This window comes from Papio anubis, chromosome 1 (assembly GCF_008728515.1).
Source record: "Papio anubis isolate 15944 chromosome 1, Panubis1.0, whole genome shotgun sequence".
In the NCBI taxonomy this organism is placed as follows: domain Eukaryota; kingdom Metazoa; phylum Chordata; class Mammalia; order Primates; family Cercopithecidae; genus Papio; species Papio anubis.
In genome coordinates, this window is record NC_044976.1 from 129,914,203 (window position 1) to 130,058,381 (window position 144,179).

At 37.0% G+C, this 144,179-nt stretch overlaps 4 protein-coding genes and 1 pseudogene across 5 annotated transcripts; 3 read left to right on the plus strand and 2 right to left on the minus strand.

Moving 5' to 3' along the window:
• Positions 1-16,236: 16,236 nt before the first annotated feature.
• Positions 16,237-24,095, minus strand: LOC101003101 (olfactory receptor 10J1-like). Its single transcript, XM_003892889.5, has 2 exons — positions 23,849-24,095; positions 16,237-21,616 (listed from the first exon to the last, which is right to left on the minus strand). Exon 2 carries the CDS (start codon positions 21,464-21,466, stop codon positions 20,534-20,536), a length of 933 nt encoding a protein of 310 aa, XP_003892938.1. The 5' UTR covers positions 21,467-21,616; positions 23,849-24,095; the 3' UTR covers positions 16,237-20,533.
• Positions 24,096-41,910: 17,815 nt separating this feature from the next.
• FCER1A (Fc fragment of IgE receptor Ia) lies at positions 41,911-47,307 on the plus strand. 2 transcript variants are annotated; one of them, XM_021925480.2, is made up of 5 exons: positions 41,984-42,106; positions 42,245-42,265; positions 43,331-43,585; positions 45,079-45,336; positions 46,847-47,307. In XM_021925480.2, exons 1-5 carry the CDS (start codon positions 42,043-42,045, stop codon positions 47,029-47,031), a joined length of 783 nt encoding a protein of 260 aa, XP_021781172.2. In that variant the 5' UTR covers positions 41,984-42,042; the 3' UTR covers positions 47,032-47,307. The 2 variants fall into 2 exon arrangements, with proteins under 2 accessions (XP_021781175.2, XP_021781172.2); XM_021925483.2 differs by lacking the exon at positions 42,245-42,265 and having other exon boundaries at positions 41,911-42,106.
• A 4,138-nt stretch (positions 47,308-51,445) lies between these two features.
• Positions 51,446-56,950, minus strand: LOC101003798 (olfactory receptor 10J3). The gene is given in 2 exon segments (XM_021925478.2): positions 51,446-53,216; positions 53,218-56,950. Coding segments are annotated over 2 exon segments (1,029 nt in total). The 5' UTR covers positions 53,701-56,950; the 3' UTR covers positions 51,446-52,670.
• LOC103877058 lies at positions 56,841-96,890 on the plus strand (annotated as a pseudogene).
• Positions 96,891-108,968: 12,078 nt separating this feature from the next.
• Positions 108,969-110,554, plus strand: LOC101005435 (olfactory receptor 10J1-like). Its single transcript, XM_031654332.1, is given in 2 exon segments — positions 108,969-109,497; positions 109,500-110,554. Coding segments are annotated over 2 exon segments (939 nt in total). The 5' UTR covers positions 108,969-109,175; the 3' UTR covers positions 110,117-110,554.
• Positions 110,555-144,179: the final 33,625 nt, after the last annotated feature.

Sequence of the window (144,179 nt, forward strand, 5' to 3'; positions counted from 1 at the left end):
CATATTTATCACTCTATAAACAAGGACCTGGGGTGTGCAGGAGGGAGAGGAAGGGGGAGCTCAACATTATAACACAGTGGCCTAAATAAGCATTTTGTTATGGAAAAGATAATTTGCTCCAAAGAGGAGGGACAAGTGATTGAAGAAAGAAATTTCTTTAAATGGCATTGTTTTTGTGATATTATGGTGTTTTTTTTTTTATATATCACATCATAAAATTCTGAGACAAGAGCCTAAGATAAAATCCTAAAATCGGGATTTTTTTCTCGTCAAGTAAAATAGGCAGACCAGAATTTGACTTCAGTTCTCTGTGCAGGTACCTACAAAGGTTGGATTCAGATTTTGAATACATGAATATTTAGTTAGAATGAGAAAAGATGATTTTGTATAAGCAGTCTGTGCCAATGAGAGAGTTTTATTAGCTTCTCATTACATCCACCTCTGAGCCTAACCAGAACCTTAAGTCTATAAGTTCATCTAAGGCTCAGCCAGATGCATACATTTAACTACAATAGAAATAAGTCATCTTCTTAACTGGTCTAACCCAGGGCACCCAGACGCCCCGTTGTACTTACAGAAAGCTATTCTGTATACAACTTTGACACTGATTAATTTTTAAAAAGTAAATTTAAAAATTGGCTCAGTTGGAATAGAACTTAACATTAGTACAAACTCCCTCCCCATGCTGGCCTTGCTTTTAAAGGCCTTGTTTAGTGAACAATCTTCTTAATTAATTGATTTTCAACAAAGGTCCCAAAACAATGGAGAAAAGACAGTGCTTTCAATAAATTGTACTGGAAATACCAGAGATACATGAAAAATAATGAAGTTCGACATCATATACGAAATTAGAATAGATGGAAGACCCAAGTGTAGGAGCTAAAACTATATAATTCTTGGAAAAATATGAAGTAAATCTTTATAACATTGGATTAGGCAATGATTTCATAGATGTGCACCAAAAGTACAGGTAACAGAAAAGAAAACAGATAAATTGAAATTCATCAAGATTAAATACTTTTGTGCATCAAAGGACACTAACAAGAGAGTGAAAAGACAACCTTCAGAATGGGGGGAAATATTTGCATATCATACCTCTCAATATCTGATAAGAGATTAATATCCAGAATATGTGAAGAACTCCTACAACTAACTTTTTCAAAAAGCAAAAAATTTCCAACAGTTAAAATGTGAGCAAATAACTCAAATATGTATTTCTCCAATGAAAATATACAAATAGCCAATACAAGCACATGACATGATGTGCAGCGTCGCCAGCCATCAGCGAAATAAAAATCAAAACCACAATGAGATACCACTTCTTTGGCATTCGGATCATTATTATATTAATAGCAAGAGAAACAATAGAAAATAGTAAGTGTTGGGGAGGAAGTGGAGAAATGAGAACCCTTGTGTGTAACTGATGGGAATGTAAAATGATACAGCAACTGTGAAAAACAGTCTGGTGGTTCTTCAAACAGTTAAACATAGAATTATCATATAATTCATCAATGCTACTCCTGGGTATATACTCAAAAGAATTGAGAACAGAGAGTCAAACAGACACTTGTACACCAATGTTCATAGCATATTCACAGAAGCCAAAAGGTAGAAACAACCCAAATGTCCATCAAAAGATGAACAAATAAATAAAATGTGCTACATACACACAATGGAATATTATTCTACCTTAAAAAGAAATGAAATTCTGGTACATGCTGCATCATGGATGAACTCTAAAAACATTATGCTATGTGAAGTAAACCAGTCACAAAAAGATAAATATTTTATGATTCATTTAAACGAAATGTTCAGAGTAGGCAAATCCATAGAGACAGAAAGTAGGTTAGTGCTTGCCAAGGATTGGCAGCCAAGAAGAAATGGAGAGTTACTGTTTAGTAGGTACACACTTTCTGTTTGAGATTATGAAAATGTTATGGAAATAGTGATGGTTACACAACACTATGAATGTACTTAACATCACCAATGTATACTTAGAAATTGTTAAAATGATACATTTTATATTATGTATATTTTATCACAATAAAAATTAAGTATCTGGAAAGTTTTTTTGTATTATTCCTGCCACTTTCCTGTAAATCCAATATTATGTCAAAAGAAAAGGTTATAAGAATAAAAGAAAGCTTACTAATTTAGGAAGATGTCATCACAATAGGTGGTGCATATCTCCTTTGACAAGAGCACATAATTCTACGCGACTAATCCCAAATCTCTCCATTAAAGGACTATCTCTACCAAACTTGCCCCCAGATGAATGCTGCTTCTGCCTCAGGGTGATCTTTATTTTCTGTTCAGTTGAGTATCCGTTTCTCTCCTGGGGCTTCTCTTCTACCTAGGAGTTCTACAGTGCCTCCAGCTGGTGCACATGGATTGAAACAAGAGAGTCATTGGATGGCTCTCCATAGCCAATAGACAGACTGTAGGCTTCAGTTTTACATGGATATAGAAAGACCTTATTGTCTTGATCCAAGTGCTGTAGAACAAGGGGCTTTAACCATAGGTGAGGTTGATACATAAGATTTCTCTAGATTCAGGAGAAATACTGTAAAATTCATATTGATCATATATTAATATCTGACTATCTCCACATCGGGCTTATTACATATAGGGCTTGAAAATATGTGTTATTTACATATGATATTGCAATGAAAGATCTTACATGGTAAATTCTTTTTCCTAACTTATTTTTTTGGTTCTGTCAACTCAATTCCAGGGACATAAAAAAGGTTAGTTTATTGAGTGTAATGAGCAAAGGTTGTGAAGCCCTATCTGTTCTTTTTTCCCTTTCATACCTAGTCCCTGGGCATTTCATCCTTATACTCAAAACATTCTTCCTGTGGAGTTGGATGTGGCTAATGATAAATGTATTGATTATTTCTGTTGGCCTATGATTTGGTTTTCCTGAGTCTCTATCATTCCTCTTCGGGTAAGAAATAGAAAACTTGAATTAATAGGTGTAAATATTACTTTTTGTGTCATATCCTCCCCAATCCCTGTTTATCTGTTCATAAGAAAGGGGTCAAATCCCTGTTATTCAATGTACTTGAAGCTGTCATCTCAGACGCTGAGGCTCAATCTCATGGACTCACTCCCTTTTAAGGCAGAGGTGGGTGTGTAATCATTTTGCGCTCATCCACTTAATTTTGTTTAGTAGGAATGGAAGGAATACAACTTTCTTCCAGCCAGTTGTGACTGGAAGTACACATTCATCTATGATTTTCTAAACCAATGTGTTCCCTTTCAAATGAAGCATATTTAGTGAGATTTTTTTTCTCCTTTCTCTAAAACGAGATAATCATAGCAAGAGTTGTTTTAGAGAGAACAGAAAGTTATATTCATTATCCCACTTTACAAAGGAGAAAATTAACACATGGAGATGAAATGACTGACTCAAGGTCACATAGTGAGTCAGTGGCAGGGCTGGAAATAAAATGCAAGTAATATAGAATGGGCATGCTATTATCCTCTCTGCTTTGAAAAGTTGTTCCTCCCCTCACCCCCCTCATTTTTTATTGTACAGATTTAGGGTATACAAAAAGATATTTTGATATACATATACATGGTGAAATGATTACTACATGTACACAACTAAACTTACCATCACCTCCCATAGTTACCTCTTTTCCACGTGCGTGTGCACATGTGTATGTGTGTGTGTGTGGTAACAGCACCTAAAATCTACTCTCTTAGCAAATTTTCAATATAAAATTTAATATTATTAACTATAGTCCTCCTGCTGTACATTAAATCTCTAGACTTATTTATCTTACATAATGGCATGTTTGTACTCTTTGACTTACATCTCCTCATTTTCTCCCTCTCCCTTTCCCTAGTAACTAACCACTGCTTTACTCTGTTTCTTTGTATTTGACTTAAAAATATTCCATATGTAAATGAGATTGCACAGTATTTTTCTTTCTGCATCTGGCTAATTTCACTTAGCATAATGTCCTCTAGCTTGATTCATGTTGTCACAAATGGCAGTATCTTTTTTTAAGGCTGAGTAATATTCTATTTTGTGTGTGCATGTGTGTGTGTATATTACAATATCTTTATTCATCCATCAACAGATACTTAGACTATTTTCCTATCTTGGTTATTGTGAATTATGTTGTAATAAACATGGAAGTGCAGATATCTCCTTGAGGTATTGATTTCATTTCTCCTAATACCCAGAAAGGGACTGCTGAATTGTATGGTAGTTCAATTTTTATTTTTTGAGGAACTGCCATACTTTTTTGCATAATGTATGTCCAAATTATAGTTCCACAAATAGTGTACAAGGGTCTCCCTTTCTCCAAATCCTTACCTCCATATCTTTCATTTTTTGGCAGTAGTCATCATAACAGATGTGAAGTGACATCTCATTGTGGTTTTTATTCCCATTTCCTCAATGATTAATAATATCAAGCACCTCTTCACATACTTGCAGGCCATTTTTATGTCTTCTTTGGAGAAATATCTATTCAGGTTCTCTGCCCATTTTAAAATTCGATTATTATTATTATTATTATTATTGGCTAGTGAGTAGTGTGAGTTCCTTATATGTTTTGAATATTAGCCCTTATCAGATATATGGTTCACAAATATTTTCTCCCAATTCCTAGGCTGCCTTTTGATTTTTTTGAATGTCTCCTTTGCTGTGCAGAAGTTTTTTTGGTTTGCAGTAGTCCCACCTGTTTATTTCTGCTTTTGTTGCCTGTGCTTTTAGTGTGATATTCAAAAATATCATTGCCAAAGTCAATATCAAGGAGCTTTCACCATGTGTTTTCTTCAAGGAATTTTACGGTGTCAGGTCTTACATTTAGGACTTTAGTCCACTTTTTTTTCTGAAAATCATTTATTAGCATTTTCTTTTTTTTATTATGCTTTAAGTTCTAGGGTACATGTATACAACATGCAGTTTTATTACATATGTATACATGTGCCATGTTGGTGTGCTGCACCCATTACCTCGTCATTTACATTAGGTATATTGCCTGATGCTATCCCTCCCTTCTACCCCCTCCCCACAATAGGACCCAGTGTGTGATGTTCCCCTTCCTGTGTCCAAGTGATCTCATTGTTCAATTCCCACCTATGAGTGAGAACATGCGGTATTTGATTTTCTGTTCTTGCGTTAGTTCGTTGAGAATGATGGTTTCCAGCTGCGTCCATGTCCCTACAAAGGACACAAGCTCATCTTTTTTATGGTTGCATAGTATTCCATGGTGTATATGTGCCACATTTTCTTAATCCAGTCTGTCACTGATGGATTGATTCCAAGTCTTTGCTATTGTGAATAGTGATGCAATAAACATACGTGTGCATGTGTCTTTACAGCAGCATGACTTACAATCCTTTGGGTATATCCCCAGTAATAGGATGGCTAGGTCAAATGGTATTTCTAGTTCTAGATCCCTGAGGAATCGCCACACTGTTTTCCACAATGGTTGAACTAGTTTACAGTCCCACCAACAGTGTAAAAGTGTTCCCGTTTCTCCACATCCTCTCCAGCAGCTGTTGTTTCCTGATTCTTTAATGATTGCCATTCTAACTGGTGTGATACCAAAGCCTGGAAGAGATACAACAAAAAAAGAGAATTTTAGACCAATATCCCTGATGAACATGGATGGAAAAATACTCAATAAAATACTGGCAAACCGAATCCAGCAGCACATCAAAAAGCTTATCCACCATGATCAAGTTGGCTTCATCCCTGGGATAAAAGCCTGGTCCAACATATGCAAATCAATAAACATAAAACAGCATATAAACAGAACCAAAGACAAAAACCACATGATTATCTCAATAGATGCAGAAAAGGCCTTTGACAAAATCCAACAACCCTTCTTGCTAAAAACGCCTAATAAATTCGGTATTGATGGAACATATCTCAAATAATAAGAGCTATTTATGACAAACACACAGCCAATATCATACTGAATGGGCAAAAAACTGGAAGCATTCCCTTTGAAAACTGGCACAAGACAGGATGCCTTCTCTCACCACTCCTATTCAACATAGTGTTGGAAGTTCTGGCTAGGGCAATCAAGGAAGAGAAAGAAATAAAGGGTATTCCGTTAGGAAAAGAAGAAATCAAATTGTCCCTGTTTGCAGATGACATGATTGTATATTTAGAAAACCCCATCATCTCAGCCCAAAATCTCCTTAAGCTGATAAGCAACTTCAGCAAAGTCTCAGGATACAAAATCAATGTGCAAAAATCACAAGCATTCTTATACACCAGTAACAGACAAACAGAGAGCCAAATCATGAATGAACTCACATTCACAATAGTTTCAAAGAGAATAAAATACCTAGGAATCCAACTCACAAGGGATGTAAAGGACCTCTTCAAGGAGAACTACAAACCACTGTTCAGTGAAATCAAAGTGGACCCAAACAAATGGAAGAACATACCATGCTCACAGATAGGAAGATTCAATACTGTGAAAATGGCCATACTGCCCAAGGTAATTTATAGATTCAATGTCATTCCCATTAAGCTACCAATGACTTTCTTCACAGAATTGGAAAAACCTGCTTTAAAGTTCATATGGAACCAAAAAACAGCCTGCATTGCCAAGACAATCCTAAGCCAAAAGAACAAAGCTGGAGACGTCACGCTACCTGACTTCAAACTATACTACAAGGCTACAGTAACCAAAACAGCATGGTACTGGTACTAAAACAGACATATAGACCAATGGAACAGAACAGAGTCCTCAGAAATAATACCACACATCTACAGCCATCTGATCTTTGACAAATCTGACAAAAACAAGAAATTGGGAAAGAATTCTCTATTTAATAAATGGTGCTGGGAAAATTGGCTAGCCATAAGTAGAAAGCTGAAACTGGATTGTTTCCTTACTCCTTATACAAAAATTAATTCAAGATGGATTAGAGACTTAAACGCTAGACCTAAAACCATAAAAACCCTAGAAGAAAACCTAGGTAATACCATTTAGGACATAGGCATGGGCAAGGACTTCATGTCTGAAACACCAAAAGCAATGACAACAAAAGCCAAAATTGACAAATGGGATCTCATTAAACTAAAGAGCTTCTGCACAGCAAAAGAAACTACCACCAGAGTGAACAGGCAACCTACAGAATGGGAGAAAACTTTTGCAATCTACTCATCTGGCAAAGGGCTAATATCCAGAACCTACAAAGAACTCAAACAAATTTACAAGAAAAAAACAAACAACCCCATCAAAAAGTGGTCAAAGGATATGAACAGACATTTCTCAAAAGAAGACATTCATACAGCCAACAGACACATGAAAAAATACTCATCATCACTTTAGTCCATTGTGAGTTGATTTTTGTATATGACATAAGATAAGGACCCAGTTTCATTCTTCTGCATATGGAGATCCAGTTTTCCTAAGATCATTTATAACAAGATTCTGATGAATATTTTCCACATAAAGATGAAATCAGCTCTTCTTTCCTTATCTCCCAAAAGCAGATCATCATGAGTGGTATTTTCAGAACATTTTGATTATTTTTTATGTTACTAATTGTTTCCCTAGAAGAGTTTGTGCACTGGTCAGAGTTCCCTTTTGAAGGAAAGCCAGAAATGGTAGCTGTTTTGGGAAGCATACCATGTGGGAAAAGAGTAGCTCATTTCTGAGCAGATAGTATAGAAATATTAAAGCTTTTAAAACTACTAATATTTTATAACTTTTAAATATCTAATATCATAATTAATCTCATTCAACATTTATAAAACTTCATGAGGTAGCTTTCTTTTTTAAAAAAAAAATTCCCATTTTACAAATGAAGAAACTGAGGCTCATGGAAGTATACAACTTCCTGAAGTTCACACAGTTAGAAAGTGCCTAGCCAAGGCTCTTACTTCTGCAGCATTATCTCCCCTTCTGGCAAGTAGGCCTTGGACCTTTTCTCATTCTCATGAAGTCAGGGTGATGGTGTTCCCTTTGTGCAGGTAAACCATCTCTCCTTACTCTGGCCCTAGGAATTTCTGGTTTTTGAAAAATCATTTCTCCCATTTTCTACCACCCTTCACTCTTCCCATCCTAACTCTCTCTTCCCATAAAGAACCCTTTAGTCTACTTCTACCACTGTTTTTCTAAGTTGGGGGCTTCCACCTAACTGAACTCAGCAACTACTTGACTGTACCATTCTTCCCAAGTAAACATGGAGAGCTGGGAGGACTCTTGGGGGCTGCAAAAGTCCTAGCAAAGGAGAGACACCTACCACCTGGATTCCTACACTCGTCTTTGAAGGACAAAGTCTTTGTACCAGCAAATAGGATTCAAGTTTAAATATAAATGAATAGAAATGCTTTTTCTTCCTTGAGCACTTGTTTCAGGTGTTGTGACTGCACCACTTCCTGTAACTTCTCATTTCCTGTTTTCCTCTGAGAAAGCCTAACATGTTAGACAAGGAAACAGGCTGTATGTCTTCATGAGGGTACAGCCTCTCTAATACTTACTATCTGTGTTTCCAGATCTTGGGAAAAAGTGAATATGAAGGACTACTATCTTCTCAGAAAACTGACATAATTCCCTACGTAAGGTCACTGTGGGCTTCAAAATGGAAGAGACAGATAAGGGCCTCCGTTTCTTGACCTTGTTCCTTTATTATGGAACCTGCTAAAGACATCCAAGTGCGTACCAGTTGAGAAAGTCTGTTAGTGGAGATCAGAAGTGCCAGCTCATGACTAAGCCACTTGGAGAGTTAGCCACAGCAAGGTGGTTTTGACTGTTATACCACTTTACGTGGTTTTTATGCTTATTCATACATTTGTTTCATATATGTCCATAATAGGTCATTGGTTAAGGATATAGATCATAAAGAATATTCATGTTGAAATATAAATTAATGAAGGGGGCACATGTTCTCAGGACCTCCTGAGGGCTGTGTCACGGGCCAAAAAAATTATGTTTTAAAGAAAAAAGTTAATGAGGAGCATAAAAATGATCACTTAGGAAATCCATGTGATGATTAAAATTAAAATTAAAAATAACAATTATAAAAATTTTGAATTTTCAAAAAGTAGAGAAAACTTATAAAACTATATATTAGATACTATGTATTCACCATGCCATAACTGTCATAATTGTTTCTTACCTCTTTTTTTATAAGTAGTTATTTTTATAGATATAGTCAGAAATTCACCTCCATCCTTTCCCCTTCCTTACTTCCTCCTTCCTCGGAGGTAACTACTATATTGAGTGTATATAGATTATTCCTTTGCATGTTTATATTTTAGTACATATGTCTGTATCTATAAATATTCAATCTTATTTTAAGTTTATGTATGTATTCTATTTCTAAAATTTTTCCATATTGATTGTCAAAAATATCTTAATCTAAAAAATATTTTATAGTACATCAAGATGTTAACACTTAACTAAAACCTTGTAAATTAAGCACTTGAAAACTAAGCATGAATATTATCAAACAAAATTTTGTAGGCTCTAAATGCCAGAAGCAAAAATCAAAATCCTCAAAGAAATTTTTGTACATTTCTGGGATAATACAAAGTAGTTAAATTTCAGTCTTCATTTTAATGTATATATTTTTATCCCCAAACTTCACAGACACCTTATTTGAGTCCCTGATTTCCTAGCTTATGGCCCAATTCTAGGTGAAGAGCACCACGTTAACTCCCAACAACCAGGAACTCCTGTATTGAGAACTGGGCAACTACATCATCAAGAGCTCAAGAGCTAGATCTCCATTCTGTCACGAGCCAAGATGTCTCCATCTCACAACTATGTTGAACTCCACAACCATCTAAATCAGTTAATTGTCCTTAGTCTACTGATGATATCCAAGCCCCTAAACACGTGTTGGAAATTGATTCCTCCAGCCAGTTCACAAGTATGCTTATCTTATAGTCCTAACATAGACTGCCATAATTTCCTTACGCACATACGGTAATAAAATGTCCTTCAGGAGAACATAGGGCCTTTCTTTGAAGGGGAAGGGATGTGCAGTAGGAAATAGAACAATTAAAAGAGAAAGGAAAGATTCAATAATGAAAACAGTAGATCAAAAAGTAAACAAATTAGTTTTTTAACCATATCCTGGTTCAGTTAATATTTACCATCTATAGCTTTGTCTTTTGTTGCTAGAACAAAGGCCTTGCCTGTGAGAACACAATATAAGAAGCCAAACAGTGAGTGTTGCTTCACTGTGATAACTGCTGGTATCCCCCTCAGTACTCCTGGAAACCCACGGAGATTGTGATGGAGAGACATCTCCTGAGTATCCTTCTCCTTACCACTCTCTCGAGAGGTGTGATGATGAGGTAAGAACTGAGCTAATGAGCTAATTGGGAAGTTTCCTCCATGTCCCAAGAGAACTAGAGTATAAGACCTATTGTTGGTTTTGTTGCTGCTGCTGCTACAGTTTCAGAAAGTTATGAATGAAGGTTGGCATATAAGTAACCTATTGTTCCAAAACAATCTGCCACAAAATTTAACAGCTTGAAACAACAAATATTTATTAACTCAGGTTTTCTGTGGGTCAAGAAATATAGAGCAGCAGGGCTAATGATTCTGAGTGAAGATCTTTCATGAAGTTAAAGTCAATAAACTATAGCTGTAGTCTAATCTGAATGCTAGACTGGAGAAGAATCTGCTTCCAAGCTCACTTGCGTGGTTGCTGTCAGGATCCAGCTCTTTACAGGATATTGGATTGAAGGCCTAATTTTATTGCTTACTATTGGCCATAAGTCTCCCTTAGTTCCCGGCCACATGGGTCTTTCCATAGAGCAGCTTGCAACATGGCAGCTGGCTTCTGCAATGGTGAGTGATTTGACATGGGGAGAGAAAGTGCCCAGCACAGAAGCCTCAGTCTTTTCATAATATAATCTTAGAAATCATATACTTCACTCCTGCAGTATTCTATTCATCAGAAGTGAGTCAGCCCAGCATCAGGTCAGTGCCCCTCTGGGATGAAGCTTTCAGAGGAAGGAGCAAGCAGCAATCTTTGCTGTTCTGCAGCCTCTACTGGTGATACACAGGCAAACAGGGTCTGGAGTGGACCTCCAGCAAACCACAGCAGACAGACCTACAGAAGAGGGGTCTGATGGTTAGAAGAAAAACTAACAAACAAAGCAACAGCATCAACATCAACATAAAGGACCCCCACATAAAAATCCCATCCAAAAGTCATCATCTTCAAAGATGAAAGGTAGACAAATCCATGAAGATGAGGAAAAACCAATGCAAAGACACTGAAAATTCCAAAAACCAGAGTGCCTCTACTCCCCCAAATGATCACAAATCCTCTCCAGGAAGGGCACAAAACTGGATAGAGAATGAGACTGATGAATTGACAGAAGTAGGCTTTGGAAGGTGCATAATAACAAACCCCTCTGAGCTAAAGGAGCATGTTCTAACCCAATGCAAGAAAGCCAAGAACCTTGATAAAATATTGCCGGAACTGTTAACTAGAATAACCAATTTAAAGAGGAAAATAAATGACCTGATGGAGCTGAAAAACACAGCACGGGATCTTTGCAAAGCATACATAAGTATCAAAAGCTGAACTGGTCAAGTAGAAGAAAGGATATCAGAGATTGAAGATCAACTTACTGAAATAAGGTTTGAAGCCAATATTAGAGAAAAAAAAGAATGAAAAGGAAGGGACAAAGCCTCCAAGAAATACAGAACCATGTAAAAAGACCCAGCCTATAATTGATTGGTGTACCTGAAAGTGACGGGGAGAATGGAACCAAGTTAGAAAACATACTTCAGGATATTATCCAGGAGAACTTCCCCAATCAAGCAAGATGGGCCAACATTCAAATTCAGGAAATACAGAGAACACTACCAAGATACTCCTCAATAATTGCAACCCCAATACACATAATTGTCAGATTCTCCAAGGTTGAAACGAAGGAAAAAATGTTAAGGGCAGCCAGAGAGAAAGGTAAGGTTACCTATAAAGGGAAGCACATCAGACTGACAGCAGATCTATCTACAGAAACCCTACAAGGCAGAAGAGAGTGGGGACCAATATTCAACATTCTTAAAGAAAAGAATTTTCAACCCAGAATTTTATATCCAGCAAAAGCTTCATAAGTGAAGGAGAAGTAAAATCCTTTCTAGACAAGCAAATGTTGAGGGATTTTGTCACCACCAGGCCTGCATTACAAGAGCTCCTGAAGGAAGCACTAAATATGGAAAGGAAAAACTGTACCAGCCACTGCAAAAACACCAAAATATAAAGACCAATGACATTGTGAAGTAATTAGGTTTGAAGCCAATTTGAACTAATGTTCAAAATAACCAGCTAGCATGATGATGACAGGATCAAATCCACACATAACAATATTAACCTTAAATGTAAATGGTCTAAATACCCCAACTAAAAGACACAGACTGGCAAACTGGATAAAAAGTCAAGACCCATTGGTTGGGAGACTGATCTCATGTGCAAAGACACACATAGGCTCAAAATAAAGGGATGGAGGAATATTTACCAAGCAAATGGAAAGAAAAAAAAAAGCAGAGGTTGCAATGCTAGTTTCTGATAAAACAGACTTTAAACCAACAAAGATCAAAAGAGACAAAGAGGGGCATTAAGTAATGGTAAAGGGATCAATGCAAAAAGAAGAGCTAACTATCCTAAATATATATGCACTCAATACAGGAGCACCCAGATTCATAAAGCAAGTTCTTAGAGACCTACAAAAAGATTTAGATGTTCACACAATAATAATGGGAGACTTTAACACCCCATTGTCAATATTAGATCAATGAGACAGAAAATTAACACAGATATTCAGCAAATTAACATGCCTCAGCAAGTGCAAAAGAACTGAAATCATAAGAGACAGTCTCTCAGACCACAGTGAGATCAAATTAGAATTCAGAATTAAGAAACACTCCCACAATGGTGCAACTACATGGAAAATGAACTACCTGCTCCTGAATGACTACTGGGTACATAACAAAGTTAAGGCACAAATAAAGAAGTTCTTTGAAATCAATGAGGACAAAGAGACAATGTATTAGAATCTCTGGGACACAGCTAAAGCAGTGGGAAATTTATAGCACTAAATGCCCACAACAGAAAGCTGGAAAGATCTAAAATCGACACCCTAATGTCACAATGAAAAAAAATAGAGAAGCAAGAGATAACAAATTCAAAAGCTAGCATAAGACAAGAAATAACTAAGATCAGAGTAGAAGTGAAGGAGATAGGGACATGAAAAGCCCTTCAAAAAAATCAATGAATCCAGTAGCTGGTTCTTTGAAAAAATGAAAACATAGACTGCTAGTTAGACTAAAAAAGAAGAAAAGAGAGGAGAACCAAATAGACAAAATAAAAAATGATAAAGGGGATATCACCACTGATTCCACAGAAATACAAAATGCCATCAGAGAATACTATAAACACCTCTAAGCAAATAAACTAGAAAACATAGAAGAAACGCATAAATTTCTGGACACATACACCTTCCCAAGACTAAACCAGGAAGAAGTCTTATCCCTGAATAGACCAATAACAAGTTCTGAAATTGAGGCAGTAATTAATAGTCTACCAACCAGAAAAAGCCCAGGACCAGATGGATTCACAGCCAAATCCTACCGAAGGTACAAATAGGAGCTGGTACTATTTCTTCTGAAACTATTCCAAACCACAGAAAAAGAAGGACTCTTCCCTAACTCATTTTATGAGGCCAGCGTCATCCTGATACCAAAACCTGGCAGAGACACGACGACGACGACGACGACAACAACAACAAAAACAACAACAACAACAACAAACCAGGAAATTTCAGGCCAATATCCTTGATGAGCATTGATGTGAAAATCCTCAATAAAATACTGGTAAACCAAATCTAACAGCACATCAAACAGTTTATCCACCATGAACAAGTTGGCTTCATCCCTGGGATGCAAAGCTGGTTCAACATATGAATATCAATAAATGTAGTCCATCACGTAAATAGAACCAATGACAAAAACCACATGAATATCTCAATAGATGCAGAAAAGGCCTTCAATAAAATTCAATGTCCCTTAATGCTAAAAACTCTCAACAAACTAGGTATAGATGGAGCATATCTTAAAATAATAAGAGCTACTTATGACAAACCCATAGCCAATAGCGTATTGAATGGGCAAAAGCAATTTTCCCTTTGAAAATTGTCATACAACAAGGATGCCCTCTCTCACCACTCCTATTGAACATAATATTGGAAGTTCTGGCCAGGGCAATCAGGCAAGAGAAAGAAATAAAGCATATTCAAATAGGAAGACAGAAAGTCAAATTGTCTGTGTTTGCAGATGACATGATTTTATATTTAGAAAGTCCCATTGCCTCAGTCCAAAAACTCCATAAGCTGATAAGCAACTTCAGCAAAGTCTCAAGATACAAAATCAATGTGCAAAAAATCACAAGCATTCCTGTACACCAACAACAGACAAGCAGAGAGCCAAATCATGAGTGAGCTCCCATTCACAATTGCTACAAAGAGAATAAAATACCTAGGAATACAACTTACAAGAGACACGAAGGACCTCTTCAAGGAGAACTACAAACCACTGCTAAAAGAAATAAGAGAGGACACTAACAAATGGAAAAGCATTCCTTGCTCATGGATAGAATCAATATCATGAAAATGGCCATACTGCCCAAAGTAATTTATATATTACATGCTATTCCCATCAATCTACCAGTGAACTTTCTTCACAGAATTAGAAAAAACTACTACAAATTTCATATGTAACCAAAAAAGAGCCTGTATAGCCAAGACAATCCTAAGCAAAAAGAACAAAGGTGGAGACATCACGCTACCTGTCTCCAAACTGTACTACAAGGCAACAGTAACCTAAACAGCATAGTACTGGTACCAAAACAGACACATGGACAAATGGAACAGAACAGAGACCTCAGAAATAACACCACACATTTACAACCATCTGATCTTCAGCAAACCTGAAAAAAAACAACAAGCAATAAGGAAGGGATTCCAAATTTAATAAATGGTGCTGGGAAAATTGGCTAGCCATATGCAGAAAATTGAAAATGGACCCCTTCCTTTCACCTTACACAAAAATTAACTCAAGATGGATTAAAGACTTAAATGTAAAACCCAAAACCATAAAAATCCTAGAAGAAAACCTAGGCAATACCATTCAGGACATAGGCGGGGCAAAGACTTCATGGCTAAAACACCAAAAACAATTGCAACAAAAGCCAGAATTGACAAGTGGTACCTAATCAAACCAAAGAGCTTCTGCACAGCAAAAGGAACTATCATCAGAGTGAAGATACAACCTACAGAAGGGAGGAAATTTTTTGCATTTGACAAAGGTCTAATATCCAGAATCTATAAAGAACTTAAACAAATTTACAAGAAAAAATCCAACAACCCCATCAAAAAGTAGGTAAAGGATATGAACAGACACTTATCAAAAGAAGGCATTAATGTGGCCAACAAACATATGAAAAAAAGCTCATCGCCACTGGTCGTCAGAGAAATGCAAATCAAAACCACAATGAGATACCATCTCATGCCAGTTAGAATGGCAATTATTAAAAAGTCAGGAAACAAAAGATGCTGGTGAGGCTGTGGACAAATAGGAAAGCTTTTTACACTGTTGGTGGGAGTGTAAATTAGCTCAACCATTGTGGAAGACAGTGCGGTGAACCAGAAATACCATTTGACCCAGCAATCCCATTACTGGGTATATACCCAAAGGATTATAAATCATTCTACTATAAAGACACATGCACACGTATGTTTATTGTGGCACTGTTCACAATAGCAAAGACTTGGAACCAACCCAAATATCCATCAATGATAGCCTGGGTAAAGAAAATGTGGCACATATACACCATGGAATACTATGCAACGATAAAAAGAATGAGTTCATGTCCTTTGTAGGGACATAGATGAAGCTGGAAACTACCATTCTCAGCAAACTACCACGGGAACAGAAGGCCAAACACTGCATATTCTCACTCATAAGTGGGAGTTGGACAATGAGAAAACATGGACACAGAGAGGGGAACATCACACAAAAGGGCCTGTTGGGGGGTGGGATGCAAGGGGATGGAGAGCATTAGGACAAATATCTAATGCATGGAGGGCTTAAAACCTAGATGACGGGTTGATAGGTGCAGCAAAGTACCATGGCACATGTATACCTATGTAACAAACCTGCATGTTCTGCACATGTATTCCAGAACTTAAAGTAAAATTAAAAAAAAAAAAAAAAAAAAAAAAAGAATTGAGTCAGACCACACCCAAGGGGAAGAAAACTATTTTTTGACGTATTTTTAGAACCACCACAGATGCTGATAAATAAGGATATGCCTCACATAAGGAACTCTTAGGGCGGAGAAAGGAGAACTGGCTTTGCTTGTATGGAAATGTTATTACCTCTCAACTGAGGAAATAAGAAGAGATATGCGGTATTGGCTGGAAAAGAGAATTTGTTACAGCGGATGGGGCAATATGTTTCTGATCTTTCTCAAGTGCTTAGTCTGGATAACATGAGAGAAAATATGAAATCTAAAAAGTAGGTTGGAGTTTAAATCAGAGAACCAGTTTCTACCAAACTGAATTAAATAATCTTTGTGAAATTGCTGAACTTTGATCCTCAGTGTCTCCATCTACACAGTGGGAATGAAAACAACATCCATTTAGCAAAGAGTTCTCATGAAGATTGGGTGAGATCAATTAAAGGCAATATGTACTTTGTGATGTGTACATGTTATAAAATTATTTTTTATTAGCCATAAAAAGCCTTAACGTTTCAGTACCATTTTTTTTTTCCTTTTTATTACTGCCACTAAGGACAACTTCATCTTCTCAAGTTTGAGACACCATTTCTTTATAGCATTACTATCAGTAATGAGTTTTTCAAAATCTCACTTTCTGGCTAAGCATGCTATTTTGCTCCAGGTTTGTATACTGACAAGCTTACAAATCACAAGCAGGTAGATAATTAGATCACAGGGTACAAATGCATGGTTTACCTTTCCATCCTCCTAGTTCCTGTTGTACTGACTAAAGTTCTCCCTCTCTTTCTCTCTCTCTTTATTAAAGTGTGTCATCTCTTCCTAGCTTCCTCTCCTTAAGTGCTCTGTTAACTATTTTTCATCCAGGGTGAGCATTCTAAAAAAGGCCTGTCTCTAAGGAAATAGAAATTCATGCTGTTTTTCCATTTCCTGCAATGAAGCAAAACTAACTCAATTCAAGACTGCATAGTGCTTCTAGGTTCTGTCTCCCTTAATTCAGTCAGTCATTTTTCTCTAATTTATTTTCTAGACCATAGTGTTTGTTAAATTTGCTTTCCTAAGCAAGAAAAAAATAGTTGATTTTATAATGATTAAACCTTTCTCTTCTCTTATGGATCTTAAGAGGAAATAAGTAAATGATAAGTAATTCTATGATCCTAGTGTTGCGGGGGCAGGTAAACAAACAGTGGAAAACCGGTACTGCCTGAATTGGCATACAAGAGCACACGGAATGGAGAAGAACGCAAGGATACTATCATGGTCTGGGCCATGTGGTTTGCACACTATTCTATTCCTCAGACTTTGCACTGACCACAAGTGTTGCTTCATCATTGCCAAGCCAGGGATCAAGATGAGCCATTAAAAGTCTGTCTAACTTCAGCCACAGCTGTGCCATGGGAGAATCTCAGAATCTGATCAGTGGTGGGAGAATGGAATACTACCCATTACACTCAATGAGTTAGGCATGTTTCGTTTTCTGTGACTGGTGTTTGCTATTTTATCCGGATCAAATCTTCAAGTAAAATGGAGCTGGGAGTTGATACAGAACATCTTTAACTTATCCTTCTAAGAGGACAAGTGGACCAAAATACGACTTTTTAACACTGGTATTTTGCTTACACAAAATATTGACATAATGCACTTACAGGCACTTTGCAAACTCTAGCATGCTAACCACTCTGTTAGGAGCCAGCCTAAGGTCCACAGTGAGAGCAAATCCGAGTTCACTAAATTTTTTTACATTATCTTTTACCCCACAGACATGTGAGGGAAGGCATTTATTTTCCCTCAAGAATCAGTTACAGTCTATGTGTCCCTGTCCGCAAGGTGAAGAAGGCCCTGCAGAACTTCACGCTGTGCCTGAAAACCTTCACAGACTTCACCTGCCCGTCCAGCCTCTTCTACAGCACTCGGTCCCGGGACAATGAGCTGCTTCTCCTTGTCAACAAAACGAGAATGTATCTGCTGTACATTGGAAATGCCGTGGTCACTTTCAATGCTCCCACTCCCTGCCCTCGATCTCCTTGTGCTCCAACCCATGTTAGTGTGAGCTAGGAGTTTGCCTCTGGAATTGCTCTGGGTAAATGGGAAGCTGGTGGGAAGGAAGAGCGTGTGGAAGGGGTACTCTGTGGGGGCAGAGGCTAAGATAATCCTGGGACGAGAGCAGGATTCCTTTGGGGGACATTTTAATGAAAATCAATCCTTTGTTGGGGAGATATGGGATATGTTTTTGTGGGATCATGTGCTCCCTCTAAAGGAGACGTGTGACTCCTGTTACAGCGGCAGACTCCTGAATCGACACACCCTGACTTATGATGATAATGGATATGTGGTAACTAAGCCCAAGGTGTAGGCTTAAGTCTCATTCTCTTTGGTCATGATTTGTGTTTTATGATAATCACATACTCTTCGAAATTAAATGCATTGATTTTGTTTCCTGTTTCTGGCTCTGTTACGATAGTGTAAACTATACTTTAAAAAGACAAGGGATGAGTAGGATTTCAATATACATTATTTATTGTCGCAAAAATTATTTTGGGTGAATTGCACCATAATTTTCTGCAGTGCCAAACTACAGGAACTCAGGGGAACACACTACTTTCAGTACTGGGCACCAATCTTACAGAGCCTTGTACCACTGTGGGAGGTCCTATGGGGTTCTGTGCACTCACATTCAGCAATCTATAAAACTGATGTTACTATGGGGAGAGGCTTTCAGAAGTGGGATAATGTAGTGAGCAGGAACCCCAAAGAGGGAGTCTCAAAAGGGGTTTTCACAGGAGCAGGGTTGTGAGAGTATTTCCTTGGTACTCACTGCAGAAAGGACTCAGAGGTGTCCCCGGAAAACACCTAGACAAAGGCAAAGATAAGCTGCCCTGGAGGTTTCTCATTATACCCACTTGGCTTGCTCTCCTGCAGGTAGTGCTCTGAAGGAGCAAAGTTTTTACTATTTCAGGCAATGTTTCATAAACATGAAGGTTTCCCTTCTTGGGCCTTCCACCCTTAGGGATTCCCAGGTCCTTTGTTTTACAGGCACTTTCAATGCATTTTCAATGGGGACACTTGGACAGTTTTGGTAGGTGACAGATACAGTTTGATTCTTTTTTCATCAGCCCTTTATGGACCAGAAGGCATATGGCAAGTTCTATCTTTTTTTTTTCTCCAGGCCAAATAATTCTAAAATCTTAATCCTTTTCACAGATCAAAATAACTTTTTCCTTTAGACGGCAATAAACTCCCAGACTCTTGTTTAGAACTGTATTTAAACTTAGAGTTTAAACTAGGTACCTAACTATACACAGAAAATAAGTTCATCCATGTAGAAATGACAAGGGTAAAGGCAAGGCATATGTTGCCTTGTCGCATGGATTTCCATGAAAAGGGTAAAGGCAAGGCATGGACTTCTATGTAGAAATGAAAAGGGTAAAGGCAAGGCGTGGATCAGATTATGTTCTATACAGAGAAGAATGAAAATCATGGGCTAATTTCCAGATCTAAGTCAGCAAGAGTTAGCTGGAAGGTGATAAAAATAAACTCAATTACAAAAAAAATCCTCAGATATCAGATATCCCTATACTTGTGAATTCAGTATAGCATGTGTTACTCCCACAGAAAGCATATATAAGCGCAGCGAAATTCAGAGGCTGGATGTGACCATGTTGCTTACTAGTAACAGAGGCTCACCGAGGAAGTAATTCTAATGTGAACCTCAACAAAATTTGAAAACAATTTCATGGGTCTCCAAGGCAGATGAGAATATTTAAAGCCTATAATATTTTTTCTGGAATGTCAAGATCTGCTACTGTTGTCAATGCTCAAAGTAGAAAGTGATGATAAGTGGGAAGGTGGTTTTGACCGTGTTTTGAACTCATCCTGTGCACCAACTATGTCCTCTTTAAAGTTTTAGAGCTCAATATCTACATGACATTTAGGTTGACCTGTCAACCTAGTACTTCAAATAGGTGTTATGCAACCACCCTCTTTTCTGCTTTCAACAAACTGATAGCAATCAGCTACTCCTTGCTTGCAATTCCCTACAGCTTTGAACCTGTGAGCAGCAACTGACCACTCCCCTGGTGGTAACCTGTGCAGTTAGTAGAAGGTATAGGAGAATGATGGTGAAAACAAAGTCAAATCATAGGGACTCTTGGTTTCTTAATGCCGCATTACCACCAAATTTCGCAACTCTCTTTGGTTAGAGGATGAATGATAGGATTCAATTTTCATGAGCTTACAAAAATACCCAGGCTATGATTGACTATATGTCAAACTGACAAGGATTCTAGGCAAAAGGTTTTTTGCCAATAGCACGGTGAAGGGCATTCTTGACCTCCTTGTTCCTCAAAGTGTACACAACAGGATTAAGTAGTGGAGTAAAGACGGTGTATGTCACTGAAATTAGCTGGTCCTGATCCCTGGTGTTCTCTGACTTGGGCTTGAGGTAGGCAATGGAGGCACAGCCATAGTGGATGATGACCACAGTGAGGTGGGAGGCACAAGTTGCAAAAGCCTTTTTCCGGCCCTCAGGAGAGGTGACCTTGAGGATGGTAGAGATGATGAGGGTGTAGGAGATGAAGATCAAACCCAGGGGCACCACAATAACCAGGGAACTAACAACGAAATTAATTAGGTCATGTAGAGTGGTATCAACACAGGAAAGTTTCATAACTGGGCGGATATCACAGAAATAATGGGCCACCTCTTTATCACAAAAAGGCAGCCTGAACACAGATGAAATCTGAACTATGGCCACGAGCAGCCCAACGCTGCAGGCCCCACATACCTGCTGGGCACACATTTTCTTGTTCATGATGATCATGTACCTCAAAGGGTTACAGATGGCCACATAGCGATCATATCCCATGGCTGTGAGCAGAAAGCAGTTGTTGATGGCCAAGGTAATAAAAAAAAACATCTGAGTGGCACAGCCAGCCAAAGAGATAGGTTTGCTTCGACTTAAGAGACTGGAGAGCATCCATGGTACAATGACTAACGTGTAGACAGTCTCTGAAGCGGAAAGCACGCTAAGAAAGAAGTACATGGGGGTGTGAAGGTGACGATCAATGCTGATAATTGTCACAATTATGGCATTGCCAGCCAGGGTTAACAGATACAAGGTAAGAAATACCACAAAGAGGGTGAGCTTGTGTTCATGAAAGCTGGAGAAACCCTGGAAAACAAACTCCCTTACCACTGTGTGGTTCTCTCTCTTCATTGGATAAATAAATGGATTGAAAATACAGAGACTTAGGTCAATTAGTCAGAAGACATCAGTGCCCAATGCTTTCAGCAGGTGAATCCTCTAAGAAGACAATAAGAATTCTGTTCGTGGACAGATGCCAAGTTATTGGGGATGACTGTTCACCTATAGATATAGATAGAAAAACACAATAAGAAAACAATTTCATGCTTCACAGTGTGTCTATAAATATATAATATAAATATATACATTAAATATAAATATATATTAATATAATAAATATATATTATTAAATATAAATATATATACATATATATACACACACATATATACACGACTAAATAGGGATGAAAAAAACGGAAGAAAAGACACCTGGGGTAAGTTTGAAAAAGATTTCCTAGTGACCTAGCACGTAAGTGTTAGAGAAAAACTAGGCTAAAGAAATAGGAAATGCATAGTTAAATTTGAAAGGAATTTTCTTTTAGATTACAGTTTCAGATTTTGTTTACCTGAAACAAATTTTTCAACCTCTTCCACTTTGTTTAAACCACAGTTTCGATTGTCTCTTTAAAGATCTTTCTTTCTGGGTTGCCAAACAAGACAATGCTCTCTGCTCCAACATAACATAAGTTTACTTTCTCCCTGTTGCTCTTGTCTGCATGTTTCATGAACTCTTTTCACAAGTCATCAAACAGCTTCAAACCTGACTGTCCCCCCACATTTTTTAGAATAAGAGATGTTCCTCTCTTTTTTCAATGCTTGACTTGAGTCTCCTCCTCCTCAGAAAGTCTTCTCAGGACTAAATACAACCTGTCAATCCAATTCCCCGTAGTGTTGCTAAGTGTTTCCCAGTAGCTTGTTTCCGTGGACTTTGTTTATTTCTATGCATTTTCTACCTTGTACTTAGATGAGAATTTTCCCAGGTACTCTGCCTCACTAGAGTAAACTGTCTTTTACAATTTCTTCAGAATTTTAAACTTTAGAGAAATCAGTTTACACGTTTCTCTCTCTGTCCCCTATTTGGGGAGTTATTGGTCATCAAAAAGCTCTCATTTTCAAAAAGAGTATAACAATAATAAATAGTTCCTATGGCACTTTTAGTTTATAGAGTTTTTACATGTATTATGTAATGTCATAATAATCCTGTGTTTTAAGTAATTATTATCCCTCTCTTGGCAAGACACCCAGGGTTAGATGATTGCAAAAATTAACTCCATCTTTTAATTCTAAGACTAGTGTGATTTGCCCTATACCACAAGTGCCTAAGCAGCATCATAATCACAAAATAAATGAGAAAGAAGATACTTTTTGTTGTTTTTATGGAAAACAATTAATGCATTTCCCTTGTTCTGAGAATGAGATTACACTAGGAAAAAAAATGAAAAACTGGAGAATCTTAGAATGTTTCCTCTAGATAAATAAATATTATTATATCAGTGACAATCCATGTCCGTTCTCCTTGGCTTGATATTTTCACTTCCAATTTTTATTTTAAGGAAATAATCAGAGATACATATTAGGATGTATATCTAAAGACATTTTTATATTATTTATTGGTGAAGTCTAGAAGCAATGTAAATGAATAAAGGATTAATTGAATTAATTATAAAATATCCATCTGATCGGAATTATGCAGCCATTAAGAATCTACAAAATGCTGACCTGAAAAAATACACTACATAAGTAGATTGATTGATTGATTGATTGAGAAATAAATTATAGACCACAATTTCGTAAAAATAAAAAGAACCAGAAAAGAGAAGAAAGAGCAAGAAAGGAAAAACATTCAATGGCACACATGCCATTAAAAAAGTAAATATAACAAAATGCTAAAATTATATTTTTCAAGTAGTATATGGAGAATCTATCATCTATATATCAATCTATCTAATATCTTCTCTATTACAAATAATATAAATATTTTTAATACATACTGATATATTATGAAACTAATATTTAATGAAATATTTAAACATTAAATATTAATGCAAAAATTAATAATAAACCATATTGTAAGAAAGGATTAATGCTGACTATTAATTACTACAGTGAGATGAAAGTACTTGAGTGAAGCAAATTTTGGAGTTTTCTTACTAAAGATTTTGAAGAACCAAAAAATATTAGTTTCAAAATACTGAGAAAAATATGAAGCAAAATAGGTGTTAATTTTCCTTGAAGATGTAGAAATGGGCCAGTTCTTAACCATTCCTATGTAACTGTAAATGCATTACTGAGCAAGATAAACGTCAAATGTCTACGTAACTAGAAAGTCAATCCTACCTACACTAAGGAGAATGAAAAAAACAGGTGACAGAAGAGAAAAGTTTGCATTAAGCTTGTGCATCCCTGCAATTGCAACTACTTTCTCATCATCCCCTTAGGAAAACAATGACTCACCAAGATAGCAAAGGTCCCCATGAGTGATAACACTAGATTAGTAAGATCATGATAGCCGAAACAAAATGCCAACTTCCTTCTGTGGAATCCTGGTCACTGAGAAAAACAGCATTTTGCAACACTTTCTGTTCCCTTGTATTTTGGATTGTTAGCTAAAAATATCTCTCTACCCCTAAAAATTTTTTTTAAATGTTCTTCTAGAGAAATCATTTTCTGCCTAGATCTGACAATGAATTCTGGGCCAGAGGTTAAAATTATTCATTTCATTTTTCAAGTCTTTCCAATTGGAAGCAAGCTGGAAAAGCCCAGGTGCTTTGTAGTTTTCAGTCCTTTAAATATAACTGAATCATAGGACCTTAGTGTTAGGTGGTAATTTTAAAAGCACAGCATTTCTCATGAACAGCCCCTCAAATTCTGCTTCAGTGCTTCCAATGATTGGAAATTCATTACCTTGTAAATAAGCATTTCCCTTTTTTTTTTTTTTTTTTTTTTTTAAAGATACAAACCCTTCTTGAAAAATAAAACCAGGCTTTTTAAATTATAAAAGTGCTCATAGGGAAAAAACATGGGTACAGAAGGATATAAATGGAAAAGTTCATTTTCTCCTCTACATTTTCTTGGCCAGAGGTAAAGATGATTCATGGGGTTTTGTTGTTGGTATTGCTGTTTATTTCTGTCCAGAAATATTTTATGTACAATCATGCATATTTTCATATCATTTCAATTTTATGCAAATGGAATTAGGCAGTACATACCAATTCACAACTAGGTTTTTCCATATATTATATCTTGACTACTTTCCATAATAGTATCGTGATCTATCTCACTCTATTTCCAATGGTGCATACTATTTCATTATATAGATTAATATAGCTGTACTATCATCAATTCTATTTTTGATTGACTTTAATTCTTAGAAAATATTAATTCCTATCAACTTGATATTTATCTTCTTGCAACTTACCACCTCCCGCATCATTCCACTTTCTATTTTCTCTTCAATATCATAGTATTTCAAATATTTGAAGATCATTATTATGTCTTTGCTAAATTTCATGTCCTTCAATCCATTATCACAGTAAGACAAGCATGAAGAAATATAATATTAATGGACATGAGATTCAATATAACGAATCAAATACTGAAAACCATACAGGAAAAATAGTAAGATTTTGAAAAATGCACATGGTATTTCATTTTCATTTACTTCCACTAATGGCACTCACTGTTTCTGACCTTAGCAATAGAAAGGAGAAGGAAGCACTTTCCAGACAGTGATCTTTAAAAGGCATGAAAGGACTGAGTCTACTCAGAGCAAGCAGGCGAACAAACCTTGTGTTCAAGAGGCATTTACAAGGGAAGCAAAAATACACAAAATGAGAAAAATCCAGTTCTCTGTAATATCAAAGAGAGCCTCAAATTGTTGCTGTGTTCCTTGAGGCTGGGGGCATTGGCTCATTTGGCCTGAGAATTGGCCCAGGGAAAAAAAATACAGTCTCTTAAACTGCAGATTTCAAGAGCTGTGTATATTTATTTTCCCCAAGGAAAAGAGAATCCCTCTGCCCCAAGTCTCCTGAGGCCATCCTTTTGAGAACTCCTCCAGGCTACTAAGAGGTAAGGAAGATAGAACCTGAAGGCTGGTCTCAAGGGTCTCATTAGAAATGTGGGTCGCTGAGGAAGGAGATGTTTTCATTTGCCTACTGACTGTTGGGGATTGTTGGAGTGTAGAAACTAATACTGCACTGAGTTTTAATAAAGTAAACCACGTGAATACTGGGTAAGTGTACAAAGGGAGGACATGAAATTTCAGTTTCTCAGTATTGGATAGCAGTTAGCTTCCTGAAACTTATTTATATAAATAAGATCAGGGTAATCAAAAGGTTATAGGGGCTGGGACAGCTCTCGTCCCACTTCAGCCTACAGCAAATTTCCTTGAGTCTCACTGACATACATCTCAGCCCTGCTTTTCCATTTAGGGAGATCCATCACCCACACCACACTGGGAAAGGGCAGAAGACACTGTGCTCCCTTTGGTTCATTCTCTGATCCTGCTGGAGGGAGAATGAAACAGCCATGAACTTCCAACAAGTTTAATTTCTGGCTCAGCACATCCTTCTCCATTCATACAGTCTCTGCACCCACGGGAGATGTTTGAGTAACATTTCAGCCACTCTGTAAAAGGGGATTGCCACAACAGCCTTCAACCCAAACTAATAATTTTTTTATTCTGAATTGGCCCTGTTTTCTCTCTGATTACAAACATAATGCTTGTTCATTACAGAAAAAACAGAAAAGGAAAAATAATTAATGTAAATCACTTGTGATTTCCAATTTAGAAATCAACACCATTAACGTTTTGATGAATAGGTTTCTAATCTTTTATGCATTCATATGTGTGCACCTGTCTATACACACACGTATTTATGTTTATGGTAAAAATGGGATGATTATTACTTTTGTAGCCTTTCTTCTTTTTAATAATATGAGATCATGCTATACAAACTTCCTTATATTCAGTTTATTTTTTTTCTTAAAAGTGCATTTTGAACCTTTCCCGTATCAATAAACATTTTCCTACATTATAATTTTTAAATAGTTGCCTTGCTTTTTATTACAGGAATGCTCTTTATAATAATATGATTTGTTTGAATCAAGATTCAGATGAGCACTGCCCACTGCATTTGATTGTAACTCGTTAAAGTTTTGAGTCTAGACCAGGGTTTCTCAACAGTGGCGCTGTTGACACTTTGAACCTGCTAATTTTTGTTGTGGGTGGGTGTGGAGTGAGTTAGGAGGGGAGATAGTCTTCTGTGTTACGAGATGTTTAGCAGGATCACTGGCCTCCACCCACCCAGAGGACGGATGCCAGTAGCGTCCTTCTCCCTTTTCCCGCTGTATTGGAGAAAATAAAAAATGCCTCTAAACATTACCAAATATTGCCTGGAGGGTAAGTGTATTTCAACATCCCATTGCCCCCATGTTTTAAAAAGTCTCATTTACACATTAAAAAGCCAGGTCAAAACTTTACTTTCTAGATGGCATTTACTCATGGCATCATTAAATTTGTTATATCTTCTGTACTTCTTATAAATTGGAAATTAGTTCTAAAGGCTTAATTAGATTCAGGTTCAACTTATTAAATTATATTAGCTATATTAACCTGGATATTCTATAACCTGCAATATAGTATATGAAACTATGGACTATATTAAACTGTATGTAAAAACACATAAAAATTGGCATATATATCAGTTTTATATATGTATAATTTATAAATCTGATAATCAAGTTCTTGTCTGATTTAACAAAAATACAGGACATCCAGTTAAATGTTAATTTTAAATAAATAGTATAATTTTTAGGATAAGTATATTACAAATATTACATGGGATATACAAAATAAATTATCGTTTTTTGAAATTCAAATTTAGTGCAGCATTCTGTATTTTATCTGGGAACTCTAACAAGGAGACACATACTGTTTTGTTGTCTTACTCTAAGCGAAGCTGATTCAAAATGCTACATCGTACCTCATAAATAAAAACAATTATTATGTATCAATTAAAAAATAAAATTTAGGCCAAGCATGGTGGCTCATGCCTGTAATCCCACACTTTGGGAGGCCAAGGCAGCCAGATCACTTGAGATCAGGAGTGCAAGACCAGTCTGGCCAACATGGTGAGACACAATGTCTACCAAAAATACAAAAATTAGCAGGACGAGGTGGTGCGTGCCTGTATTTCCTGCTACTCAGGAGGCTGAGGCAGGAGGATTGCTTGAACCCGGGAGGCAGAAGTTTCGATGAGCCAAGATCATGCCACTGCACTCCAGCCTGGGCGACAGAGTGAGCCCCTGCCACAAAAATAAATAAGTAAACAAATAAATAAATAAATAAAATTTAAATGCATGCAAAAAAGCTAATTGATCAATATTTCAGGTGGCAACAGCTTGTTCCTCCATTCAAATGGATCCCGTCAACCTTTATCATTTAATTTATTGATAACTTTTTTCTAAATCATTTTTTAAAATTAGGAGTTGCAAAACAGTGCTTTCTTAATCATGTCATTTCTTTTACATTTAGTCAATGGAATTATTTTATATAGAAGAAGTTTCTTTCATCATTTAGCTTGGGGTGCAAGTTAAAAATGAGTAAAATTGGAACTTAAGCTTCAATCTTCTAATTCTGATCTAGCGTGTATTCTATTACATCCAGTGAAAGAAGCTATTCTGACTACAAATAGTCATAATTCAGCAAGCCTATGTCCTATAATTAGCAGATATGTGAGATGGCAGGAATATATTATAGGGGGGAGAGGCAGTACCTGCAAACTGAAACAAGTTTATAAGTGATTTCCTAAGCAGAAAAGATTAATTCTCTAGAAATAAGGGGTAAACGATGGTGCCCAAAAGAGAAAAGAATGATGCACATTTGAAAAATCTAGGGCATTTTTTCATTTCCCTTTATTCTGGCCACAAATTCTGAATAACACATTTCAAAACAACCCATGCTTCCAACTACATAGCCATGGATGTGCCGTGTAAAACCAAATTGCTTGTGGCTTCTGAGAGGACAAGAGTTTTGGTTCACAAACACACTGTAAAAGGCAGAGGCAGGGCAAAGAAGACTCCCTTTTCTTAAGCCATGTGACTAAGGCGGCACAAAGAATTTCAGCTTCCTTTTTACTCATTGACTTTATTATACTGTATTTCTAGTTAATTAAATTTGCAGTCAAATATCCTGTGGTTACAATTGTAGAAAGAGTATTAGAAGTCCATCTCTTTCCCATACTTTACATATTCTCATGAGGACTGGCAGGTCATCGGTCATAAAAGAAAATATTCTGTGATACTAATTACCATAGAAATTAACTAAAGAGTATGTCCTGGATGCTGGTTTTCCTAAGTACAGATGCAAAGACAAGATTGGTGGTTTCCACAAAGGATGAATAATTGGAGATAAAGAGTTGTCCAGAATTCTCTAGCACTCTTTTAGAAATACATATATATAAAATGTATATGTAGATATACGTATTTATAGATGTCTATATATACATAGTTATATGTATTATTTCATATATTATATATAAATCTATAATTATATTATATATGCATATTTATATATGTATGTATATTTATATATAAATATATAATTATATATTATATATATGTGTTACATACATGTATGCATGCAGATAGATAAAGACTTACATCCGAGGAAGGAAAGGATGATTTATTAAGTTGTAACATCTTGATATAATAATCAATGAGTTAATTGCTCATTTGCCTGTCTAATAAATACATATTAAAAGTCTAAGCATGCTCTCCACTGCGCTAAGTATCAGATAAAAAGCAATGAACTAAACTAATATAGTCATTGACTTCAATGAGGATGTGATAAGGAGCTAGACCAGGAAAGATGCAATTTTCATATCTTGTGATACACGCTATGATAAGGTAAGAATGGAGTAATATGGGAACAATAAGTAATCTTTGGGCATGCATTTTAACATATGAATTGCTTACATTCACCGGAAAGTGGAAGCCTTATGGAAATGACTGGTCTGGTACATTTACTGTTAAAAATGAATGCATTCACATTCTAAGTTATTCTGTAAGTTTGAGTAATGTCTCAGAGACTGGTCAGCTCCAGTGAGTTTACCATTGAGATCTAGGGCTTACATGGTAGAGACACAGAATCTGGATCGTGGGGGCTACACCAAGATTTTTCTAATTACCAAATTCATCAGACTGTTCTTGGTTGTTTTCCTGCTTCATAACTGAAACATTTAACACTATTAATCACTCTCCCTCTTGAAATGCTCTTCAGTCTCGGTTTTCTGACACTACTATCTCCTGGTGTTTCTATTAGAGTTTACTAGATGTGGTCATTTAGCGTGTAGTGTGCATCTGTCAGTCTGCGCTGCAGAGGATATGGTGAATGTCATTTACTCTGGTGATTCAGTTAACCTGGGTTGTCAACAGAGCTCTACTGCACTCTTATCATTTCAGTATGTGATTAACCTAATTATTTTAACCATCCACTCACTCTATCACATCATTATAATTTAATTCTGTCTGTGTTACTACATGGTATAATTTTTTAATCATTTGTTCACTTTTTACTTGACTTTTTTCCCATGTTGTACTATACTAATCCTTGAGGGCACCTGTTCTCTCATCCTTTCCTGTATCTTCAACTAAAGCAGAAGCAGAAACAACAACAGGAGCCTTATAATTTGGTACTGCATTTTCCACTAATTAATTGCTTAGATATATAATTCTCACAAAGCATTCTGAGGGGTTCGGACTTCTCAATCCCTAAAATGAAGAAATTCAAATCAATTATATCTATGGTCCTTTCCTTTTTAACATTTTTCCTATACTTTAAGACTTATGATGAAAACTGATCAGGAAACTGGAAATAACATGTCTTCCCCAAGTCACTTCTAAAAAATATCCCATGGTTATCATCAGTCCTGCCATTTTTCCACTATTCTGCTTCCAACTACTTTCTTTCTTCGACTTCCACTTTCAAATCTATCACCACCTCCTGCTGCTCTGTCTTTTCTGCCAGCTCAGAGTCAGAGTCACAGAAGACAAGGTTACTATAGATCTTGAACTGTCAACCTGGCAGGCCAGATAGGAGAATGAAGGACTCATCAACTAGCCAGTAGCAGTCACTGTTCTTAGGAAGCCACCTTAGGACCAAATTGTTCAAGTAACTGAACTGTTATCTTCCCGAACTCCTGCAATTCCAATTGCCAGAAAACATCTAGATGTTGGACCTGCAGAGGACCTTAGCACACTTGTAGTACAACCTTTCCATTTCATACACACAATTGTGTTGAAAGAAGTCTCAACTTGTGAGGTGTAAACATGAAATCATAAATTTTTAAAATTGCTACTACTGCTGTGAACCCATTCTTCTTGGGTAGGAGGCTCCCTTAATGACTTCTTAGACTAATTCTGTAACCTTTTAATCACTTTATGTTACTAAAACAGTCTCATTGGAGTTATTAGACACAATCAAATCTAATTAATTTTGATTTTATAAAATTAATCAATTTAATTTTATCTTCTATTCAAAATTCTTTTCGGTCTCCAGAATCCTCCACCTGTCTACCACTGAGCATAGGTTAAGTTTATGACTCCAGTGGCTTGTTATGTGTTGGGAGGTAACAGGTTATGGCCATGGCCACACTACTCACATCTCTCCCTCTTCCCAAAATCAGCCCCTTCCTTGAGAGTATGAAGAAAGCAACTCTCCATGCTGTGTCGGCTCCCTGTTTTGTTTTAACTGCTATTCCTGTGTGAACACTACCTCATAAGTGGAGGTCAGATTGTGGTAGTGTAACCTTTTTGCCAGTTGTCACCATTTCTCTAGCATTATTCATTGTTCTTTCTCATTTGCAGTGATTCAAATGTAGGTGCTTTCATGGGAATACCTTTATAGGTTCTCCAGAAGAACTTATGTCCTATGCATCTGCACAGCAAAAAGAATGACCTATTCACTTATGGTTCAATAAATTCTACTTTCCTCTGGTCTCATTGCAGGCCACCCACTCCAGAGCCTCTTGTTATTAGAGTGTCCTCTTTGAGGGAGAGGGACAATATGGCTTAAGTTCTTGTCACTTTCTTTTATGCCCACCTAACTCAGGCATACTTAAGTAAGTGGCACACAATGGAGGCTAACTCCTGGCACCCTCTCTCTCAGGTCCTTCACTTTGCCTTTTTCTGCAAACCCTAGCAGTGTCAGATTCTCTATCAGTACCTTGCCTCATAAAGTTTAAGTCAAAAGATGACCACAAACTCTCAACTTATTGGAGGGAATAATTAAGTAATCCCAAATGTTGTGGCTAAAGTGCTGGAGCACCTTGCTAAATGCCTTTCTTCCCGATGTTTAAGATCCCTACCATTCAGACCTCTAAGCTTCAAATCCTGGCTTTGCCATTCACTAGTTGTATAATCTAAACCTCTCTACCTCGTTAAAAACAAGGATGCTGATAGTACCTATTTCATAGGATTCCTGTGAGTATTAAATAGGATAAAGCCCAATGCCTGAATACAGACAGTGTTCAAAAAATATTAACAATTACCTGTGCTTATTTTGTTATTAGAAGACATCTTAGTTTCTCCATTATTATTCCTGCTTATGGAAATCAAGTTTTTAATCAAGTCATTGTGGTTTAGAGGAACTTCCTTTTTCTGCATTTTTGTATTCTATACAGTATTCCATATATTGTTATGCATATGGCTACTGCTTAAAAAATCAAGAAATACATTGCAGTCTCTCTGATATAATGCATTTTTCTGAAATGCAAATTAGCCTATATGCTATTGGCAAGCCAAAGAATAATGTCAATACAACATTGAAGTTGATTGAAACAAGATTCTTTTCTAGCAAGTTAATATTTTGGACTACCAAGGAACAGCTAACACAAATCTTACTAGCACAGTGGAACATGGCAAGGAATAGAATATTCTACACAGTAACTATTCACTTCAAAGTTTTCTCTTGGCTTAGTTTTACCACAAGTGTATCTTAAGCATGTTTATTCTCTGGTTTCCCCCTGTCTTTGTGTATTTTCTCTTTGTCATCTTCTTCCACCAACCTTTGAAAATGATCAAGTCCTAGATTTATTGTTAATTTTATTTATTACAAATTTAACGTATTTTTTAACTGCACAGTTCATTTAGTAGAAATACTAATGTTTATGTTAGTGCTCTGGTTATAGGTTTGCATGATATGTAACAGTATTTTTTTCTCTCAAAGGCTTGTTATTTTTAGTGTACTTTTGCAGAATGCAAAACAATTTAAAAAAATAAATGTGTGTTACATGTTATGGCAGAAACACCCGTGTTATGTCCAAGAAAGATTTAAATTGAATGAGTGAAAGCCACTTCTCTCTTCTTGATTATGCAAGGGCTTAACTTCTTCAATTATTTAACTTGTACTTCCCTTATTCCCTCTCTGCTTACTGAATTATTCCTGTTAGCTAACAAATGCAATCCAGCATCTTATATAAAACAAGAATCTCCCCTTAACTCCACATCTTCCTATACCACCATCCCATAGCAAAACTTCTCAGAACATTGTCTGCACATGTTGCCTATACTTCCTCACTTCCTATTCACTTTTCTAAGCCCACTTCAGTTCGGTTTTTATACATATTACTCCACTGAAATTGCCATTGTTAAAGTCCCAAAAACTTCCATATTGCTAGATTCAGAGGATAATTGTATTCCCTATTTTACTTCACCTCTCAACAAGATTCAATATAATTAACCATTTCCTCTAGAATTGTACTCTCTTCTTAGCTTTAGTGACATAATTCCCTTAGAGTTTTCTTGCCTTACCAGCTATTTTCTCTAGTCTCTGTTCTGGGTCTTCTGATGCCCATCTTCAAGATATTTAAATTTCCTAGAGTTCTGCTCTGAGACTTTCTCTGTTGCTTATTTCTTTTTTTCTGTCTTCAGCTGACCTCATCTTACTCAGTGGCTTTAACCTATGCCAGCGATTCTCTACTTTTTCTACTTTGTATATCTAATATAGACATTTCTACTGGTCTCCCAACTTTTTTGGGTAAGTGTCTATTTAGCACAAACTCTTAGATACAATAAAGATGCTTCAAACTAAAACACTTCCAAACTGGAACACTTGGTTGATTTCTCCCCCAATTCTAGTACTTCCTTTAAATCTAGTACTTCCTCAGTCTTCACCATGTAATTACTGTCTAGCCAGTAATTACAACCAGAAATTTAGGAATCATACTTTATACTTTCTGTGCCCTCCAATCTGCCAATAAGTCCCATTGATACCACCCCAGTATATACCTCAAACCCATCAACTTTTCTTTATACTACCACTTCTCTAGACCATATATCATATTTTGACTCTTAACCGTTTCCCAATATCTGCTTAAAAACCTATAGATTACATGACGACATACCTATCTATATATAGATAGATCGGTAGACGTTGAGAGAATGTGTGTGTACACACATATACTATACATACACATGTCTATGGTTTGAGTGTTTATCCCCTCCAAACTTCGTGTTGAAACTTAATTTCCAATATGGCAGTATTGAGAAGGGGGACCTGTAAGAGGTAATTGGTTCACAAAGATTCTACCCTCATGAATGGATTAACCTATTTATGAATTAATAGATTCATTGAATAATGGGTTATCATGGGAGTGAGACTGGTGACTCTAAAAGAAGAGGAAGAGAGTCTACAGCTTACATGCTCAGGCCCCCCCTTGCCATGTGATGCCCTGTGCCACCTACTAAGAAAGAAGTTCCTCACCAGTTAGGCCACTTGACCTTGGACTTCACAGTCTCTAGAACTTTAAGAAAGAAATTTATTTTCTTTATAAATTTCAGTCTCAGGTATTCAGTTACCGCCACAGAAAATAGACTAAGACATACATGAAAAGCCATCAAACTATATTAAGCAGAGGAATAGATAGATGATAGATAGATGATAGAGATATAGATATACGTACACACTGTGTGTGTGTGTGTGTGCGCATTCTTTTGCTTCACACAGTCTGATGGCCCTTCCTTAGCTTTCAAATAAAATCCCAACACTTTTTCATGTTCTGTCAGGCCCTCATGATCTGACACTCATGTGTATCTCCAATCTCATTGTATGCCATTGGCCTTCTACTCTCTATGCTTCAACCCTAATGTCCTTCTCTTAATTTTGACAATTCTCAAAAGTCTTTCTTTTTATGGGGACTTTCAACTTTCCACTGCTTGAAAATTCTTATCAAGATAGCCCTTGATAATTCTGAAGTTATCTTTTTCTTTTAAAGATAAATTGGCATCATGAGATTATTGAAATATATAGTTGATTGGTACAAATTTAATTTAGGAACTGAGAATATAAAAATTTTTTTACTTTACATTCTCTACTACAGACTTCTAATTAACTGTTGCCTCTTGGGTCATGCAGAAAAGATTTTCTTCATATATCTTTCTGCAACGTGACTGTGCTATTACCTGTGATAAAGAGGGCTGTTTTGTGTTTGGCAGCTTATTCTAGGGTGGGCCTTGTGTCAGTTCCTTCTTTTGTCCACCTGTCTCTAATTGAACAACATAAAACCCTCATTCATAGGTGCAGCATGACTTAACATGTCAGTCACTAGATGCAGTTGTAAATTGCAAACAAAAAAAGATGGAAATGTAGATGTTGAAATAAAGATGTAATTTTTGGTTATGAAATGGTCATCTGAATGATCCATATTTATATTCATTTATTTATCATCAGTGAAAAATGTACAAATTTTCTAATTAAAAAACTTATAAATTCCTAATTATAATAAACTCTGCTCTATGGGAATGGCCACCAAAATGTCCCAAATTTTATGTCACTGCATCTATTTCTAATACTCAGTCTAATATTCTAATCACAGATACTCAATATCCATTTGTTGTCTTGAACCTCTATGATAATCTGCAAATGTTTCCTGTTTTGGAAGAGACAAAGGAAAAACTGTGATGAATATCACTGGAAACTGCCTATCAGGGCCCCCTATTCCATGTTTCTCTGGACCTTTTTTCTTCTTCAGAATTTAGCAGTAGTTCTCAATCCTATCAGATCACATTTGATAGCATGCATTTATTCCTGTGTTTGTAAGGCATAAACCTGTAACCGTACTACAAACAGTGAGAATATTGCTGTGACACTGCATACTCTATGCACTCCCAACAATCAATAATAGAAAATAAATGGTGACCAATGATGCTGGAGAAAAGAATAAATTATATTTCTAGTTTCTCTATAAAAATGATATTACGATATCTCTGTCTGATGAAGGGAGATCAAATAGCATGTAACAACAATATTTTGAAAAAGAGGATAGTGGAATATCTATTCACTTTTTATGAGTTTTATAATGTTTATGTCATTTGTCAACTGGCATATTTTGTAATCTTTTGTCATTAATTTTCTTGTCCTAAATATAATTCTAATATCTAATACTGTATTCAAAAATTTCTACTGGATTTTTTAAGGAGGGCCTCTTAAATTGTTTAAGTTTCAGGGCCTCAAACTGGATCTATCTCTGCTACCTACACACACACATATTTTTTAAATCAGTAAAATTCCCAGTTTTAAAATAAAGAAGAAATAAAGTGAAATAACTTTATAATAAGAAAATATGTCCTTGATGAATATGAGTGCTACGAAAACAGACCAATGCGAGAATGAGGTATTGGTGACACAAATATCATGAACAGTGTAGCTACAGGTGATCTGGTTTCCTGAAACAGTGAAATATTCAAGGATGTTTTTCCAGTAAAAGCCAAGAATAATCTTTCCTCAATATACATGGTAGTTTCTTTTCTGTAAAATATAGTATATATGAGAAGTGCCAAAGATGATTTTGTGTTTACTTTTTACAGTCGTGTTTAAGGCTTAGATAATTATAAAATATCTGGCTGCACATTGAAAAGATGTGCAGAATCAGGCCAATTATTTAGGATGCAAGTCTGCCTTCAGTATTGCAGGGCATTTGTTTGCCTGCTGATGCTACAAATGCCTCCTGTATACCCATCATTGAAACAAGCAACCCTCAATACACATACACACATTCTCACGTATAAACTCACATTTCCTAAAGGCTTTTTGTAGGTGGTAACACAGAGTATGATTAGAAAGGTTCAGAATGCTTCCTGCCCCTCCCACTGTTCCCACACTCACTCATACCCTCTCTCACCCACTAGAAACACACGGGTCACAGAACTGTTTAGCCAGGGTTCCTGAAAAATTAGGTCTTCAAAAGTTGCCTATTAAAATGCAGATGTCCTGGTCTGGACTAAGAGCTCTCATCTTTATCTGCTAACAGCCTAAAAGGATTCCTTTAAGAGATTTCTGTTTCCATTTTGTAACTGTGTAATTCTGTAAGGAAGCATAAAATAAACCTGGCCTACACTACAGTTGGCTTGAGGGCTGACCCTGCACAATGGGGATTTCTCTGTCTAGTACCACACCTGGAAATGATCTTCAAACTTCCTAACTCCACTTCTGCAGCCATGCGTGCGTTGGAGGTGTGGGTATGGCTATGTGTGTGATGGTGTCTGTCTCATTGACATGACTACTGCTGTGTGATCCCGGCTGCATCCTGTGAGAACACGGTTTTGCCTTCTGGACCCACCAGTGGCCTTCCGGGTTCTTCATCCTAAGGACAGACCAGGAGGATGGGAAAGGCTCTCTCTCTCTGCTGTTCTCAAGTTTAACTAAAGGCTTCTTGCAAAATATTGATAATATTCATGAAAACTAATATATGCTCTGTTCTAACCACTTCATCACATTAACTCATTTTGTGCTGACAACTACCCTTAAGGTAAGTACCACTACTATTTCCATCTTACTGACTCAAACTTGAGAGCTTATTCCTAGCCTGGACTCTTAATTAATCTTGCACTTAATTTCTTTAAATTATCTATGGGTAAATTTTTATTTTTATTCTTTTAATTTTTAAAAATTTAGTATAATATTACGGTATTTCTTTAAAACTTTTTTAACTGGGTATGGTGGCACATCCCTGTAATCCCAGCTTCTTGGGAGGTTGAGGTGGGAGGATCACTTGAGCCTGGCAGTCAGAGACCACCTTGGGCAGCATAGTAAAACCCAGTCTCAAAAAAATATTTTTTTACAAAAGGAAAACTTTTTTATACTACGACTTTCCTTAAGGATCTTCCTCAGAGGGCTTATAATATTGTTCTCCCCATTCTGAAGAAAATGTCAGCTCACTTAACATCTGTATCCGTTGGAAGACATGAAGGCAAGTTTGAAGCCCTTTGGGCTTCTTGGCTGGAATATACTATTTATAAGGCAGAGGTCATGATCCATTTGTTTGAGCCCACCTTATGGTTCAGATTGTACCCTTAACTACAAACACCACAAAGATGCTTCATCAGCAAAGTGTGAGTGGCTGATTACATATCTTGAAGGCAAGCAACTTGATATCTAGATGCCCACACCTATGCACTATAAAAGAGTGTGCATTATGCTCAGTGATATACCTTGGACATTCTGTCCCCTCCAAATCTCATGTTGAAATGTGGTCCCCAGTGCTGGAGGTGGGGCCTAGTTGGAAGTGTTTCGGTCATGGAGGCAGATCTCTTATGAATGGCTTGGTGCCTTCCCCATGGTAATGAGTTCACATGAGAGCTGGTTGTTTAAAGGAAACTAGAAGCTCCTTTTTCACTCTCTTTTTTAGTAGTCCTAAGATTTTCCATTTATTTCCTTTGGATTTATTACTTTTAGACCCATTCAGGTCAAGAAAAGAAGTAAAAAAATATTAAAGCCACTGACTTTCTTGTGAAAATCTAACAGGCAGTCAGCATCTGCTATCGATGCTCTCTCTTGAGCAGAAACTCCTGTTCAGGGTGGCAAGAGAAAGTAAATGCAGCTGATATCCTCCTGGCCCTAATAACATAGAGGAAAAAGGAAAGAATCCCTCTCTCCTTTCTTCTTTTTAGGCATGTCTATGAAATATACATAGCTAACATGCCAACAGTACCAACATTGTGTGGCTGTGAGTTGAGACGTCATGGCCTGAATCAAGAAAGGGAACTTACAGAACAGAAAGTTGGTTTACATCAGTGATTTCTTATTTGTGGGTTATGGAACCTGGGAATCCAAGGAATTTCTGCATGAGGACTATTAATCCATGTGCACTTAATCACAAAGTGAAGACTCAATGAATAAAGATATCTTTATCTATCTGTCTATCTATCTATCTATCTATCTATCTATCTATCTATCTATCATCTATCTATCTATCTATCTATCTATCATCTATCTGGTCATGAGCATGGGTTCTTAAGCCATATTGCCAAGTTCAAATTCTAATTCCTTTACATAGCAACTGTGTGCCCTGGGACAAGGTACTTAACCTCTTCATGCTTTGATTTCCTTATTCTTAACTACATAGAGTTGGTAGGAGGACGAAAATAGATAAGACATGTTGCATAGTTAGCCTTGTATTTGATCCTCAGGGAGCGATCAACATTTATTAGACACATAAACATCATGAGCAGACAGACATTCTGCACTTTCATCATTTCATATTCAATTTCATATGAACCTCACCTAGTTTTAGAGAACTTTGAGAATGAGAAAGAAGTCAGCAGGTTGATTTGGGTTTTCTGCTTCCCAATTTTGGAGAAGGGCACAAAGGCCAACACACTGTATAGGCTGAGCCTTGATCCTCCTTCTGCCAGCCGTGTCCCAAAACACAAAAGTTCCTGCCAAAAGCCTCTCACACTGGATCCAGATGCAGGGGCACCTCACAGTCCTCAAGCCCTGTAGCTCATGCACATCCATTTGTTTCATTTTTCCACTGCTGCAAAGTGAAATATAGATTAAGGTTTCCAATGTCAAATAACAGGTCCACATTTGGGGATAGTGATGCTCTTTATGTATTGAGCATGCCTGTACCCAGAATCAGAAGCAAGAAGTGAAATTTAGACACACCCTACTGATTTCAGCGAACACATGTTCCTGATGTGGACAGGCTGGGTATGAGATATCAACAACACACTCCACCCACATAATGGATATGAAACTTGAAGGACATTTTTTTGATATATAAGATAAAAAACCTGTGGAATTCAACTATGTATCAGCCCGTTCTTCCAGGGAGGAATAGAACTCTTGTTTAATCTTAGTGTTAATGTGTTCCTTCTGAGTTCTTGTTCTGTTCTTTTGGGTATCTGTAGTGATATGCTATGGAAATTAGGGTATGGCTTTTTCTTTCTGACGTTGTTAATGGTTTGCTTTTTTGGGGTGGGGGGTGTGCTGGGAAGATGGGTAGTTTGGTTTGCTTTTTAGGCTTTAATGAGCTGCTTTTATTGGACTGCTACATTTTTGCTGTTACTGCTACCAAAGCACTTCCTTTATTTCAATACTGGTCACTTAAGCAAAAGTTTTAGAATGATAAAGCCAAAGCTTCAGAAAGCTTTAGAAATGAAAGTGGCCTCTCTAACTCCAAAGCTGATACTCTCCGAACTAGGAATAGTATCTCTCGGTGAGCCCTGCTCCATCTCCCATCTAAATAGGAGCTATTTAGACAACGACTTCAGAGGAAGCCTTGAAATAGACTATTTGAATCATGGTAAAATGACTATCTCTGAGAGACAATTTGATTATAGGTTCCATGTCCTAGGAAAAAGGAAACCAAAATATCCCCTGGACAAAGTCTCAACAAAGTGGTAAAGTAGAATCTTTCCCCATCTCTTCCAGGGCTTAGGGCTTCAAATATTGCCCGCTGACAGCACCTCAAAAACTACATCTTCCCTATTTCCTCCTCCTTCTCTTCTCCAATCCTATCCAACAACTTTCTGCATTCTGTTCTTTCCTGATTATGCTCTCTTCTTCGTGACCATGGACAGGATTGAGATTGTGTAGATATATTAAACTGGCATAAGATGCTGTTTATCAAATAAAACGTACCATGTAGTTTTATTTATACTATGACAATAACTTTAATCCAGTCAAAATTAATACTTCTCCTACAAGTCTTTAATAAATAATGGTAATAAAGAAGGCAGAAATGTGTTTATTGACCATCTTTTACATGCCAGATGCTGTACGATTCATTTTATTTCTTTTTTATCTTATTAAATCCCATAATATAACCATGACCTGGATACCATTATTGTCCCTATTTTACAGGTAACCTTCAATCACATAAAGATTAAGAACATTTGAATTCAGAACTTTAAACACAAACAACTTGTACTTTTCATAGTAACTTGCTTTTCCCTTTAAGGTCTGTCACTAAAACATAGCATGTCCTGGGCTCAGTACCCAACCTTTCTTATCTGAAACTTAAATTCCTATTTATTAACCTTTTTAGCCCTATATTTCCTAATTCCACAGAAAGCTAAAGGTTTTGGTTAGATCCTCATGTGGAATGACTGATTTCATTCAATAGACTTAATTCAGCAGTCTGTGAGGAAAATCAAGGTATTTGGTTCCTCAAACACCAGGGAATGGTTCCTCAAGTGCTTCAGATGTGAAGTGGGTATAAGTACGTTGTCCTTGTCTTCTTCAGAGTTTTGGTAAAGATAAAATAGAACACTCATGTAAAAGCAATCTTTGCAAATGACAAACCACTATAGGACATTAATAGAGTTTTCATCTCCAGTATCATCATTAATACCAGATCCTGGAAGAAAGTTCAGCCTTGACCTAGAGCCAAAAAACAGAAGTAGTAGTAAAGGAATCCTGCAGAAAGGCCCTGCTGTGTATTTAAAGGAGAAAGGGTGATAGTGTTGGAAAATTACAATATTAAAAGTAAACAAAAGCTAGGAAGTAAAATAAAATAAATTGTATGTCCTAGATCCCTGTAAGTAATGGTTTAACATCTGCCTTCCTGTGTTCTGAGCCAGATTAGGGCACAGTAGAGAAAAAAGGAGTCTCTGAAAATGTTTCCAATTTGGCTGGTCAGATAGTGGATCATCAGTGAATCAGATGAAAATTTGTGGATTTGTGGACTAACTGATCAGCAGGAAATTGAACAAGAAAAGTGTTGGTAACTCTGGTGAATCCCAAAAGAAATCAGCAGTTGCTAGCCATGCTCCTGAATAATAGTACATCATATGACTAAGAATTTGACTTAGGGGTTAGATTTTATGTGTTTGAACATTTAATAGCTGGCACCCCAAGAAAAGTTACTTAACCTCACTAAGATTCAGTTTTCCTATTTATAAAATACACATAGTGATGGTACATACTTTGTAGGATTATTATGAAAAATAAATGAAATATCAAATTTATTTAGGATAACACCTGGCATATGTTTGGTATTCAGTAATTAGTTGCTGCTGTTTTATTCTGCCCTCCCTTACAACCCACTTTTCTAAGTTGTAAACTAAATAGTTGTATACTGATTGACAGATTTAAAAAAGCTTGTGATTGTGCTATACCCATGCCTCTCTCTCACCAGATTCCAGGTGTATATGTGGAGGGGGGATAGGGAGTGGAGTAAGGGGGTAAATATTAAAATTGCCCAGTTTGGTACCATCCTGAATATTATCTCTAAAGAAAGAAGCAAAACCAGGCACAGATGATGGGTTAACCAGATATGATACAGAAAACATTTCCTTCTGCTTTTTGGTTTTAAACCTATATTTGAAGTCCTAGATCTCTCCAGCACAATCAGCACCAGGAGCTCATGAAGAAGATGGCTCCTGCCATGGAATCCCCTACTCTACTGTGTGTAGCCTTACTGTTCTTTGGTAAGTAGAGATTCGATTACCCCTCCCGGGGTCCTTAAAATTTCATGTATGTAGATCTCATCCCCAAATCCAGATTCTAGTCGTCTGGCAATAAAGAAGACTGCTGGACACTAACTTATCCTTTCTGAACTTTTGCAGCTCCAGATGGCGTGTTAGCAGGTGAGTCCTCTGTTCTTGTTCCCTTGGTGTTTCAACACGTCTGGGCATTGCTTTCCTCTCACTATTTTCTTCGTCCCATCACTTCTGCTTTCTAATGAGTATGAATCTGTTCCTTGGCCAACCTACTTTCCCTCTCCACCTTACCTTGTCTTTCTTCTTTTCCCTGATTCATTGCATTCTCTCAAGTCATTCTCTCCTCTGTTTTAGTCAATAACCATGTCTGTTGCACATATACATGTCTCATTCTCTCTCCTAGACACTTTGACATAATCTCACTCCATAATTGCATTATTATTATTGCCATTTTATAATTGAATATGCTGAAACTCAGTGATTTTGTGGTGGTTACCTGGCTAAGGAACTGGATTCCAACATAAGTTCCTTGGATCTAAGTCCATTTCTCTTCTGACTATATCACCCTTTTGTTATCACCATTTATCTACTTCTTTGGTCTCTGTTCAAATTTGCACTACATCCTCTTGTTCCAGGAAGCCATTCAAGACTGACTTTCTTAGTGCCTCTCACTACTTTCTGGAACTGACATATGTTTTTCACTCTGTGTATACTTAACAATTAAATCGTCATAAATATTCAGAACTTGGAGAAACCTTATATTTCATCTAGTCCAATAACTTTATCCATCCAGAATTCACTCATTCATTCACATAATAAACATTTAATGTAGCAATGGTTGAACATGGCAGATAGTGTTTCTACCTCAAAAGAGATTGCAGTCCTCATTTACAGATACTGAATTGAAATGAACAGAGAAGTAGAGTGAGTCAGCTCAAATCACATAGTGAATTGGTTTCTTTGTTTTTAAATCTCCTGCATATGTGTCCTGCCTTTCTCCCTGTGTTGGGCATTCCCTGGGGCCACAATACTGTTTTCTCAGTTCTTTAATCCTTCCCCTAGAAATTAAAACAAGGTATTATCACCAACAGTACAAGTACATGTTGACCACTGATTGTCAGAATATTGCTACATTTGTACTTTTAAGCCTGGACAGTTTTCAATGACTTTTTTTCTGTCTACATCTCTTTTCATATTTTTATCTTCTTGAAGTCCCTCAGAAACCTACGGTCTCCTTGAATCCCCCATGGAATAGAATATTTAAAGGAGAGAATGTGACTCTTACATGTAATGGGAGCAATTTCTTTGAAGTCAGTTCCATGAAATGGTTCCACAATGATAGCCTTTCAGAAGTGGCAAATTCAAGTTTGAATATTGTGAATGCCGACTTTGAGGACAGTGGAGAATACAAATGTCAGTACCAACAATTTGATAACAGTGAACCTGTGCACCTGGAAGTCTTCAGTGGTAAGTTCCAGGGATATGGAAATACAGATCTCTCATGTGAGTGTTGGCCCATCTGAAGACGGAAAAAAACAGGTTATTCCAAGAGTTAGGACACCAGAGTGGGATTCAAGGTCTCTCATTTAAGACCCCTGCATCTCTCTTCTACCCCCTTTCCTTTTGATTACTCGTACGCCTTCTTTCAATATTCTAGTCATCTCTCGCTATTATTCCGCCATCCTATTTTCCTCTGTTTTTTCTACCTAGATTCAGGTACATATTATGTGGTCAAACAGCATGACACATATGTGAACATTTCAAAGAGTTGTGTGTCTGGAATAGGACCAAAAGGTTTGACTTAAAGTTTTGCTCTGCATAATCCATATGCCATGACCTGAATATTACGTTGTACTCTTCATTATGAAACATATTTGGGTACATTTACTCATGTCCTCTATTGTTACTTAAGAACACATATTTCATGCTTGTTTCATCTTTATCACTCTCCTACTACCAACAATTAGCATAGCATGCTTCGGCACATGTGGCTTAATCAGCAAATGTTGAATAAACAAGCTAATAATTTTGAATAGTGACCAATAGGTCTCTTTTATACTCTATATTTTTCTCTTGAGTGAAAAAAAAATGTTTCAACCTCCATATATAAATTCCAAACACAAACTAAAGCAATGTAGAATAGCTTATTTCCTTGAGTAGGTTCTAGAGAAGTCCTTAAGGATTGGTCCTAAATTAAATATGCTTGTTATGCTAGCGATATTTCCTTCCAAAATTCTCCCTTAATTAATGCCTTTTAATTTTTACAAAAACATTAACCATAGAATGTGATTCTTGTCTTTCACTGACTCATTAGTGACAAATATTTGTTGAGTACTTACCAACTCCTAAGTATTGCTACCAATGCCTAAGTATTGCTACCAACTCCTAAGTATTATGTTGGACATTCAGAATAGAATGTAGAACCAGATAGGACCCCTGACTTCTTGGAGCATAGAGCTATATGGGAAGAGGACATTAAACAAAAAATTACACAAGTAATTAATTTAAATTGTACATGTTTTGAAGAAGTTTTTGTGACAACTATAATTAACACTAGAACTGGGAAGTTTCTGTAAGGTAAGAGAGAACAAAATAGATACTCTCCCAAGCTAAAATTCCTAAGAAAGACTGTTTATTTTCCCCTAACTAACTAGAACTAGCAACAGAATATCTGAAAGCAATTCTGGCTTTCAAGTATTCCATGTATGGACTCAGCAGGGAGGTCCAAGAGGCTTTGTGGCCCCAGACTGACTTTTCAGGAGGAGAAAGAATTTATCAGTACAGAAGACAGGCTCTAAGCATTATTTTGTGCCCTTTAAAAATCCACTTTATGAGCCAAAAAGTGGGTTAATGACAATTCATAGTTTCTGACACATGTTCTATGCATGACTGTCTTTTATCTATTCATTCTCTCCCTCTTCATTTATTGTTAAATAAATAACATAATGAATGTTCTTCAGACTGGCTGCTCCTTCAGGCTTCTGCTGAGGTGGTGATGGAGGGTCAGCCCCTCTTCCTCAGGTGCCATAGTTGGAGGAACTGGGATGTGTACAAGGTGATCTATTACAAGGATGGTGAAGCTCTCAAGTACTGGTATGAGAACCACAACATCTCCATTACAAATGCCACAGTTGAAGACAGTGGCACCTACTACTGTACGGGCAAACTGTGGCAGCTGGACTGTGAGTCTGAGCCCCTCAACATTACTGTAATAAAAGGTGAGTTGGTAAAGGAAAGGAAAAGCATCTGTAGCAGGGGAAGGAAGAGAGGACATCTGAGCCTGAGTGGGTGCAGTTTGTAGAAGGGGGGCACCTGTGATACACTGGAAAGCCTACTAGACTTGCAATGAGGAGACCTGGGTGATAGTATATATCTCAATCTCTGTTTCAAAGTCTTGACTTGTTAAATGGTGATAGTAATACCTGCTCACACTATGAAATTTTTATGAAGATTAATGTGGTGATGTTTGTGAAATGACTTTGTAAACTGTTAAGCACTACCCAAGCATAACAGATTGTGATTACTATTTTGATCTCAAAGTCATCTGTTGCTCCTGGGGAGAACACTTATATTTATCAAATTGAAAAAAAGTTTCAAAGTTGAATGAAAAAAAGATGTAAAGAGCTTGAGGAGCCCATTCCAGCTTAGGAGGGCTGGGAAAGGAAACCAGCAAGTCAGTAAGTTGTGTGCCTGTATATTGAGGGAGAAGGGAATGGACTTGATATGGAGAGGGTAGGCAGGTGGACTACCTCTATGGCCTGCAAGAAAAACTGCTGTCTCCAAACTCTGTATAAGAGAGGGAGCCTGTGAAGTATTCACTTTCAAAGGAGAAAATTAGACTTTTCTTTCACACTGTACATACTAATGTCTAAAAAAGCATGAGGTCAAAATACAGAATTAAGCCCTAACAGTTCTATGTTAACTAAATTGAGATCTAAGTGCTATGTACTTGCCTCTAGGCTTCCAGTATCATCATCTGTAAAACAGAAGATTTGGTCTAGACTCCATTAGAATCATTTGATGACTTAAAAAAATATATTGATGCTCATGTCTCATTTCTTGAGATTCTGATTTAACTGGCTTGGAGTGCAACCTGGGTATCTGTATTTTTCAAAGGTCTTTCACATAATGGCAATGTGTAGTCAATACTGAGAATCACTTGTCTAGGTGATCTTTAAATGATTTCTGGATGTATTGGATTCTGGATGTATTCTGAGGCTCTATAATTTGAGAATAATCACAAAAATCAACGCAGTTTATAAACAGACTAACAGAACCACAAAATAATAGAATTGGGAGGCAATTTAACTAGTGCAATTTCTTCATTTTGCCTAACAGGCATGTAAGAAATGATGACTGATAATTGAATAATAGGCATTGATGACTCCTGCCCTCACTTTGTCTCCTTTCCACCCCTTAATTATATGTGAATTCTGGTCTTGTCATTTCCAAGAAGGGGTTTATCTTTCCTATAATCTTCCCCACTGAGCACACTGGCTACTGGAATTATGAGGAAATGCTCAGGACTCCCTATGGCTCCAGGGAGCACCAACAGAGCAACTCAACCTAGCGCTAATCTGAATGTTTTCTCTATGCTCTGGATGCCACATCATGCTAAAAATGAAGGACAAAGCTTGGTCTTTCTCTTAGGGAGGATGAACCTCTGAACCTCATTCTTCAGTTCCCAATATGAATTATGTTTCTCATTGCATCTGTTTTCCACTACAGCTCAGCATGACAAGTACTGGCTACAATTTCTTATCCCATTGTTGGTGGCGATTCTGTTTGCTGTGGACACAGGATTATTTATCTCGACTCAGCAGCAGGTCACATTTCTCTTGAAGATTAAGAGAACCAGGAAAGGCTTCAAACTTCTGAACCCACATCCTAAGCCAAACCCCAAAAGCAACTGATATAATTACTCCAGAAATATTTGCAACGTTACTTTTTTTTCCAGCATCAGCAATTACTACTCAATTGTCAAACACAGCTTGCAATATACATAGAAATGTCTGTGCTCAAGGATTTATAGAGATGTTTCATTAAACTGAGTGAAACTGGTTAAGTGGCATGTAATAGTAAGTGCTCAATTAACATTGGTTGAATAAATGAAGAATGAATAGATTCCATTTATTAGCATTTGTAAAAGAGAAGTTCAATTTCAATAAAATAAATATAAAACCATGTAACGGAATGCTTCTAAGTATTCAAGGCTTCCTAGTTTGTTTTCTTCTAAAGGCAAGAACTATGCAGTTCTAGATTGGAAATATCCTCTCTTGACTATTGTAAGTGTGATCTAGGAATGAAAAGGCATAGGAGGATGCCAGTGAGGTGGATCATTTTTATGCTTCTTCATCAGTTTACTATATATAAACTTTCAGTTCTTGGCAGAATCAGGGACAGTCTCAAGACATAAGACTCTCAGGATGAAGTACAGTCCAGGATTCCTCTGTGATTGTTTTGCCCCTCCCAAATTTATATCTTGAACTTATATCTTGTATCTTTATACAGCACCTGAACCAAGCATTTTGGAGAAATTCCAGCAAATAATAAGAACCAAAACCCTCAGCTGTGAAAACAGTCCAGGACTGAATAAGATCTTGGGCAAAAGAACTAGACAGTTTTGGTTTATTTTCCTTTTCATTTTATGTCTTCATCATATTCTTTGGAGGCTCATTCTTCTGTCATAGAGTAAATGGGATTAAGTTTTTACCTATGATTTATTTTTTAAATTTTTTGTAGAGATGGATTCTTGCTATTTTGCCCAGGCTGGTCTCAAACTCTTGGCCTCAAGCGATCCTCCCACCTCAGCCTCACAAAGTGTGGGATTAAAGGTGTGAGCCACTGCACCTGGCCAAGTTTCTGCCTATTATAAAGCTATCCATTAGAAAGAGACTAAACCATACAGAAAAAGACATCAGTTCAAATCCTGACTCTTCTACTTTCTAGATTTGTGATCTGGGAAAATCTTCTTATACCTCCATGGACTTCAGTATTTCATTTGTGAAAAAAAAACATAATAATCATCCTGTCTACCTCTTAGAGTTCTTCGGAGAATCAAATAAGAGTCTGTATTTGAAAGTTAGTTGTAAATTGCAAAAATTTATACAAATTTAGGAACTTTTAGCACCTACATGAGACCCAGTCTTTGCCACCACTACCCCCTACTCCCATGACCCTGACCATAGAAATGTTTATACTCAGGGCTTAGAGAAAGCAGTAGGGAAGATGGGCAACATATTGCTGGTGCTGGCTGTGGATTCATGGAAATCAGTGAAAGATCAGAGTGCCTGCAGCTTGTCCATGCCTTAGAACAATTAAAGTATGAGGAAGTGTGGCTGGGGAGAAAACTTTTAAATATCCATGAGACCTACAAGTCCCATTTTTTCCAAGGAATGTTTTTGGGCCAGAAAGAACAGGGAAATTACTAAAACATTTTTTTCTTTTTTTTTAAACTTTGGATAAGGATCTGGTATTACCTTTCTTCACACTCTCCTCCACTTAAAAAAAAAAAAAGTCTGGCCAATGGAGAAGAGATTTCTCCTCAGCAACAGGCCAGGCAAAGTTTCCCTGGGAGACTCCCTGATGTTGCTTCAGAATGCTTCCTCTGCCACCTCCCCAAGGTCTATCTTATGTTTTAGCCTTGGGACCAGGCTTTCCACCACATTCATTAACCACACCTTTCTCCCCAGTGCTCTACATAGCACATCAGCATTTCAGGCATCAGGCTAAACAGCAATTTGCCCCTTTATTTCAGACAAGGGATTGAGGCCAGTGATGCAGACTTCAAAACTGAGAGATTTGATATGGATAAGAAAGTCCGGGCTTGATCAGCTTGAGATACATTTTCTGAGAGATTTTCTAGGTTCTTGAGTACCACATTTCACTTTTATCTCCCCTTTACCCTCACTGCAAGATTAAGGGGACTATGGATAGAACACAGGTCTGGATATCCAATCTGTTAACTAGCTGTGATTGGGCCAAGTTACTTGCCAGTCTCTGAGATCCTATTTTTTCTTTGTTAAAACTAGGAGTCTGGTGGAGGTGGTCTCTAAGGTCCCTTAGAGCTCAGATATTTTGTAATTTATTACTTTAAGTTCATATGTAGTAATTATCCAGGCACTAAGGCTCAGAATGCATTCCCCAAGAAGCTCCAGTGCAAAATTTTCCTTCGTCCTCCATACATTGGTCTTTTCTTTCACTGTGCTCTTCTGTGTACAGTATCTAAATTCCACATTTGTGCCAGACCTGTCTGGGTTTATACTCATTTATTTCTACCCATTTTCTTCTCGATAGTCATACATCTCTTGCTCCAGAGGGAATGTGGAACATAGGGTCAGGGCTTGAGTATTTTGTGGACCCCTAAAATATGGCACTTATAAAGATGCCTTTACCCACGAAACAGTTTTTACTATGCCAGAGATGGAGTACATGTGTTATAAAGATGATTGGAATAGAAATAATTCACTCTAGATTCACCCTTGTCACCCCCTTTATCACTTCCTTTCTCTTACCGAATTAGTCAAGCCCAGTTCATAGGGCAAAATTTGCTACCCCATGAATTGCTGTTCCAAATTGGCAGACAAAAAGTCATCATGAATTCACAATAGTTAGGGGCTGATTATCTGAAAAGCAAGTCAGTAGCTTCCCACTGGTGGCCAATGGAAGACAAACTCCTGTGACCACCTTCAGAGTGGAGACTCCGACAAATGGTACACCTTGTCAGTATATTGGGGAGTTGAGTACTTGAAGAAGGACTCTGATCTTTCCCTCTTCTCATTAAATGGGAAATGGTGACAACCTGGAGATGGAAGTTTTATGCTGTGGATGGCAGAGGCACCTGCCAGCCTAGGACTCTAGATAATCTCAGAGAGTCAGGCTGTCTTCCTGCCATAGCTGATCTGCCCAGCTCTGGACAGCTACTTACCAAGCAAGCCCAAGTCTCTATCTGGAACTTCATCAATCGCTACAACATTCCCACCACAAACCTTTTACTCTATCAATGTGCTCACCACAATACTTCACTTATATATTTCACTTATGACAATGACACTCTTCCCCCTTTTTGAAAATTAAATGGCGTAAGTCCACTTTCAGTCTTTCCTGTTATTTCCAATTTTCAAATATCATTGACAATGGTCAGCAAGTTCTCTGCAAGGTACTAGCATCAGGCTGCAATGAAATGGAGACTGCTCACAGATAATTTTTTGAAAAGAAAAGAATGACTTCCTGTGGATTCTGAGAAAAGTTCAGATTTTAATTTTTTAACTAGTTTCCAAGAAGATAATACTGCACTGCTGCCAACCAAATTGAATCAGGAGCCACTGATCTGCATTTGCTAGAATATATCAGGGCTGAAAGTTTGAATTCTACACTTACGTTAATGGCTGTTTTAGAAATGAGATCCTAAAATGTTGCAAGTTGAGGTCCCCGGAAAACAGACACTGAGACAGAGATTTGAACACAGCATGTTTATTAGCTCTCAGCATGTACACTTGTGAAGAAGTGAAGAAAGCAATATTGGACAAAAACAAAAAAGTTGAAATGTGATGTAGTCAAGAAAAACCTCTGGAGCTGGGAGAGCCCTTCCTACTTATCTTAAGGCAAAGCAATACCCTAAATAGACAAACCACTGGAGGTAGTATATCCCTGGGAAGGGAGCATGACCTTGGAACAAGCAGCTGTTTAACAAGGACAATTCTTGAAGAGGAACTCAGCTGAGAGCCATTAGCCCAAGGCACTCCCAGCAGCTGGAGGAATGCTTGTGTGGGTTCTGAAGGAGTGCAATCCAGGTGATGTGCCACAGCATTCACCAAATACAACTTCAGACAGCAGACAGTGTGACATTGGCCAGCAGACCTTTACCCAATGGCTTCTAATCAGACTCAGCAGAACTACTAAGCAAAGATTTAAAAATTGTCTCTTGACCAACCTCACAGCAACAAACTATATCATTTCTAGAAATCTAGACACTAAAACAAAGATATCTTTTATCACCAGTCAGACTTCACATGACAATTTTTGGCAAAGCAAGACACGTAAACTTGACTTAAATAACTTATTTCCAATGAATTGTCCCATTTTCAGCATCCAGCAGACTTTACCACACTATCAGAAGTGATGTCTTGCCTCTACGGGATCACCCCATTGGATTGGATGGATTCTGGATACGGCAGGACTGTATTTGAAACTCAAGGTATGCTTGTTCCTCAGTATAGAAGGCCAGAGCGCAATGGAATGATGAGAGAGAATATCCTTCCTTGCACCAGTACATATATTTTCACCTCCTGTGATGCTCAGGCATAAAATGCTGTTTATAACTCAGGTTTAAAGTTGGGAGTATAGAAGAAGAAACTTCTGAAAATTTACCCCTGCAGGCTTAGGAGCTCACTGGAAAATTTTTAAGTCATGCATCAGATTTCTGTCCGTTAATAATTCTTTTCAGAAATTGTAGTTAAAGTGCTTATGTTTATAAAACTATTTCAGAGAGTTTTATGTCAACCTGGCAAGAGGAACTATACTTTTGCTGATCCTTTCAACCTGCATCCTTTTTACTCTTGTGCTGAGTGTATGAAAAGTCTTAACCTCTTCAGCATGTTCTTCTTTTCAATCTGAGTTTTCTGATCTGGGCATCTCAGGAATGTGGACAGTTCATGTCTGTGTTCTCAGTAGCTGATTTTTTTTTGCTTTCCCACATCTGTACTCTTTCCTAGGTCAGTTAGAGCAGTTCCATCAACTTGGAAGGTCTGCCCCTAGCTTTTTTTTTTTCCTTTTTTTTCTTCTTTTACAAGAAAACCTGCAGTGTCCACAGAAATTCATATGTGTGTGTATTATCTTCTAACTTATTTGCTTAAAATGTGGCACAAATTATTCTGACACCCTTAACAGTCAGCTGGAAAATCTTTCTGAGGTGGTTTTCAAACATTTTGCTCATTAGCTTTTCAGAACCCTGCTGGACTTTATGTTTTTTTGTTTTGTTTTGTTTTGTTTTGTTTCCACGTCTAGCTCTGTCACCCAGTCTGGAGTGCAGTGGTGCAATCTCGGCTCACTGCAACCTCCACCTCCCAGGTTCATGTGATTATTCTGCCTCAGCCTCCTGGGTAGCTGGGATTACAGGCGTGCACCACCACGCCTGACTAATTTTTGTATTTTTAGTAGAGACGGGGTTTCACTACGTTGGTCAAGCTGATCTCGAACTCCTGACCTCGTGATCCGCCCACCTCAGCCTCCCAAAGTGCTGGGATGACAGGCGTGAGCCAGCGCGCCTGGCCAGACTTTGTGTTTTAATGGAGTTGTGTAACTCAAAATATTCTCAGGGTGTGTGTAGCTGTGTGCATGTGTATGTGAGTGCATAATCCAGGCGTGCATTCTTTTTTCCTACATTCATAACCATATACTAAGCTATTTTGTAAATGTTCTGGAGCAGAGCATAGACGATCACAACAAGCTCAAACAGAAACCTCCAGTTTTAGTACTCAGTTCAATTTAGTCTAGTCTTCTTGGTCCCATACAAAAGGGCATTATTGAAAGAGCATTAAAAATTAATACATATTTATAAACTCAAAGAAAAAGGCTTCACAACCTCTCTTCGTAAAGGAGACAGGGGCTTTTGCCCCATGGCTCTGCGCAGAGCATCTCCTTGTTTGCCCCATGGCTCTGGGCAGAGCATCTCCTTGTTCCTCAGGCTGTACACAACAGTGTTCAGTAGGGGAGTGATGACAGTGTAGATCACTGCGATGAGTCTGTCCTGTCCCAGGGAACTCTGGGACTTAGGCTTCAGGTAGATGATGGAGGCACAGCCATAGTGGATGATGACCACTGTGAGGTGGGAGGCGCAGGTGGCAAAGGCCTTCTTCCAACCTTCAGCTGAGGCAATCGTAAGAATGGTGGAGATGATGAGGACATAGGAGACAAAGACCAGGTCCATAGGTAGGACAAGGACAAAGACACTGACAACAAAGTTGATGATCTCATTGACAGTGGTGTCTGTGCAGGCCAGCTTCAGCAGGGGTCTCACATCACAGAAGAAGTGGGAGATGACAAAGGCATCACAGAACAGCAGGCCAAACACAGATGTTACTTGGACAATGGCCATGCAAGGTGGCCATTGGACAAAGGCCAATCCCCAGTGACACAGAGGCCAGTTGGATACAGGCCCTTTTACTCATGATGACTGAACACCTTAGGGGGTTGCAGATGGCCACATAGCGGTCATATCCCATGACTGTGAGCAGGAAGCAGTTGTTGATGCCAAAGGTGAGATAGAAGAAGAGCTGAATGGCACAGCTGTGGGTGGCAACGGGCTGGTGAGGATTCAAGAGACCAGAGAGCATATAGGGAATGATGGCCACAGTGTAGCAGGTCTCAAAGATGGATAGCATGCTCAGGAAGAAGTACATGGGGTGGGGAGTGTGGAGATGATGGTCCAGGCGAACAATGGTCATGATAATCACATTGCCAGAGAGAGTCAGCAGGTACAAAGTTAGAAAAACAACAAAAAAGACAAGTCTGCACTGCCACCTGAAGCTGGAGAAACCTTCAAAGAGAAACTCAATCACAAAAGTGGAATTTGGCTTTGGCATCAAGGTAGGTCTAGGTTTGAAAGAGCTGGGCAGAGGAAAGGAAGATGTGATGAGTTAATCATGAGAGTAAGCTGGACCAAGGCTTTCTGTGAAAAGCATGTCCATCCTCTGAGCAATGCCCTAGACCTGTTGTCTACTTGCTCAGAATAATCACCTGTCCTCACCCCCTTCTTTGGAAGCGTAGAAGGGTACCCTAGGACTCTGGGATTGAGAGCAGAGATAGTGATCAGAAGGTGGTAACAAACTGAAAGAGATCTGTAGAAATAACTCCCCGATTCTTTTTTTTTAATTATTATTATATACCCAGAGGTATATGATCCAGAGGTGTGCTTGCTGGATCATATGGAGGTCAGAGGAACATCCATACTCTTTTCCACAGTGGCTACATCATTTTACGTTCCCACCCACAGTGCACAATTTCTCAACATCCTCTCCAACACTTGTTATCTTTTGATTATAGATTTAAAAAAAATACTAGCCACCCTAACTGTTACGAGGTGATATTGCATTGTGGTTATGATTTGCATTTCCCTGATGGTTAGTGACACTGAACATATTTTCTACACCTGAATTAAAATCAAAATCTAGAAGAGATATTTGCATTCCCATGTTCATTACAGCACCATTCACAATAGCCAAATTGTGGAAACAACCCAGCTGTCCGTTGACAGATGAATGAATAAAGACAATGTGGTATGTACATAGAATGTAATGTTGTTAAGCCTTTTTTAAAAAAGGAAATCCTGCCCTTTGCAACAACTGGAGGACATTGTGCTAAATGGTATAAGCCAGTCACAGGAGGACAAATATTGCATGATTCCACTTAGATGAGGTATTTAAAATAGTCAAAGTCATAGAAGCAGGGAATAGAATGGTGATTACTGGGGAACAAGAAAGAGGAAGTGGGGAGTTGTTGTTCAATTCATGTAAAGTTTCAATTATGCAAGATAATTCGTTCTAGAGAGCTGCTGTACAGCATAATTCTTAAACAATACTGTAATATGCACTTAAAAATTTTTAAGATGGTATATCTCGTGTTACGTGCCTTACCACAAAAAACAAAAAGCAAAGGGACACAAGGAAGTGTTTAAAGGTGATAAATATATTTGTTACCTTAATTATGATGATGATTTCACAGGTGTATGTATATGGCCAAACTCACTAAATTGTACACTTTAAATGTATGCAGTATATTATATATCCATTGTACTTCAATAAAGCTGTTTAAAGAAAGAAAGAAACAACTACCTGGCCATTGAAGGAGTGGGCCTACGTCAAGGAAGAAGCAGGTGCTACATCAAATGTGCCTAGCTCTAGAGTTCCTTCTCAACACACTCCTGAATTACTTCCCAAGGATCCAGTGAGGAATAGTGAAGAATAGAAGATGTGAGACTGATTGATATCCTTTTCACACTGTCAGCAGTTTTCTATGCCAAAGGCCCTGTGAGAGTCCTGAGAATGCTTCTCCTCCTCAGAACCCTAGGTCCTGATCTTCACTTATCTAAGCCCTGCATCTAAAATCCTCAGTGACCATCAAAGAGTAGAAAAGGGAACACTTCTACCAATGACTTTTTCTAGAGACCTTGCAATAAATATCACCTAGGATCATAAAAAATGGTTTGATATGGTGTTGCAATATTTAGATTGTCTCCTTGAATTCTAATCAAAGGTAGAAAAGATGGCAAAATGAATCTGAGGGTCATTCTTTAAGTAGGAAATAGATTTTTCTAGTATGAGAGCAAAGATAATATTCATTTAATCAGAGAAAGAGGAAGCATCCTATTTTTTTACTTCAATTTTGCATATTCCAAGCTATGTTGTGGATACAAATAAGCTGATCCACCTTCCTTTTGTCTTACCTCAAGTAGACCCAACATGAGAGATTGTACTGGCGCAGATGAACCTTGCTACTTATACCCACATCTACTCCTGATAAATTCTCACCATGTTTAACCATTATCTCCATTCAGAAAGCTGAGGACTGTCCTGACTACCACCCTTCCCTTTTCCACACAAAGATAGTGCCTCCTGGAATTCTCTCTTCCTGTCCCCTCCACTTCATGCTTTCTACCAATGCCCAACTACTGACTGCCATCACCTTCCTCTATGATCACCACAAGGCCTCCTAACAAATCTGTCTTCTTTTGGTTGATCTTAGTCTAAGTCTTCCTCCTGGATGTTACCATTAACTTTTTTCAAAAACCTGTTCATGGAGCTCTCCTGCATAAATTCCTCAATAGCGCCTCGGAATCTTAACCATAATATTTAACTCATTTGTAAGTTGAGTATGTTAATATTTCATAGAATTGCCATGAAAATTCAATGGGTTACTTGTATGAAGAGTTTGACCTAGCATTTGACATATAGGAAACCCTCAATAAATGCTAGTGTTATCAGAAGTTACAATTATTTCTTTTTCATTTTCCCCAAATTAGCAAGTTTAAATTTCTAAGAGGATCAGGGGTAGGGGTGGAGGGGCTTCAATCTAATATTTCTGGATTTGTAAACAAGTATGCGATTATCCTAACGTTAACTTTGCAAGTGTTGTAACTTCCTTTCCAGTTGTTCAAGTGGACTTTTTAAATGCTCTTTTAAAATCTTTCTTGAAGTGCATTGACCAAATCCATGCACTGCTCCATGTATTATACTAACACAGGTGTGGATTAAGTTGAGTATAATTTTTGGTTTTGCCTCTAATCCTCTAATTCCTTTCCTGAAGACGCTCAATATTTTACTTCTCCCTTGGGTCATAGTCGCTCATCCAACTAATATATCTAGAAACAATCTGCAGTGACATCTAGATCCCTTGCCTGGGTTATAATTGATAGTGTGGAGCCCACTGTGTTAAGACCACAGTTTCCTTTACACATGCATACATTAAAATTAATTCACATTATTTTCATAATGTAATTTTATTTTATTAACCAGAAGATCTTATTCAGGTCTGTGGCCTTGAATATTTGCCTCCCTCTCTTCCAGATAGTTATTTAAACTGCTAACACTCCCCCAAAAATGTTATCCCAGCTCCATCTAAAAGAATAATCTGTAAAGGGATGCAGAGTGGAATGGGGAAATTTAAAATATAGGCAAGGATAGGATTACTCATCTAAAGTCTAGGAAGTATAGGTGAGGAGGGAAAAATGCGAGATAAAAAAGTGGAGAGGGTACAGATAGACAGAAACCTCAAAATTCAGGTAATGTCTTTGACTTTGGAGTTTGTATTGCCTTTCCTTGCTTTCAAATAAATTACAAAAAATGTGAAACAGGCCTGTTCCTGGCCCAATCCTAGATGAGCGTAGTGTTTACAATTTTTCCCTGAAGAAGAAAACTTACTTATCCTCTTGTTTCCTGAATCTTTAAAAATCTCCTGTGCATTTTCATTTTATCCATGGACCGAAACATCACATGTGCCCTGTAAATATGTACAACTATTATGTATAAATTTTTAAAACGAAATAAGCCAGGCACAGAAAGAAAAATATCATATGTTCTCACTTACATGTGAGAGCTTAAAAAGTTGATCTCAGGGAGGTAGAGAGGAGAATGATGGTTACAAGAGGCTGGAAATGGTGAGGTTGTGGATGAAGAGAGGCTGGTTAACAGGTACAAACATATAGTTACAAGGAATCCATTCTGGTGCTCGATAGTACAGGAGGTAACTAGAATTTATTTTATATTTCAAAATTTCTAAAAGAGAAGATGTGAAGTGTTCCCACCACAAAGAAATAATAAATGTTTGAGATGATGGATATTCTAATTACTTCAATTTTATCATTACACGTTGTATTAATGTATCGAAAATCACATGCGCCACATAAATATGCAGAATTATATATTAATAAAGCAACCTTTGAAATCTAAAACAAAAAGTCTCCTGTGCATTTCAATTTGCTTAAACTACAGTTGTGCTTGATTTTACCAACAACTTCTTCAAGAGTTCAATGCATTGGGAGGTCACAAAGTATAAGTACTGGCGCTAGTGCTAAGAAAATAAAGATGACCCAATTGGTCTTTTTTCTCCTGGAGCTTAGATTCTTGGACAGCATTAGGTATAGGATCCAATTATAGTCTTCCAAGTACTTTATGGCCCTTTTCTCTACATTAGTCTATTCATCTACATTTCCAACTTCTTAGAAATCACATTCTTTCTTATGAGAGCCCATGTTCCCCCTTCCATAGACTATCACTGGCTATGCAATAACAGTATATACTATCAGAAACATTCCCCATCCCAGCAGTTAAGGAAGTGAAACTCATCAAGTAGCATGTTTTTTGAGTCTTCTAGGGAGTTGTGCTTATGCCTGAATTATATCCACCACTCTGGAAATTTGACTGCCTACAATCATGTATTATAGATTTTCTTTCTTTCTTTCTTTCTTTCTTTTTTTTTTTTTACTGATAGTTATACAATGTTTCCCAGATTTTTGTCAATGCCTTTTCTAAGATTATTTAAAACACATCAGTTATTTAACTAACAATCACTTTATGGAACTAAGGTATTTTACTGAAGAGCCTGTGAATTTCCTTAACAGAGGGTCACTAATGTCATACTGAGCAGAGCTATAGTTTTTCCCCCTTTTCTGGCTAATCTTTAGATAGCACCAAGAATGTGATAACTAAAGGAGCTATTTAGAGAGGAAGGAAATAATGCCTATCTCAGTCTTCCTGTGTCTGACACCAGAAGTGAAGCCACACTAAGTTCCCCTAGATTCTCACATGCCCGTCCACTGGAAGGATTTCAACTTTGGGTCACAAAGCATTAACTTTGGCTTAGGTGTTTTTTAATAAGGTACAAATTGTCTGTCCCCAGTACTAGATGTCTCTGTCTCCAAAACAACACTTACTACTCCCAAGTGATAATGGCAGAAGACACAATCCAAACAGCAGAGCATCTGGAGACCTCATTACTAATGCAGCTCGTTTCCTAATCCTGAGAATAACACTTTGGAGAACAGAGTTGGCTTGGCTATTATGGACAATCTCTGGGATGAAAAGGCTTATTTCCCTTATTAGCGTGGGTAATAGTCCTGCTAAAATCCATGTCAGATTTTTCTGTCCATTTCTCTGGTGCCAAGGGAGGGAAGCTTAAGGCCTTATAGAGTAACTCTTCATACATGAGAGAATAGAAGCGACAATTATTAAGCAGGGTTTATGCATGGGGCCCTCATACAGAGGGCTGACCTTCAGATACTCTGACACTTGAAGCACTTTAAAGTCTCTGGAAAGAATCAACAACCCTGTTCCTGAATTCTATTGTATGAGCTTTCATACTTTTAAACTGAGCTTTCTCATCTCTCAGCTTCTTGCCACACACCCTATGTTCATTTTGGAGCCCTCAGCTCAGTTTGTCTCAAGGCCTCAGCCTTGCCAGGGAACCTTCTGCATATTAAATCCATCTCATTATCCATAGCCCAAACAGATGGTAATGAGTGTCCATAGTTGAAAGATATGTAAAAGTTGGCACTCAATTGTCACATATTTTTAACTAATTATTTCTTTGCGTTGGTCTTGATTGCTAACTCAATTGTCAGCTCCTTAGATATAGAGACTCTCTGTCATCCATCTTTTGTTCTCTCAGTGAACTTAGAGCTGCTACTTCTAAAAAAAATACCTATTACATGCTCTTATTATATGCTAGGTACTAAACTATGCAATGCACACATATTAACTCATTTAATCTTAAGAATGAACCTACAAGATAGCACAATTGTACTGCTTTTTAGGAGAAAACAGACACAGAGATGTTATATAATTTCCCATAGGACACTGAACTGATAAATGGGAAACTAAGACTTAAACAAAGGAAATCCAGCCTTATAATTTGGGCTATATTGGTAATATTGAATTTAATTTGAATTTGTGTTCAATAGTGGTACTGCTAATGGTAGCAACCTAAAAAGACATCTTGGCAATGGTGAAAAAAGCATTAGATTAGAGATTTGGTTTACCTAGGTTTTAGTTCCATAGTTGTGACTAACTTGTCAAGTATTTAGACTGACATGTATGTGGGCCTTGGTGTGTTCATCCATGAGTGATGATATAATAATATGGTAGTGGTGATGCTGCTGCTGATGACTTTGCCTCCTACTCTGCATCCATCACCTTGTTTTATGTTACCTCACAATAACATGATAAAGTAGACATATACATCCACACTGTTATCCCTAGTTTACAAATGAAAAAACTGAAGACAAGTGAGAGAACTGGAATAAGTGACTCCTTACCAGGATTCTTTTCACCCTGCTACTAGTCATACACAAAATTGAAGGATACAATTAGTTCTCCTACACCTCTAGAATGATGCTATAGTGACCGTAATATATGGATATAGCTACTAAGTCAGTGAATGGTTGAGAAGCCAAGATTCTAGAAAGAAAGAATATGCAGATGTGTTAGCTTGACCGTCAATTCTTTGCAGTTTCCTTGAAGAATCGTAATTTGCTGTTTGTGGTCTTTGGTCAAAAGAACTAATAAACTGAGCAGAGTATCTAGAAATTTCCATATGCTTAAGGGTTATACTCTCTGTGAAAGGGTAAAGTGGAAATAAATGAACCCTTCACAAAGACTAAAACTTCAAATTAATTTAATTTCCAGTTAGATTAATATGATCTTGCCCCTAGTCTAACTACATGTGGAGAAGCAAAATAAAATATTCTCTAGAGGAAGATAATAGAATCTAGAGTACCAATTTGTCTTTATAATTTTTTCTTATAGTACTGGAGTAGGAAAACTACAGCCCATGAGCCCACTACATGTTTTTGCATAGGCTGCAAGGGATATACTAGTTTTTACAATTTTAAATAATTGAAAATAAATTTAAAATCTACTTTGTGACATGTGAAAACTATGTAAAATTCAAATATCAGTAAGCACACACAAAAAAAATGAAATTTTTTGAACCACAACCCCACTCATTCACTTATGTATAATCTATGACTTCTTTTGTGTTACTATGGCAGAATTTAATAGTTGGAACAGGGACTTATGTATGATCCACAAACCTTAAATTATTTATTACCTAGCCCTTTTCAGGAAAGTGTGAGGATTTCTGATAGAGAGTGTCCAAGATGTAATAAAAATGCACCAGACATACCAGGATAAAAAAACAAAGATCAAAGACTCAAGAAATTTTTTTAAAAAAACACTCAATGCAAACAAACCCATAAAATAATCATATTAAAGTTACAAGATACAAATTTAAGATAAACATGACTGTGGCAGACACATTCTAAGGTGACTTATAATGAGTCACACACATGTATTCCCTTTCTTTGAGTGTGGGCAGAACTGTGACTTGCCTCTGTTCAATAGAATATGGCAAAGATGATGATACGTCTCATTCCCATGCTTATATAACATTATATAAGAATTTATCATAACAGAATGGAGCAAGAATACAACTTGTTGACTTTAAAGAATTAAGCGGCCATGTTTTAGAGGATTTATAACAGGGTCATGTAGCAAGGAATATAGGCAACATCTAGGAACTAACAGTGTCAGCTGAAAGCCAGAGAGAAAACACAACCTCAGTCCTATAACCACAAGGGGCTAAATTCTGCTAACAACCACATGAGTTTGGAAGTGGATGCCAAACTCCAGGAAGGAATACAGCTCTGCTGATGCTGATTGCTGGTGTGTGAGATTCTGAGCAGAGAACCCAGCTAAGCCATGCTTAGAACACCTGTCCAGTGGAAATTTTGTGGCATTTTAAGCTACTAAACATGTTAATTTGTTATGCAGCAATAAAAACTATTATAATTATTACTATGTTGAAAAAATAATATACAACAAATTTTCAAATCACAGCAGAGAATGAGAAATATTATTTAAAAATAAAGTGAAAACACCAGAAGTATAAAATATAAGAGAAACTAAGAACTTAATAGATGTTTTAACACCACATTAAAAATAACTGGAGATAAAATCAGTGAATTGGAAGAAGTGTCAGTAAAAAATATCTAGATTGGGCCGGGCGCGGTGGCTCAAGCCTGTAATCCCAGCACTTTGGGAGGCCGAGGCGGGCGGATCACGAGGTCAGGAGATCGAGACCATCCTGGCTAACATGGTGAAACCCCGTCTCTACTAAAAATACAAAAAAAAAAAAACTAGCCGGGCGTGGTGGCGGGCGCCTGTAGTCCCAGCTACTGGGAGGCTGAGGCAGGAGAATGGCCTGAACCTGGGAGGCGGAGCTTGCAGTGAGCCGAGATCACGCCACTGCACTCCAGCCTGGGTGACACAGCGCGAGACTCCGTCTCAAAAAAAAAAAAAAAAAAAAAAAAAAAAAAAAAAAAAAAAAAAAAAAAGAAAAAAAAAAAAAAAAAAAAAAAAAAAAAAAAAAAAAAAAAAAAAAAATATCTAGATTGAAGCACAGAGAAAAAATGTAGTGTAATATGTATAAAAGAGTGTAAGAAGCATATAGAACCCTGGGAAAAGATCTAGCATAAGTGTAATTAGACTACCAGATTAACAGGGGAGATAGAATGTATCAGAAGCAATATACGAAGAAATAGTGGCCATGAATTTTTCAAACTTGAGGAAAACATTAAGACACAAATTCAAGAATCACCCTGAGTTACCTACCAACAGGATAAATACATATTCACTGATACATAAAATACATGTAGACATACCAAATAAAACAACAGAAAAAAGAAAGAAAGAAAAAGCCTTAAAAAGAGTTAGAGTAAAAAGACATTATTTTCAAAGACTAACAATAAGGCTAATAATTGACCCCTTAACAGCAGGAAAACAGAAATTAACGGAATGACATTTTCAACATACTGAAAGAAAACAACTGCCAAGCTAGAATTCTATCATCAGGGAAAATATGGTTTCAAAAGGAAGACAAAAACAATAATAGCTTTAGATATGCAAGAAAAAAAAAAAAAGAGAGAGAATTTGTCACCAGCAAACCCAAATTAAAAGAAACATGGAAAGGAGTTAGGTAGAAGGGAAATTCATCCTAGATGGAAACAGAAATTTAAACAAACAAAAATGACTTTTAAAAAATCAGAAAAGATAAAAATATGGGTAAGTAAATTAATAATTTATATTGTATACACTAGCAACCATAATGCCTTGTGTATTTAAAAATATTTATAAGTTAAAATACATAACAATAAAAGCATTGAAATGAAGATAAATTAAAATTTTTTACAGTCTTTACATTTTCTTTGAACTGTAACCTCTGAAATAATCATTAAGACAATGTATACATAACAAATTGACAAAAGAGAAACAAAAAATAAAAACAATCTAAAATAAAGCAAAAAGAGAAGGGAGGTATACAAAAAATGGAAAAAAAATTAAAACAAATTCTAACATAATATATTTAAACTCAGATATATTAGTAATTTCATTAAATGCAATGAATGTAAAAGAAATAATAGGCCAATTAGTAAACAGAGTTTCAGATTGAATAGGAAAAAGGATTGTTTACAACAGACACATTAATTATCAGCATACAGAAAGGTTAAAAGAAGAATGGAAGTTAGTTTTTTGAAAAAAAAATTAATAAAACAGATAGACCAGTAACTAAACTAAAAAAGAAGAGAGAAGAATCAAGTAGACACAATAAAAAAAAGATAAAGAGAATATCACCACTGATCTCACAGAAATACAAACAACCATCAGAGTGTACTATAGACACCTCTATGCACATAAACTGGTAAATCTAGAGGAAATGGATAAATTCCTGGACATATACACTATCCCAAGCTTGAAACAGGAAAAAAGTTGAATCCCTGAATAAACCAAAAACAAAACCTGAAATTGATGCAGTAATAAATAGCCTACCAACCAAAAGAAGTCCAGGACCATCCGATTTACAGCTGAATTTTACCAGAGGTACAAAGAGGAGTTGGTACCATTTTTTTCTGCAACTATTCCAAACACTTGAAAAGGAGGGACTCCCCCGAACTCATTTTATGAGGCCAGGGTCATCCTGATACCAAAACCTGGCAGAAATACTACAACAAAAGAAAACTTCAGGCCAATATCCCTGATGAACATTGAGGCAAAAATCCTTAATAAAATACTGGAAAACTGAATCAGCAGCAAATCAAAAAGCTTATTCACCATGATAAGGTCGGCTTCATCTCTGGGATGCCAGGCTTGTTCAACATATGCAAACCAATAAATGTAATTCATCATATAAATAGGACTAAGGACAAAAACCACACAATTATCTCAATAACTGCAGAAAAGGGCTTCAATAAAATTCAACATCCCTTCATGTTAAAAACTCTTAATAAACTAGGTGTTGATGGAACACACCTCAAAATAATCACATACTTTTATGAAAAACCCACAGGCAATATCATGCTGAATGGGCACAAGCTGGAAGCACTCCCCTTGAAAGCCAGCACCATACAAGGATGCCCTCTCTCATCACTCCTATTCAACATAGCATTGGAAGTTCTGGCCAGGGTGAAGTGGAGGATCTCTTCAAGGAGAACTACAAACCACTGTTCAATGAAATCAGAGAGGACACAAGTGGAAAAACATTCCATGCTCATGAATAGGAAGAATCAATATTGTAAAAATGGCCACACTGCCCAAGGTAGTTTATAGATTCAATCCTATTCCCATTAAATTACCATTGCAATTCTTCACAAAATTTAAAAAAAAAAAAAAACTACTTTAAAATCCATATGAAACCAGAAAAGAGCCCGTATAGCCAAGACAATCCTAAGCAAGAGGAGCAAACCTGGAGGCATCACACTACCTGACTTCAAATCATACTACAAGCCTACAGTAACCAAAACAGCATGGTATTGGTACAAAAACAGACACATGGACCAATAGAACAGAATAGAGAACTCAGAAATAAGACCACACATCTACAACCATCTGATCTTCAACAAACCTGACAAAAACAAACAATGGGGAAAGGATTCCCTGTTTAATAAATGGGTCTGAGAGAACTGGCTAGCCATATGCAGAAAACTGAAACTGGACCCCTTCCTTACACCTTGTACAAAAATTAACTCAATATGGCTTAAAGACTTAAATGTAAATCCCAAAATTATAAAAACCCTAGAAGAAAAGCTAGGCAATACCATTCAGGATATAGGCATGGGCGATAATTTCATGATGAAAGCATCAAAAGCAATTGCAATAAAAGCAAAAATTGACAAATTGGATCTGATTAAACTAAAGAGCTTCTGCACAACAAAAGAAACTATCATCAGAGTGAACAGACAATCTACAGAATGAGGGAAAGTTTTTGCAATCTACCCATCTGACAAAGGTCTAATATTCAGAAACTACAAGGAACTTAAACAAATTTACAAGAAAGAAACCAAACAACCCCATTAAAAAGTGGGCAAAGGACATGAACAGGCACTTCTCAAAAGAAGACATTTATGTGGCCAATAAACATATGAAAAAAAGCTCAACATCACTGATCATTAGAGAAATGCAAATCAAAACCACAATGAGATGCCATCTCACATCAGTCAGAATGGCAATTATTAAAAAGTTAAAACAGGACAGGCGCAGTGGCTCACGCCTGTAATCCCAGCACTTTGGGAGGCTGAGGCAGGTGGATCACTTGAGGTCAGGAGTTTGAGACCAGCCTGGCCAACATGGTGAAACCCTGTCTCTACTAAAACTACAAAAAAATTAGGCAGGTGTGGTGGTGGGTGCCTGTGATCCCAGACAATTGGGAGGCTGAGGCAGGAGAATTGCTTGAACCCAGGAAGTGGAGGTTGCAGTGAGCCAAGACTATGCCATTGCACTCCAGCCCAGGCAACAAGAACGAAACTCCATTCCCCCAACAGAATCAAGAAGCAAAAGATGCTGGCAAGCCTGTGGAGAAATAGGAATGCTTTTACACTGCTGGTGGGAATGTAAATTCGTTCAGACAGTGTGGCAATTCTTCAAAGACCTAGAACCAGAAATATCATTTGACCCAGCAATCCCATTACCGAGTATATACCCCAAAGAATATAAATCATTCTATTATATAACCAGTCATGCACACATATGTTTATTGCAGCACTATTCACAATAGCAAACACATGAAATCAACCCAAATGTCCATCAGTGATAGACTGGACAAAGAAAATGTGGTACATATACACCATAGAATACATGCAGCCATAAAAAGGAATGAGATCATGTCTTTTGCAGGGGTATGGATGGAGCTGAAAGCCACTCTCCTCAGCAAACTAATACAAGAACAGAAAACCAAATACTGCATGTTCTCACTTGTAAGTGGTAGCTGAACAATGAGAACACACGGGCACAGGGAGGGGAAAAACACACACTAGGGCCTGTTGGGAGGTAGGGTGTGGGGGGAGGGAGAGCATCAGGAATTACAGCTAATGCATGCTAGACTTAATACCTAGGTGACGGGTTGATAGTACAGCAAATCACTATGGCACATGTTTACCTATGTAACAGACCTGCACATCCTACACATGTATCCTGGAATTTAAATAAAATAAAATAAAATAAAATAAAATTTTAAAATAGCAAAGAATGAAAAAATATATCATGTGAATACTAACCAAAAGAAGGCTGATGTTTTATGTTAAAATAAGGCAAAAAGATAAAAATGTATTTAGGCTTATTTTGTGGCCTGACATATGGTATTGCCTGGAGAATATTCAAAAAATACTTGAAAAGAGAATGTATTCTCTCTTTTTTTAATGGAGTCTTTCATAAATATCAGATCTGGATGGTTCGTAGTGTTTGTTCAAGTTTTCTATATCCTTACAGATTTTTTTTTTGTTCTACAAATTACTGAAATAGAATCACTGAAATCTTTAATTGTTGACTTGTCTATTTCTCCTTCCTAATCTATATTTTTTTCCTTCAGGAATTTGGGGATCTGTTCTCATGCGTATATACACTTATAATTGTATATTTTTCTAACATGTTGACTCTTTTATCACATCAAAATATATTTCTTTGTCTTTCTTTTTCTAAAAAAACCCATAAATCTTTACTAAAATTATCAAGCATTGTCACAATGGTGATTGTCCTTGGCTAGTACTTAACCACACTTTTGTTTTTATTTCTTTTTTTTATTATTATACTTTAAGTTCTAGGGTACATGTGCACAATGTGCAGGTTTGTTACATACGTATACATGTGCCATGTTGGTGTGCTGCACCCATCAACTCGTCATTTACATTAGGAGTTTCTCCTAATGCTATTCCTCCCCCAGCTCCCCACCCCCAGACAGGCCGCAATATGTGATGCCGCCCTGTGTCCATGTGTTCTCGTTGTTCAACTCCCACCTGTGAGTGAGAACATGCAGTGTCTGGTTTTCTGTCCTTGTGATACTTTGCTTAGAATGATGGTTTCCAGCTTCATTCATGTCCCTGCAAAAGACAGGAATTCATCCTGTTTTTATGGCTGCATAGTATTCCATGGTGTATATGTGCCACATTTTCTTAATTAAGTCTATCATTGATGGACATTTGGGTTGATTCCAAGTCTTTGCTATTCTGAATAGTGCCACAATAAACATACGTGTGCATGTGTCCTTACAGCAGCATGATTTATAATCCTTTGGGTATATCCCCAGTAATGGGATGGCTGGGTCTAATGGTATTTCTAGTTCTAGATCCTTGAGGAATTGCCACACTGTCTTCCACAATGGTTGAGCTAGTTTACAGTCCCACCAGCAGTGTAAAAGTGTTCCTATTTCTCCACATCCTCTCCAGCACCTGTTGTTTCCTGACTTTTTAATGATTGCCATTCTAACTGGTGTGAGATGGTATCTCATTGTGGTTTTGATTTTTTTTTTTTTCCCCGCAATGGAGTGTCTCTCTGTCTCCCAGGCTGGAGTGCAGTGGCATGATCTCCCCTCACTGCAACCTCCACCTCCTAGGTTCAAGGGATTCTCCTGCCTCAGCCTCCCAAATAGCTGGGACTACAGGCACCCGCCACCATCCCTGGCTAATTTATATATTTTTAGTAGAAATTGGGTTTCACCATGTTGGCCAAGCTAGTCTCAAACTCCTGACCTCAAGTGATCCACCCACCTTGGCCTCCCAAAGTGCTAGGATTATAGGCATGAGCCACCACACCTGGCCTTATATCTTTGTCTTGTAATATTCCATGTCTGAAAGTCTATTTTTGTTTGATGTTAATACAGTTGACCCTTGAGCAATGTGAGGAGTAGGGGCATTGATCCCTGCGCAGTCAGAAATTTGAGTATAACTTTTGACTAACCCAAAGCTTAACTGCTAATAGCCTAGTGTGGACCGGAAGCTTTACCAATAACATAAACAGCTGATTAATACATATTTTTGATGTTATGTGTATTACATACTATATTTTCACAACAGGGTAAGCTAGAAAAAAGACAATATTAAGAAAATCATAAGGAAGAGAAAGTATATTTATTATTTATTAAGTGGAAGTAGATCATCATTAAGGTCTTCACCTTTGTCTTCATGTTGATTAGGTTGAGGAGGAGAGGAGGGATTGGTCTCATTTTCTCAGGGGTGGCAGAGGCAAAAGAGGTGCATGAAATAGAAGGAAAGGCAAGAGAGACAGGCACACACTGTAACTTAACAGAAATACACTGTAATTTATCTCTGAATCTTCCACTTTATTTCTCTAAAAATGTTTTTATATGGTATCAATTCTTCTTCCACCTTTGCTTTAATTTCAAATCTCCTATTATCCATGTTGTTTAAAAAAAAAAAAAAAGGCAACCTTGAATCATCAGAACCCTTCTACCAGATTGTCTAATGTCAATATGTTTTCTGGCACTAATTCCTCTACATCTTCTTCCACGTCTTCTTCCTCACTGTCTGGCACTGGTTCAGAAACACTCATCTCCATTAAGTCATCTTCTTAATGGAAGACACTAATTCCGTTAATTCCTCTGATATGATGTCCATTATTTCTTGAATTTCTCCGAGATCTGTACCTTGAAACTCTTTACCCTCTACCTTTTTAGTTTTTCCATATCCACAGTCCCTTTCATGACTTTCTTGATTGGCTCTGTCATAAATCATGTGAAGTCATGCACATCATCTGGACACAATTTTCTCCTGCAAAAATTTATTGTTTCAGTCTTGATGGGCTATCATGACTTTTTCCGTAATAATGATGGTATCTTCAATGATGTAAGCCTTCCAGACTTTCATGATGTGCTCTATATTGTGGTTCTCTCCCATAGCATTGAAAATCTTTTTCATAGAGTACCACATGTAGTGAGCCTTAAATGTTCTTTTTTTTTTTTTTTTTTTTTTTTTTTGAGGCGGAGTCACCAGCTCTGTCTGGGATGGAGTGCAGTGGCGGATCTCAGCTCACTGCAAGCTCCGGCCTCCCGGGTTCACGCCATTCTCCTGCCTCAGCCTCCCGAGTAGCTGAGACTACGAAGCCGCCTGCCATGGCTAGGTTGGCTGTTTTTAGTAGAGGCGAGGGGGGTTTCACTGTGTTAGCCAGGATGGTCTCAGTCTCCTGACCTCGTGATCATAGATCTCAGCTTCCCAAAGTGCTGAGATTCAGGCTTGACCAGCATGACAGAAACATAAATGTTCTTATGATCCCATGATCTAGAGGCTAGATGCTGAATTAGAGATGTTGTGTTTGGGTGCAAGTTGACCACTTCTATGCCTTTTGTGTTGAAGTCATGGCATTCTGGGTGGCTAGGGAAATTGTCCAAAATCAAAGAATTTCAAAAGGCAGTTCCTTACTGGCAAGGTACTTACTGACTTCAGAGACAAAGCATCAATGGAACCAATCCAGAAAAAGGGTTCTCGTCCAGACCTTCTTGTTATACAATCCAATGACTGGCAGCTGGTATTTATATTTTCCCCAAGTCTCAGAAGCTAGCAAGCTTTATAGATAAGGGCAGTCTTGATTATAAACTCAACTGCATCTGCACAAAAAATTAGAGTATGCCAAATTCTTCCTGCTGTAAAAATCTGGTGTTCACTTCTCTTTCTTACTAATAAATATAATTTGTGACCTGTTTACAGAATAGGGTACTTTTGCCTATATTAAAAACATCTTCAGGAAGGTATCCTTTCTACTCAATAATTTCCTTAATGGCATCTGGGAAATTGCTGCTTCTTTGTTAGCAGAAGCTGTTTTTCCTATTGTCTTGATATTTTTTAAGCAAAACTTTTTTTTTTTTTTTTTTTTTTGAGAAGGGAGTCTTGCTCTGTCGCCAGGTCAGAGTACAGTGGCGTGATCTCGGCTCACTGAAACCTCTGCCTCCTGGGTTCGAGAGAGTCTCATGCCTCAGCCTCCTGAGTAACTGGGATTACAGGCACTCGCCACCACACCCAGTTAATTTATTGTATTTTTAGTAGAGACGGGGTTTCAACGTATTGGTCAGGATGGTCTCAATTTCCTGGCCTTGTGATCTGCCTGCCTCGTCCTCCCCAAGTGCTGGGATTACATGGGTGAGCCACTACGCCCGGCCCCAAACTTCTTTCTAAAAGTATCATACCATCCTTTGCTGGCATTAAATTCTTCAACTTTAGATCTTCACCTTCCTTTTACTTTAAGTTATCATATAATGACTTTGCTTTTTCTCAAATAGTATTAGAGTACATAGGTATGCCTTGATTATAATAGCAAATCCTGCCATTTCATGAAATGAAAAGCTGCATTTTCAATATGAGATTAAAAAATATTTTATGAAATGTGCAAGATTTTCACACCTGCTGGTGCAGCTGTAGCGATGGTTTCACTAATTTCCTTTTCTTACAACGGTCCTTACACTGGATTCATTTATCTCAAAATGGTGGGCAACCACAGCTGCAGACCTCGATCTATGGTACACAGCAAACAGTTAAACTTTTTCTTTAATGCTATGGCTTTTCTCTGTTTCTTGAGAGCACATTTAGCGTTGCTAGTGTCACTTTGTATGGGTCCCATGATTAACTATATTACTCTAAATATGATGAAAAATACATAAGAACCATGAGATTTTACTCTTTACTGTGTTATACATTTTACTGGAGAAATGAACTGCTCACATGGATATGATCAGTGTCACAGGGCATTTTAAGCAGATACTGGTAACACTTGAGCTCACCACAAAAGCAACAGGAGGTGGCTATGAAATTATTACAATAGTACGGTATATACCATGGTTAATTTTATACAGTTATGACTTAATACTGCATATTTTCATTTGTTTATATTTCTTTCAACTGCAAATTGCAGTTTGTGTGCATAAGTTTTGATGCATTTTAACTTTTTATAATAGGTTCATGTATATTTTATGGTAGTAAATGATAAAATAAACTAGCATTTGCATATGTTTTATGCATTGATGACATAATAACTTTTTCTTAGTTATTGTGATATTTGTAGGTCACATGGTTGGTGTGCTTTATGAAGTTGCCACTAATCTCCAAATAATTTTACAATATTTTTATGGGAATACAGAAAAATTCCATGTATAAGTGGACCCACAGAGTTTGAACTCATTTTCTTCAAGTGTAAATTGAATAGCCACTTCAGCTTTCTTATGCTTACTGTTTGTATGATTTATTTATTTACAACCTTTCACCATAAAAGTATTTATGTCTTTGATTCTAAAATGTATCTCCTATAAACAAAACATAGCTGGATACTGTTGTTTATGTAATCCAATCTGGTAATCTCTCTCTTTTAATCAGACTATTTAGTCCACTCACTTTTAATTTAATTACTGATATGATTGAATCAATATCTTCCATTTTGCTATTTGTTTTCCATGTTTTATATATTTTCTATTCCTCTGTTCCCCTTTTACTGCTTTCTTTTCTGTTAAGCATATGATTTTTAAATTAAACTAAAGAAAAAATAACAGAATGCAATACATACACATACATTTCTTTATAATTACCTACTTATGTTACATAGGTAGTGTGGTGTTAAATTTTATGTGTCAACTTGGCTGAGGTAAGAGATGCCCAGATAGCTGGTAAAACATTATTTCTGAGTGTGTCTGTGAGAGTGTTTCTGGAAGGGATTAGCACTGGAATCAGCAGACTAAATAAAGAAGATCACCCTCACCAATGTGAGTAGGCATCATCCAATCCATTGAAGGCCTGAAAAGAACAAAAATGTGTAGGAAGTCCAAATTTCCCCTCTGCTTGTACTGGGACATCCACCTTCTCCTGCCCTTAGGCATGAGTGATCCTTGTTCTCAGACTCAGACCACAACTTTCATTTTGGCTTCTCAGATCAGAGGCCTTAGGACTTGGACTGCATTACACCACCAGCTTTCCTGGTGGTCCGGCTTGTAGACAGCAGATCATGGAACTTCTTTGCCTCCATAATGTGTGTGCCAATTTTTGCAATATATGTCATCTTACTGTATACATGTAAATACATAAAGTACACACACACAAATACACACACATATATATATTCTATTGCTTCCACTTCTTTGAAGAAAACTTACTAATATAGTTAGAATTTCTGTTTGTTGTTGTTTTTCATTCTTCTTGTAGATATGAATTGCTGCCAGTTTTCACTTCCTTTCAGCCTGAAGAATTCCTTTAGCATTTATGGTAAGGTAGGTCTGCTAACAACAAATGCTCTCAGTCTTTGTTTATCTGGGAACATCTCTATTTTGCCTTCATTTTTGAAGGGTATTGTTGCTAAATGTAGAATTGTTTTAAAAAATGTTTTATTTTTTCCTTCAACAACTTGAATGCCATTTACTTATCTTCTGCTGTTAATGTTTTGTGTGTTCAAACATCAGCTGTTAATTATATTGCTTTTTCTCTGTACATGATGAGTCTGTTTCTCAGGTTGTTTTCAAGATTTTATCTTTGTATTTAGCTTTCAGTGGCTTGACTGTGATGTGTCTATATGTGATTCTCTTTGCATCAGGATTTTTGGAGCTTCTTGAATCTATGTTTTTTTCATTAAATTAGGAAGTTTTCAGGCATTATTTTCAAATATTTTTCTACCCCTTTATTCATTTTCTGGGAATCCTTCTACATCTATGTTGGTATGTTTTAGTTTGGCTTACGAATCTCTGAGACACTTCATTTTTCTTCATTCTTGTGTTTGCCTGTGTTTTTGGACTAAATAATTTACATTGATTAATCTTCAAGTTCATCATTCTTTCTTCTGCCATGTCGTATTTGCTGTTGATACCATGAAATAAAATTTTCTCTTCAGTTAATTTATTTTTTAAGTGTAGAATTTGTATTTGCTTCCTTTTGTAGCTTCTATTTGTTTTTTAAAAGTGCAGGCCGGGCACGGTGGCTCACGCCTGTAATCCCAGCACCTTGGGAGGCCGAGGCGGGTGGATCACAACCTCAGGAGATCGAGACCATCCTGGTGAACATGGTGAAACCCCGTTTCTACTGAAAATACAAAAAATTAGCTGAGTGTAGGGGCGGGCACCTGTAGTCCCAGCTACTTGAGAGGCTCAGACAGGAGAATGGTGTGAACCTGGAGGGCAGAGGTTGCAGTGAGCCGAGATCGTGCCACTGCACTCCAGCTTGGGCGACAGAGCCAGACTTTGTCTCAAAAAAAAAACAAGTCCAAAATTTCTGGATCATTGTCATGATATTTTTCTTTTATTTATTTATTTATTTTTATTTTTAGAATTTATTTATTATTATTATACTTTAAGTTGTAGGGTACATGTGCATAACTTGCAGGTTTGTTACATATGTATACTTCTGCCATGTTGGTGTGCTGCACCCATCAACTCGTCATTTACATCAGGTATAACTCCCAATGCAATCCCTCCCCCACTCCCCCCTCCCCATGATAGGCCCCGGTGTGTGATGTTCCCCTTGCTGAGTCCAAGTGATCTCATTGTTCATTTCCCACCTATGAGTGAGAACATGCGGTGTTTGGTTTTCTGTTCTTGTGATAGAATGATGGTTTCCAGCTGCATCCATGTCCCTACAAAGGACACAAACTCATCCTTTTTTATGGCTGCATAGTATTCCATGGTGTATATGTGCCACATTTTCTTAATCCAATCTGTCACTGATGGACATTTGGGTTGATTCCAAGTCTTTGCTATTGTGAATAGTGCTGCAATAAACATACGTGTGCATGTGTCTTTATAGCAGCATAATTTATAATCCTTTGGGTATATCCCCAGTAATGGGATGGCTGGGTCATATGGTACTTCTAGTTCTAGATCCTTGAGGAATCGCCATACTGTTTTCCATAATGGTTGAACTAGTTTACAATCCCACCAACAGTGTAAAAGTGTTCCTATTTCTCCACATCCTCTCCAGCACCTGTTGTTTCCTGACTTTTTAATGATCGCCATTCTAACTGGTGTGAGATGGTATCTCATTGTGGTTTTGATTTGCATTTCTCTGATGGCCAGTGATGATGAGCATTTTTTCATGTGTCTCTTGGCTGTATGAATGTCTTCTTTTGAGAAATGTCTGTTCATATCCTTTGCCCACTTTTTGATGGGGTTGTTTTTTTCTTGTAAATTTGTTGGAGTTCTTTGTAGGTTCTGGATATTAGCCCTTTGTCAGATGAGTATTGCAAAAATTTTCTCCCATTCTATAGGTTGCCTGTTCACTCTGATGGTAGTTTCTTTTGCTGTGCAGAAGCTCTTTAGTTTAATGAGATCCCATTTGTCAATTTTGGCTTTTGCTGCCGTTGCTTTTGGTGTTTTAGACATGAAGTCTTTGCCCATGCCTATGTCCTGAATGGTACTACCTAGGTTTTCCTCTAGGATTTTTATGGTATTAGGTCTAACATTTAAGTCTCTAATCCATCTTGAATTAATTTTCGTATAAGGAGTAAGGAAAGGATCCAGTTTCAGCTTTCTACTTATGGCTAGCCAATTTTCCCAGCACCATTTATTAAATAGGGAATCCTTTCCCCATTTCTTGTTTCTCTCAGGTTTGTCAAAGATCAGACGGCTGTAGATGTGTGGTATTATTTCTGAGGACTCGGTTCTGTTCCATTGGTCTATATGTCTGTTTTGGTACCAGTACCATGCTGTTTTGGTTACTGTAGCCTTGTAGTATAGTTTGAAGTCAGATAGCGTGATGCCTCCAGCTTTGTTCTTTTGACTTAGGATTGTCTTGGAGATGCGGGCTCTTTTTTGGTTCCATAGGAACTTTAAAGCAGTTTTTTCCAATTCTGTGAAGAAACTCATTGGTAGCTTGATGGGGATGGCATTGAATCTATAAATAACCTTGGGCAGTATGGCCATTTTCATGATATTGATTCTTCCTATCCATGAGCATGGTATGTTCTTCCATTGTTTGTGTCCTCTTTTATTTCACTGAGCAGTGGTTTGTAGTTCTCCTTGAAGAGGTCCTTTACATCCCTTGTAAGTTGGATTCCTAGGTATTTTATTCTCTTTGAAGCAATTGTGAATGTGAGTTCATTCATGATTTGGCTCTCTGTCTGTCTGTTACTGGTGTATAAGAATGCTTGTGATTTTTGCACGTTAATTTTGTATCCTGAGACTTTGCTGAAGTTGCTTATCAGCTTAGGGAGATTTTGGGCTGAGACAATGGGGTTTTCTAAATAGACAATCATGTCATCTGCAAACAGGGACAATTTGACTTCTTCTTTTCCTAACTGAATACCCTTGATTTCTTTCTCTTGCCTGATTGCCCTAGCCAGAACTTCAACACTATGTTGAATAGGAGTGGTGAGGGAGGGCTTCCCTGTCTTGTGCCAGTTTTCAAAGGGAATTTTTCCAGTTTTTGCCCATTCAGTATGATATTGGCTGTGGGTTTTTCATAAATAGCTCTTATTATTTTGAGGTACGTTCCATCAATACCGAATTTATTGAGCGTTTTTAGCATGAAGGGCTGTTGAATTTTGTCAAAAGACTTTTCTGCATCTATTGAGATAATCATGTGGTTCTTGACTTTGGTTCTGTTTATATGCTGGATTATGTTTATTGATTTGCGAATGTTGAACCAGCCTTGCATCCCAGGGATGAAGCCCACTTGATCATGGTGGATAAGCTTTTTGATGTGTTGCTGAATCCGGTTTGCCAGTATTTTATTGAGGATTTTTGCATCGATGTTCATCAGGTATATTGGTCTAAAATTCTCTGTTTTTGTTGTGTCTCTGCCAGGCTTTGGTATCAGGATGATGTTGGCCTCATAAAATGAGTTAGGGAGGATTCCCTCTTTTTCTATTGATTGGAATAGTTTCAGAAGGAATGGTACCAACTCCTCCTTATACCTCTGGTAGAATTCAGCTGTGAATCCATCTGGTCCTGGACTTTTTTTGGTTGGTAGGCTATTAATTATTGCCTCAATTTCAGAGCCTACTATTGGTCTATTCAGGGATTCAACTTCTTCCTGGTTTAGTCTTGGAAGAGTGTAAGTGTCCAGGAAATTATCCATTTCTTCTAGGTTTTCCAGTTTATTTGCGTAGAGGTGTTTATAGTATTCTCTGATGGTAGTTTGTATTTCTGTGGGGTCGGTGGTGATATCCCCTTTATCATTTTTAATTGCGTCGATTTGATTCTTCTCTCTTTTCTTCTTTATTAGTCTTGCTAGTGGTCTGTCAATTTTGTTGATCTTTTCAAAAAACCAACTCCTGGATTCATTGATTTTTTGGAGGGTTTTTTGTGTCTCTATCTCCTTCAGTTCTGCTCTGATCTTAGTTATTTCTTGCCTTCTGCTAGCTTTGGAATGTGTTTGCTCTTGCTTCTCTAGTTCTTTTAATTGCGATGTTAGAGTGTCAATTTTTGATCTTTCCTGCTTTCTCTTGTGGGCATTTAGTGCTATAAATTTCCCTCTACACACTGCTTTAAATGTGTCCCAGAGATTCTGGTATGTTGTATCTTTGTTCTCATTGGTTTCAAAGAACATCTTTATTTCTGCCTTCATTTCGTTATGTACCCAGTAGTCATTCAGAAGCAGGTTGTTCAGTTTCCATGTAGTTGAGCGGTTTTGATTGAGTTTCTTAGTCCTGAGTTCTAGTTTGATTGCACTGTGGTCTGAGAGACAGTTTGTTATAATTTCTGTTCTTGTACATTTGCTGAGGAGTGCTTTACTTCCAATTATATGGTCAATTTTGGAGTAAGTACGATGTGGTGCTGAGAAGAATGTATATTCTGTTGATTTGGGGTGGAGAGTTCTATAGATGTCTATTAGGTCTGCTTGCTGCAGAAATGAGTTCAATTCCTGGATATCCTTGTTAATTTTCTGTCTTGTTGATCTGTCTAATGTTGACAGTGGAGTGTTGAAGTCTCCCATTATTATTGTATGGGAGTCTAAGTCTCTTTGTAAGTCTCTAAGGACTTGCTTTATGAATCTGGGTGCTCCTGTATTGGGTGCATATATATTTAGGATAGTTAGCTCTTCCTGTTGAATTGATCCCTTTACTATTATGTAATGGCCTTCTTTGTCTCTTTTGATCTTTGATGGTTTAAAGTCTGTTTTATCAGAGACTAGTATTGCAACCCCTGCTTTTTTTTGTTCTCCATTTGCTTGGTAAATCTTCCTCCATCCCTTTATTTTGAGCCTATGTATGTCTCTGCGTGTGAGATGGGTCTCCTGAATACAGCAGACTGATGGGTCTTGACTCTTTATCCAGTTTGCCAGTCTGTGTCTTTTAATTGGAGCATTTAGTCCATTTACATTTAAGGTTAAGATTGTTATGTGTGAACTTGATCCTGCCATTATGATATTAACTGGTTATTTTGCTCGTTAGTTGATGCAGTTTCTTCCTAGCCTCGATGGTCTTTACATTTTGGCATGTTTTTGCAATGGCTGGTACCGGTTGTTCCTTTCCATGTTTAGTGCTTCCTTCAGGGTCTCTTGTAAGGCAGGCCTAGTGGTGACAAAATCTCTCAGCATTTGCTTATCTATAAAGGATTTTATTTCTCCTTCACTTATGAAACTTAGTTTGGCTGGATATGAAATTCTGGGTTTAAAATTCTTTTCTTTAAGAATGTTGAATATTGGCCCCCACTCTCTTCTGGCTTGGAGAGTTTCTGCCGAGAGATCTGCTGTGAGTCTGATGGGCTTCCCTTTGTGGGTAACCCGACCTTTCTCTCTGGCTGCCCTTAAGATTTTTTCCTTCATTTCAACTTTGGTGAATCTGGCAATTATGTGTCTTGGAGTTGCTCTTCTCGAGGAGTATCTTTGTGGCGTTCTCTGTATTTCCTGGATTTGAATGTTGGCCTGCCCTACTAGGTTGGGGAAGTTCTCCTGGATGATATCCTGAAGAGTGTTTTCCAACTTGGTTCCATTTTCCCCCTCACTTTCAGGCACCCCAATCAGACGTAGATTTGGTCTTTTTACATAATCCCATACTTCTTGCAGGCTTTGTTCATTTCTTTTTCTTCTTTTTTCTTTTGGTTTCTCTTCTCGCTTCATTTCATTCATTTGATCCTCAATCGCTGATACTCTTTCTTCCAGTTGATCGAGTCGGTTACTGAAGCTTGTGCATTTGTCACGTATTTCTCGTGTCATGGTTTTCATCTCTTTCATTTCGTTTATGACCTTCTCTGCATTAATTAGTCTAGCCGTCAATTCTTCCACTTTTTTTTCAAGATTTTTAGTTTCTTTGCGCTGGGTACGTAATTCCTCCTTTAGCTCTGAGAAATTTGATGGACTGAAGCCTTCTTCTCTCATCTCGTCAAAGTCATTTTCCGTCCAGCTTTGATCCGTTGCTGGCGATGAGCTGCGCTCCTTTGCCGGGGGAGATATGCTCTTATTTTTTGAATTTCCAGCTTTTCTGCCCTGCTTTTTCCCCATCTTTGTGGTTTTATCTGCCTCTGGTCTTTGATGATGGTGATGTACTGATGGGGTTTTGGTGTAGGTGTCCTTCCTGTTTGATAGTTTTCCTTCTAACAGTCAGGACCCTCAGCTGTAAGTCTGTTGGAGATTGCTTGAGGTCCACTCCAGACCCTGTTTGCCTGGGTATCAGCAGCAGAGGCTGCAGAAGATAGAATATTTCTGAACAGCGAGTGTACCTGTCTGATTCTTGCTTTGGAAGCTTCCTCTCAGGGGTATACTCCACCCTGTGAGGTGTGGGGTGTCAGACTGCCCCTAGTGGGGGATGTCTCCCAGTTAGGCTACTCAGGGGTCAGGGACTCACTTGAGCAGGCAGTCTGTCCGTTCTCAGATCTCAGCCTCCGTGTTGGGAGATCCACTGCTCTCTTCAAAGCTGTCAGACAGAGTCGTTTGCGTCTGCAGAGTTTTCTGCTGCTTTGTTGTTGTTGTTGTTGTTGTTGTGTAGCTGTGCCCTGTCCCCAGAGGTGGAGTCTACAGAGACAGGCAGGTTTCCTTGAGCTGCTGTGAGCTCCACCCAGTTCGAGCTTCCCAGCAGCTTTGTTTACCTACTTAAGCCTCAGCAATGGTGGGCGCCCCTCCCCCAGCCTCGCTGCTGCCTTGTCGGTAGATCACAGACTGCTGTGCTAGAAATGAGGGAGGCTCCGTGGGTGTGGGACCCTCCCGGCCAGGTGTGGGATATGATCTCCTGGTGTGCCTGTTTGCTTAAAGCGCAGTATTGGGGTGGGAGTTACCCGATTTTCCAGGTGTTGTGTGTCTCAGTTCCCCTGGCTAGGAAAAGGGATTCCCTTCCCCCTTGCGCTTCCCAGGTGAGGCGATGCCTCGCCCTGCTTCAGCTCTGGCTGGTCGGGCTGCAGCAGCTGACCAGCACCGATGGTCCGGCACTCCCCAGTGAGATGAACCCAGTACCTCAGTTGAAAATGCAGAAATCACCGGTCTTCTGTGTCGCTCACGCTGGGAGTTGGAGACCGGAGCTGTTCCTATTCGGCCATCTTGCTCCCGAATGATATTTTTGTTTTAATTCGTTGTACATAGTTTCATTTAATTCCCTAAACATTTTATAAAATCTATTTTCATACCTCTGCCTGCTAAATCAACATATGGGGTCATTCAAAACAATTTCTATTGACTGTTTTTGTCCCCTGAGTTTGACTCTCACTTTTCTGTGTCTTTACATGATTTATAATATATGGTTAATAACAGAACATTTTGTAGCAACTCCGGATTTTGTTTTATGTTTTCAAATGTCACTCTTGTTGTTTGCCTTTTTTAATTACTTTCTCCACCTTAAATGCAGAATCTGCTGAATGTGGATGCTAGTGTAGTCTTGGTTTTTAATTAAGTTTTTAGCCTAGAATTCTAGGATTTTCCCTTTGACTATATTGCTTAATGGTTAACTATGGGACAGAGGTTGTAAACAAACACCTAGAGCCCCTGAGGTTGCACCCCCTGTTGATCAACTTGTGTCCAAGCTGTGAATGTAGCCAAAGTTCCAGCCAGTTCTCAGGTCTCACCTGGCTTTCATTTTTAATGAGGCTTTCTCAGGTGGTCTCTTTTGTTTGAAGCTGGACTTTCTCACCCAACCCCTGCTGCAAATATAGATTGACTTTTCTGACACCAAAGCTGCTGTTTTTTTACAACCAACTTCAATCAGATAAAACCAAAGTTTCTACCCACTGACCTGGGGGCCTGAGGAAGACTTTGGGAGCATCCCCAGACTAAAAAAACAAAAACAACATCGAAAACAGAAACAACAACAACAAAAAGCAAAAAAACAGACTCTTGCTATTCTTATCTGAGGCTCTAGTTATTTTTTGAGCATAAATGTTTCTTAATTTCTTATCTGCCTTTCATCAATTTCCAGTGTCCTGAAATGGTTGTTTATGATAATTCCATCCATTTTATATTTGTTTTGTAAAAGGGAATTGATGACCTTTTCTGGCCACCATTACTAGAAACTCTGTCCACTTCACTCTCTCTATGGCTCCATTGCCTCCTAATCCAAAACTAGTGTCAAGTCTCAGAAGACCCCTAATTCACAGTATCAGAAACCTGGGAAACGTGTGTAAGAATTGATTCTAAATTTGTTAGACAGAAGAGGAAGAAACACAATATTGATATAGGCAACGTGTATGGACGTGTGTACTTAGCCAGAGATTCCAGGCCCAATACATCTGATCAAGGAGATTAGAATAGCTGTTGCTGTTTGCTCAGTTGCTGAAATGTGGACTCAACCAGGGGAAATCTTAACAGTGACTATTTTCTACCAACTATAATTGAATATGTGAGACGTTGCCATTGAATGGTTCACTGATTTCAATAGGAAGAATGAAATCCCATTAAGAACAAAGTGTCACCATGTACCTACTGGATAATAAAGAGTATATGTGATTAATAAAATGGGTAGCAGTAGTCTTTAGAACTGTTTGCTTGCAGAACTCTTTGGTGCTACATAATTGACTATGGCATTCCTGAGACTGAAATAGAATGAAAAATAGATCCATATAATAGTAATAATGTTTTTAAAATCTCTGGGACTGACGAGCATAATCCTGACTTGAGTCACCATAATGAAGAATTATACCTCTCATCTAATTTCCAGACTAGCTCAAGTTTATCTTCCCAGGACCTCTTGAATGGTGATACCCTCTTGAGGATGCACCCTATGACATTGCTGTACATACATAATATAAATTCTTTTTGTGATCTTGCCTAAAGGAACCTGCATTCATTCACCAAGGTAACTGATTATAAAGAATATATTCACACTTTGGAGAGATTAGTAGACACTGCCTCTGAACTGACACTTATCCATGGATACCAAACACAATTGTCTTAGTCCATTTTCTGTTGCTATAACAGAATACCACAGAATGGATAATTTTATAAATAACAGAAGTTTGACTCACTGTTCTGGAGCCGAAGCCCATGAGAATGGCACTGGCATCTGATGAGGGTCAGCCCATGGTAGAATGAGGAAGCAAGCATGCATGTGAGGCAGAGAGAAAATTGGGCCACATTCATCCTTTTTATCAAGAACCCATTCTCGTAATAACTAATGCACTTTGCTGATAACAGTATTAGCCCATTCATGGGAGTAGAGTCTTCATGACCTAGTCACCTGTTAAAAGTCCTACCTCTCAACATTGTTACAATTACAATTAAATTTCAGCATGAGTTTTGGCAGAAACATTCAGACCATAGCAACGATGTAGCATAGAGGCTCACGAAGGTCAACTAAAATTAGCAAAGTTTGTTCTGAATTTATTTTGTAACATGTCCAGCGATTCCCAAATACACCCTATTTATTTCCCTATTTCTAAATGTATTATTTGAAATAGACACATTTTGCAGTATATTACACATCAGCTACTTCAAACCTTTTCCTAAGTAATTCCTGATACCTTCAGTTTTGAGTAGGGCCCAAAACAAGAGAAGGCTCTGAAGTTAGTCAAGAATACAATGCAAGCAACTCTACCATTAAAGCCTTACAACTCAGTAGATCCCACGTAATCAACCAGAGTTTATTTTTTATAGTGACTGGTATGTGTGTTTAAACTATTTATTTGTGGCAATATCACAGGGTCTGTTCTTAAAGGTACATGGCCAGCTCTTCATTCAAGGACTCTAGTCTGAAATTGGGTGAGAGGCTATAATGATTCTCCATGTAGAGAATTAAGTTGGTATTTTATGAAGCTACAACAGGAGTATTATAATGCAGGCCCTTCAGACTTCTTTAAAAAGTTGCACTTTCTCTAGAGAAACATCTTCTGATAAATGACTCAAACCACTGCTAGCATTGGTAAAGGCAGGTCTCTTGACCATGCATCGTAGGATGACTATTGTGAGCTGGTTCTATGTGTCCCAACAAGCCAAAATCATCTTCATGTCTACCACCCTAGTTCCAGCTCTCATCATGTTTCCATTGGAGAACTGCAGGATCTTCCTAATTAAATTTTCTGCTTCCAAATTTGCTTCTCCAATTCATTTTTCTCATTCCAACTAGACTTTTTGAAATGCACATCTGATTGTGCTATTCATGGTTTTAAAAGCTTTGCTGGTTCCACATTGGCCTTACAAAGTGGCACAAGACTCTGTATGATCTCATCCCCTATTACCTTCTAACATCATCTCTCCCTCAGACGGTGTGTACAATTTTGCCTTCTATCACTTCTCAGAATGAGTTATTATCATTAATCTCTCAAGTCCTTCACTCATGTTTTTCTCTCTATCTTAAAATTTCTTTCCTGGTTGACCTGTATCTATCTTAAATATTCCTGCTTGAACATCATTCCTCAGAAAAGTATTTAAAGTCTTCCCAGGCTGGGACAACCTGCCTTCTCTGTTGTATACTCTCATAATGACTCATACCTTTCCTTATAGCATTTATTTTTGTTCATAATAATGCATTTACTTGTGAGATGATTTATTTGAAATATGCCTAGGTGCAAAGGCTATTCACTGGACAAGGACAAGGATACCTAATCAGGGAGAGAATGAGGGATAAAATCCAGCTCACAGTCCACTTGACAAGCCATGCATCCTGTTATAGATCTCCCTCTGTCTATAAGCAGGAGTGCCCTTTTACTAATTGTATAAATATAGTCTCTGCTCACCAAGGAGTGTGTACATTGGCTGCATCTACACGAAGAGTCTCCTTTTGCCAATTTGCACAAAGATAACAATGGATTAGCTATAGTTCCGTATGCCTCCCTCCTTGATAGTCTCTATGAGAGCAAACACTATGACTGTTTTTGTCATGCTTGTATCCTCAATACTCAGCATAATTCCTCGCACATAAGTAGATCTCCATTAATATTTATTGGTTTAATAAATGAAGAAATGATTCTCAAACAGATAATAAATAGACCATTTTATTTTGCAGGTTTCTTCTGGGTTCATTGGTTTGTTAACAAAATAGATTTTACATTCTAAGATACAAGCTGCTTCGGTGAGTCAATAACCACAGGCAATGAGTTTTGTTTTACTAATTGCCCAAATTCCTAATCAGATCCCCGGGACAGAGTCACAAACTCTGCTTTCGTCTGTACTCTGGAATGATTCTCAAGGGGAAGTCCTCAGAATTCTAGATCAGATGAAGTTGCTTCTTTTTCAGGAGTAAACAGAGTTCCTGGATTTGGAGTTGCAAGAGATTTCAACTCTACAGGAAGACTTTCCCAAGCCAGAGGAGTCAATGCTCTGGACCTTGAATTAGTCACCCTACTCGAAGCTTCCTTCTGACACTCAGGAAGTGCTGATCATCCAGGCTTGAAGCTTTCAGTTTCTCCTACTAGACCTTTTGGAGAGGGTCTAATCTCAGGGTTTGTTTTGTTTTGTTTTGTTTATTTTATTTATTTATTTATTTTTCATGTTCAAATATACCAGCTAAAAGGAGAATTTCTCTCATTTCCTCTTCCAAGTTTGCAAAAAGTAAGTGGTTATGATAGAAAAAATAGCAGAGGAAACTTGATTTTAAATTTTCTGATATACTTCCTTTTTCTCTTCGGTTTTCTGATTATTTTTGTGATATTTGAGTTTCATAATTTCCTTGTGTCTTGCATGATGGCTGATTGAGACCTGATGACTTATAAAGTGAAATATAGTATTCTTATAAGTTTTATGTTTAAATAATAAAATCAGCTGCAGAAAATCGTGGACGGAAGAGTAAATAAGACAACTCTCGTAACTCCCAGAATTGTCATCAGTTCCTGATGTCCCTGGCATCTTTTGAGTCAATAAGGCTGAGAGTTAGGCATTTTTCATACAGCTGTTATCTCCTTCTTCTCTTATCTGAACACCTTGCCTGAAAATTCATTTAGTATGGCATTGATTTGGTGAAAATGCATGGGATTTGGGGTCAGAAATATCTTTGTTTCACACCTACTACTGCCAATTACTAGATCTCTGAGTCTGACTTAAGTAGCTTATCTGACTGAGCCTCAAATTCTCCACCTATCAAATGGGAATATTTCATTTCCTTGCAGAGCAATCACTAGCTTTTAGGCTGGTGTACGTTAACCAAATGTTAATTTCTGCATTTTATTTTCTAACTCCTCAGCCATTTAGAGTATAAGGGTCACCTTCATTTTTTCCATCAGCTTTGAGAGTCTCTATGCTACGTTGACACCCCTTATCTATCATGCACAGTCCTGGTCAGATTACTGTTCCTGCCCCTTTTCGGCAACATTGCATGGGGGCATCAGGATCACTACTTTCAGAAAAATGTACTCAGCATAAGAGTGTGTGTGTGTGTGTATGTGTGTGTGTGAGAGAGAGATAGGTGGATGTGAATTAGAATGAGGCTAAGGATTCTAGGCAGATAGATACTAGACTTGCCACAGCAGAGAACAAATAAAAGTAACACCATTTTCCTCTGAGCCTCACCTTCCTATCAGATGTTAGTAGCTACGTCAGGAACTATGAGGAAATTGGGTAACACTTACACAGTCCATGTTCCTGCCTCTTCACAGAGACATCAAAAGCAACTCAGAATAAGATACAATGATTCCTTTTTTTTTTTTTTTTTTTTTTTTTGGAGACGGAGTCTTGCTCTGTCGCCCAGGCTGGAGTGCAGTGGCCGGATCTCAGCTCACTGCAAGCTCCGCTGCCTCCCAGGTCCACGCCATTCTCCTGCCTCCCAGCCTCCCGAGTAGCTGGACGAAGCCATCACCTCGCCCGGCTAGTTTTGTATTTTTAGTAGAGGCGGGGTTTCACTGTGTTAGCCAGGATGGTCTCGTCTCCTGACCTCGTGATCCGCCCGTCGGCCTCCCCCAAGTGCTGGGATTACAGGCTTGAGCATACATGCATGCAGCCAATGATTCCTTTTTTTAAAAAATGTCGTCCTAAAGAAGGTTCATTCACTTCTGTATATCAGTGTTTCATGTATCAGTATCTCAGCTGAGATAAAAATAATTTTTTCTTCCAGTAAGACATTTTTTAATAGCAAAGGACTCAGTGTTCAGGGTCAAGAGAGTCGAGTTTCCAAGATAGCTCTGCCATGAACTAAATGTGTGATATTCCTTTTTCCTTTTTGGAATTCAGTTTTCTCACATTTCTACCACATAGTTATTTCTGATAGATTTATTATGACTTTGAAGGATAAAGAAAACTGTAAAATGCAAAAAAAAATATATGTTTTTACCATCTTTTTAGAAAAAAGAGCTATTCACAAAAACTTAATTTAAGAATTGGAAAACTAACTCAGAATAATTGTTCATGTCCCTTCTTAATGGTTTGTCAGCATTTAGTTTATCTGTCCATCTTTTCCTACACTGCCGTTTCATGTCTTTAGTTCTAGCAGCTTCTCAGCTTCTGCAACTTAATGAGCTCTGTGGATTTTATCCTTTCCTATCTATCTGTATGCCAGTTTCTCTGTCTTTCTTTTGCTTGGGTGCTTCATATGCTCCACATGCCTGCAGTTTCCCTAAAGGAAGAGACCATGTTCTCTACCTCTCACTGCCCTATAGCTCTGTAGTCGAGATTCTCACTTAAATACATTTCTTGATTTCTGTGAGCCCAAATAAGTATTTCTGTGTATATCTGGCAGAGGTGAGGGTCTCCTTCTTCAGACTGGAACTATCTTAAGAGCATTCCCTTATTCATTAGTTCATTTAACACATACTTATCAAAAACTTAAAGTATGTCAAAAATTAGGACAGCTTTAGTGATATGGAATTGAGAATGATCTCTGTAATAAGAAAGCTTAAAATCTAGTTGAAATGTCAGATAATAATTTCAATTGAAGGTGACAAGTGCTATAGTAAAAGGAATGAAATGCAAAAAGAACCAAGAAGGGAGGAATATCTAGATGGAAATATGGTTGAAAGAATGGCCTCAAGAAAGGCTTAAAAAGTTGAACATATTCTCAAACCCACTGCATAAGTAATACATATTTATCATGGACACTTGGGAAAAATTAGGAGATGGTAGACACCCATAATTACACCATGCAGAACCATGTTCTACTAACATTTAGATGATTTCCATTCAGCCTTTCTCTATGTAGATATTCATATAATTGAGATTATTCTGTATATACTACATCATATCCTGCTTTTTCGCTTAGTGTTTTCCACTGAATTATAAAATTATCATATGCATTATGTTTAAAGCTGCATAATACATATTTTAAAAATAATGTTGCATTACTTTTTGTTTACAAATGTTACATATATTTATTTATGAATCCTCTGAGTGTTTTTTTCTATGTGCACATATTTACATATATATGGATATATATCTTTCTTTTGTTTACAGTATTGGGATCATATGACCTTTACTGTTTTGTAATATTTCTTACATTGAACAATATCATGAACACTTTTCTAGATGTGTAACATTATATGTTTTATTGTAAAAAATGGTATGTGTATAAAAATGTATGCAAAAATGTACATTTTAAGAGGAATAACAAAATAAACACTTAGGTCCCCTCTACCCAGGCTGAGAATTAGAATATCATCATGAATCTAGAAGCCTCATAAATGCTTCTTTCAAAAACTTTAAATATATGTCAACTAGTCACTGTCATGAACTTTAGGTTAAAGCATTTCCATATTTTTAAAAACTAGGGTATCCCTAAATAATACATTATCTAATCCTGCCTTCCTTTGAATGTTAAATAAATGGGATACACACACATGATACATGCACACACACGCACCATATATAATATATTGAATTTATATATAATTGCTCAATCATAATCTCTCTATATGATGTATAAATGATTTGCTTCCATTATTCAACACAATCATAATAACTTTGAGATTAATTCATGTTGATTTGAAAAAATGTTACTAGTTCCTTTAATTATCTTTAATATGAGTCAGCAAACTTTTTCTGTAAAGGACTAGTTAGTAATTATTTTAGTCTTTGCAGGCCATGCAGTCTCTGTTGCAGCCACTCAACTCTATTATAGTATGAAAGCAGCCATACACAATACATAAACAAATTGATGTGATTGTCCTCCAATAAAACTTTATTTATAAAAATATTTGACTGCTCTATAGGCTTTGGTGTGCCCACCCTTCCTCTATAGTAATTCATTCAATGCTCTATCACACTTCATTGTGAAATTTTATTTCAATTTAAATGTTCTTTCTACTTCTGAAGAACATTTGACTTGTTTCAGTTTTCCTTTTTTTCTTTTTGTTTAAACAAACACAACTGTAAACTTTGTGTATTTGTCTTTTAAGGTTTTCTGGATTAAATATCTAACAGTAGAATTCCTGGTTTATAGAACATGTTTGGTTTCAACTGTAGCAGGTAATATCAAACTGTTTTCCAAAATGATTGTATCAATTTGCTCTCCCACCAGTAGGAGACTGGAGCTTCCCTTGCTCTATATTTGTCATAATTTTGACTATTGACCATCTTATGAGAATGAAATGGTCTATGGTCTTAATTTTTGGCGTGTGGTCTTATTTTTCCCTGTCTACTAAAGATGTTAAAGACCTGTTCACATGTTTATATGCATTTGTGCTTCCTCTCATATGAAATTCCAATTTATTCCTCTTATCTATCATTATATTAAACTGATTTTTTCTCTTTGATTTCAAATCTATTAGATACTCCAAATGCTAGTATTTTATCTATTTTTTTGTTGCACATATCTTTTCTCTATTTTTACCTTGCTTTTTTTCTTTTTTGTGATTCTGGAAAATACAAATTAATTTTATATGATAAATGTTATCATTATTTTTTGCTGTTTTGTACCTTGTTTAAGAAATCATTTATCTCAAGTTTTAAAAATATTCTCACATAGTGTCTTCTAAATATTTAATAGGTTTTTTTGTTTCTTTATAGGTTTTTAGTGCATTTGTGATTGAATTTTGTATGGTGTAAGCTACCCTAATTTCATTTTTTCCTCATATGAATGACCAACTGTTGCATTAATTGAGTAGTCTGTGCTTTCCATCAATCAGGAACGCTAGCCCCATTTGAATAATTTTAGAACTCCATTTTCTCCCATTGGTTTGAGTGCTTATTGCTGTGCCAAAACCACGCCTTCTTAATTACTACAGCTTTATTATAGGAAATGATATTTGAAGGACAAATTCTCTCCATTTGTTTCTCTTCTTCAAGAATGTTTGGCTATTCTTGGATGTTTGTGCTTCCATATGAAATTTAATATTAGTTGTCAATCCAAAACACAAATGATTCAAAACAATCTATTTAGGATTCTGATGGAATTGTATTGAACTCATGGGTCAATGGTGCACTGATTGTAATATTATAATATTATATCTTCCAATTCATAAGCATAACCATTTATTTCTGTCTCTTTTAGTGTTTGCTAAGGTATTGTAATTCTTGATATAAAGGTCTTTATTCATGGATACTTTATATTTTTTGAACCTATTGTAAATAATAGTGGCTTCATACTTAATTTGCTATCATTTGTTGAAATACTGAAATACAGTGGATTTTTACATATAAATTTTGTACCAAAAAGTTTGTTAAACTTTCTTAACAATTCTAATAATTTATCAGAAATTTATTTTAGATTTTCTGTGCACACAGTCACATCATCTATAAAAGAAAGTGGCATTCTCTGTATTTCCTGAGAATACTATAAACACCTCTAAGCAAACAAACTAGAAAATCTAGAAGAAATGGATAAACTTGTGGACACATACACCCTCCCGAGACTAAACCAGGAAGAAGTCGAATCCCTGAATAGACCAATAACAGGTTCTGAAATTGAGGCATTAATTAATAGCCGACCAACCAAAAAAAGTCCAGGACTAGACAGATTCACAGCTGAATTCTACCAGAGGTCCAAAGAGGAGATGATACCATTCCTTCTGAAATTACTCCAAATCACAGAAAAAGAGGGAATCCTCCCTAACTCATTGTGAGAGGCCAGCATCATTCTGATACCAAAATCTGGCAGAGACACACACAGAAAAAGAAAATTTCAGGCCAATATCCCTGATGAACATCAAGGCAAAAATCCTCAATTAAATACTGCAAACTGAATCCAGCAGCACATCAAAAAGCTTATCCACCACAATCAAGTTGGCTTCATCCTTGGGATGCAAGGCTGGTTCAACTTATGCAAATCAATAAACGTAATTCACCACATAAACAGAAACAATGAAAAACCACATGATTATCTCAATAGATGCAGAAAAGACATTAGACAAAATTCAACAGCCCTTCATGCTAGAGACTCTCAATAAACTAGGTACTGACGGAATGTATCTCAAAATAATAAGAGCTATTTATGACAAACCTACAGCCAATATCATATTGAACAGGCAAAAACTGGAAGCATTCCCTTTGAAAACAGGCACAAGACAAGGATGCCCTCTCTCACCACTCCTATTCAATGTAGTGTTAGAAGTTCTGGCCAGGGAAATCAGGCAAGAGAAAGAAATTAAGGGTATTCAATTAAGAAAAGAGGAAGTCAAATTGCCTCCATTTGCAGATGACATGATAGTATATTCAGAAAACCCCATAGTATCAGCCCCAAATCTCCTTAAGCTGATAAGCAACTTCAGCAAAGTCTCAGGATACAAAATTAATGTGCAAAAATCACAAGCATTCCTATACACCAATAACAGACAAAGAGAGAGCCAAATCATGAGTGAACTCCCATTCACTATTGCTACAAAGATAATAAAATACCTAGGAATCCAACTTACAAGGGATGTGAAGGACCTCTTCAAGGAAAACTACAAATCACTGCTCAGGGAAATAAGAGAGGACACAAACAAATGGAAAAACATTCCATGCTCATGGATAGGAAGAATCAGTAGTATGAAAATGGCCATACTGCCCAAAGTAATTTATAGATTCAATGCTATCCCCATCAAACTACAAATGACTTTCTTCACAGAACTGGAAAAAAACTACTTTAAATTTCATATGGAACCAAACAAGAGCCTGCATAACTAAGACAAGCCTAAGCAAAAAGAACAAAGCTGGAGGCATTACGTTACCTGACTTCAAACTATACTACAAATCTACAGTAACCAAAACAGCATGGTACTGATACCAAAACAGATATATAGACCAATGGAACAGAACAGAGACCTCAGAAATAACATTACACATTTACAACCATCAGATCTTTGACAAACCTGCCAAAAACAAGAAATGGGGAAAGGATTCCCTATTTAAAAAATGGTGTTGGGAAAACTGGCTAGCTATAGGCAGAAAGCTAAAACTGGATCCCTTCCTTACACCTTTTACAAAAATTAACTCAAGATGGATTAAAGACTTAAATGTAAGACCTACAACCATAAAACCCTAAAAGAAAATCTAGGCAATACCATTGAGGACATAGGCATGGGCAAAATCTTCATGACTAAAACACCAAAAACAATGGCAACAAAAGCCAAAATATCTTGACACCAAAATGGGATCTAATTAAACTAATGAGCTTCTGAAGGCAAAGGAAAGTATCATCAGAGTGAATAGGCAACTTACAGAATGGGAGAAAATTTTTACAATCTCTCCATCTGACAAACAGCTAATATCCAGAATCTACAAAGAACTTAAACAATTTTGCAAGAAAAACACAAACAGCCCCATCAAAAAGTGGGTTAATGATATGAACAGACACTTCTCAAAAGAAGACATTTATTCAGCCAACAAACATGAAAAAATGCTCATCATCACTGGTCACTAGAGAAATGCAAATCAAAACCACAATTAGATACCATCTCGTGTCAATTAGAATGGTGAAAAAGTCAGGAAACAACAGCTGCTGGAGAGGATGTGGAGAAATAGGAACGCTTTTACACTCTTGGTGGGAGTGTAAATTAGTTCAACCATTGTGGAAGACAGTGTGGCGATTTCTCAAGGATCTAGAACTAGAAATACCATTCGATCCAGCAATCCCATTACTGGGTATACACACAAAGGATTATAAATCATTCTACTATAAAGACGCATGCACATGAATCTTTATTGCATCACTATTCACAATAGCAAAGACTTGGAACCAACTCAAATGCTTATCAATGATAGACTGAATAAAGAGAATGTGACACATAAACACCATGGAATACTACGCATCTGTAAAAAAGGATGAGTTCATGTCCTTTGCAGGGATATGGATGAAGCTAGAAACCATCATTCTCAGCAAACTAACACAAGAACAGAAAACCAAACACCACATGTTCTCACGCATATGTGGGAGTTGAACAATGAGAACACATGGACACAGAGAGGGGAACATCACACACCAGGGCCTATCAGTGAGTGGGAGGCTAGGTGAGGGATAACATTAGGAGAAATACCTAATGTAGATGATGGATTGATGGGTGCAGCAAACTGCCATGGCACATATATACGTATGTAACAAAAATGCATCTTTGCACATCTACCCTAGAACTTACAGTATAATAAAAAATAAAATAAAATAAAGCACCAAAAAAAGAAAAAAAAAAAAAGGGTAAAGGAATAAAATGTCCTGGGATCCCTAAAATAAAAAGAAAGTAAGTTTTCTTTCTTTTCAATCCTTATACCTTTAATGTCCTTTTATTGTTTTATTAGACTAGTATATTCAATACAATGACAAAGAGAAGTGGATAAAGCAGTCACCCTTGTCTTCTCTTGATCTTAAAGATACTAATTCAATATCTTACCATTAAGTTTGATGTTGGATGTAGAATTGCATACATATGCTTTACTAACTTAAAGAAAATATTTTATTCCTAGTTTACTAAGGGTTGTTCTCAAAGTAGACATTGATTTTTAAAAATGCTTTTGTAGCAGCTATTAAAGTAATCATATTACTTTTTTGAAATTATTTGAGGAAACATATAATTGGACTGTTTAAATAGTAAACAAACTTTACATTCTGAAATAAAACCAACTTTGTCATGTATCCATTTTATTATACATTGCTGGATTTGGTTTGACAACATAGCTGTCTCTCAGTATCCGTGAGGGATTGGTTCCAAGACTTCTCATGGATATCAAAATTCACAGATGTTCAAGTCCATGATACAAAATAGTGAAGTATTTACATGTAACCTATGCACATCCTCCTGTATACTTCAAATCATCTCTAGCTTATGTATAATACTGGATACAATGTAAATGTTATATAAACAGTTATTACAATGTATTGTTTAGGAAATAATGGGAAAAATGTCTGTACATGTTCAGTACAAATGCATTTTTTCCCAATATTTTTGATCTGTGGTTGGTTTGAATCCAAGGATGCAGAACCCACAGATAGGATTGACCCACTGTATTTTGTTGAAGAATTTTATGTCTATATTTGTAAGTAAGATTAGCCTGTTAAGTTTGGTGTCAAGATAATTCCAGCTTTGTAAAATGAGAAGGGAAATACTTCTTTCTTTTCCATTTTCTAAAATAGTTTGTATAATACTGAAATTAATTTATCTTTGAATATTTTGTGACAGTATATTGTCTTGATATGGAAGTTTATTTATTTATAGTTTTTAACTGCTTCTTAAAATAGCTACAGTGCTTTTCAGGTTTTCTGATTCTTGATTCAATATTAATTTTTTTCTATAAATGTATTAATTTTCTATGTACACAGTCATATCTACTGTAAAAATGTTAGTTTTATTTCTTCCTTCTCAATTCTTGTATCTTTAATGCCCTTTTCTTGCCTTACTGGGCTGGCTAGAAAAATTCAACACAATGTATCCATTTCATTGATGAAGCTGTTTATAACGTTACTTTTCATCTTTTTGTGCCTAAAACGTCCATAATTGTGTGTTTTTATTTATAATAGAGTTTATTTATGTCTTCTCTCCTTTTTTCTTGCCCAGTTTCAATAGTAGTTTACCTAAAGTTTACTAATTTATATCTTTGTGGATCTTCTCTATTTTACCCTACTTTTATATTATTAACATCTCTATCATCACTATTTTTTTCCTTCTACTTCCTTCATGGTCTTGCTTTTATAACTTCCTAGGATGACTGCTCAGCTTATTTTTGGCCTCTTCCTCTCTAATAAGCATTTTGTACTAGAATTTTCCTTCTAGTATGTTCTAAATGGATTGAACATATCTTGGTATGCATCTCTTTTATCTTTAATTATAATTTTTTAAATTATCATTATGAGTTCCTCTTTAAACCGTGGGTTACATTATCAAACATTTGCATTTTTTATGAATCTTTCTTTCTTTTCTTTCTTTCTTTCTTTCTTTCTTTCTTTCTTTCTTTCTTTCTTTCTTTCTTTCTTTCTTTCCTTCCTTCCTTCCTTCCTTCCTTCCTTCCTTCCTTCCTTCCTTCCTTCCTTCCTTCCTTCCTTCCTTCCTTTTTCTTTCTTTCTTTCTTTCTTTCTTTCTTTCTTTCTTTCTTTCTTTCTTTCTTTCTTTCTTTCTCTCTCTCTCTCTCTCTCTCTCTCTCTTCCTTCCTTCCTTCCTTCCTTCCTTCCTTCCTTCCTTCCTTTTTCCTTCTTTCATCTCACTGTTGCCTAGGCTAGAGTACAGTGCCACAATTTTAGCTCACTGCCACCTCTGCCTCCCAGGCTCAAGTGATCCCCCTGCCTCAGCCTCCCAAGTAGCTAAAACTACAGGCATGTAGTGCCACCATGCCTCGCTATTTTTTTGTATCTTTTGAGATGGGGTTTCACCATGTTGTCCAGGCTGGTCTTGAACACTTGGACTCAAGCGATCAGCCCAACATTGCCTCCCAAAGTGCTGGGATTACAGGTGTGAGTCACTGCGCCCAGATGAAATTTTCTATCTTAATTATACTGTAGTCTGGGAATGTGGTTATCTTTTAAGAAGATCCAGTTTTTAAAAAAATTTTGAGACCAATTTCATGGGCCATTGATGATCATTTTAAAAAATGACCCAGGTGTACTTAAGAAGAATGCTTTATATCAAAATTTTAAATAGTAATGCTCAAATTTTGTTTTTCTTTATTTTCAGTCCGAGGACTTAGTCTGCCATGTCCCTAAAGAAGATTCACTGAGTTTTGAATTGAGTCTTTGCTGTGTTGCATCTTTGTTCTCCGTAGTGTACTCCAGAGCACAGTTATTTTTTGCTAAAAGATGGTGCAGACTTTCTTTTATTCTTTCAGACCTGAGATTCTCAATGAAGAGAGTCAGTCACACAGAGTTAAGAGTTTGTTTTCCAAGGTTTCTCCAGTTTTCAAGAACATCAGCTCATACTTTTTGTGGTCTTTCTCACCCTCTATATCCTAACTCTAGCTGGAATATCATCTTTCTGGCTATAATCTATGTTGACCATCACCTCCATACACCAATGTACTTCTTTTTAAATGTGCTATCCACTTCAGAGACTTTCTATTCCCTGGTCATTATCCCATGCATGCATTCCAGCCTTGTAGGCCTGAGCCAATCCATTTCCCCGGAGGGCTATGGGACAGCTCTTTTTTTTCCCTTGGCTTTGCCATCACCAACTGCCTCCTGCTAGCAGTGATGGGATATGATCACTATGTGGCCATATGCAACCCACTTGGCTACTCAGTCGTCATGAATTGGAAGGTGTGTGCTATACTGGCATCCTCAGTCTGTGCTACAGGGTTCTCACTCTCACTGGTTCAGACTGTGGCCATTTTCAGACTGCCTTTTTGCTCCCCACTGATTGAGCATTTCTTCTGTGATATTTGGCCTGTGTTGGACCTAGCCTGTGCTACCCCAGTGACCAATGATATTCTGACCTTAATTATCAGCCTCCTTGCCATCACAGCCCCAGCCACCTTCCTCTTCAACTCTTATGTCCTTATTATTTCCACCATTCTCAAGATCGCCTCAGCTGGAGGCCAGAAGAAGACCTTCGCCACCTGTGCATCCCACCTCACTGTGGTCATTATCCACTATGGCTGTGCCTCCATTGCCTACTTCAAGCCCAAGTTGGAGAATACCAAAGATCAGGATCAGTTAATCTCAGTGACCCACACTGTCATAACACCTTTACTAAACTCTGTTGTGTATAATCTGAGAAATAAAGAAGTCCAGGACGCTCTGCAGAGAGTGCTGGGTAGGAAATTCTTCCCCTAAGATGGTAATCTCTTCTTAAATAGTTGTGTGTGCCTTCCAGATGGAAGCCTATTGGTAAAGTCATAGAGCCAGAATTTTATGTAATCAGTGAAGCCTCATACATCACAGTCAGAGCCAAGGCAAAAGGGAAACTAGGAGCTACCCTGTAATAATTGAGGCTCATTTGCTGAACCCCTTTTGAAACAGAATAAAAACACAGGTCACTTGTCTGTAGACAGACATCCACTGGCCCTACTCAAGGAGATCATGACAAGGCCAAAGTATGATCTAGTGTTCATCTCAAACTTAAATTTAAAGATACCTGTCCATCTTGCTGAAGTGCAAACCACATGAAATTACTCAACTGAATCTTTTGTCATAAATTGGATGCTTGAACAAGTGGCTACTGAAAAGGATATGTGCAGAAATCTAATTGCCTTGCGTTTTAATGAGATAAGCAAAGCAAGAACGTAGCTATCTTTTAAGAGATGGGTTTGGAACTAGCTAAAACTTTTTAGAAAGAATATTTGCAGGCAATCCCCTGCACATTTTCTGTCACCCACATGGGGGACTCCAAATGAAGGGGAACTAGGTGGTGAAAGTGAGGAGTAGTGGGAGATTGAGTGGAGAAGACTCCTAATCAGCATATGACAGCTACAAGACTTGGGACTTGTGAACAGAGCTCACATAACTTGGTCTGATTATTTGCTTCTTCTGGCTGATGATAAACCACATGGAGGAGAAGGCCTTGCGGGACTGACAGAAATGCCTTCCTCATGAACAAGATAAACAGGATCAGAAGAAGAGGAAATAGTTCAGGGAGCAGAATGCTATAAAATGTTATGAAATTGGCTAAGAAGAAAGAAACTTTAGAAGCAGATGCAGATGGGAGTGATAGATGAGAAGGGAGGGACAAGGCGAGGGTCAAATGGAGCAAAACTCATTTTTAACTTCAGATTGGGTCCTCTCTTTCCCTTTGTAGGCCAAGTCACAAATGCAAAGAAAGACAATTAAATGGAAACATGAAAGAGTCAACATAACAACTTTCTGAAAAATTAGGTAATTTCATTACTCCCAAAAAACTGAACAAAGTCAACAGTAAGGGTTTTTGACATGAAAATTTCCATAAAATTAAAGCAACTGAGTTAGAAGTAGATTAATAAAAGACTATTTATTTACTCTTCCTCACTTCAAAAAAAAATTTTTTTAAATCAGGGTGAATTTTAGACCCAATTTGTGGAACAAAATATGTGATGATTAAAACTATGATTAATAGTTATAATTACTGACCAAATTAATGTTACAATACTAAGATATTTATAAGAAGACATACAAGAAATATATGAGTATGCAGGATTCTCATTGTAAAATATTTTAAAAATGCAGAAATATCAAATAAAATGTGTAATCTAATTGTGTTATATATGCTATCTATGCAAGTGTGTACAAAGGTTACTTTAAGAAAGTTCTGCAATTCATTCTACTTTGTGTTTCTCAGTTCCCAAACTGCTTGATGAGAAAAAAGCAATCTAAACCTTTTCATGTAAACACAAGCAATGAATGATTAATAAGTCATGTTATGAGTAAAAACAATAAAGTTAAAGGTTTTGCTTCTCCCCTTTCTTCCACTTCCTCATTATACTTGGGGTGAATCAAGCTCAGGTCAAGGTTTCCAGCTTTCTGAAAGAAGAAGAACTTTATCCAGGTTCATTTCCACCTCCTCAGATTGGATTATCTGGAGATACATGAGCCCCAGTGGCCATCTCTGTTGCCATTAATAGAAATGATTCTGGTCTTGCCATGGTCCTTATCAGTATAGTCCCTGCACTTCCCATCTTCCTTATGACCATTTTGAGGCTACTCTAGGTTCTCTGGCCTTCTCTCTGCCACTTCTTTAGGGCAGCTGGTCATTTAACTGCACCCTTGATCCTGTAGAGGAGTGGATGAAACTCAGTGAGGTGTCATCGAGCCATCACCTGCTGCCTTACTCACCCATTTCTACTCCACCAGTATTCAAGCCTTTTCTAAGAGGCTTCTCTGAAAAGTGAGAGTCATACCTTCTCTGCTTCAATCAGATCCCTTCCTTCCTTCCTTCCTTCCTTCCTTCCTTCCTTCCTTCCTTCCTTCCTTCCTTCCTTCCTTCCTTCTTTCCTTCCTTCCGGGTTTATTTGGGGTAGGACCAAGAGTGGGCTTTCCACAATATCTAACCATGGTTAGATCTTCTCCAAAGGCTGGATGATTATGTTTTATTTTGGCAAAAGAAAAAAAAAAAACAAAAAGAAAGCCTGAGTTCTTTCCAACTCCACAATGCACAGTTTACATTTCATATACAAAGTACTTCAGTACTTAGGCTCTTGATATTCAAAATCATTCTTTGTAAATTAAAAGAGGTTTTCCACTCTAGAAAAGTGTGCTAAACTTAAAAATTATTTCAGCTTTCAATACAAATGTTTCAGTTTGGAGCTTTATAAAATTATTTTTGAAATTCGGTTGACTTTTTCCTGCATTCTTTTGGGTTTATCCTTCCCTGGGGCAAATAAATGTGCCCTGGAATAATAAGAATTTTAAAAAGAAGGGAAACATTAGGTTATTATCTTATAACGTTATTCCATAATATTTCTTCCAAGAGTATTTTTGTGGAGATTCATAAAACATTTGCTCCCCAGAATATAAAATTCTATTTAAAAATATGATCCAGTAATAGGTGAGTCTTTAGCCATAGGGGATGGAGTTCCAGACTGGAAGATACTTATATTTACCAGCAGCATCTACCTCCTACATGGTGGGTAAAGTTTTCACCTCCCCTAGGAGAAGGTGAAAACTTTTTGCACATGGCCAGCTCCTCAGAGTGCCCAATACAACCCTTGTGAAGTTATCAAGTCCTGGGCTTTTCTTTGACAGAAGACTTGTTACTGCTTCAAAATCATTACACATTATTAGTCTATTCAGGTTTTATATTTCTTCATGATTCAATCTCAGTAGGTTATATGTTCAGGAATTTATACATTTCCCCTAGTTTCTCCAGTTTGATGGTGAATAGTAGTTCACAATGCTCTTTATTGATCCTTTGTATTTCTGTGGTATCAATTGTGATTTTTTTTTCATTTCAGATGTTATTTATTTGGGTCTTCTCTGTTCTTTTCTTGGTTATTTTAGCTAAAAGTTTGTGAATTTTATCTTTTCAACAAATCAACTTTTTGTTTTGTTGCACTTTTGGATTATTTTCCTAGTCTGAATTTCCTTTATTTCTGTTAAGATCTTTATTTTTTTCTATTCTACCTTTTTTGGGTTTACTTCATTTTTGCTTTTCTAGTTCCTTAAAGTGCATCATTAAATCGTTGACTTGGAGTCTTTCTATTTTGGGGATGTAGGCATTTATTGCTATAAAATCCCCTTTTAGTAATGCTTTTGCTGTATCCCAAAGGTTTGGGTATGCTGTGCTTCCATTTTCATTTATTTCAAGAAATTTTAAAATTTCCTTCTTAACATATTTGCTGACTCATTGGTGATTCAGGAACATGTTCTTTTATTTCCACGTATTTGTACAGTTTTAAAGGTTCCTGTTATTGTTTTCTAATTTTACACTGTTGTGATCAGAAAATATATTTGATATGATTTTGATTTCTTCTAATTTTTCAAGACTTGCTTTAGGCTCTAATATGTAGTGTCTCCTGGATAATGTTACATGTGATGATGAGAAAAACAAATGTACATTCTGCCGCGGTTGGATAAAATATTGCGTAAATGTCCGTCAGACCCACTTAGTCTAGAGTGTAGTTTAATTCTGATGTCCATTTGTTGATTTTCTGCCTGGATAATCTTTCAAGTGCTGAAAGTGGAGTGTTGGAGTCCCCTGCTATTATCATATTATAGTCTATCTATCTTTTAGATTTATTAATAATTGCTTTATATATTTGGGTGCTCCAGTATTGGGTACTATATATTTATTATTGTTATAACTTCTTGCTGAATTAACTCTCTTATTATTATATAGTGATCTCCTTTGCCTCTTTATACAGTTTTTGACTTAAAGTCTATTTTATCTGATACAAGTATAGCTATTCCTGCTCTTTCTTGATTTCCATTTGCATGGAGTATCTTTTTCCATCCCTTCCCTTTCAATAAATATGTGTCTCTATAGATGAACTGAGTCTTATAGGCAGGATATAGTCGGGTCTTGTTTATCCATTCAGCCACTCTATGTCTTTAATTGGAGAATTTAATCCATTTACATTCATTGTTATTATTGATAGGTAAAGCCTTGCTACTGCCATTTTGATACCTTTTTACCAGTTGTGGTGTTACTCCTTTCTTCTTTTCTAACTGCCTCTCTTTATATTGAAGTTATTTTCTCTGGTAAAGTATTTTAACTTACAGCTTTTTATTTTTAGTGTATCTATTACGTTTTTGCTTTTTGATTAGCATGAAGCTTACACAAATATTCTATAGTTATAACACACAATTAAAAACTTTTATTTAAACTTAGCTTTGATCACAAGAAAATAACAGAAACAAAGCAAAAACAAAATAAAACAAAAATGTGTACAGACTACCTTCTCCTCCACACATTTTGAATTTCTGATGTCACAATTTAAAATTTTTATATTGCCCATACCTTAAATTGCTGTAGTTATTGTTCTTAATTTATTTTATTTTCTCTTTCAGTCTTCTTAATAAAGATAGAAATGGGTCAAACACCACAATCACAATATCAATATAACAATCATGTTAGCATCCTTTCCTTTGGGTTTGAAGAACTTTCTTCAGCAGAATACTCATTTTTCTCAAATGAACATGGAAAATTCTTTAGGATAGATCACATGTTAAATCACAAAACAAGTCTTAACAAGTTTGAAAAAATGGAAACCTATCAAGTATTTTTTTAATACCACAATGGAATGAAATTAGAAACCAATAACAGCAGGAAAATGGAAAAATTTACAATTACATGGAAATCAAACAACACACTATAACAGGTCAAAGAGAAAATCAAAAAGGAATCTAAAAAATATGTTGAAACAAATGAAAACAAAATTAAAACACGCCAACACTATAGGATGCAACAAAAGCAGTACTAAAAGTTTACGACAATAAATGCCTACATTTAAAGAAAGACAGACCTCAGATGCAAAAACTTAACTATACACCTCAAGAGACAAGAAAAAGAAGAACAAACTACACCCAAAGTTAACAGAAAAATAAAATAATAAAGATTAGAGCAGAAATAAACAGAGAATAGAAAAACCATAGAAATATTAACAAATCTAAAAGTTGTTTCTGTGAAAAAGATAAATAAAATGGACAACCCTTAGCTAGAATGAAAGAAAATAAGAGACAGAAGACTCAAATAAATTTAGAAATGAAGAAAGAGACATTACAACAGATGCCTCAGAAATAAAAAAAGATCATAAGGATTTATATGAACAATTAAATGCCAACAAATTATATTTGTATAACCTGGAAGAAATTGATAAATTTCTAGAATTATACAGCCTACCAAAACTAATCAAGAAGAAACAGAAAACTTAAATAGACAATAATAATCACTAGATTGACTCAGTATCAGAATCCTTCCAACAAAGAAAAGCCCAGAACCAGATGGCTTTATGAATGAATCCTAGCAAACAGTCAAAGAAGATTTAATATAGGTCCTTCTTTTTTTTTTTTTTTTTTTTTTTTGAGACGGAGTCTCTCTCTGTCGCCCAGGCTGGAGTACAGTGGCACGATCTCGGCTCACTGCAAGCTCCGCCTCCCGGGTTCACGCCATTCTCTTGCCTCAGCCTCCTGAGTAGCTGGGACTACAGGAGCCCGCCACCGCGCCCGGCTAATTTTTTGTATTTTTAGTAGAGTCGGGGTTTCACCGTGGTCTCGATTTCCTGCCCTTGTGATCCACCCACCTTGGCCTCCCAAAGTGCTGGGATTACAGGCGTGAGCCACCGCGCCCGGCCTAATATAGGTCCTTCTTAAACACTGCTAAAAAATAGAAGAGAAAATACTTCTATACTCATTTGATAAGGCCAAAGCCAAAGACACCACAAGAAAAGAAAACTACAGGTCAAAATCTCCGATGAATATAGATACAAAAATCCTGAGTAAAATACCAGCTATCTAAATCCAATAGTACACCACAAAGATTATACACCATGACCAAATGGGATTTATCTCTGGAATGCAGGGTGAATTCAACATAAGCAAATTAATCATTGTGATACATCACATTAATGGAATGAAATTCCCTAAAGGTACAGGATACACATTCAATGTACAAAAATAAATAGCATTACTTTACATCAAAAATAAATTATCCACAAAGAAAATTTTTAAAAGTCTCATTTACAATAACGTAAAAAAGAATAAATTACTTAAGAACAAATTTAACCAAGGAGGTGAAAGATTTGTATACTGAAAACTAAAAAATATTGATGAAAGAAGTTAAAGAAGACACCAATAAATGGAAAGATATCCCATGTTCATGGATTGGAAGAATTTATATTAAATCTGTAATACCTAAAGTGATTTATAGATCAAATATAATCTTTATTAGAATTTCAATTGTATTTTTTACAGAAATAAAATGAAAAATTCTAAAGATTTGTGTGGAACCACAAAAGATTCCAAATAGCCAAAGTAATCTTGAGAAACAAGAGAAAAGCTGAAGGCATCACACATCCTGATTTCAATATATTACAAAGCTATAGTAATCACACAGTATAATACTGGTGTTAAAACAGCAACATAGACCAATGGAACAGAGTGAAGATCCCAGAAATAAAGCCACATGTACAAAATCAACCAATCTTCAATAAGGGCACCAAGGATATAAAATGGGGAAGGGACAATCTGTTTAATAAATGGTGTTGGTAAAATGTGATATCCACATGCAGAAGAAAAAAAACTACAGGTTATTATTTTACAGTGTACACAAAAATTAATACAGAACAGATTAAAGAATTAAACATAAGACCTGAAATCATAAAAATTCCTAAAAGAAAACATAGGAAAAAGATGCTTAACATTAGTCTTGGCAACGATTTTTTTTTTCATGTAACACAAAAAGCACAGGTTAACAAAAAGAAAAATAAGTGGGACTACGACAAACTAAAAATCTTCTGTTTAGGAAAAAAAAAGAATGTTGTGTCTATACTGAACATGCAAAGACTTTTTTTCTTGTCATTATTCTCTAAGCAATACAGTACAACACCCATTTACATAAAACTTACATTTGATTAGTTATTATAAGTAATCTAGAAATGACTTAAAGAAAATGGGAGGATGTGCATAGGTTGCATGCAAATATTATGCCATTTGATATAAGGGACTTGAGCATTCTATGATTTTACTATCCATAGTGCATCTTGGAACCAATCTACGTGGATACTGAAGGACCACTGTATACCTTACTTTGTTTCTTACAACCAAATAAATTTCAGATGAATCAATAATGAAGCATACAAAGTATATAGGACAGCATGGGTACTTTTTAAAAATAATCTTGGAGTTAGGAAGTTCCTTTTAAGCACTAATCAAAATGCGTAAGCAGTAAAGTTTGATTTCAAGAGATAAATACATGAATATAATATTGAAAAAATTTCAAACACAGAAATCCAGTAAAAATGATAGATGGAAGAAAAATATTTGCAATATATATGATAAAAGGCATATTTTATTACCTTAGCACTCACAAGAAAAAGACAACTAACACTATGAAAAATGAGCAAGATACGTAAATGGACATTCAAAGCAAGTAAAGTAGAAATTGCTAATAAGTGTATGAAAAGATACTCAAACTCATTTACAATTAAATAAATTAAAATTCAAAGGAAAAAATAATAAGCCACTTTTACCTTTAAGTTTGCCCAGTTTTTAAGGAGTTGGTAATACTAATCATTGATGAAAGTGTGGGTGAGGAAGCATTCTCAGTGTTGCTGAGTGTATAAATGAATGTATCCTATTTTGGTTTCAGTTTAGCAATAGTTATTAAGATTTTAAAGGCACATATTACTGATCAAGGAATTTTACTTTCAGGAATGTATCCTATAGATATGCTGCCAGAAGCACACAAATATATATGAACAATTCTATTATTCCTCAACAGTAGAATGGATTTAAAAATTGTGATATATTCACATAATGGAATAGTATGAGGCAGTTAGTGAACTACAGCTCTTTCTGGATATTATTAGTGTAACTGAATTATAAAAAGAAGCAAGTCTTAGAAAAGTATATGTATGTTTAAAAATACTTTAGCTACACCTACATTTTATAAAGCTCAAAAGTAGGTATAGCTAAATAATGTATTTTTAAACATACATACATATGTCATAAACGTATAACAATAAATAAGATAATATAAAAATTAGAATAATAGTAACCACTGGTGGGGGTGAGGGGTACAGTGTGAACAAATATGGAGGTGGGATAAATGAAAAATACATAAGTAAGTGTAGCTCTTGGGTTGAGTTGAGTTGAGTGATAGATTCCTAAATGTTTATCTTACTGTTATGCTCCACAACTTACACACAGTGTTTTGTAAACATCAAGTGTTATATTAAAAATAACAAAATTATATTTTTTTACATTAGAAAAGATAATAACATATGCCAAACCTATATGTGGACACAGAACGCTTAGGCAAATCACAACTAGTGGCTTCTTGCTTGCCTAGCCAGAGCTTTGTTAACTTTGATAGTTGTTTAGAAACTTTAGTCTTGCCTTTTACAGTTATCGCCTAGTCCACTAAATGTATATCTTTTACATTTTCCAACTCAAATTGATATCATCTTGAGTTTCTAATAGGTTAGCAGGTGATCTAGAACCTCCCTTTTTGGTGTCTTACGTTTTCCCTTTATTTTTCTAATCCCTGTAACTTAAGTATTACAATAGACTGATGAAGTTTGCATAAACACTTAAGTAGGGAGAGTCTAGAGTCTGATTTGTCTTTTTTTTTTTTTTTTTTTTTTCCTGTTTCCCTTTGAGCGCGTCTAATCTAAATTGTCCAAGAGAAGATACTGGCCATCTGCTAATTTACTGTGGCAGACTCTATTTTCAGAAAATGGACATATCTCTTTTATTCCTCATGCTCTCTTAGAGTGTGCCATTCCCTTATTAAGAGGTGAAGTCTGTACTCTCACCCCTTGAAACTGAGTGGACTTTTGTTACTTCTTGACTAAAGCAGTGGGGAAGCCCAGGACACACAGAAAGACCATGTGTAGGTATCTCAGTCAATAGCCAATATCAGCTGACTGGCATGTGAGTGAGCAAGCTCCATCTACCTCCTGACCAAAATTGCATGAGAGACTCTAAGTGAGAATAGCCCAGTTGAAATCAATCACCCCTAGAGAGGTAATTACAAATGATTGTTGTTGCTTTATGCTCGTAAGTTTAGGGTACTGTGTTATGCAACAATAGATGACTAGGACATCTGGGTTACAGTACAAGCAATTATGGATATAGGCAGCTACGCTTATGCATGGGGACAGTCCTACATACTCAGTGCTAAGCAGAGGTAGAGGCATCAAGCATAGATCCCAGAGACATTGCACTTCCTGGTTCTCAGCCCTGTCAGTTGTTTATACAGCCGGACCTTGAGAATCCTGCCAAATAGGAGTTAGAAGTTATTTGACCATCAAACTCCTAACAGACCCCTGCCTACTGTCCTTCATTTTCCTGGTTATTTGTAAACACAGAATTTGGCTAGATTTCATATTAAACCCTTGAAACATGAAAGGACAGCCCTTTACTGGCAAATAAGGTTATTGGTACATTCACCCCCAAGATGGCCTCCTAATCTATTGATAGGAAGTTCAGATTGCTACAATACAGAGTTCTCTCTATTCTTTTTCTGTGTTGATAAAGCTGTCCTAATTTTCTCTGCTCAAAGGGGCTTTATATCTACTTCCTGTCTAGGGGAAGGAGCCTCTTTATGCCTCCGTGCAGATTTGTATCTTTAATGATAACTAGGGTAACAGTTTGGCCCCTCTCTCACTAAAGCAGATAAAGAAAACCACATGTTTAATCAACAGAATGACACAAAAATGAATGATCCAATCATAATTCGACCCCCCAAGATAGTGCAGGTTTTAGTGCATATGAAGGTACTACTCAGCTGCAAACAATAAGGAAAAATTTGGGATGTTAACTTTATCAATGATGATTGAATTATAAATATTGGAGGTTTCTCCAGTTTGGCCAATATTTTCTTATGTCTATGAACTAATAGGAGTAAAAGCAAATGCTATTACCATTCTTATATTTGCTATAAACATCTTGATTTTATAATTTTTTAGATCTAAAACTTACCAAAAAGTGAGTGTGGTGTCTCATGCCTGTAATCCCAGTGCTTTGAGAGGCTGAGGCAGGAGGATCACTTGAGGCCAGGAGTTTGAGACCAGACTGTGTAGTATAATGAGACCCCCTTTCTAATTTTTTTTTAAGTTAGCTGGGTATGGTGGCACACACCTGTAGTCCTAGCTACTCAGAAGGCCAAGACAGGAGGATAGCTTGAGCCCAGGAGGTTGAGACTGTAGTGAGCTATGATTGCTCCACTGCACTCCAGCCTGGGCAACCGAGCAGGAATTTGTCCCTGAAATTATTTCTTTTAAGTTATGACAAATACGAAATATAAAACACAAATGAAAAAAGTCAGTATAAGGAGCATTTTTCAAGTTTATTAAGATATTAATGCAGCTACCTTATTTTTGGCCAAATACAGAAAAATTAACTTGGAGGAGAATTAGCAGAATTCGTGATGAGGTAGACATAAAATTTAAAAAAAAATAGAATAAAGTACCGAGGGTTGTGGCAGGAAAACCAGTGTGGGGATAACCCCAGATTTGGCTCATGAAACCCAGTGTATGTAACCATTTGCCTGATGGTCCCTTGGGATGAAGTCCTGGTTCATGTTTTTGGAGCACTAAAGTGGCCTCCTGGCCTTCTAGAGAGATTTCTATTGTCTAATGAGTTTTGATCTTCCATATCTGAATCCTACAGGACAAAAACTGGCCAAAATTGAGGGTTTTTTAGTTCAGAGAAGAAGAAAAAAAGCACAGCTTATAATATTGAACAAGGTTTTTAACGATAGAAAGAGCTGCAGGGTTTCCTGGAATCCAAGACAGTGCTCTTAGCTAGAGCTCGCTTGGGCTTCGTAACCATGGTTTTCCAAGGCTCAACTGTATAAAAATAGAATATTTATTTAAAAAATAAAACATGACAAATAAGCCACTGCTATTTCTACTTGCAGTGAAAACTGCCTCAAGTCTGCCAAAGTACAAGTTCATATAATCTGGTAAATGTGCCGCACACATAACGAGGTTCCCTGGTACTGGCAGTCTGCTTCCTCTTAGTCACAGGGTGACTCTTAGGAGTGCTCAGTGAATGACGCCGAGAAACCCTGAAACCCTGAAAGCTGTTCATCAGAGAGCCTTTCTTTGGCATCCAAAGGTCCTCCTCAAGCTGGAGGAAATATCCAGTATCCAAAGAGCCCCCTGTAACTGTCCTTCGACCTCATCCCTAGACTGGTCCTACAGCAGATGGAAGGACCACATTCCGATGCCTTTTCTTCATAATCTTGATCTGTGAATACTTGTGATCAAGGGGTCACATCTTTGACCTCTACCTCAATTTTTCGGTTGAGCCACAGATTTGCAGGAAGAGAAGTAAGTGATTTGGAAAGAGACTTCAATGTTTAGCAGAGGGAGCTTTATAAGAAATAAAATACATGCATGAGGGTTTTTAAAATCATTGTTAAAGAGCAAATTATATTAAGCTGGAAAGAATCCTGATGTCTATGAATATTTGGGTTTTCCTTGATTTATTACTTTCAAGGATCTCCTGTTAATCCTAAAGAACTAAAATTTATCAGGATTAAAGAGTGCCCTGATTAACATGATAATAAGGAATGTGGCTCTGCCACTTATCAGCTATGCATGCTCCCTTGTCTATATTCTTATCTTCAGACAATCCATAGTCCACAGAGACACGGTTTAGAAAGCTTCATAAAGAATGTTTACAGTTACTTACCATGCTGCACACATCACAAACAACTTTTCCTGTCAAGAAATGGTCTCTGATGTCTAACACAGAATTTATTTTTTGCAACCTCATCTGATTTTCTTTCATATCATGCACTGAGGAGCTGAAGCACAACCATGCACCAATTTCTTATAAATACTTTTTGTAGATTTTCTATGAAAAGGGGTATATTTCTGAAAAATAGATAAATTGAATTTAATTTTAAAAGCACTAAAGAAGCTTACCTTTGAAATTCACCCAGTAGTAAATCATTTTGTGATGTGGATTCATTTGCTTTACTTCCAACAAATTGTACTTTTGAAGCAATTCCATCATTACATTTCTAAATTTATCTTTTTTACAATGAACCTATTATGTTATTATATAGTGATTACTGATAAGGTAAAGGCTACTAGAAAAGTTTTATTACCAGGGTATTTTTCAATTACTTGTTAATAATGTCATACTTTCTTCTAGTGTTATAATTCCAATGTTAAAATTTAGCCCAATTATTTAGTTGTTTGTTGCTATCACAGACCTAGACATCATAAAAAGTCAAAGATTAAAAACATTTATGCCTTCTCTTTGAAAAGAAAATCATTATAATGCTCCAGTATTCTACTTTCTAACAGACAATTTGTATGAAGGAGCAATGACTCATAATGATTCTACCAGAAGATATTTGTCCGCTATAGTGGAGTGGCCAACCTGGGGTCATAAAAAGAGGGAATACGTGGTCCCTGCTTAGCTATAGAGGGGACGGTTTTATAAATGCAGTTTTGTGTAGTGGAAGGAACAATGGACACAGGGTCAAAAGATTTGAATTCCAATCTTGATTTAATCCTTTGACACCTGTCTGTCTAAAAATAATTACCTAACTAGAGCTGTTCTTCAGTTTTTGCATCTAGAGAGAAACAGTTCATCGTTGTCCTCCCTGCTCCATTGGATGTTAATAAGATTAAATAATGTATGCAAAAATATTTTGTAATCACAATTTCACTGTAAGGGGCTTACAATATAAAAATTTAAAAACCAGTAAATAGTTCTATGCCACGTGCATGTGCAGAGACATATAGGCCCCAGAGAGAGAGAGAGTAAGGAGAAAAAGATTTTTTTTTTTTTTTTTGAGATGGAGTCTCCCTCTGCTGCCCAGGCTGGAGTCTGTGGCACGAACTTGGCTCACTGCTACCTCCACCTCCCGGGTTCAAACAAGGAGAAAAAGATTTTTCTAGAGGACATGGGTTTTATTTGGCTTTGAAAAATGAGTGGTGTCTAGGGAAGAAGAGCATAGAACAGAGTTGAGAGGAGCAATATAATCAGAGTCAAAATAATGGAATGAAAATGCAATGTGGAAATTACAGTAACACAGGCTCTATTCAAACTTTAGAAGCTCAAAAATTATTGGGTAGTTTGTGGAGCCTGGAGTTCTGCATGATACCACTGAACTCACATTTATTCAATGTTGTTTTTAAAATTCAAATATGAGTATTATAATTACTATATGATTTTTCCATCAACAATTCTATAATGTTATCACTCTTACATCCAAAAGATGAGAAAACTGGTCTTATAAATAAGTCTTTGCCCAAGATAAGTTAGCATATACTAGAACTAGGAAATTAGTTTGCAACATTTGACTTTTAAAGCCTTGTACTTTCTTCTGAATGAGGAAAGAATGTTTCTCCACTCTCTACTCCTAAAAGAAATAAGTATGAATGTCAATATAAAAAAGCAGAGACCTAAGGTGTATTAATCACAGAAATTTTCCCAGTCTATTATTTGACAGAAATCATCCATCTAGTTTCCTTACATTATTTTTTTCTTTCTTAGATATCATGTGTGATTTAATGAAGAAAGAGAATCATTCTTTGGCGAGGGTGTTTATTTTTCAAGGTTTCTCCAGCTTCCGTGAGCACAAGCTCACCCTCTTTGTTGTGTTTCTTACATTGTACATATTCACCCTGGCAGGCAATGTTATTATTGTGAGTATCATTAGTATTGATCATCACCTCCACACCCCTATGTACTTCTTCCTCGGCATGCTGTCAGGTCCAGAGACTGTCTACACCCTTGTCATTATACCAAGGATGCTCTTTAACCTCATAGGCCTGAGTCAGCCCATTTCTTTGGCAGGTTGTGCCACTCAAATGTTTTTCTTCTTACTTTGGCTATCAACAACTGCTTCCTGCTCACAGCAATGGGGTATGACTGCTATGTGGCCATCTGCAACCCCTTGAGGTACTCAGTCGTCATGAGCAAGAGTGTGTGTATGCAGCTGGTGTGGGAGGCTTGCAGCATTGGCCTAATTGTAGCAATGACACACCTGTCAGCTGTATTCAGGCTGCCTTTCTGTATTCCAAAGGTGCTCCACTTCTTCTGTGTCATCCGACCTGTGATGAAGCTCTCCTGCATTGACACCACAGTCAATGAAATCCTGACTATGACCATCAGTGTGCTGGTGATCCTGATTCCCAAGGGCTTGGTTTTCATCTCTTACATCCTCATGATTTCTACCATCCTCAAGACTGCATCTTCTGAAGGCAGGAAAAAGGACTTTGCCACCTGTGCTTCTCATATTACTGTAGTTATTGTCCACTACAGCTGTGCCTCCATTGCCTACTTCAAGCTCAACTCAGAAAACACTAGAGATCAGGATCAGCTGATATCAGTGACCTACACTGTCATTACCCCCCTACTGAACCCTGTGGTGTACACTCTGAGGAACAAAGAGGTCAAAGACGCTCTGTGCAGAGCAATAGGTCAAAAACTCTCCTAACAGAAGAGGCCCATTTCAAATAGAGTCTTAGAAGATTTTTTAGAGAAGAAAAAGTGGAACAGTGTGCACGGTCAATAGAGTTAAAAATTTGAAGCCTGTCAAGCAGTGGTTGGGCAAGAGGAGGAGAAAACAAAAGGATTCAGCCACTTGAGAAGGGGGAAGGTTCTCCAAAGCACGGCAGGTCTCCATCTCATAAGAGAACAGGGATATTATAGGGTAGAAATGCAAAAGAAAGAACTCAGTGGTGTTGGAAAGTAGAAGGGTTGTGTGAGCAGCATGGGACAGAATGAAATCAGGAGAGCAGACAGAGTTAATGAGGGGAGGCTGCTCCAGGGCAAGGTTCAAGTTTTTGTTGTTGTTGTTTTTTGCTGTTTTTTGTTTGTTTTTCTGAGACAGAGTCTCACTCTCTCGCTCTGTGGCCCAGGCTGGAGTGCAGTGGCACTCGCCATCTCGGCTCACTGGAAGCTCCGACTCCTGGGTTCAGGCCATTCTCCTGCTTCGGCCTCCCAAGTAGCTGGGACTACAGGAGCCCACTACCACGCTGGACTAATTTTTTAAAAAATATTTTTAGTAGAGACAGGGTTTCACCGTGTTAGCCAGGATGGTCTCGATCTCCTGACCTCATGATCTGCCTGCCTCGGCCTCCCAAAGTGCTGGGATTATAGGCGTGAGCCACCGTGACCGGCCGGTTCAAGTTTTAAATATATTCTGTAACACTGCTTTTTGGATGTGGTGTTTCACCTTACCCATTTAGAGCTAAGTAGATTTAACACCTAATTGAATTAATTTCTTTATGGGAAATTTAAGGTTTTTTAAATTGACCAGTCACTATAAATAAAATGTGTATCAGAGATAATAAGCATCTATAAAATTCAGCAGCCTTTGAAGTCTGGGTCTTTTTTATATAAGTTCCAAGTTGACCATATGAGAAAATGGATATCTAAGTTTTCAGGATCCTGTTTTAGAAATATTTTTGGAAAGTAACTAAAACCCCTTGGTGATAGAGTAAAAGAGGTAGCACCAAGTAATCATATTGCCATTTATTTTATGAGAATATACAAAGGTTGTTGGTGATATTGTATGTGAGTGTCTGAACCCAGGGTAAAGAAATTAAAATTTGCCTTTAGAAATCTTTGCAGAACAGAAAGAACAACTAGTGGATGAGAGTCAAAGAGGGAATCTAGAGCATAGATCATGGATTAATGGAATGAGAGATTTCAGAGGATTAAATGGGTATGGAGAATGTAGCCATCAGGCAACTCAATAATTCAACAAAAGAAAAAGACTCATCAAATCAATCCATTTAAAATCCTCTAGGATGTGAACTAATACACCATGCTTCACCAGTCATCTCCACTTCCATCAGCTCCTTTCCCTACAGTCTGTCATCCACATCCACATAGCGCACAACCCAACAATACCTAATGACTGATGGTTTCCCATTTTATTCTCATGCCTTAATACAGCTTATTGTTAATGAAAATCTCTTACTGATGCCCTCACTGCCCACTCATCAGAGTGTTCTCTGGCTCACTTTGAAATAACAACCTGAACACCCCTATTTTTATGAACTCTCTGATGAGATACCCACAAAGAAACAAAAGCACTCTTTTTACTCCTTCACATCACAACCTCCAAACACATATTGATATAAATGACCATAATGAACATTTCCCATAATGTCTTTATGAATGAAAGCATGAAATGGGTAGTGCGTGATGTTGTAACTGGGTGAAGTCTTACCTGGGTGAACAGTTACACCTGCTGTTTAGTGTTTCACTTGTACCAAGTGGTGAGTTTTTCATAGGACACATTCTCCTTTATGTTAATTTCAAAAGTTAGGGCTGTGTTCAAATATATTAATTTCTCAAATAGCCCATTATGGTTTAGTCTTACAAAGATTCAACTACATTTTTGAGGAAATTTATGGCGAAATGCAAGATAATCCAAAATGAAGTTACCCTGTAATTGCCAATGGTCACTTTTACTTTTACTCAGTAAATACAAATATCTTATTTTTATTTCAAATTGTAGTCTCAAAAATACTGCCTTATACCATCAGCCTTCTCAGTGATAGATAATCTATATTTGCAAACTTAGTTACTGAAAATATTAGGCAGAAGTCTTGAGAGATCAGCAGAATGAAGTGGAAAGAACATAACCATTTGAAGAAAAATACTCTATTTTCAGGCCTGGCTCTAATTTTATATACCGTAAATATTTGAATTAACTATTTAATTTCTTTGAGCTTCAGTTTTCTCACCTATAAAACTTATATTCAAAATTTATTGTCAAATGCATGAAATAATAAGTATAAAAATATTATGAAGCAGGGTCAGATATTCTTTATTCTTGTTAGAGTAAAACAGCTACACTCCCCATAAAGTGAATCTTTCCTTATCTGCAAAATGGAGTTACCAGTTGTTACTCTGCTTTTTTCTGTCAGGTTATTGTAAGAATCAAATACACTAGAATAACCACAGTAGAAATTGCTGTGATAACTGGAAAAAGTGTTAAGAAATATTATGTATTATGATCATTATCATCACTGCTATTAGTTAACATAGTCCATATATGTTTACCTCTCTGATTTTTCTTGGCCATTTTATATTATTTTACTAAGTAATTTTGACTCCTACCTTCCTCCCACCTACTTTTAACTTCTAATTGCTATTGCATCTTTCATTAAGTCTACAGGTCATATTATTTTGGTTCCTTACAAAAGAACATTTCCAAAATTTTGCATTATTTTCTTTTGTTAGCAATTCCAGAAGTTAATGCCTATCCTCCTGCTCCAAATTGAGCATCTTTTTTTTTCCCTACTAGATCAGCGAATGTTAATCTCTTTCCCATGATCCATGGCCCTCAGTACCAAAATGCATGTTATCACATAACCCAGTATGTGTGTTATACACACATACACAAACTGAAATGCAACAGTCACAAAACAGTACTTAGCCTTACTGCATGCAATGCATTTTGATGTTTCTCATTCTAGTCTATTCTGTTCAATTCTTTTTAGTTTTGTAATAATGTTAATGAATAGAAGTGCATCTAATATACATTTTGGCCAAATGCTCAATGCTTGAGAGTTAAAAATCTGTGTTCAGCTGAAGTCAGAGCTGAAGCCCAATATCAACAGACTGTTTTCCTGTGTTACTAAAATAAAATTGAAATCTTGTTTTAAAACAATGACATTTAATTATTAAACATTTAGTAATTGAGTTTAAACATTTGAATTCTTAGAGGAAGAACATTTAGTCTTCATTGTCAGCTTCTAGAGTCTTCTAGCAGTCATTAAAACACATATTCATGATACTGGGTACATGTTCACTTTTCAACTGAGAAACTGAGATTGGTGGAGCAGCAAAATATCTTGGGGGGAAAATACCTTATTTTTCTCTAACTTTTTCCTCATATTTTTTGTTAAATATAGATTAAAAATAATTTATCCTGGATATTATCTTTTATGATTTTGGTGGCAAATTAGAATTCTGCTGTAAATTCATCTAGAAAAGTTCAAAAAATTCACTGCTTAAGTGGAATTAAGAAGCTAAAAATTAATACAGTGCTTAAAACTAGCTCAATATTGCCAAATGATTTTAATTTTATAAATACTTGTTGACTCTACAAGGCCATAATATGCTTTCTAAAGCTATCTAATAACCAACACACCATCTCTTATATTTATGTGAAATATTCGTTTCTTTTCTCATTTATTTTACTACATAAAACCCTTGTTTGTCCAGAAAATTAACAACTCTCACAAATATCATAGATTATTGCATTTTGCTCTTTCAATAATAAATATAATGTATATTTTAATTGACTGATAGAATTTCAACAAATAAAGCATATAAAGCTAACTCTAAGTGAGAGAATGATTGTATTTGACAATGCATTTTCAAATTTTTAAAAATCCAAATGACTCTCTTTATTCAGATTACTGATGCTGTTAGACTGATTAGAGCTAATAAACTGTGGTATCACGTGATCTTTTTTTCATCTAAATATTTAGGAATGCCCAAAAAATGCCACAGAAGAAGGTTTTCAGCTATTGAGTTTAAAGGGTGAAGCCAACATAGCAAACAAATAGCAGATTTTGTCTAAATACCAAAAGCAAATTACACTGATGTATCCCTCGTATGATCCACTACATTCAAGAAAAACAAAGAATATGGACACCATAAGAGAATACTCCAAGTGAGTATTTTGATTCACTGAGTTGGCTGAAATGGTAGCAAAGCATCTGAGAAGTAGGCCTCCTCTTCTTTTTATTCTTCTATTCTGAAATGATGGTACATTAATCAGTATTTTTCTGATTCAAAAGCTGTACCTTCTCTGTGAAAAAATTCAGACAACTGTAAGGAAGAAAATGGAACCTCTGGGCTTTGAATGTTTACTATGGCACACTGAGTATAGGTATCATTTATTCTCTCTATACTCCCCAACTCTGCCCCTACCAAATCCTAGAAGTGATAGGAAAGATTTAAGTAGGATTTTGACTAGTGCTTAAAAACAAAAATGGAATTTCTAATGAACCAGCAACTATGAGGAATGAAAGGAAGACTCGAAACAATGCAGTTAGATTGATGAGCCATCTCAGAAGTATATGAGAGTTAAAAGTAGAGTCCCGTAACAAAAGTTGAGGGTAACGCAAAAGTTATTTCATATCCTGAGGTGAAGAAAAATAAAAATAATTTAGGTCTCCAGGGTAAATTAACAGGGGATATTAGCCCAGATAAAGTAGTCCTCCCCATCACTTCTTGCTCCCAGACAAGCAGAAATAGACAGTGTTGGTGGTTTCCAGTTGAGAACTGCGCTTGGAGAGAGAGGCATGGTAGGGCACAAGAGTTTGGCAATAACAAAGATGTAGGGGATAAAGAACAGGACAAAAATACAGGAGAAAACAACTAGATACTAGAAGTATTGAACTAAAAAGTATTAATATTTTGTTTTTTATAAATGTATTTGTTATAAGAAAAGTAAACTCAAATCTCTCATCTATCATTTAAAGCTTCACATACTGGAAAATACCCACCATTATTTAAAACAAACAAAGTTTTACAAATTATGTTCAATATAATTTAAAAGTAGATAGAATTATTAAATACAGATTAAATCTGATTAAATACAGATGTTACATGCCAATTATTTGCTTCTTTTTCTTAAAAACCCTATTAAATTTGAGTTAAGAAGGAAAATAGACTCACATCCATAGCAAAAGAGAATAGAAGATGAAAGCAAATAGAGCTCAACAAAATTTTGGAATCTGGAAAGCCCATTAATAAACCGTTATTGCCTCAGCACATAGGAGAATGCTGATTAAAGCCTGAGGCAGAGAAAACAACAAAAATGCCAATTTATCACCCAGAATGCCAGAAGTATTCAAAAGCTGAAAGTAGTAAGTATCTCTGAACATAATGCTGTGCAATTGGTCTAACAAACTATAGTTGCTTGAAAGTTTTTATGACATGTTGCACAATCAGAGCCTCACCCCAACCTCAGCAGAAGGCTGGAGAGTTACTTTCCGGAAAGACTTGCAGAGATGAAGTGAAGCAGAGGGTGCTATATAATAATAATTTTTTAAAAAGTGGAGGAGAGGTAAAAGAATATCAGCAAACCTCACAAGATACCAACAATAAGCGTTATAGCTATCAATCAGAAAAGTGAAGGATTTTGCCCTGTGGAAATGAGCATTTCAAGGGCAAAGACTTACAGATCTAGGCACTTCAATGTCCTATTTTGAAAAAGTAACCTTACCCTAATAAAACTAGCTACATCACATTACCCAGTTTTATCACACTAGTAAATAAAGCCCAGCAGTCTGCATATCCCACCCCACCACACACACACATATACTTGCACACAGAGCTTTCTCACAGTTTGTTAGTACATCACTCTAGTTATGAATGGACTTGAAAGGATCACCATGATTTGAAGAAAGACATTAACATAAAAAAATCAATATAATAAACAAATAACAAAGAAACATGGGAGAAGCAGGGTATGAAGTCTTTTGAAAGATAAGTATTTAACATTTTTAGAAGGATAAGACAAGATAATGGTGAAATAAAGCAGAATATTATATGAAAGCCAAGTCCTGAGAAGCAAAAAGAAATTTTACAAATAAAAAAATACATTAGCAGAGACCATGTGAGGGGAAGATGGCAGAGTAGGGAGCACTAGGAATCTGTTTTCCCACCTAGAAAATAACTGTGCTGGCAGAATCTATCTGATGTAAATATTTGGGAATTACGGAGTCTATTAAAGGCTTGCAACATCCAGAGGAATGTATGAACTACAGTTCATTCTGGTCAATTTCGGCTCTAAGCACAGTTGCAGCTACCCACCTGCCCACAACCAGCCACTTGGAAGACAATCTTGCACCTGTGCTGGGAGCAACCTGCACACAGCTTGCAGGAGCCAGGGTTACCCTGTCTTCCAAATGTCAGGGATCTGTGCTCTGATCACTGATTGTTACTTCCGATCGTAGACATACAAATAAAGAAGTAAGAGTTGTTGCATCTCCCCTGTGTTATTGCCAGCTCCTCCTTCAGCTGATGTGACTACCAGGGGATTTAAAGGGTCAGCACCTCTCCTTCAGTTTTATTTTTCTCTGTTTTTCTTTGGAGAACCAGACATTAAAGACTAGAACATTGAAAACCAACTGCATTTACAGGGAAAATCAGAAAGTAATCATCCATGCTCAGGGCAGGGTGCAGGCTCAGAAAAGACTTCAGAAGACCTTAAGTTTATAACCCAGGCTGATCTTTGGGACAAAGTTTACAATAACAAGAACAACAATAATAAAAATAACAAAAAACAGCAAACTCTGGGAAAGAAAATAATCTAATTTCTAGAGTTACCACATTATTAGATTCATGTCCAAAAATCAATAAACAATGAAAACGTGTAAAAAACAGGAAAGTATGTCCCATTCAAAGAAAAAAAATAAATTAACAGAAACGTTCTCTCAAAAAGATATAATGACAGGTCTACTAGACAAAAACTTTAAAACAATTGTCTTAAAGATGCTCAAAGAGCTAAAGGAAGATATAGGGAAAGTCAAAAAATGCCATATGAAAAATTAGAAAAATTAAGAGAAAACCTAAAAGGAAAAAGAAATATTAGAGCTGAAAATTGCAATAAGTAAAATGAAAATCCATTCAAGGAAGTAAAATATTTGAGCAGGCAAAAGAAAGAATCAGCAACTTGAAGACAGGACAATGAAAATCACTGAGTCTGGGGAAAAAAAAGTTGAAGAAAGGTAAACAGGGCCTCAGAGACCTATGAAACACCATTAAGTGGACCAGTATACATGCTGGGAGTTTCAGAAGGAAAACGGATAAAGGGGTTGGGAGACTATCTCAGAAATAATGATGGAAAACTTTCCAAATCTGGTGAAAGACATTAATATAAATATGCAAGAAGCTTAATAAAGTATAGACTCATACCAATACACATTATAAGCAAACATTCAAAGGCCAAAGACAAGACTATCTTCATAACAGCAAGAAAAAGCTACTCGTCACATGCAAACTATCCTCAGTAAAATTGTCATCAGACTTTTCGTTAGAAACTTTGGAGGTCAGAAGGCAGTAGGCCAATATATTCAAAGGGCTAAAAAAGAACGTCAACATAGAATTCTATAACCATCAAAACTTTCCTTCAAAGTAAAATAAAATTAAAAAAAAACTTTATTTTTTATTTCAGTACGTTTTTAGGGGGACTGGTGGTGTTTGGTTACATAAATAAGTTATTTAGTGGTGATTTATGATGCTTTGGTGCACCCGTTACCTGAGCAGTGCACACTGTACCCAATGCGTAGTCCTTTATGCCTCACCACCTTCCACCCTTTCCTCTGAGTCCCCAAAGTCCAATTTATCATTCTTATGCCTTTGCATCCTCACAGCTTAGCTCCCACATATGAGTGATAACATGTGATGTTTACTTTTCCATTCCTAAGTTACTTCACTAAGAATAATAGCCTCCAATTTCATCACAGTTGCTGCAAATGTGATTATTTTGTTTCTTTTTATGGCTGAATAGTATTCCATGGTGTGTGTGTGTGTGTGTATGTGTGTGTGTGTATAGTTGACCACATTTTCTTTATTCACTTGTTGAGTGATGGCATTTAGGCTGGTTTCATATTTTTGCAATTGCAAATTGTGCTGCTATAAACATGTGTATGCAAGTATCTTTTCTGTATAATGACTTCTTTTCCTCTGGGTAAATATCTAGTCGCAGGATTGCCAAATCAAGTGAAAAATCTACTTTTAATTTTTAAAGGAATCTCCACACAGTTTTCCATAGTGGTAATACTAGTTTATATTCCCACTCACAGTGTAGAAGTGTTACCTTTTCATTGCATCCATGTCAACATCTATTATTTTTTTGAATTTTTGATTATGGCCATTATTGCAGGAGTGAGGTGGTATTGCATTGTGGTTTTGATTTGCACTTCCCCAATAATTAGTGATGTTGAGCCATATGCTTGTTTTCTATTTGTATATCTTATTTTGAGAAATTTTTTTTTATGTCATTAGCACACTTTTTGATGGGATTGTTTGTTTTATTCTTGATGATTTGTTTGAGATTTTTGTAGGTTCTGGATATTAGCCCTTTGGCAGATGTATACATTGTCAGAATTTTCTCCCACTCTGTGGGTTGCCTTTTAACTCTGCTTATTTTTTCTTTTGCTGTATAGAAGCATTTTAGTTTAATTAAGTCCCATCTATTTATCTTTGTTTTTGTTGAATTTGCTTTGGTGCTCTTGGTCATGAAGGCTTTGCCTAAGCCAATGTCTAGAAGTGCTTTTCTGATGTTATCTTCTAGAATCTTTAGGGTTTCAGGTTTTAAATTTAAGTCTTTTATCCATCTTGAGTTGATTTTTTTGTAAAGTGAGAAATGAGGATCCAGTTTCATTCTTCTACACGGTGCTTGCCAATTATCCCAGCACCACTTGTTGAGTAGGGTGTCCTTTCCCCACTTTATGTTTTTGTTTACTTTGTCAAAGATTCCCAAAGTAACAAAAGCTGAGAGAGCTGGTTGCCACTAGACCAACCTGCAAGAAATGCTCAAGGTAGTCCTACAGAGTAAAATGAAAGGAAACTAGATAGTCACTCAAAGCGAAATAATTAAAAATCTCAATAAAGGTAAATACATGGACAATTATAAAAACTATTATTTTAACAATGGTTTGTAACTCACTTTTTGCTCTCTACATTATTTAACTAACCAATACATTAAAAATATTTATCTAAAAGTTAGTATTATTGCATCTTTGGTTTATAACTTCACAACTTGTTTTCCACATAATTTAAGAGACTAATGCATTTTAAATGATTATTAATTTATCGTTTTGGATACACAGTGTATAAAGATAAAATTTTGTGACATCAACAGACAAAAGATTTGAAGATGGAACTGTTAAAGGAGCAAGTTTTTGTATGTTATTGAAATTAAGCTGATATAGATTCAAATTTGAGTGTTATAACTTTAGGGCATTAAATGTAGTCTCCATGGTAGTCACATATCTTAGAGATATTGTGGGTTTGGTTTCAGACCACTGCAGTAAAGTAAATATCACAATAAAGTGAGTCACACAAATTTTTGGCTTCTCAATGAATATAAAAGTTATATTAAACTATACTGTAGTTTATTAAGGGTGTAATGGAATTATGTCTTAAAGACAATGTACAGACCTCGATTTTAAAATACATTACTGTTTTTTTTTTTTTTTTTTTTTTTTTGAGACGGAGTCTCGCTCTGTCGCCCAGGCTGGAGTGCAGTGGCTGGATCTCAGCTCACTGCAAGCTCCTCCTCCCGGGTTCACGCCATTCTCCTGCCTCAGCCTCCCAAGTAGCTGGGACTACAGGCGCCCGCCACCTCGCCCGGCTAGTTTTTTGTATTTTTTTAGGAGAGACGGGGTTTCACCGTGGTAGCCAGGATGGTCTCGATCTCCTGACCTCGTGATCCGCCCGTCTCGGCCTCCCAAAGTGCTGGGATTACAGGCTTGAGCCACCGCGCCCGGCCCTGATTTTTTTTAGAGACAAGGTCTTGCTCTGCCATCCAAGCTGTAGTACAGTGCTGTAATCATAGATCACTATAAAGTCCTGAGCTCAAGAGATCCTCCCGCCTTGGCCTCTTAAAAAGTTGGGACTACAGGTGTAAGACACCACACCTGGCCAATTTTACTTATTTATTTGTAGAAATGGGGTCTCATTACATTGCCCTGGCTGGTCTTGAACTTCTGGCGATAAGCTATCTTCCTGCCTCCACCTCCCAAAGTGCTGGGATAACAGGTGTGAATCACCATGTTCAGGCTTAATTGACTCACAAAATATTTCTCTGTAGCATGCAATGCTGTTTGATGTCACTTGACCCACAATAGAATTTCTTTCAAATTGGAAGTGAATTCTCTCAAACCCTGCCATTTCTTTAACAACTAAGCTTAGGGAATATTTTAAATCATTTGTTGTCATTTTAGTAATGTTCACAACCTCTTCACCAGGAGGAGACTCTATCTCAAGAAACTACTTTATTTGCTTATCCATAAGAAGCAATTCCTCATTTGTTAAAGTTTGATTATCAGAAGGCAGCAATTCAGTTACATCTTCGAGCTCCACTTCTAACTCTAGTTTTCTTCCCATTTCCACCACGTCTACACAGTCTACACCATGAAAATTGAAATAAGCTCCCTCTAAATTCCTGTTAATGCTAATATTATGACCTTTTCTCATAAATCATGAATGTTCATAATGACATATAGAATGGCAATTTCTTTTCAGAAGGTTTTCAATTTACCTCACCCAGATCCATCAGAGGAATCATTATCTATGGCAGCTATTACCTCATTAAATATATTTTTGAATAATGAAACTTGAAAGTCAAAATCACTTCTTGATAGATGACCTGAAGAATGAATGTTGTGTTAACAGGCATGAAAACATTAATCTCCTACCACATCTACACCAGAACTTTTGGGTGACTAGGTACATTGTCAATATTTTGAAAGATATCTTTTTTTTTTTTTTCTTCTCCTGAGCAGTAGATCTTAAGAGAGACTTACAATATTCAGCAAACCATGGTTTAAACAGATGTGTTGTAATTCAGGCTTTGTTCTTCCATTTATAGAGCACAGGCAGAGTAGATTTAATATAATTCTTAAGGGTGTTAGAATTTTCAGAGTGGTAAAAAACCATTGACTTCAACTTAAAGTCAACATCTGCATTCATCCCCTAACAAAAGAGCCACTTGTCCCTTGAAGCTCTGAAGCCAAGCATTGGCTTCTCCTCTGTAGCTATGGAAGTCCTAGACAGCACTGTCTTCCAATGGAAGGCTATTCTTAAAATATGTTATTTAATGTAGCCATCTTCATCAATTATCTTAGTTATATTTTCTGGATCATTTGCTCTAATTTTTGCATCAGCACTTGCTGAATTACTGTGAACTTTTATGCTATGGAGACAACTTATTTCTTTAAATTTTATAAACCAAATTCTGCTAGCTTAAAATCTTCTTCTGCAGTCTCTTCACCTCTCTTAGCCTCCGTAGAAGTAAAGAGACTTAGGGTCTTGTTCTTAATTAGGCTTTAGCTTAATGGAATGTTATGACTGGTTTGCTCTCCTATACTGACTTCTAAAAGTTTCTTCATATCAGCAATAAGGCAGTTTCACTTTCTTATTTGTGTGTTAACTGAAGTAGCAAATTTAATTTCCCTCAAGAATGTTTTTCTTTGCATGAACGTCTTGGCTAACCATTTAGCACAAGAGGCCTAGATTTTGGCCTATCTCAGTTTTTGACCAGCCTTTCTCACTAAGCTTAACTATTTCTAGCTTTTTATTTAAAGTGAAACACACTCAGCTCTTTCACTTAACCACTTAAAGTTGATTGTAGGATTACTAATTCGTCAATTTTCAATATTGTTATGTCTTAGTGAATAGGGAGGCCACAGGAGAAGCAGAAAGATGGGAAAATGGCCAGTCAGTGGAGCAGTCAGAACACATACAACATTTATCAATTAAGTTTGCTGTCTTATATAGGTTCAAACAAAACAATTATAATAGTAACATCAAAGATCACTTACCAAAGATCACAATAGCAGATATAATAATGATGAAAAAGTTTAAAATATTATCAGAATTACTCAAATGTGATACAGAGACATGAAGTGAGCACACACTGTTGAAAAAGATGGTGCTAATAGCCTTGCTCAATACAAGATTGGCACAAACTTTCAATTTGTAAAAAACACAGTATCTGTGAAGTGCCATAAAACAAAGTGCAGTAAAATAAATTGTGCCTGTACTATAGAATATATACAGAAAGAAATGAGAAAACAGTTTAATCTTTTCACTGTAAAAAATTATCTAGACACAAAAGAAGACTGCAATGCAGGAAATGAGGGACAAAAAACCTATAAGGCATGTAGTAAACAAATAAGAAATGACAGGAGTAAGTTCCTCTTTATCAGTAATTACTTTAAATGTAAATGGATGAAACTCCCTAATCAAAATATCAGATTGGTAGAATGGATTAAGAAAATATGCTCCAATTGCATGCTGTCTACAAAACACTCTCTTTAGATCCAAAGGCAAATATATATTAAAAATAAAATGAGAGAAAAAAGATTTTATACAAATAATAACCAGAAGAGAGCAAATATGGTTGTATCAATTTCAGATGAAACAGGCTCTAAGTAAAAAAAAAATTACAAGAGACAAAGAAGGACATTAAATATTAACAAAAGACTTAATACAGAAAGAAGATGTAACAATTGTAAACATTTAAGCACCTAATGATATTTAAGCACCTAATATATATACATATGTATGAAAAGTTGATGGAATTGAAGGGAGAAATAGGCAGTTCTACAATAATAGTTGAAGACTTCACTATCCCACTCTCAAAAATAGATAGAAAAATCAGACAAAAGATAAGTCAGAAAATAGATTATTTGAACAGCACAATGAACCAACTAGATCTATCAGACATATTACTCAATAATAATAGCATACACATTCTTCTCAAGTGCAAGTGGGGCATTTTCCAGATTAGACCACAAATAAAGTCTCAGTAAATTTTAAAATATAGATATCATACAATGTATCTGTTCTGACAACAGCAGGATGAAATTAGATATCAATAACAAAAGTAAAACTGGAAAGTGCATAAATTTGTGGATATTAAAAAACATGCTCTTAAATAATCAATGGATTAAAGAGGAATCACAAAGAAAATTTGAAATTATTTAGCAACATTTGAAAATGGAAACACAACATACCAAAGTTTATGGAATGCAGCTAAAGCGGTGTTAAGGAGAAAACTTCTTCCAACAAACAAAACTCCAAGTGAGGAGAGGAAGAAAATAATAAAGATTAGAACAGAGATTAGTGAAACAGACAATAGAAAAACAATAGAGAAAATCAATAAAATTAAAAGTTGGCTTTTTGGAAATTTAACAAAACTGACACACCTTTAGCTAGATGGACTAAGAAAAACGGAAGAAGACTCAAGTTACTAAAATCAAACGAAAGTGGAGACATTACTACTCATTCTATAGAAATAAAAAGGATTAGAGGTACTATGAACAATTGTACGTCAACAAATTGGATAACTTAAATGAAATGGTTTGTGAACACAAAATCTATAACAACTAAATTAAAAGGAAACAGAAAATCTTAATAATGTAAGGATATTGAAGCAGTAATCAAAGATCACCTAGCACAGACAAGCTCTGAATTTGATGGCTTCACTTCATTGGCAACTTTATAAAGAAGAACTAAAACCAATTCTCAAACTTTTTCAATAATTTGAAAAGGAAAAAACTCTTTCTACCTCCTTCTCTAAGTCCAATTTTACCCTGATACCAAAGCCAGACAAAGACAGTAGAATAAAAGAAAACTACAAACCAATATCCTTTATTAACATTAATGCAAAAATCCTCAATAAAATGCTAACAGACTGAAATAAGCAACATATTATAAAGATTATACAATATGACCATGTGAGATTTGTTCCTGGATGTATAAATGGTTTAATATATAAAAATTGGTCAATATAACACATTAACAAATGAATGGAAGAAAACACAAACACCTCAATTGATGAAGAAAAAGCATTTGGTAAAATTCAACACTCTTTCATAATAAAAACTTAACAGACTATTAACAGACGGAAACTACCTCAACTTAATAAAATTTGTATGTAAAAAATCCACAGTACACATTATCAGTGGTAAGAGTGAAAATTTTTTCTCTAAGATCAGAAGCAATGCAAGAATACCCACTTTTGACATACCAATTTCACATAGTACTAGAAGACTTAGTCAGATAAATGAAGCAACAAACAGAAACACGAGGCATCCAAACTGGAAAAAGAGAAGTAAAATTATCTATTCACAGACTATATAATTGTATACATATAAAACATTGTAGATTCCACAAAACAATCTATCAGAACTATTAAATAAATTCTGCAAAGTGCAGGATACAAAGTCAACACAAAAAAATCAGTTACATTTCTATATACTAACAATGAAAAATCTGAAAAGACAATTATAAAAACAATCTCATTTACAATATATCAAAAAGAAAAAAATACTTAGAAATTAATTTAGTCATGGAAGTGAAAGACTTGTACAATTAAACTACATAACTTTCCTGAAAGAAATTAAGGACAGCCTAAGTAAATGGAAGTATATTCCATATTCATGAATTGGGAGACTTATCATTGTTAAGATGTCAGTATACCCAATGCCACCTACAGATTAAATGCATTTCCTACCAAAATTTCAATGACTTTTTTTGAAAAAATAACAAACATTCATTCTAAAATTTATATGAAATATTGAGGAACCCCAAATAACCTAATCAATCTTGAAACAGAAGAACAAAGCTGGAGGATTTACACATACTGACTTGGAAACTACTACAAAGCTATAATAATCAAAGCATTGTGGCATTGGCATAATTATAGGCATACTGGTAAATGGAAGAGAATAAAGAACTCGGGAACCAGTTCCAACTTATGTGGTTAAATGATTTTTATAAGGGTGCCAAGATCATTCACTGGGAAAAGGACAGTCTTTCCAACAATGCTGGGAAAACTGAATTTCCACAAGCAAAACAATGAAGCTGAACCCTTACCTAACATTATATACAAAAATTAACTCAAAATGGATCAAAGACTTAAAGGCTTGGTGGAAGAAATTTCTAAGAAGCAAAGTATTCAAGAAGTAGCATGGCTGCTTCTAACAGCCTATGCTCAGATGTGGGAGCAAAAAAAGTAAGTTGGAAATTATATTTAAAGGAAAGCAGAGAGTAAATTTTGAAAAATTTGCAGCCTAGCCATGTGGCAGAGAAATAGAAAGCTTTTTTAAGGAAAAGAGTTCAAACAGGCTCTAGAGAAATGACATTTTAGAGATATTTGCATAAATAAGAAGAAGTCAAGTGCTGATAGCCAAGACAATGGGATAAAGGACTTGAAAGGATTTTAGAAACCTTCACAACAACTCCTGCCATCAAAGATTCAGAGGCCTAGAAGTGGAAAATGGTTTCATAGACCAGACCCAGAACCCTGCTGCCCTGTATAGCCTCAAGAAACTGCTCTCTGAATCCCAGCTGCACTGTCTTCAGCATTGGCTCAAAGGGCCCCAGATACAGGCCCAGCTGCTGCTTCAGAGCATGAAAGCCATAAGCCTTGACAGCTTTCATGTGGTGTTAAGCCTTCGGGTGTACAGAGTGCAAGAGTTGAGGCTTGGGAGTCTCTGCCTAGGTTTTAGAGAATGTATGGAAAAGCCTGAGTGTCCAGGCAGAAATCTGCTGCAGGGAGCCCTCATGGAGAACCTTTACCAGAACAGTGCAGAGGGGAAATGTGGGGTTGAAACTCCCACATAGAGTTCCCCCTGGGGCACTGCCTAGTGGAGGTGTGAGAAGAGGGCCATCATCTTCCAAATCCAAGAATGGCAGATACACTGACAGCTCACGTCCTTCACCTGGAAAAGCCACAGGTGCTCAACTCCAGTTCATGAGAGCAGCAGTGAGGGCTGAACCTTGCAAAGACACAGGGACAAAGTTGTCCAAGGCCTCAGGAGCTCATCTTTTGCACCAGTTTGACCTGGATGTAAAACAGAGTCAAAGAAGATTATTTTGGAGATTTAAGATTTAATGACTATACTGATGGGTTTTGAATATACATAGGGCCTGTAGCCCCTTTCTGTTTTCCAATTTCTCCCTTTTGGAGTGGGAATATTTACCTAATGCTCATACTCCCATTATACCTTGGAAGTAACTAACTTATTTTTTATTTTACAGGCTCATAGGTGGAAGAAACTTGCCTTGTCTAAAATGACACTTTGAACTTTTGACTTTTGAGGTAATGCTGAAATGAGTTAAGACTTTAAGGGGCTATTGGTAAAGCAATGTATTAGTCTATTCTCACACTGCTAATAAAGACGTACCCAAGACTGGGTAATTTATAAAGAAAAGAGGCTTAATTGACTCACAGTTCAACATGACTTGGGAAGCCTCAGGAAGCTTACAATTATGATGGCAGTGGAAGCAGACATGTTCTTCTTCACATGCCAGCAGGAAGGAAAATGAGAACTGAGCAAAGTGGGAAGCCCCTTATAAAACCATCAGATCTTGTGAGAACTCATTCACTATCCCAAGAACAGTATGAGGGAACACAATCCCATGATTCAATTATTCCCACCTGGTCCCACCCTTGATCCATGGGGATTCTTACAATTCAAGATGAGATTTTGGGTAGATACACAGCCAACCATATCAAGCAATAACTGTATTCTGAAATGTAAGGAGGACATGAGATTTGGGAGGGGCCAGGGGTCGTATGATATGGAGGGAGGGTCCAGGGGTCGTCTGGATATTTGTCCCTGGCAAAATCTCATGTTGGATTGTAATCCCCAATGTTGAAGGTGGGACTGGATAGGAAATAATTGGATCATGGGGGAGTGGATTTCTCATGAATGGTTTAGTACCATCTTCTTGGTGCTCTTATTGTGATAGTGAGTAAGTTCTCACAAGATCTCATTGTTTAAAAGTGTGTGGTTCCTTCTCTCTCTCTTTCTCTCTCTCTCTCTCTCTCTGTGTGTGTGTATGTGTGTGTGTGTGTGTCTCTTGCTCCTGCCACATGGGACACCTACTTCCCCTTTGTCTTCTTCCATGATTTTAAGTTTACCGAGGCCTCTCTAGAAGCAGATATCTGTGTTATGCTTCCCATACAGTCTGTGGAACCATAAGCCAATTAATGTTCTTTTCTTTATAAAATACTGAGTGTTGGTTATTTCTTTATAGCAATGTGAGAACAGCCTAATACACTCAATATCACTAAACTTTATGGAAATGCAAATCAAAACTTCAATGAGATACTACCTCACATCATTAGAATGACTATTACCAAAACAAAAAACAACAAACAAACAAACAAACAAAAAAACAGAAAATAACAAATATTGGCAAAGATATAGAGAAATAGAACCATTTAGCATTGCTGGTAAGAATGTGATATGAGACACCTGTTGTAGAAAGCAGTATTAAAGTTCCTCAAAATTTAAAAATACAGTTACCATATGATACAGCAATACTACTTCTAATTATATAACCAAAAGAATTGAGAGTAGAATCCTGAAAAGACAAATGTGCATCCATGTTTATAGCAGCATTATTCACAATAACTAAAACACTGAAGCAATAAAGTGTCCATTGGTGGAAGAATGGATAAACAAAATGTGTTATAGACATATGATGGAATATCATTCAGCCTCTAAAAGGAAGGAGTTCCTCTTAAAGGAATTCCTTTAAAAGGAAATTATTATTTCATTTACTTATTAAATTATTTTCTATTATTATTAAAATATTAATAACATGGATGAACCTTGAGAACATTAACGCTTAGTAAAATCAGTGAGCCACAAAAAGGCAAATATTGTATAACTCCACGTATGTGAGGTACTTAGAGCTGTCAAAGTCATTGAAACAGAAGTAGAGTGGTGGTTCCCAGGAACCAGGGAAAGGGAGAAATGGAGTCATATGCTTTGGCTGTGTCTCCACCCAAATCTCATCTTGAATTGTAGTTCCCATAATGTCCACATCCCATGGGCGGTGATTGAATCACAGTGGAGGTCAGCATCATGCTGCTGTTCTCATGATAGTGAGTGAGTTCTCATGAAATCTGATGGTTTTATAAGGGGTTTTACCCCTTTTGCCTGGCACTTCTTTTTGGCCTGCTACCATGTAAGATGTGCCTTTGCTCCTCCCTTACCTTCAGCCATGATTGTGTGGCCTCCCCAACCATATGGAATTGTGAATTCATTAAACCTCTTTTCCTTTATAAATTACCCAGTCTCAGGTATGTCTTTATTAGCAGTGTGAGAACAGACTAATGCAGTAAATTGGTGCCAGTAGAGTGGGGTGTTGCTGTAAAGATACCCAAAAATGTGGAAGCAACTTTGAAACTGGGTAACAGGCAGAGGTTGGGACAGTTTGGAGGTCTCAGGAGAAAAGAGAAAAATGTGGAAAAGTTTGGAACTTCATAAAGACTTGTTGAATGGCTGTGACCAAAATGCTGATAGTGATATGGACAATAATATCCAGGCTGAGATGGTCTCAGATGGAGATGAAAAACTTCTTGCGAACTGCAGTAAAGGTCACTCTTGCTATGCAAAGAGACTGATGGCATTTTTTCCTTGCTCTAGAGATCTGTGGAACTTTGAGTGTGAGAGATGATATAAGGTATCTGGCAGAAAAAAAAGATTCTTAGCAGCAAAACATTCAAGAGAAAGCAAAAGTTTGAAAAATTTGCAAAATGACAATGCAATAAAAATTAAGAAACCCTTTTCTGGGAAGCAATTGAAGCCTGCTTCAGAAATTTGCATGAGAAACAAGGAGCTAATGTTAATCACCAAGACAATGAGGAAAATGTCTCCAGGGCATTTCAGAAAGCTCCATGGGAGCCCCTTCAATCACAGGCCTAGAGGCCTAGGAGGAAAAATGATTTTGTGGACTGGACCCAGGACCCCTCTGCTATGTGGAGCCTAGGGATTTTGTGGCCCTGCATCCCAGATGCTCCAGCTATGGCTAAAAGAGGCCAAGGTACAGCTCAGACCATGGCTTCGGAGAGTGTAAGCCCCAAGCCTTGGCAGCTTCCACGTGGTGTTGAGCCTGTAAGTGCACAGAAGTTAAGAATTGAGGCTTGGAAACCTCTGCCTAGATTTCAGAGGATGTGGAGAAACAAGTAAATGTCCAGGCAGAAGTTTGCTGCAGGTGTGGAGACTTCATGGGGAACCTCTGCTAGAGCAGTGTGAAAAAGAAATGTGGGGTTGGAGCCCCCACACAGAATCCCCACTGGGGCACTGCATAGTGGATCTGTGAGACGAGGGCTGCCATCCTCCAGACCCCAGAATGGTAGATCATCCAACAGCTTTTACCAGGTGCCTGGAAAAGCTGCAGACACTCAAGACCAGCCCATGAAAGCAGCCAGAAAGGGAGCTGCATCCTGGAAAGCCACAGGAGAGGAGCTGCCCAAATCTATGGGAGTCCACCACTTGCATCACCACACTTTGGATGTGAGACATGAAGTCAAAGGAGATCATTTTGGAACTTTATGGTTTAATGACTGCCCTATTGGATTTTGGACTTGTATGAGGCCTGTAGTCCCTTCATTTTAGCCAATTTCTCCAATTTGGAATGAGTGTATTTACCCCATGCCTGTACCCCAATTGTACCTAGGAAGTAACTAACTTGCTTTTGATTTTACATGCTCATAGGCAGAAGGGACTTTCCTTGACTCAGATGAGACTTTAGACTTGGAATGAGTGAAGACTTTGGGGGCTGTTGGGAAGGCACGATAGTGTTTTGAAATGTGAGGACATGGGATTTTGGAGGGGCCAGTGGTGGAATGATATGATTTGGCTCTGTGTCCCCACCTAAATATCATCTTGAATTGTAGTGTCCATAATCCGCAAGTGTTGCAGGAGGCAAATGGGAGGCACAATGGGAGGTAATTAAATCATGGTAGAGGTTACCCCATGCTTCTGTTCTTGTGATAGAGAGTGAGTTCTCATGAAATCTGATGGTTTTATAAGGGATTTTTCCCCCTTCTGCTCAGCACTTCTCTCTTGCCTGCTGCCATGTAAGACATGCCTTTGCTCCTCCTTCACCTTAAGCCTTGATTGTGAGGCCTCCGCAGCCATGTGAAACTGTGAGTTCTTTGAACTTTTTTTCTTTTAAATTACCCAGTCTCGAGTATGTCTTTATTAGCAGCATGGGAACAGACTAATACATGAAGAGTTATTGCTCAATGGATATAGAGATTCAGTTATACAAGATGAAAGGAGTTATGGAAACAAATGATGTTTGAAAGTTACACATTTGACAATGAGTTACTATCCAAAATGTATAGAAAACTCAAAGAACTCAATAGCAAATAATAAAATAGTAATTTTTAAATGGATAGAAGACGGATAGACATTTCTCAAAAGAATACATAAAAATGTCCAACGAGTATATGAAAAAAATGCTAATTATCACTAATCATCAGGAAAATGCAAATCAAAATCACGATAAGATGTCATCTTATTATATTAGAATGGTTATTATTTAAAAAGTCAGAAACGACAAGTGCTGGCAAGGATACAGAAAACAGGAAACCCTTATACACTGAGGGTGGGAATGTAAATTAGTCTGTACAACCATTAGGGAAAATAGAAGAAAGGTTCCTCAAAAAATCAAAAATAGAACTATAATGTGATACAGCAATCCCACTACTGAGCATGTAACCAAAGAAAATGAAATTAGTATGTTGAAGAGATAGCTACACTACCATGTTTATTGTTGCCCTGTTCACAACAGCCAAGATATGGAATGAACTAAGGGTCCATCAGTGGATAAATGGATAAAGAAATGTGGCATATATACACAATGGAGTAGTATTCATCCATGCAAAAAATGAAATCCTGTTCTTTGCAGCAAAGCAGCTGAACCTGGAAGACATTATGTTAACTAAAATGAGCCAGGTACAGAAAGACAAATGCCATATAATCATTTCTGGAATCTTAAAAAAATTGATCTCACAGAAGTGTAGAGTAGAGTAGTGGCTACCAGAGGCTTTGGAAGGTGAGCTTGAAGGGAAGATGGATAGAGGTTGGGCAAAGGGTACATAAATACAGTTAGATAGGAGGAATACATTTTAAAGATCTATTGTACAGCAAGGCAACTATAATAATGACAATTTACTGTATTCTTGAATAATGCAAAGAGAGAGAATGTTAAGTGTTAGCACAAAAAGGATAACTGTGAGGCAATACAACTGTTCATTAACTAAAATTACTCATTACACATGTACATATAGTTCAAAACATCATGTACTAGACAAATGCCTGCAATTTCTCTGTCAAATAAAAACATTTTTAAAAATTTTTAAATTTAAACAAAAAGAAGACATAGAAAAAGAACAAAATAAACCCAAGGTAAAATGAAATAAGATGATAATAACATGAAAATTTAATAAATAAATAAAAATTAAATAAACATATCTTAAAATGATTTAATAAAAATTGCAACAAAAATAGGTCTTGAAAAGATTATTGACATATAACCTTTGGTAGGCATGATGAAAAGCAAATGGCAGAAGGACCACTTACAATAAAAATACTTCCCAAAAAGGACATAACTAAGAATACAAATAAAATTTTAAAAATTGTCAGATAATAGCATGGAAAGCTTTAAATCAATAAATTTGAAAATGTAGATTAAATGTACAATTTATTTAAAATATAAATTTACACTATTGACCTGAGATAAATTAGGAAATAAACACACAAATAAGCCAAAACAAATAAAAATAATTGTTAAAACATACATTGCATACCCGCTCAAGAGAAAGGCATGAGAACAGATGCTTTTCCAGGCTAGTTTATCAAATCTTTTAAGAGAAAGATATGCAAATTATTTCAGGTCACACAAAAAGAATCTCCTCAACACAAATCATAAGGCCACTAGCCTCCAAAACCCTTATATTTTTACCAGATATAGGCAGTTAAAAATAAAAATTAAATACCTTTGTCACCTATAGATTGGAGCAAATATTCTAAATAGAATTTTAACTAAAGGAATCTATAGTTAAATTAAGCATGTCCAAATGTATTTAAGCTAGAAAGACAAGGGTGACTCAACATTTAAAAATATATTAACATAATTTACTATCTCAAAAATTAAAGAATAAAACACATGATTATCTCAAAGGATGAAGAAACTTAAAAATATTACAGACTCAACACATAATTGATTTTAATCATTTTTACCAAACAGAGGCTAGAAAGGAACTTTCTTTTCCTATGAGTAGCTGTCAGAAATCTAGGCCAAATATCAAACTTCATGACAAAACATTTTGAGCATTCCAACTAAAGTCAGAAAAAGACAAAAATAAATATACAAGGATAAAAAAAGACAGTATAATTTTTTTCTACTCTTTTCTTCTGTTTGATTAAAAATGCAACTGCAAAAAGAAATAACTACAAAAATGTGTTGATAAATTTGTATAAAGATGTTATATGTATAACAATAATTGTGCAAAGAGAGATGAGGGAATGGAGTCATATTTCAGTAGTTTTTGTACACTAAGCAAATTAATAGGAATAGGAATAGGAAATAGATTATTGCAAAGTAACAAGTTAATTATAATCCTTGAAGCAACCACTAAGAAAATATTTAAATATTTAAATCTAGTAAAAATGTTATTTAAATTGTGAAACTAGAAAATATCTATTTAAATGTAAAAAAGGCAATAATGGAAGACTAGAGGAGTAAAAAGGCATGACATATGGAATAAAAAGGATAAAATGGTGAACATAAATCCTACCTGTTCAGTAACTACTTTAAAAAGAAATAAGTTAAATCATCCAATCAATAGGCAGAGATTGACAGAGTACATTTAAAAATATGATTCAACTGTATGTCTCTCTACAAGAGACAGACTACAGATTCAAAGGCATAAACAGGTTATAAGTAAAAGGATGGAATAAAATATGTCATGTAAACAGGCGCCTAAAAAGATCTATGGCTACATATTAATATCAGAGAAAATAGATTTCAAGGCCAAAATTGTTATAAGAGAAAAGAAGGATACTTTATAGTTGTAAAAGTTCAATTCATCAGGAAGACTTAACACTTGCAAATTAAATATGCACCTAAAAATAGAGCATCAAAATACATGAAACAAAAACTGACAGATTTGGGCTGAGCATGATGGCTCATGCCTGTAATCCCAGCACTTTGGGAGGCTGAGGTGGGCACATCAATTGAGGCCGGGAGTTCAAGACCAGTGTGGGCAACATGGCAAAACCCCATCTCTACCAAAAATACAAAAATTAACTGGGGGTGGTGTCATGCTCCTGTAATCCCAGCTACACAGGAGGCTGAGGAAGGAGAAGTACTTGGACTCAGGAGGCAGAGGCTGCAGTGAGCTGAGATTGCACCACTGCATGCCAGCCAAGGTGACAGAGATTCTGCTACCAAAAAAAAAAAAGCTTTATCAAGACTAAGCAAGAGAAAAAGAAAGAAGATGCAAATCACTAAAACAAGGAATTAAAAAGAGGACATCTTAAGTTTCCTGTGTGGTTACTAAAAATAAATAAGTAAATAAATAAATACTAAAAAGTGGCCATCACCTTTAAAAAATATAAACTATGTGCCACATTTTCTTAATCCAGTCTGTCACTGATGGACATTTGGGTTGATTCCAAGTCTTTGCTATTGTGAATAGTGCCGCAATAAACATACGTGTGCATGTGTCTTTATAGCAGCATGATTTATAATCCTTTGGGTATATACTCAGTAATGGGATGGCTGGGTCATATGGTACATCTAGTTCTAGATTCTTTTGAGAAGGGATAGAAAATCTGAATAATCCTCTAACAAGTAAAGACATTGCATCAGTAATGAATAAACTTCTCATAAAGATAGGTCAGACCCACATGGCTTCACTTGCCATCCTCTGGGGACAGGGCATAGCTAAACAAAAAGCAGCAGAAACCTCCACAGAGGTAAATGCCCCTGTCTGATAGCTTTGAAGAGAGCAGTGGATCTCCCAGCATGGAGGTTGAGATCTGAGAACGGACAGACTGCCTGCTCAAGTGAGTCCCTCAATCCTGAGTAGCCTAACTGGGAGACATCCCCCACTAGGTGCAGACCGACACCTCACACCTCTCACGGCAGGGTACACCCCTGAGATGAAGCTTCCGAGCAAGAATCAGACAGCAACACTTGCTGTTCAGCAATATTCTATTTTCTGCAGCCTCTGCTGCTGATACCCAGGAAAACAGAGCCTGGAGTGGACCTCAAGAAAACTCCAACAGACCTATAGCTGTGGGCCCTGATGGTTAGAAGGAAAACTAACCAACAGAAGAGACACCGACACCAAAACCCCATCAGTACACCAAAATCATCAAAGACCAAAGGCAGATAAAACCACAAAGATGGGGAAAAAGCAGAGCAGAAAAGCTAGAAATTCAAAAAATCAGAGTGCATCTCCCCCTCCAAAGGAACGCAGCTCATCGCCAGCAATGGAACAAAGCTGGATGGAGAATGACTTTGACGAGTTGAGAGAAGAAGGCTTCAGTTGATCAAACTTCTCAGAGCTAAAGGAGGAACTACATAATCAGCACAAAGAAACTAAAAATGTTGAAAAAAGATTTCACGAATGGGTAACTAGAATAACCAATGTAGAGAAGTCCTTAAAAGAACTGATAGAGATGAAAACCACAACATGAGAACTACGTGACAAATGCACAAGCTTCAGTAACTGATTTGATCAACTGGAAGAAAGAGTATCAGCGATTGAAGATCAAATGAATGAAATTAAGTGAGAAGAGAAGTTTAGAGAAAAAAGAGTAAAAAGAAATATGAACAAAGTCTCCAAGAAATATGGGATTATGTGAAAAGATCAAACCTACATCTGATTTGTGTGCCTGAAAGTGATAGGGAAAATGGAACCAAGTTGGAAAACACTCTGCAGGATATCATCCAGGAGAACTTCCCCAACCTAACAAGGCAGGCCAACATTCAAATTCAGGAAATACAGAGAACGCCACAAAGATACACCTCGAGAAGAGCAACTCCAAGACACATAATTGTCAGATTCACCAAAGTTGAAATGAAGGAAAAAATGTTCAGGGCAGCCAGAGAGAAAGGTCAGGTTACCCACAAAAGGAAACCCATCAGACTAACAGCAGATCTCTCAGCAGAAAAACTACAAGCCAGAAGAGAGTGGGGGCCAATATTCAACATTCTTAAAGAAAAGAATTTTAAACCCAGAATTTCATATCCAGTCAAACTAAGTTTCACAAGTGAAGGAGAAATAAAATCCTTTACAAGACAAGCAAATGCTTAGAGATTTTGTCACCACCAGGCCTGTCCTACAAGAGATCCTGAAGGAAGCACTAAACATGGAAGGGAACAACCGATACCAGCCATTGCAAAAACATGTCAAAATGTAAAGTCCATCGATGCTAGGAAGAAACTGCATTAACTAACGAGCAAAATAACCACCTAATATCATAATCACAGGATCAAGTTCACACACAACAATATTAACCTTAAATGTAAATGGACTAACTGGTCCAATTAAAAGACACAGACTGGCAAATTGGATAGAGTCAAGACCCATCAGTTTGCTGTATTCAGGAGACCCATTTCACAGGCAGAGACACACATGGGCTGAAAATAAAGGGATGGAGGAAGATCTACCAAACAAATGGAAAACAAAATAGCAGGGGTTGCAATCCTAGTCTCTGATAAAACAGACTTTAAACCATCAAAGATCAAAAGAGACAAAGAAGGCCATTACATAATGGTAAAGGGATCAATTCATCAGGAAGAGCTGACTATCCTAAATATATATGCATGCAATACAGGAGCACCCAGATTCATAAAGCAAGTCCTTAGAGACTTAAAAAGAGACTTAGACTCCCATACAAAAATAATGGGAGACTTTAACACCCCACTGTCAACATTAGACAGATCAATGAGACAGAAAATTAACAAAGATAACCAGGAATTGAACTCAACTCTGCACCAAGCAGACCTAATAGACATTTACAGAACTCTCCACCCCAAATCAACAGAATATACATTCTTCTCAGCACCACATCGCACTTATTCCAAAATTGACCACATAGTTGGAAGTAAAGCACTCCTCAGCAAATGTAAAAGAACAGAAATGATAACAAACTGTCTCTCAGACCACAGTGCAATCAAATTAGAACTCAGGACTAAGAAACTCAATCAAAACTGCTCAACTACATGAAAACTGAACAATCTGCTCCTGAACGACCACTGGGTACATAATGAAATGAAGGTAGAAATAAGGACGTTCTTTGAAACCAATGAGGACAAAGATACAACACACCACAATCTCTGGGACACATTTAAAGCAGTGTGTAGAGGGAAATTTATAGCACTAAATGCTCACAAGAGAATGAAGGAAAGATCTAAAATTGACACCCTAACAACACAATTAAAAGAACTAGAGAAGCAAGAACAAACACATTCAAAAGCTAGCAGAAGGCAAGAAATAACTAAGATCAGAGCAGAACTGAAGGAGATAGAGACACAAAAAACCCTCCAAAAAATCACTGAATCCAGCAGCTGGTTTTTTGAAAAGATCAACAAAATTGATAGACCTCTAGCAAGACTAATAAAGAAGAAAAGAGAGAAGAATCAAATAGATGCAATAAAAAATGACAAACGGGATATCACCACCAACCCCACAGAAATACAAACTACCATCAGAGAATACTATGAACACCACTACACAAATAAACTAGAAAACCTAGAAGAAATGGATAAATTCCTGGACATTTACACTCTCCCAAGACTAAACCAGGAAGAAGTTGAATCCCTGAATTGATCAATAGCAGACTCTGAATATGAGGCAATAATTAATAGTCTACCGACCAAAAAAAGTGCAGGACCGGATGGATTCACAGCTGAATTCTACCAGAGGTACAAGAAGGAGTTGGTATCATTCCTTCTGAAACTATTCCAAGCAATAGAAAAAGAGAGAATCCTCCCTAACTCATTTTATGAGGCCAACATCATTATGATAGCAAAGCCTGACAGAGATAAAACAAAAAAAGAGAATTTTAGACCAATATCCCTGATGAACATCGATGCAAAAATCCTCAATAAAATACTGGCAAACCGAATCCAGCAGCACATCAAAAAGCTTATCCACCATGATCAAGTGGGCTTCATCCCTGGGATGCAAGGCTGGTTCACCATATGCAAATCAATAAATGTAATCCAGCATATAAAGAGAACCAAAGACAAAAACCACATGATTATCTCAATAGATGCAGAAAAGGCTTTTGACAAATTCAACAGCCCTTCATGCTAAAAACTCTCAATAAATTCAGTATTGATGGAATGTATCTCAAAATAATAAGAGCTATTTATGACAAACACACAGCCAATATCATACTGAATGAGCAAAAACTGGAAGCATTCCCTTCATAAACTGGCACAAGACGGGGATGTCCTTTCTTACCACTCCTGTTCAACATAGTGTTGGAAGTTCTGGCTAGGGCAATCAGGCAAGAGAAAGAAATCAAGGGTATTCAGTTAGGAAAATAAGAAGTCAAATTGTCCCTGTTTGCAGATGACACGATTGTCTATTTAGAAAACCCTATCATCTCAGCCCAAAATCTCCTTAAGCTGATAAGCAACTTCAGCAAAGTCTCAGGATACAATATCATTGTGCAAAAATCACAAGCATTCTTATACACCAGTAACAGACAAACAGAGAGCCAAATCATGAATGAACTCACATTCACAATTGCCTCAAAGAGAATAAAATACCTAGGAATCCAACTTACAAGGGATGTAAAGGACCTCTTCAAGGAGAACTACAAACCACTGCTCAGTGAAATAAAAGAGGACACAAACAAATGGAAGAACATACCATGCTCATGGATAGGAAGAATCAATATCATGAAAATGGCCATACTGCCCAAGGTTATTTATAGATTCAATGCCATCCCCATCAAGCTACCAAAGAGTTTCCTCACAGAATTGGAAAAAAATGCTTTAAAGTTCATATGGAACCCAAAAAGAGCCCGCATCTCCAAGACAATCCTAAACCAAAAGAACAAAGCTGGAGGCATCACGCTACCTGACTTCAAACTATACTACAAGGCAACAGTAACTAAAACAGCATGATACTGGTACCAAAACAGAGATATAGACCACTGGAACAGAACAGAGTCCTCAGAAATAATACCACACATGTACAGTCATCTGATCTTTGACAAACCTGAGAGAAACAAGAAATGGGGAAAGGATTCCCTATTTAATAAATGGTGCTGGGAAAATTGGCTAGTCATAAGTAGAAAGCTGAAACTGGATCCTTTCCTTACTCCTTATACAAAAATTAATTTGAGAAGGATTGGAGACTTAAATGTTAGACCTAAAACCATAAAAACCCTAGCAGAAAATCTAGGTAATACCATTCAGGACATAGGCATGGGCATGGACTTCATGTCTAAAACACTAAAAGCAACAGCAACAAAAGCCAAAATTGACAAATGGGATCTAATTAAACTAAAGAGCTTCTGCACAGCAAAAGAAATTACCATCAGAGTGAATAGGCAACCTACAGAATGGGAGAAAATGTTTGCAATCTAGTCACTGACAAAGGACTAATATCCAGAACCTACAAAGAACTCCATCAAATTTACAAGAAAAAAACAAACAACCACATCAAAAAGTGGGCAAAGGATATGAACAGATACTTCTCAAAAGAAGGCTTTCATACAGTCAACAGACACATGAAAAAATGCTCATCATCAGTAGCCATCAGAGAAATGCAAATCAAAACCACAATGAGATACCATCTCACACCAGGTAGAATGGCAATCATTAAAAAATCAGGAAACAACAGCTGCTGGAGAGGATGTGGAGATATAGGAACACTTTTACACTGTTGATGTGACTGCAAACTAGTTCAACCATTGTGGAAAACAGTGTGGCGATTCCTCAAGGATCTAGAGCTAGAAATACCATTTGACCCAGCCATCCTATTACTGGGGATATACCCAAAGGATTATAAGTCATTCTGCTATAAAGACATATGCACACGTATATTTATTGCGGCACTATTCACAATAGCAAAGACTTGGAATCAACCCAAATGTCCATCAGTGACAGACTGGATTAAGAAAATGTGGCACATATACAGCATGGAATACTATGCAGCCATAAAAAAGGATGAGGTTGTGTCCTTTGTAGGGACATGGATGCAGCTGGAATCCATCATTCTCAGCAAACTATCACAAGAACAGAAAATCAAATATTGCATGTTCTCACTCATAGGTGGGAATTGAACAATGAGATCACTTGGACACAGGAAGGCGATCTTCACACACCGCGTCCTATTGTGGGGAGCAGGTACAGGGGAGGGATAGCATTAGGAGATACACCTAATGTAAATGACGAGTTAATGGGTGCAGGACACCAACATGGCACATGTATATATTTGTAACAAACCTGCATGTTGTGCACACGTACCCTAGAACTGAAAGTATAATTAAAAAAAAAAAGAAACAGTAAAAAAAGAAAAAAAAGGTAAATTTTATGTTAGCTGAATTGTATCTCAATAAGGTTATTATTTTAAAATATCCCATTTAAATAACAACAAAACACCTGAGCATCTTATAAAAACGTATCAAAAATACACTATATCCTTATGTAAAATCTCATGTAAAATATTATGTAACTTTAATGAAGGATGTAAATGAAAAGCCATATCCATTGATGGCTTTTCTTTAAAGTACACAATGATGTCAACTCTTTCTTTTTTTTTTTTTTTTTTCTTGAGACAGTCTCACTCTGTTGCCCAGCCTGGAGTGCAGTGGCACAATCTCAGCTCACTGCAAGCTTCACCTCCTGGGTTCATGCCATTCTCCTTCCTCAGCCTCCTGAGTAGCTGGGACTACAGGCCCCGCCACCACGCCCGGCTAAGGTTTTGTATTTTTAGTAAAGATGGGGTTTCACCGTGTCAGCCGGGATGGTCTCTATCTCCTGACCTCGTGATCCACCCGCCTCGGCCTCCCAAAGTGCTGGGATTACAGGCACGAGCCACTGTGCCTGGCCAGATGTCAACTCCTGCTGAGTCAATCTACAAGTTCAGTGCAATCCTAAAAAATAAACCCAGTGAGACGTTGTGTGAATACTAACTCTAAAATTAGTTCAGAAGTATAAACTCAATCTTTTAACAAGTATTTACTGAGTACTTATACTATGTCAAGCATTATTAAAGTTGTTAAGAGTATAATAATTGAAATAACAAGCTTTCATGGAACTTATATTTAGTAATGCACTAAAATAGACAAGATTTTTAGAAATAAATTACAATGAGTTTCTTGATCTAGCAGATATCAAGATATATATCATCAATATTAATTGAAGAAGCATAAAACTGGCACAAAAATGGCCCAAATAGATTTGTACAACAGAATATAACTTAAAAACAGATGTGTACAACACATATGCTAATTTTGCATATGAGAAAGAGAAAAGGAATGTGATTAAATAGACACTGCTTTGATAAGCGCAAACATGAAGCTCTCTTTGAATAGATTTTGTTTTAATGAACTTTTTGGCTCTGAACTCCAGTGTGCTTAGAGCAAGTAACTATATATATATGTGTGTGTGTGTGTGTGTGTGTATGTATATATATATATGTATGTATGTATAAATCCATCTCCCTGTTCAATATTAGCAGTCCAAAGAAAGGGTCTCAATCGATTATCAGCTGATGCTATGAAGCAAAACATAGACTCTAGTTTGCTGATTGGGGTCAAGGAACAAGAGAAAATCAGCAAGAAAACAAGTTTTGGAAATTCCAGCTCTCACTCATATACTGAGCACTAACGGGTAATAAATCCCCCTTAGAATCTCCTGACCCTGGCTCCACATCCCATTTCTTCCCTATCTTCCACTCAGGCATTCTTCTTTCTGATGCTTCTTTTAATGGGCCAAGAAATGCTCAAAGACAATAGAGGTCTGTGACCTTCTCATTAGTTTTGTTTGCTCACAACTCCCAAGAAGTGATGCTTCCTCACCCCCACTTCAAGTTCTTTGTATTTTGTTTTTCTTTCCTTTTTGTATTCTAAAACTGAGTGTGATCAGTGTGAAGAGTGAGAGCATTAATAAATACAGCTCATAGCAAGCAACGGTTTTAAACACTAGTCTAAGTGTGCTCAAAGAGTAGTGGGAAGGTCTCTTCCAGGGGGTCTATGAGATCAAACTGTTTTCATAATAATACTGATATTATTTACCTTTTTCATTAATTCCCTCATGAGACAGGAGTTTTCCAGAGGTTACGTAACATGTGATATGGCAACAGATTAGATATAGAAGCACACATAATAATCCAGCTATCTTCTATTAAACCAGACATTAAAGAGATTTGCAATAATGCAAAGTAGTGCCACTCTTCTAAATATTTTGTTGTTTTATTTTTCATAAAAAATGTTATTTATGTTAACACATAATAGGTTCATTGTTATTTTCAAATAAATTAATAGTTTTACAATTTATCAATTTTAATTTCTACTACAGTAAAATAATATGGACTAAAGCTCATAGGGTCCCCAATAATTTTTAAGAGTTGAAAGAGTTCCCGTGATCAGAAAGTTGGTAGTCTTGAAGGTCACCAACCTTCTAAGAGCCAGTCATGGCAGAGTAGCATAAACAGGTAATAAAGCCATCAATAGACATCACTTGGAAAACTGAGTGAATAAAATGATTAATATACTAGGTTTTGGAGAATAATAGTTTAAATTGGATAATGTGTATGAAATTTCTAGCAAAGCACTTAATGCATAGACAATAATTAATGCATAAGTGCTTTCTTTTCTGACTTTGTAACAAGAACCAGTAGGCTCAGGGAGAGAGGTGGAGCAAGATGGCAGAATAGGGAGGACACCAAGTTAACAACTACCTACACAGGAAAACAACACCAAAAATAAGGTGAGCACTCACAATACCTGGTTTTAACTTCATATTGCTGAAAGAAGCACTGAAGAGATAGGAAAACAGCCCTGAATCACCTATGCCACCCCTCCCCAATCCTCACAAGCATCTGTGTGGTGCAGAGAGCATCTCTAGGTGCTGGAGGAAGGAGAACACAATTGTGAAGCATTGAACTCAGTGCTGTTCTGTTGGAGCAGAAGGGAAAACCAGACAAACTCAGGTGACACCCATACACAGAGGGAGCATTTAAACCAGCCCTAGCCAGAAAGGAATTGCCAATCCCAGTGATCTGAAATATAAGTGCCTGCAAACCTCACCAACAAGGGCCAAAGTGCTCTCAGTCACTAAGTAAACTCGAAAGGCAGTACAGATCATAAGGACTGCAACACTCAGGTGAGTCCCAGGGCTGAACTAGGCCCAGAGATAGTGGACTTGTTGTGGGGGGCGGGCATGGAATAGACTGGGACACTAGCTGGGGAAGCCAAGGGAGTGCTGGCATCATTCCTCCCCTAACCCAAGGCTGCACAGTTCATGGCTCCAAGAGACCCCTTTCTTCCACTTAAGGAAAGAGGAGGAAAGAGTGAGGTGGACTTTGTCTTGCATCTTGAATACCAGCTCAGCCATGGCAGGGTAGGGCACCAGTCAGTCAGAAGGCCCCTGTTCCAGACCCTAGCTCCCAGCCATCATTTCTAGACACACCCCAGTCCAGAAGGAAACCTGTTGCCTTAAAGAAAAGGACCCTGTCCTGCATTCATTGACTGCTAAATGAAGAGCCCTTGAGTCCTGAATAATCAGCAGTGATACCCACGTACTACATTGAGGGCCTTAGAGAGCCCCTGAGACTTGCTGGCTTGAGGTAAAACTCAGCATATTACTAGCTGTGGTGGCTATGGAGCAAAACTCCTTCTGCTTGAGAAAAGCAGAGGGAAAAGTAAAGGGGACTTTTTCTTGCACCTTAGGTACCAACACTGCCACAGGGGGTAAAGCACCAAGTCGAATCTTGGGGGTCCTTGATTCCAGAACTGTACTTTTGGATGGCATTTCTGGACCTGCCCTGGGCCAGAGCGGAGCCCACTGTCCTGAAGGGTGAGTCCCAGGCTAGACAACATTCACCACAAGCTAACTTAAGAGATCTTGGGCCTTAAAGGAATATTGATGGCAGTCTGGCAGTATTCCTTGTGGCCATGGGTGGTGGTGGCTATGGAAGTGAGGTTCCTCTGCCTTTGGAAAAAGAAGGCAAGAGTGGGAAGGACTGTGTCTTGTCGTTTGAGTGCCAACTCAGCTGCAATATAATAGAATACCAGACAGACTCCGAAGGTTTTTGACTCTAGTCCCTGACTCCTGGATGGCACTTCTGGACCCACCTGGGTCTTGGGGGACCTTGCCACCCTAAAGCAAAGGACACAGGCCTGGCTGCCTTTAACACCTGTTGATTATAGAGCCCCAGGGCCTTGAGTGAACATAGGCAGTAGCCAGGGACTGGCTACAGCAGGTCTTGGGTAAGCCCTGGCACTATGCTGGCTTCAGGTCTGTGCAGTCATAGTGATAGTGGTCACAGGAGTGCCTGTTTCACTACACTCCCAGTTGGAGGTGGCTCAGAAAAGAGAAAGAGACTCTGTATGCTTGGAAGAAAGTAAGGGAAGAGAATAAGAATCTCTGCCGGGTAATCCAGAGAATTCTGATAATCTTATCCAAGACCATCAAGGCGATACCTGTATGAGTCTGCAAGAACCACAGCATTATTGGTCTTAGGGTGACCCCTAAAGCAGAAACAGCTTAAATCACAACATCCAAGTCCTTTCAAATATCCGGAAAGCCTTCTCAAGAAGGATGGTTGCAAATAAGCCCAGACAGTGAAGATTACACTTCAGCATATGGATCATTCTCAAGGATAGACCATATATTAGGTGACAAAACAAGTCTTAAAACATTCAAAAAATTTAAATAATATCAAGCATCTGAAAATATATTGACTGGCTGAATGTATGAAAAAACAAGACCCATTG

Excerpts from the sequence above, each read along its gene's own strand:
- LOC101003101 (XM_003892889.5), bottom strand. The coding sequence starts at position 21,466 with ATGAAGAGAGAGAACCACACAGTGGTAAGGGAGTTTGTTTTCCAGGGT.
- FCER1A (XM_021925480.2), top strand. The coding sequence starts at position 42,043 with ATGAAGAAGATGGCTCCTGCCATGGAATCCCCTACTCTACTGTGTGTA. Across the intron at positions 42,107-42,244 it reads TGTAGCCTTACTGTTCTTTG|CTCCAGATGGCGTGTTAGCA; the intron begins GTAAGTAGAGAT and ends GAACTTTTGCAG. Across the intron at positions 43,586-45,078 it reads GCACCTGGAAGTCTTCAGTG|ACTGGCTGCTCCTTCAGGCT; the intron begins GTAAGTTCCAGG and ends AATGTTCTTCAG.